General features: G+C 43.4%; 1 protein-coding gene across 2 annotated transcripts; it reads left to right on the forward strand.

The window, feature by feature from the left end:
- Window positions 1-2,072: 2,072 nt before the first annotated feature.
- Window positions 2,073-71,186, forward strand: JAG2 (jagged canonical Notch ligand 2). 2 transcript variants are annotated; one of them, XM_085061184.1, is made up of 26 exons: window positions 2,073-2,438; window positions 2,730-3,053; window positions 28,031-28,085; window positions 35,330-35,584; window positions 36,554-36,614; window positions 47,257-47,387; window positions 47,771-47,890; window positions 49,380-49,493; window positions 50,368-50,481; window positions 51,035-51,148; window positions 51,688-51,734; window positions 52,010-52,183; window positions 54,557-54,707; window positions 54,984-55,148; window positions 55,720-55,833; window positions 56,867-56,980; window positions 57,352-57,465; window positions 58,414-58,530; window positions 59,189-59,216; window positions 60,067-60,152; window positions 62,384-62,497; window positions 62,686-62,801; window positions 64,025-64,270; window positions 64,697-64,828; window positions 65,849-66,005; window positions 68,885-71,186. In XM_085061184.1, exons 1-26 carry the CDS (start codon window positions 2,088-2,090, stop codon window positions 69,355-69,357), a joined length of 3,987 nt encoding a protein of 1,328 aa, XP_084917310.1. In that variant the 5' UTR covers window positions 2,073-2,087; the 3' UTR covers window positions 69,358-71,186. The 2 variants fall into 2 exon arrangements, with proteins under 2 accessions (XP_084917310.1, XP_084917311.1); XM_085061185.1 differs by lacking the exon at window positions 51,035-51,148.
- Window positions 71,187-144,179: the final 72,993 nt, after the last annotated feature.

Raw genomic sequence — 144,179 nt, forward strand, 5'->3', positions numbered from 1 at the left:
AGAAAGAGTAATTAAAAAAATAAAAAGCATTTTCCCGTCCATTTGGAAGCAAGCAAGCAGCTCAACTGGGCAAAGACTACTGGCTCAGCAGAGTTTCTGACTAACAAAATGTAGCAACTTGAGACCTCAACCCACCATAACAACCCTCCCTCAGCTCTCCCTGCTTTCCCTTTGCCGCCTTCTAAAGGTGGTTATCCCAGAGGTTATCTTAACCAAAAAAATGCTTGAATGCAGTTATCTTGGGAGGCATAGTTTCAAAGAGAGGACACATAAAATAATTAAAAGCAATATTCACCTCTCCACTTCAGAGAGCTCCCCTTTGAGCTCCAGAGGGATGAGAGGGAAAGTAAGGGATGCTTCCTGGAGAGCAAATAAGGTGAACCAGGACAGCAGAGGGGTAGGCTCAGGACAGTGGGGAAGATAGGAAACTGGAGCAGATTGTGGCAAGTGGGAGACGTGGTGGGGAAGGAGAAGCAGGTCTGTAGGTGGGGAAGCAGGAAAGCAAGGGGAGCAGAGCGGACAAGAGGATTTTGGAGAGCAGCTAGCCAGCTGGCACACATATAGCAGCTGCTGCTGTGTCAGCCTAGGAGAGTAGCTGCAGCTGCACGCTGGCCATGAATAGCAGAGGAGCAGCGTGCCGGCTGGCTGCTGGAGGGATGGGGGCAGCGGGGCGCTGAAAAGGCAGGGGGAGGCTCTCTGAAAGGTTTTCTGCGCAGGGGAACTTGACAGCCCTTTGATTTCTGAGCTGTTTGTTCTCCAATTGTCCACTCCAGCGGATGATCGGTACGAAAGAGTTAAATGGGGAGAGGGGGGAGGGAGAGAAACAGTAGGAAACCTTAGGTCCTAAATGCAGATCTGGGCTTTGATAGTGTATCCCTAGCATGCAGTTGTCTGGATGTATAGCTTTCATAGTTGTCAGCAGGGATCAAAATCACAGGGTGCTTAAACGAAAGGAGAAATCTCCGCGCAGCTACTCTCGTACTTGCTTGAGCCACCACTGGAGGAGGACATGATCCACCACTTGGCCATCTGTTCTGTGTGCCACACATGTCACTCTGCAAGCCCTCCTGTGTGAGCTGCTACGGGGCTGTGGGTTCACACACCCTTTATGCCTCCACACGAGCCTGGGTGCACACACCCCATGCACTCTTCCACGGCCATATGTGGTTCTACACAGCTGTGGGTGCACACACCCCACACGCTCCTCCGGGGCCGTGGGTGCTCCCACCGTCAGTGTTCATCTGGAACCATGGGTGCATCCACCCCACGCACCCCTCCACAGCTGTGGGCACATGCACTAGTCGTGCTCTTTTGCTGCCATGGATGAGCCCATGCTGCGTTCTCCTCCATGGCTACACCTGCACACACCGTGCACCTACATGACTGTAGGCACAGCCAACCAGTGCCGTCCTCCGTAACTGAGTGCACACTGTTCCTCCACACCTGTAGGTTGTCTTACCCTGAGCACTCCTCTACAGCTGGAGGTGATCCCCCTGAGCACCACCTTACAGCTGTAGGTGATCTTAGCTTGAGCACTGCTTTACAGCTGCCGGTAATCCCACCCTGAGCACTTCTGCACAGCTGTAGGGGATTCCCTCCCCAGCACTCCCGCACAGCAGTGCCAGCTCCTGCATTATTGGGGTACTCCCACCCCAAGCATTCCCGGGCTGTGTGTGCTATTCCATGCCTGTCTGCACATTCCCTGGGCAGTTCCACACGAGCGTGGGCGCGCACACCGTCTGCTCCCCTCCAAGCAGAGATGCACCCACCCTACACCCTCCTCCTCTACGGCCGCAAGCATCCCGTGGCTATTCCTCCAACACCGTGGGCTGGGTGTCTACCCAACACCCACCGAGACGCTGGTGCACGTCCCCCATCCGCGCTCCTCCGCGCCCGCTGGTGTCCCGCGTCCCTCAACCCACTCCGCCACCTGGGGCTGGCAGACCCCGCCGCGGGCAGGGCAGGGCGGAGCGAGAGCCGCCCGCCGCCCTTTAAGAGCCGCGGCGGGAGCGGCGCTGGCCCCACCCGCCGGCCGCGGGGCCGGGCCGTCCCCCTCATTAATATGAAGGCAGCGGCCGCGGCGGCGAATGGGTAATGAAGCTGTCACTCCGGCACCTACTTGTTGGGTGTCCGCGGAGCCGAGGCGCACAGAGGGCGAGCGGAGCCCGCGGGAGGGGAGAGGCGGCGGCGGCGGAGCGCTCCGGGCGGCCCCGCCGGCAGCCCATGCCCTGCGCCCCCCGGCGCGCTGCGGGCGGCTCCCCCACCGCCCATGCCGCGAGCGGCCGCCGGTCCGTGGCCGGTGGGCTCGGCGGGCTCCTTTGAGGCGGCGGCGCGGAGCAGCAGCGGGAGCAGGAGGCATGCGGGGCGCCGGCTGGCCGAGTCGGGTCCCCCGCGCCGCCGCGCTCGGCCTGGCGCTGCTCCTCGCCTCCTGCGTGCAGGTAGGGACGGGGCGCGGGGGCTGCGCTCCGGCCGCGGGGCGCCGCGGCTGCCTTCTCCCTTCTCCCCGCTGCCTTTGCACCTTGCTCATTTCTTGTTTCTGTCTGTCGATATAATGCTGTATATATGCGGGTGTATGTATATACGTGTGTGTGTGTATTGCCGTGACTGGGTTAAACCCGCAGCCGGCGAAAGTTGTCGTGGGGAAGCGGGGACCTGCAGCCCCGCGCTGCCGGCGCTGCCCCCGGCCGCGGTAGTAACGAGGCTGTCTCCCCTTCGGTTTTTATTTTTAGGTGTCCCGGTCCACGGGCTATTTCGAGCTGCAGCTTAACTCGGTGCGGAATGTAAACGGCGAGTTGTTCAATGGGGAATGCTGCGATGGCATGAAAAGCCCCGAGAACCTGGACTGCTCCCGGGACGAGTGCGACACTTACGTGAAAGTCTGCCTCAAGGAATATCAGGCCAAGATCACCCCGGTCGGACCCTGCAACTACGGATTCGGATCTACCCCCGTTCTCGGTGGAAATATTTTCTATTTGAACAGCAACAAATACTCCCACCAAGGCAGAACCCCCGAGACGGGCAGGATTGTTATTCCCTTCCAGTTCGCGTGGCCGGTAGGTTGTTAATCGCGCTCTCGTTATCACCCTTTTTTTGTGCGGCGTTCCCCTCCCGCCGGTGCCGCTCCCGCTCCCCCGTTATTGAGCGGGGCCAGCTGCCGGGGCGCTGCCTTGGGCGCGGCCGCCGCTTCCCGGGGCTGCGGGGCACGGCCGGCGGCGCGGGCTGCGGGGGCGGCTGCGCGGCGGGGGCCACCGCGGGCGGTGGGTGCTGCGGGGAGCGGCTGCGGGCTGGCTGCGCGAAGGGCCGCGAGAGACTGCAAGCAGGAAAATCACGCTAACGGGGAGAACACCCCCCCGCGCACACACACCCCACACCCCACCCGCGCAGCGGAGCCCGACGGCGCGCCCGCGGCTCGGGGCTGCCCCCGGCAGGGGGCGCTGTCGGCGGGCGCAGCGCGCGGGTCGGGGCGCGTGCCGCGGCTCGCGCAGGGCGGGGGCGGGGCGGGGCCCGCGCGCCGGGGGGTCCCAACACCTGCGCGAGGCGGGGCCTGCCGGGCCTGCCGCTCCTGGGCCGGGCCGGGCTGACCGGGCCTGCCGCTCCTGAACGGGGCCCGCCGCTCCCGCATCCCGCACCGCCCGGGGATGGAGCCCAGGCTGGCCTCCGGAGGGAGCGGCCGGCGCGCAGCCCGGCCTTGACCCCGCGGACAGCGGCTCCGTGCCGGGGTTCGCCGTGTTTGTGTGTGCGCACCCCGCGGCGGCGCCCGCCGTGCCTTTCCCCGCGCTCCGCGTCTCGTCTCGGGGGTCTCGGGCTCGCCCCCGCAGTGCTTTGGTACTTCAGTCCCCGCTACCTTGTGTACCGCGTACAAAATGGTTTGGGTTGGAAGGAACCTTAAAGACCGGCTCGTTCCAGCCGCGCTGCCTGCCGTGCGCTGGGACACCTCCCTAGCCTGGGCTGCTTAAATCCTCATGCAGCCTGGCTTTGAGCACTTCCAGGGATGGGGCATCAGCAGGGGCTGCAGGCTAGTGCTAGTCCTTGTCCTGGAGACTGGGTGATTCCTCCTGGGTGTGGAGGGTGGCCGGCGCTGGGGAGCGGAGGCAGGGAGGGAAGGCTGGGCTCTCTGCCTGGCTGCAGGCAGGTAGGATCCTGCAGGGAGTTTCACAGCTGTTGCCCGCAGCCCTTCCAAGTGGGCCACGGGGTGGGAGCTGGCAAGTTGCGAGGTGCTGAGGAATGGGGATGGTGCAGTGCCCCGGCTCGGTGGGAGATGCGTATCGGAAGCCTCAGTACCTGCAGATTGCGTTTGGCACCTGGTGACTAACAGATGAAATGGCCCTTGCTGACCTCTCAGGCTGTAGTTCGTGGGATTTTTGTTACTTGGAGAATGCCTGCTAGGGAAGGTCAGGGAGAAAAATGCTTTATTTGCATTTCAAGCTAAAGGAAGCCAGTCTACATAAATCATTTAACCTTCTGTGCTACTGGGGACCCTCCAACCTGATGCTCCTGCCCCTCAAATTAAGGACTGACTGCTGTTTGAGGCTAGCGGATTTTGCTGCAGTTAAATGTTTAAAAACAAAAAAGATACAACCGATAATTTTTTTTCTGTGCAGAGGCACTTAGGTTCTGGTTGCCAGGCTGGGGTGTTTCAATGGCCTTTGTTGGTGCTGTGGCCTCTTGAACTTGGAAATGTTCCTGTTAACAAGTATAGTCCATGCCATAAAACCAGGGTATTTAGAATGGTGCTCTTAAGTTATAAGATCAAAGGGAAAATTAAGATTCTTTCTCCTATTTATTGGCCATTTAATACAGACTTGAAGAAATCGTAAACTCTTCAGTAGGAGATTTCAGTAACATTAGCACCTCAAACTTTATATGTTATCTGCATGAGGAAGTAAAGGTAACTTAACTCACGCTTTTATTTTGCCAGTTTCTAGTATTGCTACTTGAAACACGAGGAGAGTTTGATAATCCTTGCACTGCAGGTCCCTAAGCCCAGCCTTCTTTGAATTTTTCTCTGTTGGAATAAGCACATTCTTACCTTGCAGCTGCCGGATATTGTTGTTCTGTGCTCACCCAGTCCTAAGTAAGGCCTGATTGACCTGCCTCTTGCAGGTGAATTAACACAGTGTCTCCAGCCTACACTGCCCTGTCTGCTGCTGTTTCTTGTATGGTTGCCTCCAGCATTTTGAGGGAATTAAAGTACTCAGGGGGTTGTTGGTTTTTTGGGTTTTTTCCCCCACCATTTTTCCTTGCAGCTGTTGCAAAGCAGGCTGTAATTTATTTAAACAGTGTCACTGCAGTCTAGTGGGTGGTTAGCTGATTTTTGGAAGGTTTACTGAATACTCTCCCAGCCCACCCTCTGTTCTAAAAATAAGCTGTGGAGTAGTTTTACTTAAAAGAGTCTGTGGATACACCTATGGAAAGGAGTCCCTTCTGTATGTTGTAGTTAGATTTTGGACTCTGTTGGTTCAGTCTCTTGATGGGGAACACAGCATCTTTGTCAGAGCTGTACATAAGCTGTGTAGGCCTTGCAAGCAGAGGCTTAATTGTAGTGCTAGTTTATCACGAGGGTTTTTTGAAGGAGATTGAGTTCCTGGGTTAGGTTTCAACTCCCTAGGGTAATTTCAAAATTATTCTCAAATAGTATTCTGTCTCTATTCAAGTTTGCAAACAACAAACAATATGGACATAGTTTTTTCAAATGATTTTTATTTTTGCTACACAGCAGTAATGAAGTTACCATTTCTTCAATATCATGGGAAGCAGCAAGAGTGAAGAGACTTGGAAATTGTATCTTTCGCTTATGAAACAAATTTGCTTTGGTGCTGGCAGTGAGCAAAGGACTTAGTTCAGTAGTTCTAGCTTGAATTCTTATGTCCCACACTAATGAAAAGAAGGATGAGTACATGCAGACTTCTTGGTGAACCTCACCTGAATGATAACTCCCTCACTTAGAGACTAATGTAGTAATGTATAAATTGCTCGAGGGGGGATTTCTTGAAGTCTCTGTGATTCTGCAGTGTGCAGTGTCCCAAGCTAGCAGTAGCTGTAAAGCAAGTCGTTTCTTGAAAAGTGTTTTGTTTTATTTTACTGGTTTTCCTTTTAAATTTTATGAGGTAAATTTTTTTAGTTTGGACAAGTGTCTCTTCTGTAAAGCTGCAGTACCAGAGTTCAGCGACTTCCAGTGTTTGAAACAGTGTCAGTTATCCAGTTTATTCCTATTTCCTGTCCCTTTGTTTTTTTGATATCATTAGTCTGATCTCTGATTTGCAAGAGGGAGCTTGGGATAGTGCCAGAAAGTTCTTAAAATTGCTACCTTGGGATACATCATCCACAGAAATCTGGCAGTGGGAGAGGCTGAGGAACAGCTAGAACAATACAGCTGTCTTCTTCACCCACCTACCTCACATTTTTTTCTTTGCCTCCTGCTGTAAAACTTGAAGCTTAATGCCTGTTTGAGATTGTTAACAAACAAATGATGCAATTGAAATTTATGTGCAACTTTAAAACAAAGAAGGCAGAAGAATTCAAGTAGCTTTGAAGAATTGATTCTGATCAGTTACAGTTTAGGCTTGTTAATCTTGAGCTTTTTTTTTTCCTAGCCCAAAGCTATTTGTTCAGAGATTGAAGCTTCAAAAATACCTGGTACAGTAATATTTATCAATAGCAATTGGCAGGATTTTAGATTTGGGGTCAATTGAAGGCTGTTTCTGAAGATGATGTTTTAAAGTTAGTTGTTCTGCAGGATGGGCTGTGTGGAACCATTTCTTGTACTCCTTTGCAAGATGGCATGAAATGGAGTTGTGTGTGGTTTTTCCCTCCACCCTGTTCTTTCCCTGAGGGAATTCAGTTTTTCCTGTACCGTAAATATTGGTATGGCATCCATTACTTCGGTTAATTAGTCATATAGAGGAATTGTTCTGACTAGTTGTGGATGTTGAAATCATGTATTACAGTATGCATCATTAGCTCCTCTCAGCCCCTCTGTTTTGGAGATCCTGGTGTGACTGACAGGCAGTGCAGTGCACCCATGGGTACTGTATACTCTAAATTCCCCAGGAGAACTTCAGAGTTCAGGGCCTTAGAGATAAGTAGCAGAAACAAGCATTTTCACCTCTCCGTTTCCTTGGTTGTTAGTTAGGACTCTGTGTAACCAATCTGAAGGAGAGGTGGTTGAAGTTCAGGCAGCCCTTGCAAATTGCTTGGGTAAAGGGTGCCTTCCCCATTAGGATAAGGCAACTGATTGATTTTTTTTTAAGCACATCTAAAGGTTTTTTCTGTTTAAAGTGTGATTATAGCACCTCTCTCCAAACTTCTGAAGTACTGTTAACTTTCAGGTAGATTAAAAAATGCATATAATTTTCATGTCCAGGCTCTGTGTGAGTTTCATCCGTATGTTGTCCGTGTGTAAGTCTCGTCCAAATGCCTGGAGGGGCTCAGTCTTGGTCTGAAACATACACAGGAGTGTGAACCATGTAAAGCTGCTGAGAGGACAACTTGGCTGCAGCAGTAAATGTTAAATTTCTTAGAAAGCAACCCGTCCCCTCCCCTGCCAAAGTCTGAGCAGGAATACTTGACCTTACAGCTTTTATTGCTTAATGGGTACAGCATTCTGCTTGGCACTTTCACATGTTGTCTGCTTAACTGCAGGATTCTGCATCAAGCTCTCCCAGTCCTTTTAATTGGAGAAATGAAAGTGGTTAGGCCCTAGAAGATTTCTAGCCTTCGAGCTCATTATCTGGGATCCTTGGTGCCTCTAGGGAACTAGATAGCCTAGCTGTAGGAAATGCTGTTGTCTATTTTTGTTTGGCTGGTAGATCCACAGTTGGTCTACCTCCTGTCTCAACACAGCCATCAGTGCTCTCTGATCAGGATCTTGAGGCTTTGTAATGAAAATATCCTGGATTAGATTACTCTCTGCTCCCTGATAAACATGCATCCTGTCAGCTTGGATGACAACCCATTGGGACAGATATGCTTAAATTAGGCAGGTTAAAGTTAGGCCATTTAGCACTGGGAAAGGTACTTGTGCTTAGCTCTACCAGAGGAACAGTAGCTATGCTTTTTCTCATGAAAAAAATTACAATTTGACAAATGAAACATCAAGGGAGACACAGCAAACTTTACCTGTATTTAGTTGTTCTTTGCTTCATTTGAAACTCCTTCTTAAGGAAAGTGCTTGCAAAAGCACATTTCCGAGCAAGACGTGAAGGCAAGGAATAAGAAGTGAGAGCAAGACCTTGAGCCAAAATGTGAAATTCACCTGGTGGTGATGGGCTATAATGTACATGCATCACACCTTGTTAGCACATGCAATCAGCATGGAAAAAATAATGTAGTTGATAGCAGTATATTGATGATCTACGTAAATGTTGAATGTCTTGTTTAACAGTAGCCTTTTTTCCCCAGGTGGAAGGCTTTGCTGACAATACTTGACTATTTTTTTTTTTATATTTCCTCCCCGAACTTGGTGCACACTTACTACCTCTGCCTGATGGGCTTGTCAGCAGGCTCTAGGACTCCTGTGGACCTGCCATGCCAAATTATTTCTTATTTTGCCAAAAAACTTGTAGTCCTTGTGCTCTTAAAGCCTTCCCCTGCTTGTAAATCATGAACAAATATGCTGTCAGTCAGAAAACATGGATCCATGTTTCCTTAGTTTTGGGAAGGTAGATCAGGGAATTGATATGGTTTCAACTGCTCAGTGCTGTATTTGCCTTGAAGACTTTTTGATCAGAAACTAAAGGTTGAGGAAATGCTTTATCATAGAAATTATATCCCTTTGGTCTCAAGTGAGACCAAATGCAAAGAGTAGTTTTCAGGTTTTGTTTTGCTCTTTCTTTAGAGAAGATAATGGGGTGATGTTTTAGAGAGTGACTCCAGCAATGCTGGGTAGTGACAACTCCAGTTGATTTCAATAGCAGCTGCAGGTGTCACCTCTAAAAAAGAACCAAGGCCTTAATGGTGACCACTTCTGAACCACTCTTTGAAAAAGGGATTTATTATTGGCATGCTGTGTGTGCCAGCAACTATTTGCAGCTTGCCCAGAATAGAAAGTCTAAAGACTTAAGTTTCATATAACTATAGGAAATCTGTCTTCTAATTTTAAGCAGAAGTGCTCTTTGCACTCTTAATCTTTCATGCATTCGTGTCACTAAATCTAGAATTTCTTATGTCTTTGAAATAAATATGCCTCAAAGGACAGTATTCAGCTAACCATTTAAACTTTATACCTTAAAGTTCTGGGGTTTTTTTGAATGTCACAGAGATGGTCAGATAGTAAAGAACACTTCTATTTATACTCCTTGAAAGCTTCCTTAAATAAACATGTGCTTATTTATTGGAAACACTGAGGCTAAAGTCAAAACTTGCAGACGAAGTCCCTTACCTCCCAGCCACTGAGAGTGGTGTGCTTGTACACCTCTTGTCAGCTTTCTAATCTTTATTCCAGAAGGTGCTGCAGCCAGCCTATCTGTGAAATGCTACACTCCTAGCCACACAGCTGGTGTGGGCATTAAATCTTTGACTGAAAATGGAAGAGGTATTAAAGTACTCAGGATTACTCTTACACGAGAGGATGTGAGCTGGAGAAGAGGGTGAGGTAGAAGCAGAGCATGTTTGATTCACTGCAGTGCAGTGGAGGCTTTGTAGCACTGTGTCTGGGCTGTTTAAAGATGTTCCAAATGCTGTTTTCTCAGCAGAAAAAGTCTGCTTTGGAAAGGCTTGCTGGAGACATGACCACTTGTAGCTTTAATCTTAAAAAATCAGATTTATCTTGAATGTATTTGGGGTAAAACTGTAATTGGTTGTGTTATATCAGGCTTGTGATATTTAGCCTGATTGGGATGTGTTCCCACTGTATTTTAGTGGCTTGAGTGATCCTGTGAGGTTCAGGTGTTAGGGTAGCTTTGTGTGGCAGAAGCTGCTGTCTGTGTTTGAGGCTACTGTTTGTCTATCTTGTGCAAATGCAGCTCGTTTGAGAACTGTTAGGGGTTCACTGTTTTTCGGCACAAAAGCTGCAAAAAAATAAGCTTTTTTCAAACAATTAATAATGTGGAACAACTACATTTTTTGGATTTAAAAAATCCCCAAAATGGTGTAGTGAATTTTTAGTATATTTGTTCTTAATATGTATTGTTGCCACAAAGTTTTTCTTGTATGAGAAGGTGATTTGAGACAGATGTGTAAAGTAAATAATGATTTTGGTTTTTAACTTTGAAAATTCCTTCTGTCTTGTCCCCTGTGGGCCAATGACTGACTGGCCCCTCTGTTGAGCAATGCCTTCGAGTCACTGCGTGTAGGTGAGATGAGTGGAATTCATCCTTTTTTTTTTTTTTTTTTTTGTGTAGTCTGACTCCTTTGATTGTTTTTCCTCTTGGTGTTGCTTTGTGTTGGCTCTGAAACACATGCTGTGAAAATACTTTAAAAATTACCCTAAGTTCATAAAGCAGCTCTGATCACATCGTATACTTAGTCATCTGCAGGAGCTTTAGGTTACTGTGTGCCAGAAAGCTTCCCTCCCTGCTCTTCTGAAAACAAGCCCAATGTTTTGTCAACTCTGTGTGGGTCCTGCTCGTGTTGCCTGGTCTGTTTCAGAGCTGCTCAGCCTGCTGAAGAGACTAGAAAGTGACCCTGCCTTTCTTGCCAGCACACCCATTTGCTTTCCCTTGTTCCTCTCCAGTTCCAGCTGCTAGTAATCCTCTGATCGGGAAGGAGCTTGAGAGCATCAGTTTGGCAGGAGAGAGGCTGCTTGAAGGAGTGAGGAATAAGGGTACACTGGCAGTGTTTCTGGCTCTTTGGTGCTTACCTGAAAGTATTTGCTTACCTGGAAGATAGCTGCTGCTGTTCCTTGGCAGTAACTCCACCATTCCCCCCTCCTGTTCTGCACTGTGATAAGGCTTTGATGGGCTTTTTGCTAGAAATCTGCTCTGGCTTTGGCTAGTGGGTGTCTAAACCGGGTCAGTCTCCGGTCAGAGGTGACTGCAGCATGTGCTGTGTTCATTCAGAGCTTTTGAGCTGCTCAGCTCTCACAGGAGCTGGAGGTGTAGCCTGACCACCCCACCCCACACCTGCTCCCAGGGCTGGGGAATGAACCATATGAGAGCATCTCTGCCTGCTCATTTTGGGCAGCACTGACCCCCTGCCTCCAGTGGGGTGGTGGGGCTCCTTTAGAACTGCTTCCTTCCCCAACAACCCAGGGAGGCCTGTTGGGAGGGAGAGAGCTGACGAGAAAGGTGTGATGGCTCTGATGTAGATCACCTTGAGTCAGGGAGGGATGGCCATCCCTGATCTAACCACAGTCTTTTGGTGTCTTTGCTTTCTATACAGGAAAAAATACTCTATATAAATGATTGAGTGCTGTCTAAGCAGAGTCTGTCATGTGTCCATTGATACTACAGACAAGCAGTGATGCTAGACTAGGACTGAACAGATGAGATTAATTTTTGATTACTGTAGTGCTTTGGGCTTTTTTTTTTTTTCTGGTCTGATGGCCAGATTTTGCTGAAGGATAGTTAATTTTAGAAATCCAATGTGTGCAACATAGTAGACACATTTCAGCATCCCCAAAGATTTAAATACCATTCAGCTCTGAGAGAAATGCTTGCTACTTACCTGAAATGTCTCTAATGCTGCTTTTGATATTAACCATTTTTCTTGTAGTTATATTTGGGTAATGATTTACAGTTATAAAATGTTGTTTAAGAGTTGAACTATACCTTATCCTTATTTGTTGAACTATTCCTAAGGGGTTTTCTTTAGAGTTGTAGCTAGCCTTTAATTTGTTTAGAAATGAGAAAAATTAGATGTTTATTATTGCTGTTTCAGATGCTAAATAAAGTGTAAAAAGCATATTTAACATATCTTCTGATAATAAGAACTCTGAGCTGAAACACAAAGTAAGCTTTGATTTTATCTGTGGTTTAAATGACTGCTCCTCAATAGAATGCTGCATTAGATGGAAGGGGCAAGGCATTTCAAGGCTAAATGACAATCTTAGTCTTACTTGATTAGAGCTTGCAGAGGTTGCTAAGAAACATCCTAGTAGTCCTTGAGTAACCAATTATATGCCCCTTGGACAGATGCACAGGTGCTCATTCCCTGAACTTGCTGGGGTTTTTTTAGGTTTATTTTTTTTGGTTGGGTTTATTTTTTTAAATCTGAGATAAGACTGGAGTATTAGTACACAAACTGCAATCTGTTTACATCCTGCTTTGGGCTTGAAAGTCCTGATTATATATATCTTGCTTCCAGCAGGATGTGTTCTGGTGGGCTTTGTTTAGTATGTTCCTATTTGATTATTATAACATTTCAATTATTCTTGCACTGCCGATTCTAGTTCCAGATAGTCCACTGTGTCTGTAGTGTCTCCAGTCCTTTCTTGTACTATAAGCATATCCCACCTTAAATAACTTTAAACCTGTAATGTTCCAACTGGATAAATTTTACATTTTCAGGTCCTTAGTGAGCAGGAAATACTAATTTTGATGCAGTACCCTATTGTTGGTAGAAAAGTGCTAGCTTTTCGGTAGAGCTAACTTTCCTTACCCTTCATGTAAATTGTGAAGAATTAGTGTATGAGCTAACAGTTAAACATCAAATAGGGTTCTTCCCTTTTTTCTTTTTTTTTTTCCCCCTGAATATGTATGATTCTGTTTATAGCATTGTAAAGTTCAACAGTCTACTTTAAGACAGAATCTACACTTTTAATGTAATAGGTCCTGGATTCCAGCTGGAGAACTTAAGATCTAATTAGGGAACTTGTTCATACTTGGAAGACTTGATTGACACATGCTTTAAGCAGTATGTTGAGAAATATTTAAATAGCTTAATTATTGATCTTCAGTCAATCTACTGAAGTAGAAGTTTTTTTGGGGTGTGCAATTTTTGGTACCATTTAGTGTTCTTCCTATTGATTGAGGACAGTTTTATCAGCACTGGTCTAGTAACCCATGCTATTGCTTAATAGCTTTAGTTATTGTTCCTTTCTCTTGCACCATGTTTAAAAAAATAAAAAAGTGGTGATTTTGATAGTTCTGACTCTGTTATGGTACAATGACATGATTTCCCTTGTATCACAACATGGAATTTTTACTGTAATTGGCTACATGTAATTAGCAAAGTCTAAAAGTCAAACCACGTGCTTACTTGGGCTGTTAAGGGCTGCTGTGTCCGTGTGCTGCCCCTCAGTAATGACTGATTTTTGCACACAACAATGACCTGATGGCACCCCTGTGTTGGTTATAAATTGTTGTTTAAATCATATGTTTATATATAGGCCCAGAATATTTTAGTGTTGTATTTGGCTGTTGAATACCTTTGTAGAACAGAGTATTTTTCCATGATTCATCCCCACATATTGGTGCTTTCTCCTATCAGAAAGTGAGGAAGGGAAGGAAGTAGGGAAAATGAAGTGTTCAGACTTGCACAGACATGTAAGGTGTTGACTGTCAAATATTTAGTGCTCCTGCAGTGCCTGCTGATGTTTGCTGTTCAGCTGTGATAACTTTAGGGTTGTGGAGTGACTACCAAGCTATAAACCACACATCCCTTGTTCTGTGAGAGGTGAAGGGTGAAGTGGTTGCCCAAACCCAGCTGGTGGCAATTCTTCAGAGGTTAATTTCCAGAATTCAGATTCCTTTTTTCTCACACTGTGTATCCTGGACTTGGACTGAGGACTGTCAGAATGCTAATTGTGACAGGGCTTAGGCACAAGAACAAACTGTTGCATATCAGCAGAGCTTCTCAGGCTCTTCATATCTACTCCTGGATCACTGCAAATGTAAGGTAAACAAAAGTAAGCTTTGGCTGACGGGAAAGATAGTCTTGGCTTGTGGCAGCTTGCTATCAGTGATAATTTGTTTGTCCCTAAGCCATTAGGATGGATTTTCAAGATTTGGTACTCTGTGAAACTTCAGCTTGCCAAGGAATCTGGAGAAGTCGGAACAGCAGGGAGTTGGTGGCAAGTGAAGTGCTGAAACTGTAAACTAGTTACTAGGACATACTCTTGAGTTATGGCTCCAGCTTTGGACTAACAAAACTACTCTCTGGCTTTTTTAAGGGTTGGTCTGCATTCCATGGCTTTGTTCTGTTCTCCATTGATACTCATCCTTATGTGGAAAGTTGTAACATTGTTACCCACCAGAGGAGTAGCTAGGAGTCAACAATGAAATACATTTGAAGATTTGCTGACATAATCTACCTTTCATAGCTTCCTGATACACGTCAGTGGGAGGAGAAGGGGAAAAAATATAGCAGCATTCTGAATTTACATGCTTAGGTGGGATTGATAATATCTTGGTTGCCATATATTCAATTTGATAGCTTGGAATTTTGGGCTACATATGCTGTTTTATGCTGTGTTTCTTTGCCGCTGTAAGCAATTAATTTTTAATAGTAATTAAGGACAATGTAATGGTTGGTGCTGCAAGCATGTGATAAAGATTTGCTGTAGCCACAAAGTACTGTTCACAAGATTCAGTCCTGCTGCTGGAATACAACAGAAACATTTGTTTCAGAAATGTGTTTATAAACTTAGTTTTTTCATAGCTAAACTCTGGCTCTACCATGTATATTTAACTGTGTGCATAATCCCTGTCTAATCCTTTATTCAAGTTCCTTCTGTGTGTTGATCTACATGAAAGAACTTGCACCCACTCTTAGAGTGGTGACTCTTATTTTTCTGCTCAACTTATTCCTGCAAATGTATAGGGAACTAAAATAAGGTGTTTTATTTCTATTTGCTTCCCTGCCAGCCTTTTTAGCATGTGCAGAATTTGAAAACTGAGCTGGTATTTTGTTTGGGGCTCAAATGAAGGATAAGCTTAGGTGTGTTGTCCCTTTCTTTTGGATTAATGACACTTTTGTTACTAGGCATGAGCAGATCTGCATTCTATTTGATAAGTCTCTTGTGGAAATTGAAGTTCAAATTGACTGAAGCTGTTGTGTGACTCATGTAGCAATAAAACAGAGACATTTGTATTTCTTAATGTTGAAAAGGACTATGGTGATACTTGTGGTCAGAACCAAAGCCATGGGAGAAAAAGATGGATCTTGCTTAGAGCTGCATGAGGGTCTGATCAGCCAGCTGCTGCCATCACTGTGGGCCAGTGGAGTCTTTGCTTCATGTTCCCTTTCAGCTGTGGCTGCTGCTGCCCAAGGAGCCCTAGAGGTGACTCAGGTGGGTAGGACTGATGAGGGAGATGAAGTGGACTTAGTAAAACAGTGCCACAATTTCTGCTCCCTCAGGAGCAGGGGTTATGAGCCTCTCCTCTTCCTAAGGCAAGACATCTAGAGCTCGTTAGCTGGAATTGGTTTTGTGGGCATTTGCTTTTTCAAAAACAAAGGGAAAGATTGCAGTGCTATCAACAACTAATGTTATTTAAAAGGGTTAAGATTAAAACACTACTCTCTGTTCCTGGGGACTTTGCATACATAGAACTTGGGGGCATATCTGGTTTTTTATATATTTGCTTACCTTCTTAGTATGCATATTTCCAATACAAAAGAGAGTGCATGCAGGTGTTCTGTGTTTAGAACAATAATTAAAGTATGTTATTACATAGTTAGTTTAATTCCCTCTTGACTTCAAGTTGAAATTATAATGAAGCATGGCTTTAAGTGCCCAGAGGACACTAATATCCATGCCACATGGAGTGCAGAGGGGAGGGGAAGAGCAGTATTAATTACTAGTTCATCTTTGAATTCTAAATATTAGCATAAAACAAGTCTTGCACTAACCGTTAATGGTTCTTCATGGTTGTTACATACACTTCAAAAGAGACAATCTAGCTACACTTTCATTAATGCAACAAGAAAGTGTGTGTATAATGGGCTTAATTTATCTTGGACTTCTTCCAAAACTTTAGGAAAAGAGCAGGACGTGGATACTTGGTTAATATCAAGTTTGTGTGAAACAGTTCAAAGGTGGTAGCAAGGCTGAAAGCTTCTGCTTAAATCTAATAAGAGTGATGCTCAGATGGTACCCAACTGTCTGCCTGGTACTGTGCTTGTACATGTCTCTTATTCTAAAAGGCTTTTTTTCTCTGTTCTCTAATTTCATCAATACTTTCTTCTGTTCTTTGCTATTGGATTAACTGGGTGGATTTCTGGAAACTCCTACTGCCAGCTCCGAGCTGTGGTGGAGAAGATTGAATCTTATTAGCTGTGAAGTCATGAAAGTATCTCAAGATGTAGCTTGTTTATTTCCTTTAATGTAATGATCGGGCAAAATGTCTGTTGACACTTAATCCCGTGATCCTCCATCTAAAACAGTGGATTCTGATTTTTTTCCTAATGAAACTGGATACTAGCATGTGCAATCTACTGGAATTGCCACTCAGATCTCTTGTATATAATTTCTGATTTAATTTCAATTTCTAGTCTCAATTAAAAATCAACATCTTGTGTTCTCCCTGAACAAGACTGAAGACTGTTACTTAAGGTTCCGAGAGTGTTTTCAGGATTGATGCACATGGGGGTTAATTTCATTTTCCTTTCGCTGCTTTTGCTCTAAAACTCTCAAAAAGGGAAGTGTCACTGGGGGAGGTTAACTAGGCTTTCCTGTTTGAGAGAGAGGTACAATACAAATTGTGATACTTGTTTGATAATTCTCAGGTAGGCAACTAGGACATTGTCTCTTCCTTTTGTGTGGTTGTAGCGTTCCATACCAAATCCTCTTGCTTTGGTTGGTAGCTGTTATACTTAAAATAGTTTTGGTAGTTGGCTGGCTTCTCTACTATCTAATTCCTTCTAAGGTGTCGAAGGAAAGCTTGCTGATGCTATTTTATATTCCAATATGCTTTTGAGAAAGCCCACTGGGACAGGCACAGTAACACCTGTATCAGATACCCAAATATTTGTTAACTTTTTATCAGGCTACATAAAAGTTTAGTGTATATAGATATCTTGGGTAAATTAGCAGAGGGGAGCTGTGCCTGTAGGAAGGATGACCAATGGTTCTTCTCTAACTCTTTGTATTCTGTACTTTTTGAAACAAAGCAAAGTGGTGAGCAGGGTGGTTTAAGACTGTTGTCAGGTGGATTTTACTCTATGTACATCATCCCTCTTCTTAGTGTTGAGTTTTTCTCCCAGTGGTCATGTGTGAACACAGCATTGCAGTGCTCAGGCTGCTGGGAGGCCAGTTTTCCGCATGCCTAAAGGTTTTCATGGGATGCAAGACCTCTGCCTGGGAGACCTGAGGATTCAAGACCTCTGCCCAGGAGACCTGAGGATCAGCTCCAGGATGCTTCTGCCATGTTCTTGAAGATTGGAATAGGAATAGTGAGGTGGACTTCCTTTACCTGGAAGAACATCAGTTTCACAAAGTTGTCAAATGGTATTGAGTTTCTGCAAGGCTTTTGCCCAGACTTGTTAGAGACCTGAAGGAGAAGGTCTTAGGTGCTTACTGAACCTTTAAAGAAGAACTTTAAAGGCATATTTTTTTTCCTTACTGGACAGTGTGAAAAAGTTCAAATGAAAAAGATTACCAGAAACAGGTTTACCTCTGTATAGGTATGGCTCCAGAAGGCCTGTGATGTCTTAATTCCTGACTCCATACTCCTGTTTGTTTTGGTCTAAAATGTGTTTCCTGAGGTCACTAAGGATTCTAAGCCTGTGTTGTCTGAAGCCTGGGCTGAGCCTGTAGCAACTGTCTGGCACACAGGTATTGACACAGATCTGAATGGCTAAAAGGATATTTCTGCTGTTTCCGTTTATCAGGAGTACTTTAGATATCCATGCAGAGTATCTAGAAGTATCTTTTGGAAATCTAAATAATTAACCTGGTTTGCTCTGAAAGTGACTGGTTCTTCCAGTTGTTTGTGTCTGGGATCTCGAGTAATGACAAGGATTCCTTAAAACATTTGAAGATGTGTTTTATGGATAGTAGTGTGCATTTGGGGTGGCTCAGTCAAGTTAGGAGAAGTTCTGTAGCAAGTCTGTGGCTTTTTTTACATTTTATTCCCTTTCAGCTCTTAAGTTCTAACATTTTTTTTTCAGTTGTTATTTCCAGACTGTCACAGATGCCCTTGCCTTAACAGCTTTTGTGCCAGTCATGCTAACCTAATCTTTGCCCTTCCTATTCTATTCTTCCCCTAATTCTCCCTGGAGAATATAGATGATGTTTTGAAAGCTGTTTTGTTTCTTAGACTGGTTCCTGAGTGACTGAGAGGCCCAGCTTTTAATGGGGGAAGTATTTCTTGCTTGCTCTTCAGCTCGTATGGAATAACATGTCTGGCTGGTGTGGCACTTGGCTCAGTGACACACGTAGACAGTGCAGAATCACTTTCTTAGTGGAGGAAGGTTAATTAGGAATAGCACCAGCCTTCATCTGTGGGATGAGTAGGGATTGGTTTTGGCTAGTGTAAATAGGATAGCTAAAATTTGGCAATTCATCTCCAAACCATTTCAGTTATTTTTCTGTGTTAACCTTGTTTTACCAGTCTTGCACAAAATAAGTACAGGGTTTCTCATAGTTAAACTAGGATTTTTGTAACAAATGTGCTGATGAATTTTTGTGTGAAAAATGGCTATGAAATCAGTAAGCTTAGTATTTCACTTGACACTTGTCAATCTTCCTCTAGTGAAATAACTGCTTGCTATATTTGAGCATTTCTGTTGTCATGTCTTGAATGACAGTATGTTCTGCTTTGTGTCACCTGACTTAATCACTATTAAAATACTGTCTGGATTATCTTTTCCTCAGGGGAAGTTTCAGAAGCCTGCAGTCCTCTAAACCTTTATTCTAAATAATGAGATCTCGCGGTTAGTAGCTTTAGCTCAGCTTGTCTTCTTTATCTGAAAAGCATTTGTTGCATTTACTGCAACAGGTACCTGACTGAATAGCATGCATGGGTTGGTGATTTCTGCATTTGTTCTATTTCATGTGACATTTCAGTGTTCCAGAAAGGAGAATTTTGATTAGATTTTTTTTCAATTATGGCTTCTTCTGTCATGGTTTTCAAAGAGGAGCTCTGAGATATAATTATAAATCTGATTTAGAACTGTACTTTGTTTTTCCTGGCTTCCTTTTCTTTCTCAAACACTCCTTGGTCACAATTTTGGTTATCCTGGGACAGAGGGTAATGGCTCAGGCAGGTGGGCAAGATTCCACAGTGTAATTTTTTTATTTATTTTTGCACTCTCTATTTTTTAATGCCAGCCATCAGAAAAAGTGAAATACTTGCTTCAGAACCACACCTGTACTGGAACTAGAGTTCAGGGAATGAACCTCCAGTTCACTGGAGGTTAAGGGCAAGAATATAGAAAACTGCTTTTCATTGTCCTTAGCTTTGTTTTCAACCTGGGAGCCTCCAGAAATAGCTGAGGTTGGTCTCTCCAAAGTATTTGTGCTAGGGTAGCCTTGGACCCAAAAAACTCTTAAAACCACTTTGCATTTGGGCCACCTGTGTAGCATTTTGCCAAGTTCTGCCTCATCTTTTCTGACTTCATTTCTTCTGGCCATGACTCCTGTTGGCTTACTTTCATACCTTTTAGTTCTTGTCAAGACCATGGAATAATGATCTACTCCTGACCCATCCCCAGGGCCTTTTGAAGCATTTAGGCTTCTATCACATACTCCTGTTGTGTCTCTTCCAGGCTGAGGAGTTTTGGCCAACTTTCATTTCTCTTATAGAAATAATTTGATTCTTTGTTCCTCCTTTTTGCATTTCTCTGGACCTTTGATTTCTGTAGTCCCCCTCCTGGAGGATTTTTGTTTTTTCTCTAACTTCCTATCCAGGGTGCCCTTTTCAACTGACTTCTGAATATTAAATAGTCAATACATGGATGAGAGCAGGAGGTAGACGTCTTACTGTGATCAAAGAACTTGTGTTGATTTTGTGAAGGGAACTTACTTGGCTAGAGACAAGATGGCTTTGGTGGATTGAAGGAGTAGCTGGTTTGGAACTGGCAAGTGGAAAGGTGTATTTAGTGAAACCTTGCTTATCAATACAGATTTGCACAGAAGAACAAGGTCACAGTTGTTATTAACCCAGGGTTATGAGGGGCTTTATGAAAATAAGTTTACATTTAACAAGGTTGGAAGTTAAAATGGGATTTGCAACACTGTAGTCCTATTATGAATGTTGGTGCAAAGAATTGTGAAAGATACCATGGAAAGAGAAAATCAATAGGACTAAGAGGCTGTTCAAAGACCATGTAGAATGTCATTATTCTAGCTACTACAGTAAAGTTACTGGTCATTCATCTAAGATGAAATTGTTTATTTTTTTCATAAGCATTGGCTTATTCAGTTGGGAAAAAATAATCTCTTTCCACCATGATGCATTGATTAGTTTTATAAGCCAATACTTTTGTTGAGATTTGTCACAGAGGAGGTGCCTAGAAATGGCACAGGCAGAAGGCATTTGCAGTAAAATAGAAGTGTTTCAAGAAAACTGACAGCTTATAGTATGGATTGGCATTAAACATTGATATTCTTGTTTCTTGCTGGAAAAGCTCAAGAAAGGTAAATTATCATGGGAGTCCTTGTACCTGAGTAGCTCAATTTTCACTGATGCTTTTTTTGTTTTTCTGGAAGTCATCTGGAAGTATATGGAAAACAGATAATTTGGAAGTCAATCCTACAGTGTTTGTTCAAAATTTAAGTGGCCACAGTTGGCAGCTCGGACTTCATAGTTGGAATCTAATCTCCCTGAACACAGCAGAGATGTGTGCATGCTGGAATCAGGGGAAGGGGGATGGATAGGGTGGGGATGCATAGCAGACAGCTATAAAAAGCAGAGGCAAGCATTACTTCTGTTCCCTTGGACTAGCATTACTGCTGTGTGTGTGTAATGGTGAAAGGCACTGCTTTAAAATAGGGAGGGGCTCTTCTAGAACCTTCAGTGTCCCTTGAGCTGAGAGTAGCCAGCAGATGAGCTCTTCTTCAGATGAACTCCTCCCGTGACTGCTGCCTGGTCACATCTCCTGCAGGTTTTTTAAATGAGAAGCTCATGGCTTGTTCCTGGCACTGTGAAAACTGTTACTGGATTGCACATTTCCTCTTTCCTCAGGGATGGTGCTGCCCTGCCTGCAGCAGCTGTCTGACAGGCTGCTGTCAGGGGTCAGGGCCAGTGCTGAACGAAATATGCCATCTCTGACTTGCCATTTGTCACAGGGTTGACTTGGCTGAGATTTGCTTTGAGTTTCTGCCTAGAGTGCTATGTTACAAGAAGCCTGTGGAGTCTTTATTCCCATGGTTTGGCTTCTCATATGTAGATGGATCTCCAGAGGGCTCTCACTTTGCTTTTATGTGGTTTGAGGTGTATTAGTGTCCTGCCTTGAGGAGCTCTAGTCTGTCATGGCATCTTGGGCTCTTGTGAAAATGGGTCACTGCTTCTGCAGCTAAAGCTAGTATGTGACTTGAGATTATTTGAAGAACTCCACAGCTGAAATATTTGCTGTCCTGTGATATATAAAGACCTCTTCATATTGAGAAGCTCCTGCTGCATTCTGCCATTGCAGCAGGATCAGAGTATCTTCAGACTTTCACCTTAAGGTCTTACTACAAATGTATTCTCTGGTAAGGTATGTCAGGATCCTGGTAGTTTGATCACCCTGGAGAGAAGCACACTATGCTCCTGTTTCACTAAACACTAGGCACTGCCAAATAGGTGTTGTAATACCTCTTTGAGTTCCTTCTTCAAGCTGTTTTATCTTTCAGATGCATGCAGCTGGTTGTTGGTAGGATTCTTCCACCTAGTTGCTGGGTAATTTTCTTTGCCTGAAGTGAGTCTCTACCTGGGTGTTAAATTTGATCTATTAACTCCAGGACTGACTCTTATTCACCTGTTGTTTTTATTTATGCTCTTTTTGCAATGAAATGATCTTAATAGTCTAGATTTCCCTCTGCCACCCCCATATGCACACACACATACACACCCCTCCAGCTTGGGTTTTGCTTAGTTTGGTGGAGGAGTAGAATGAGTGTTCAGACTCATGTAGGTGGAGATATCAGCCTGTTGTCTGTTAACCATGGCAAAAAATAGCCCCTCTCACTCCTCCCTGGTTTTGCAGACTTCCTGAAGATTGTCAGGTGGGGCTAATTCATAGAGTTCCCCTCACACAACAGTAGGTCTCCCGAGTTTGTAAACATCATCCTGCTTTTGTGACTGGGCCAAGAGGAGTATAACTGCAGTAATTGCTCTCAAATAGAAAACTTCAACTTGCTCAACTACTTTCTGCTGTCTGCTGCTGATATTTGCAGTGCTCTAACCCAGCCTTCCACTCCTAACAAAATGGGTTTTTTTGGCCCTGGTTTCCAAAGGACTCACTATGCTTGCTTCTTAAATGGAAAATTAGGATTTAGAGGATGGGCATCTTTATGATTTTGCGTGGTGGATGGTCTCTGAATTCAGCAGAAAAGCTTCTTGCATGCAAGTGGCTGAAATATCCTTCAAATTTCAAAAAAAGCCCCCTACCCTGTCCCTACCCCCAACCCCCATGTTCCCCCCAAATGGGGATGTTTTACTCCTTCAGTAAAGGTCCCTATTATGACTGTTTCTAAAAGATAAAACTGCAGACTGTTTGTCTGCCCTTAAACCTGTGTTGACAATGAGTCCTGGATCTTCTCAGAATCTTTCTTCATTTCGTCCTTATTCACTTTCCACCTCTGGGTTATTCATGAGGAAGTTGTACAAACTCGCTGCAGAGTTCCTGGGGAAGGAAATGGAATATGCTTGCCTTGAAGTCAGCTTTTTCCATGGCAAGCAGGCTGCCTGGGGGAGGGGGAGAGGTGCTGAAACAAAAAAAGAGGGGGAAAGCCCCCCGACCTGTGCTTGCCTCACTTGACTCCAAGTTCTTCAGGAAAGCAAGTATGTGAAATTGACTGTACTGATCCAGACTGGACTTGTCTGCAATAAATTGGTGATGGCTTGTTCCAGAAGTTACAAAAATTAACCTGCAGTAAGATTAAGATTAATGATATGCTATACAGTGTTTGAATGTTTGAGTAAAAATCTTTCCTGTGCTTGATTGAGGCTTGAAAAGAAATGGTATTTACTGGTGACAAGACCCTGCATTTACTGTGTGACTGTGGAACAGGAAGATAGAGTGAGCTTGGGAATGTTTACAAGCCACACTTTTTTTACTTCATGGCTGATTCTTAAAACATTTTTCCCTGCAGAAAATCCAGTTCTTTTTCTCATGTGAAATTAATAATTTTTTGTCTGTTAGCATAAAAGTCACAATAGAATGTTATTGAAGCAGAAAATATTTAAGTATTGATTTCAGCTTAGCCTTCACCTTTTGCATTTTTCAGACTGTGACTTGGAGAATATAAGTTCTATACCTGACTGAAAGTGCTATCGTCAGATTGATCATCTTTCTTGGGATGGAAAGTCTGACATGACTGGTTTGCCAAAAAAGCCCTCTACCTTTTGAACGTTGATTTGCAGATATCAAGGTAGTAGTAATAGTTCATGAAAAGGCAGTGCCAAACCAATATTATAGGTCTTGTTTCCCCCTCCCCAGAAAGGAGGTCGCTGGGATAGTATGGGGAGTGTTTTGTTTAGTGTAAACAGTGGAATAATGCTTTGAAGTTGCTTGTGTCAACACCAATCCTGAGAAAAAAAACACAACTGAGGCAGCATCACCAGGATAAACAGACTTAATTTGTATCCTTCCAAGCTACTTGGCATATCTGTTTAGTTAACTCCTACGAAGTGGTTCTTGCATAAGATGTGCTCGTCTGCAGTAGTGTGCTGATGCTCTTCTGACTCGTAGCCTTTACCATCTTCTGAGTTTTGATTTGATGAGCACAAATGCTGTCGTGTTTAGCTCTTTCCAGAAAATAAACCTAGACACTAAAGTCAGTTGAATCAAGTTTATTTTCAATGCTTTGTGTTCACCCCCATCCCCTCCCCCTCCAATCTGTGCCATGGTCACTTTAAAAATATTTTCTAAATATTTTGCTAGTACTGGGCTGAAATGAACAACAGATACTGCTTCACGAAGCTTTCTGTATAGATCAGAACAGGCTGGAATATGCATGTCCTGCTGTTCCATCAGCCTACAGCAAGAGCTATGTGCAGGTTAATGAAGCAGGTGTGTGTGTTTGTGTGTGTTATGCACAAGATGCATGATTTTGGGGCATTCTTAGTATACTTGTGTAGTGTTTTCTGTTAGGTTTATGCATGAACTTGAACACACATTCCTATCAACAGTCTGTGGAGAACATGTTCTTAAACAACTTTTAAGCTACTCTATTCACATCAAAGAGCCAAGACACTGCTGGATGATGTGAGGGGGTTTAAGACTTGCAGTATGGGTAGACCTTAGATTGCGGACAAGAGCTAAATTAATGCAAGTTCTGTTGCCATTTTCTGTGAGCACAATTTAAGAAAGATGTCTGGTGTCAATGTCTCTGCTATAGATGAGTTACTTGTAGCTGGTGTTAGTAGATGGTGTGCTGGGTAGCCTATGTTAAACTTTCTGTAGAAGAGTGCAGATGCTTTCATAAAATAAGAATGGCCATTACGAAGCTGAAAATGTCCTTAAATATTTATAACCATTAGTATTACTCAACTTTAGTTCTTACTCTGGTTATTGGATAAGGTTATGCTCTGGGTGAGTGTATGGATGTTAATTTTTCCACTAGTAAATAATTTTGATAGTCAAACATTTTTCTGATAATTGAGCCATAACTGGGAAGCTCTCAGTGCAGCATGCTATGAACACATTTAGTAACACAGATGCTTTTTTCTAAGTTTTCAGCTGTCGTTTTAAAGTGAAGTGCAAAATTCAAATGTAAGCAGATCTAATGCAAGACTTGATACATGTGGTAGTGAGCAAGACTGGTTTTTTTGAACCAGTGGGTCAAGGACCTATTTTCTCTTTTGAGGTATAGTAATTGTAATATGATGATCCATTGCACTACCACAGCGAGGGATCCCTCTTTGAAGTTATTGACCAGCTGGAGATGAGAATGGGTGACAAGCTGGCTTGGTAACCTTAACAGTTTTCTCTAGAGGTAAAATAGCCATAAAAACCAGTTTTATGCTTGTGTTCTTGCTGTGTCTGTTGGAGTTTTTGAAGAGTGACCATAACTCAGTAGAGAGCAGGAAGTTGCACAATTAAGAACTGTCCCAGCTGAAACTGATGGTCCAGTAAATACACATTTGTCTATCAATGCTGTTTAATGCCATTTGATTAATGCCATTTGATTAACATCTCTAATCTCCTGCAAGTGTGACTGCAAGCCTTCCTGAAAGGTTACACTCCATGTGCTTGTTCATGTGTGAACAGCCAAGTGCCAGCCTGTTCATCCATAAGTAGACACAGGGAAGTGAAAGGATTTAAGTGTGTGTCTTACCTTTGTTTTGTAGGTTCTTTAAGCTTTTTGTAGGTGGGCTTGTGATTCTTGATGGTCACCAGTGGGAGGATGGTAAAAGCAAATGTTGGAGACCAGGCCTGTGGGACCTGGGGCTTGCAAAGCTAGGAGAAGGCAGCATGAGTTGTGTGGGCTCTTCCACATTTTGGAGGAGCAACTGTGCACCAGAGTCAGAGTTGATTATAACATACTATTAAGTTTTCACAAGATTGTAAAGCAATATTTTCTACTTCAGAGGCTACGCCAACTTAAACCATGAGATTTGCTGCCAGAGCTGTGGGATTCCTTGTTTCAAGCAACTTAAAATAGGTAGAAGGCCTCTTTATTCACGCTGTCCAACATGATCATGCTGGAACAGTGCATTGTGTGGAACTCTCTTTACCTGCAAAAATTCCTTCATATCCAGAGCAAGCATACAAATCTGTTTTCAAATGGTGTGGTGGGAAAGCATAGATGACTGGTCTGCTTCATAGGACAATAAGTCCAGCTTAATTTTTTTTTTTTGCCTTTTGTGAGCAGTCAGATGCAACAGCCAATTTGCAGTAGCAAAGACCAACACCTATATAAGATAAGTAAATGGGTATCTGGAAGCACTTGAGCACTAGTCTGTACTTCTAATATAAATCAATGGAATACAGGAAAACTAAGGGATGTGTTAGAAGATAATTAGTTAAAAGTGGAAGAGGTGGATAAAAGGGCTTTGGATCTTGGATCTTGGAGTGATTTGAAGAATTCTGCCTAGATTAGTTCATAATTTTGATGCAAAATAAGGAGACTTGCATTTGCCAGAAGATGATGTTAGGGCAGTACTATATAGAACTTATTTTCTCAACTACTCAATGTATGGTTGGTTGGTTTTTTTTCAGGTAGCATTTAGGAAGTGTTTTCAAAGTACAGTAGAATCCTATCCTGCTTCCCTAAGTGCTGAGACTGGGGGAAGGGGAGTGCAGGGAGTTGCAGGGTGAAGCTACTGAAGTGCTTCACTAATGTTTGTCTTCAATAATTGGGTTGTGAGCTGTGCTGTTTTGTCCTACCTCAGAGGCAGAGGCCTTTTGTTTCTCAGCTGATCTCTCTCAGTTGTCCTTTTCCAAGGGCAGTACAAACTCAAGTATGCCTTTGTCCAGTATGGTCACTGCTGAGCTCCCTTTTCCCTTCCTTTCTTGAGTGTAATCTAAATAGTCACCACTAAACCTATTTCTGTTTCCGTGATGTAAAATCATCTTCCCTAGTCTGTGTCTGAAGCTGAAAGTACAGAAGAAAGACTTGTTTTCAAAGCATGAGTTGTGGTTTATGTGTTAATAAAACCGAGCAGTAGAAAAATACGCACTCAGTTAAGTGCATTTCTGGGTAGAATGATTTCTGTTGTAGCCATGTAAGACCTCAGAGAGCCTTTCTGCTTAGGCTGCTGCACTGGTCTTACTGCTGCTGCTGTTCCAGGATGGGGAGTTTTCATTCAATGTTGTGATCAACCCTCCTTGGTGTGGAGTTGAGGGATGTATAAAGCCCATAAGGAGCTATCTCAAAATAAAAACACACATCTCTTGATTTAACAGTAAAATAGTCCTCATGACCCTGTGAAAGATGGCCGAATTCTTACATAATCTTCTTCCAAAGAGGGTCCTTGCAATTTCTTGGCTGAATGTCCCCATATCCATGTGAATTTATAGATCATTAAGCTGTGAATTCTGCACACGTTGGGGTTTGGCTCTGCATGAAGATGTGTGTTAGAAGGGTTTTAGGATAGTGGTGCAATAACTCTTTTCTGCTCTTGATGGTTTTTCCTTGATTTTGAATGTATGTGAGGATCTCAATGTAACTTGGAGCAGTTGGAAGCTCTCAAAGCTTAATGGTTACCAGCTATTCTTAAACTCAAAACAATTAAAAATTACCTGTATGCATAAGTTAACTTTCTTTCTAAGTTTAGTATTTGAATATCAACATCTGTCCTATGTATTTGATCATAAACCAAGGAAAATGCCTGAAGCTTTGATTTAGTAAAATAAAGCTTTCATGTTTTTTCTAAATCATTTAAAAACTCTCTGAAATCATGGGGTTTTTCTTTCCTCAGGGTAAAGTACAGTACCAGGTGTGCTTGCTGTAATAATTATTTCTGCTGTGTCTTTTGTAGGTCTATTTTTCATGCTACCCTTTCAAGAGAAAGAAGTCTAAATTTTTGATAGATGCAGGGTGAATTGTGTGTTTCTTCTTTAGATATGTTTTCCTGTAAAACAGACCTGGTATAGATTTACCTTTCATATGCTTCCTAAGGATGGATCTCATTCCTTTTTAGGGAAGGAGGTCCAGTTGTTTAAGTCTTAAATATCCCAACTGTTTCCCAAGGTTCAGAACCTCATTTCATTTAAACCTTTTAGGGCTGTTTCTGAAAAGGATTTCTGTGGCTAAGCAAAGCTGAGAATTAAATGTAGTGGGAGGACAATAATAATAATAATAATAATTCAGCCCTCAATGTGTGGGGGAATGTTTTTGTTTTGCTATTAGCATGGCTTGTCCTTCAGTTTTTAATTTCATGCTTTTGAGAAGATGCCTTCAAGGACTTTCACATGACAACAGAGAAGTGAAATTTTTAAGTGCTTTCAGTTGGCTTTCTTGTAGCAGTAATATCTGCTTATTTCAAATCAGCCTGTCTGGTTATAACAGTTAATACGTAGTTTTTTATTACTGTCTAATTGGTGTCTTGTTTCTTTTCAGAGATCGTTCACATTAATATTAGAAGCATGGGATTGGGATAATGATACAAAAGCTGGTGAGTATTAATGTAAAGCTTGGAGTTTGTACTTATTCTGTGCTGTATGTGTGCAGACTGGGGAGGGGGAAAATGTAGCCTCCTGCAATCAGCCATCCCTCCCATTCAGTTCTAGGGAAACCTATTGTGTAAGTAAAGGACATGCACAAATCCAAACAGTGAGTATTGGGTTAGGAACTGGGAAAAATAATTGCTGTATAGGAAAAAAAATGGACAATTGTAAATGAAGGGTGTAATTAACACATGAACTCCTGATAATTAGCTCTAAAAAATGTTTACAAATCATGGTATGTCGCTGTTGAGCCGCTAGCAGAGAGAAGAATCCAGTTCACAGTGGCAAGAAGGAAAAAGCCTTTATTGTTTTGATTTCATCATATATATAGAGTTTTCAAAAGTCACCCAGATTGGTCAGTCAAAAACCTCCCCCTAGGCCTGATTGGCCAGGCTTGCACTGTCCAAATCTTGGGACACTGTTTTTAATAACATCCAAACCTTATCTTTATTTATAAAACACAAAAGGAATTCTCATGGGAAAGACCTGTGCTAGCCACAATGGTAGGCCCTTTTCTTTAAAGAAAAAGGAAGATAATCTGTAGAGTTGCACTTCAGATTTTCCTGTCTGCCTGTGACCATAGTTCCCATGATCAGGTGAACAAGTAAACATTCTTGCTCCCCATGAGATAACAGTACTTCATGTTTTTGATGAAAATGTTCTAAATCATGGTATGATCCTTTCTCTGTTTCTCTTAAAGTGCTAGAACTTATGTTGCCTTTTCAGTCTGTAAGTGCTAATGCTCAGTGCCAAAGCGGGGTTATTGATCTGAAGTAAAAGCAAGATTATTGTATAAATACTTCAAAATCATATAAAGATGCTGATTGCCATAACACTGCTAAAGCAGGACTCCAACTTGAACCTACTCTTTGTAAATGGTTTACAAATATGTCTTAAAATAACCAATGCTTCTGGCTACAAGAACAAAGTGAACCTCAGACTTGCATTGTGGTTATTGATGGACTATTTCATTTTAGTTGGGGTCAATGTAGAGGAAGGTAAGTGTTTGAACATTAAGATAGCAAAGAGGTTATATATGTCCCAAATCATCATCAGTTTCTAATTGTTAATTCCCTCCTCTGCTGCTTCACTGACCACATTTATCAAAATGTATCAAGCACAAAAACTTGGCAAAGTTGAATTAATATTAAGGCTATGTTAGACTTTCAAGGTCCTTGAAGATTGGGATCAGTCCTACTTGCATTTTCCTAACTTAGAGGTTCTCCTAACATACTCTGTCTCTAATGAGAGCCAATAGTAATGATGAGTTTGCAGTTTGTTCCTGAACCCTTCTTCTGTTAGATTTAAATTGATTTTATCTTGTTTAACAGCTTCTTCAACCTTTTTCTATCAGCTATGTTTTCTTTACATCTCTGGTAATAATGTTACTGCAACCCTTCGGTTGAGTTGCTCCACAGCTTTCTTGAATGACACTTCCCAGAGCAGGGTGTGGTATTCAAAATAAGATCTTGTGTGCTGAGCAGAGAAAGCCTGAGTCTTGAATAAGTTTAAATACCCTACATAGTTACAGATCGGTAGAATCCTCTTGAATGCTTTTTTAAAAAAGTTCTTTGTGATGGTAATTAATTTAAATGGTTTCCAGCTAGGCAATAATTTTTCTAGGGGCACCTAGTACAGCAAATACTGGAATATCATGCCTTAGTTATAGAGGGAAAACCAGCTCATGAGATGGTGTAGAAGGGAGTGAACATGAAGAGCCAGCCTATCCTGCAAATCATCTGTATACATTTGAGCGCTGGATTTCATTTTTTAATTAGCTTCTTAATAAATAATAGTCTTGTAACTTTTTGTTTATTTCTTAGAATTTGCAGAATCCTCCTGCAAATCTGTAGCTTAAACCCCAGATTTCTTTTAAATACACTTGGTAAGAGGACAGTCACTTCAGACTTGTGTTAAGTCTTTGTTGTGCTTTTTAGTTTAACATGCTCTAACAAATCTCTTTACTTTCATTCATGTCACGCTTTTTTTTTTTCCCCTGAACTTCAGGCCAACAGGATATAGAATGTCTTCTGGAGGCCCAGTGTGCCATCTCCTTAAATTTAACAGTTTCTATGAACTGTGGGATTCTATATAAGTGTCAGATTACAGTTCAGCTCTCATGAGAAACTGCTGATGGAAAGTGAACTTCCCTTTAATTTAGGCTGCTAGAGAAAGGTACTGTTAAGTTGTACTGCATCTGAAACCTAGAAGGCTTGTCAAGTGAATTTAGGAAGGCTTTCTTGGCCTGTAATTTGGCAGAAGACTACCTAAATGCTTGTCTTGGTTAAGTGTTCTTGTAGTCTGTTTACTGATTCTGTGATAGAGGTGTGTTCCTTTACTATTCTTCAAGTTAGAGTAGGACATGAGATTCTTAAGAAGAATTTCTTAATGCTGAAGGTTTTTTCTTTATTTTTTTGGGGGGGTGATCTTGCAGTGAAGTCTCCAGATTCTCCAGTAGGTTTTGCCCTGTGAATCTGTCAAGACGCAAAGATGCTTTACCTGTGTTTTTGCAAGCACCACTGAACTGCCAAACAGGCACAGATCAGTAGATGTTCACATGTTAGAGAAGAGGAAAGGGAATACAGCAACTGCTCCAGAGAAAAGACAAACAATATCCTATCCTGGAGGGGTGAAATGAATGTCTGTGGAAAGCTTAACTCCCTATCAGTCCTGAGCGCTGTGCTGATCTGGGAATCAGGTTACATGTATCTTCTGTTGCTACTGTAAGAAAGATTAATCAAAGTAATTGCCGAGTCTGTTTATAAGCTGATTAATTAGTTCTAGAGTCAGGTTTTGCTTTCCTTTAATGGGGATGAGTAAGGCTGAAAGTTAAATGTAGGTTCTGTGTTCCAGCTTGGACTCTCAAGTGGGGATTAAAAACCAAAACAACACAAAAACCCCTATCCAAAACAAAACAACCTCCCCAGCAAAAACCCCCAAAACAATAGCAACAAAAAAATAAACAACAAAACCCAAACAAAACAACAAGCAAACAAAAAAAACCCCACCCCCCAAAACCTAGAAAGAGGGGCTTCCAGTGAACAACTTGAAGGTTGTAGAGCATTTGTCATCCTTCCCTCCCTTTGTGTGAAAGCATCCTCTATTCTTCTTGCACTCAGTGAAAGCAAGGCAAGGGGGGATTCAGAGCTGGTCTGTGAAGTACCATCTCAAGAGCAAGTCTGCCACGGCAAATGTTCCTCTGTACTTTTCTCAAAGCACAAATTGTAAGAGGATCCTTCAGACCCCAATTCCTGAACTACTCCTGTGGTTTTTTTTTTCCTCCTCCGTGCAGCAGGGTTGCCTCAGGGGTAAGCTTGTAGCAGTGTAGAGTTACCTCTTGTTTGCTTTGGGAGGGTGGAAGAGGAGGAGAGGAAACTGGCTTAGATACAAAGTCGCTGCAATGGGCCTGTTTGCTGTCATCTGTCACAGCAGTTCCACTTTCCAGGTAAGTCATTTGACTTGGCTGACTTCAGTTGTACAGCAGAGGTCTTGGCAATGCCCAGCCCTGCCATGACAAAGCAAGCTGGCATCTTCACATGTGAAGTAACTTTCCACTTGACTCTGTGCCTACTGCAGGGATGCAGTGGTTGCCTTCTTCCTTCCCATTAATGTGTAGGAGACTAATCTGTCCTTAGGTTTTTTGAAATGGGTGCTCAAAAAAAGCTGGAGAGAAAGTGCTTCCTGAGATGGGCACCTCCTGCTCCTTTGGATATGAGGGTCATGTGATGTCAGTGTGTTTCCTTACAAACAACCACCAGCATCAGCCTTTTGTAAAGCCCTGTTGGCTTGTTGGGGATGTCTGACCTCTGCTAAGGGTGAGGGTGCTGATGGGCAGTGTTCTTATGTATATATTGCACAGTTAAATGCTCTTCAGCTAAGGCTTTCTCTTCCAAAAATCAGATGCTTCTGAAAACTGATGCTCTGGGAACATTGGTTAAAGAACTACCTTTGAGCCATTAAATCCTTTTATGCAAGCATCTGTACCACTATCTGCTTTTCGAGAGAGGCTTGTAGAAAACCTGTTATTTAAGGCAATTGTTTGGGGGTTGTGTGTGTATGTAAGCTTGAGTAATGAATGATGCTTTTTTGACCAACAACCAGACAAATTGCCTTTACTGAGGGCTAAAAGTAGCAAGTCTGTGAGTCCCGAAGGTGAACAGCTATGGCAAAGTCAGATGCAGGGAGCAAACTTGTCTCATCAAAACAGGTGAGAGAGACTGAATATCTTCAGACACACTTTGGTATTGTGGGGGAGGAAAGAGAAACCTTGACAAACACGTTCCTCCCTGTGTTTATAGATCTCTCTAGAAGATGCACATAGGATCAGTGTTAAATTTGAAGTTAAACAGAACTCTCATACTTACTCTGGTACTTAAGAATTTAGTATCAGAAACTAAATGGCTTGGAGCTGCTTCCTTGATGCCTTTAGTGATTCAGGGTAAATTATTTGGCTTGCTTGTTCAGGCTGTTAAGCCCTACTTGATTCAAGCTTGAGGCAAAACCCTTAAGACTCTGAATATGTTCATTTTCAGAGGAGCTTGTGAAGATAAAGTTTGAGTGTTCAGAAAGATAAAAAGAGCACTCTTGGGTTATTTCCCCTGTTCTCGACCCCTGGTATCAAGAGGTCTATTCTGCATAGGTATATTTGCAGTAGCTGTAATGCTTGTTCCAGTTGTTTAACTGGGTCTGATGAATCTCCATTAGCCTGAAGATGCCTGATAAGGGTTTTATTATATAAGCTACTCCTTTAATCTCAGGACCTGTTCTTCTGTCCATCTGATGCACTTTGAGGAAACACTTTTGCAGCAGTGGCCGTTGCAACTGTTTATAAGGAGCCTATGTTGCTTACAGCAGGAAAGTAACTATGTAATGTGTATTTGCTGTTAGTTCATAATTTCTTGAACATCAGCATGTTTTCCTTTATAGTTTTTCAGTCATTGGAGGAAAATAAGAATATAAAAGGATGCTGAAATCTGCCCAGGGAAGTGGTGGAGTCACCATCCCTGGAGGCATTGAAAAGACATGTAGTTGTGGCACTTGGGGACATGGTTTAGTGATGGCCTCAGCAGTGCAGGGTTAATGGTTGGACCTGATGATCTGGAAGGTCTTTTCCAACCTAAGCAATTCAGTGATTCTGTATAATCATTAAACTTGTGATAGTGACTGGTGTGACAAATAGCCTGTTGATCAAAAATAAGATGCAGGCAGCCTTTTCCACCTTGCATGTTTCTTGTCCACTCTGCTACTGACCATGTGCTGCTGGATGACAGAGGAGCTCATATATAGGAATGAGAGAGTTAAAGAGGAGGGATATAGACTTCAATGTGTCTTGGCTGGCCATGAAATGTTTTATGCAGACTAGTCCAAGCAAGCATGACTTACAGCCTGTACATGGCAATACCACTTTTAATAAAAAAGCAGAGAGGTGCAATGAGGTCTTAATAATTGGAGTACCTTTCAATGCTTAGTTTAAAAGGGTTCTTTTTAAGTTCAATATTCTTTAATTTCAAGGGGAAATATTTTTATAGTGCAAGCTTAGAAAAATATGTCAAGAGAGCAAAATACATTGCAGAATCTGATACTTTTGTAACTTTTCCTTTAATGTTGGAGGGACTGAGAATTGTCACTTTAGTCCTTTTAGATGCTGAGAGAAAAATGCCACTTTGGTAAGAAGTGCGCAGGATACCTCTAAACTGTCAACTTTCTAGTTGAGAAACAATCACTCCTTGGATTGTGTTTTCTAAACAGATTAGGTTAATGAGTTCTAGAAAGCAACTAGGCAGGTAAAATGTGTTTGCTGAAGGTCATAGCTTAGTATTGCTTGTTACCAGCTTGGCATGTTTTGAACTTCAGACTTTGACTACCATTTCACCCTTTTGCTGTGTGCAAGTTTTTGGTTATTCATTTCTTTTAACAGAAGAAATGTATTTTACAGAATCTTTATTTAAAGAAAATGGGTGCTGAAGCTCTGAGCTGGCAATATTATAGCTATTTCATAAATGGGTGTGAAATTAATATGTGCAAGTGAAGCTGCTGTACTTCTTTCTTATCCTTAAGTAGTGTTTGGAGTTCCAGATGCAACTTGTGGTCACCTAGAAAAACTGTACAGTAGGGTGGCCCCAGATTTGAATGGTGAAGCCATTAGAAAACTCCTCTCACTAAGGTTACTCACTGTCTGCCCTTATCCCCTACTGAGCTTTGCTTATTCCCAATATTTGCTGAAGCAATTGTGTAATTTCATTGTACTAATTATACTTGTCTCATTGAAGCTGCTCTGCAAAGAATTACATGGACAAAGATCCAAAATGGATATTCATATAAAGGGAAATACTTTGTGTTGGCATTTTCCATAATCTTACAGCCTAGAATCCTCTTGTCCTCTGGGATAGGTAATACTTTGTGCATGTTTGGCCTCAGTGAGTGGAGCCTGGCAGTAGCAGAGCTGCTGCTTTCCGTGGGGACAAGGCAGGATGCTCACAGAGTGTGCTGCAACAAGGATCACAGTTATCAGCAGTTTCACTGGGAGTGAGGATAAGCAGGATACAGAGCTGAGAATGACCCTTGACAATCCTGGGTTCATTTATTTATTCCTTCTCAAAATGTCAAATATTAACTGTGCAGTGTTCTATGAAATGCTTGTTTAAAGGTATTTTTGCCTTTATTTTTGAGAGAATAATAAAATAGAAACAAGCTAGTTTATGTACATAATGCAAGCCTAGCAGAGCATTCACTATTGCTCAGTAATTTCACAGGAAATTGAATATATTTTGTTTTGCTTTGTTCTTAAAATTAAACTTTTAGTGGAGAACTTTATCTCAGCTACAGATTATGCAGATTTTGCAATTTTATAAGAACAAAAAGGAGGCAAGAAGAGCCTCAGATCAAGATAAAGCTGCTAGTTGTCAGCATGTGGGTGTGGTATGTTTGGCTGCCTTGAAAAATAAGCTATTTCCTATGGATTATGTTCCAGGGTTTTTTAATATTTCCTTTGGGATGCTTTTTTAAATTGGCCTTCCTGTAATGAACTTTGCAAGGCAAAGGAAAATTCAGTTATACAGTAGATCTTTATCATCTTAGCATTTTCTTTACTTGGTGTTCTCTTAACCAGTTGAGTACTTCTGATTGGATTCCATATGTGCTAGTGTGCTATCAAACTTAACCCCCTGTTGAATTTATCTTTCCTTCCAAAAAGGTGAAAACTTGTTAATAGAGCGAGTGGCACATGCTGGCATGATCAACCCAGAAGATCGATGGAAGACCCTACAAATTAATGGTCCTGTTGCCCACTTTGAAGTGCAAATAAGGGTGAAGTGTGACGAAAATTACTACAGTGCTCTGTGCAACAAGTTCTGTGGCCCTCGAGATGACTTTGTTGGTCACTACACGTGTGATCAAAATGGAAACAAAGCCTGCATGGAAGGTTGGATGGGAGAAGAATGTAAACAAGGTAGTATGTTTCCTTTGTTTTGGATTAGCCCTGGTGGATATAGAATAGGTGTAAACTGCAGAAGATATTTCTGTTGTGTCAGTGCTTGTGGCATAGTAATTATAGCATGTACAGGCTTTGTCCTTTAAATACAAATCTTTAAATAAAACATCCTCTGAAGAGCAGAGCACAGGATACACTGTTGCCTCTGGTGTATGCTATGAACATACCTAAAGAAGTTGAGTATTCAAAACAGAGAAACTTTTTTTTACTAATTGTCTTTATTCAATGGTGGTGTTCCTTCAAAGCAAAATGATGTATTACATCTGTTAATGTAAGATTTTATTGAAGTGATATCATCACTAATACTGTATTCTTCAATCCTGTAAAAATGCCCTCATAACATGGCAAATGAAAAAGTTTTAAGTGTAAAGCATGCAAAGCTGAAAGCTTTTTGATAGCTCTTAATGGGAACAGAAATTCAGGAGTAGTCATCTCTTTTAATGGACCACTCAATCAAATCTCTCTGTGATTTGCCTTCAGTAAGTAATTAGTGCAAAAATTACTTGACATACTCTTCTTTCTGCTGAGGGCTTCTTGGTTTTGTGTTCTGTTCCTTTTCGGTAAAAAGCTTATTAATGATGGAGAGGACCATTTTTGGGGCTTACTCAAGGTCATGTATCACTTAAAGTTTGGTATTTCCAGCATAATACCAGTCTTATACCAGGTTTTAAAAACAACTGTATTTTATAAAAGTTTCAGTGCTGACACTCTTGCTGCAAAGCTTTTTGGCTGTAATGGTGCTGTGTTTTGTGGAATAACTGTCTGGTGACAACAACAACTTTTGGAACATGGCAAAAGACAATCTGCTTTGCATGAACAACAGACAGGCTAAGTGACAGGAGCCCTACCTAAACAGCTCCAGATTGCTGCTGTACTAATGGATACCTGCCTGCCCAGACTGATGCCCAAATCTTTTTGTGTCTACAGCTGTGTGTAAACAAGGATGTAATTTGCTCCATGGGGGTTGCAGTGTACCTGGGGAATGCAAGTAAGTCTGCATGCTTGAATATATTTTTTTTTTGGGAGCTCTGATCCCTCTAGTGTCCTCCATATATGTTGCTACTTTTAAAAAGTCTTCTTTAAAATGGAAAAATTCTGTACAAGAATGTGGATGGAAATGGATTTGAAGTAGATGTCATGTGTGTAAGAACTGCATATAGTCTAAACTGTTTTGTGATGTTATTCTATTTTTTGCCTGTATAGGACTGAACATATCTGCTTCATGTAGTTTAAATCTGTGCCTTTATCAAATGAGAAAAATCTATTATTATTTTTACTACAATTATTATTTTCAAAATCTTTAGGAGTTTTAATCTGTGTATTCTTTTCCCTCAAATGAAAAGGGCAGCTTGCTCTTTGGACTGTTAGACTAGGAAATGCTCACCATCCTAGAACACTCCAAATATATTTCGATCACCCAAATATAGTAAATTTTGCTATTCCAATAAAAAAAGGTTTTGGTAATAAAGGAGATGCAGTAGCACCCCCAACCTAAACTTTCTACCCCAGGTGAATTTTTTTGGTCCCTAAACATGAGAGAACAGAGTGAAATGTTCCCTTAACTTCACGAAGCAGCTTAACTAGACTGTGATAGCAAGGGCAGTTGATTGTTTTCCTGTAAAGGTTCAGGCATTCAATGTTGTAGGTCAAGGGGAAATGGGTGTTATTTTTACACAGACTATTGAAGAAATAGGACAGGTCTGCTTGCAAGTTTGGGATACTGTGTAAATTGTTGAGTTTATTTGTGGTCAGAGCAGCATGCACCATTGTAAGGGTAGATTCATGCAGTAGTTCCTTAGTGAGCTGTGTTTAACCTGCTTGATTGAAATGATGTGAAACCAAGCTGTGGCTGCCAGAACCCCTGAGAGCTGTCAAATACCATTTTGTGGCAAGCTGTGACACTTTGAGGCAATTTGGCTTCATCCTTCTGGCTACTACAACCACCGCAGAAATGGCAGAAATGGGATGCAGATAGTTCAGCTTTGCTGGGCTTAGAGCTGAGCTGGGGTTGAGGTGCCAGAGCTGTGGTAGGTGACATGCAGACAAGTCCCATCCTGCTGCAGAGCCTCATATTTTTAACAGTGGGGAATGGCAGATAACAAAGTTAGCCTTAAATCATTGTACCACAGGGCCCTGAAACTTCCATCAGATGCTTCTTGGAAGGTTTGTTGCTTTGTAGCTTTCTGATCTGAATGAAAACTGTAAATTTGAAGTGCAGTGCTTCAGTTTGTGTGTGGTTTCACTTCTCAAGCTAGAAAACTTCCTTTAAAAGATCTTTTTGAAGGCAAATGTTTAAATGATGGCTTTTTGTGTAAGAATATTTATATATAAAGTTATTTGCAATCTCTCTGTATCAATAAATATCTTCCTTGTGATTTCAAGTGTTGGGTGCCCCTAGTGCTGTTGGGGATTTTCTTATTTCAAATAGAGATTGTGGTTGAGAGCTGGGCCAGTATCATTTCTGCCTGAAGAAGAAACACTCCTTCCCTTGAGCCTTCCAAGAATGCATTTGTTCCCCTTAAGAGGCTATTTTAATGAATTTTGATTCATGTGAGGGCTTCTGGAATGCAATAGGTTTCAAAACAGCATCCTAGAAACCTATGAATATTTGCTTTTTGAATGCAAGAAGTCTTTGACTAAATGTGCAAAAGAAACAGATTTAAGGAAATAAAAAGCAGTACCTTTGGGGGTGGGCGGGTGAGAGGGGTTGGTGCAGTTTCCTTTTTGACTTCCATTTCTCTGTGATACCAGCTGTATCTGAGAAGGTAGGGGCTGGAGAGGAGGAGGGAGGTTTCAAGAAGGGAATATAAAATCTTTGAAGCTGAGGGTGCTGGGTGGCTGTTACCTTTTTCAAGGCACTGTTAATAGGTGGTCTCACAGGAGCAAAGCCTTTCCTTGCAGCCTGGTGCTGATGTGAAGAAGCATCTGGTGTAGTAAGTCCAGGTGTTCCTTAAAACCTGTTCAGCTAAACTGAGCTCACAAAAATAACCCTGAGCCTATTGAAGGACTCTGTCCAGGTATCTTCTGTTTTGTTGGGCAGATTCTCTCACCTGAAGGAAAGTACAGAGGGAAGGAATAGTGGATTGTGTGCAGGTTACCTTGTTTCTTGATGCCTGTCTGCTCAAGTCAGATCCATGATCAGCAAGTTGGAAGAGAACAATGGCTTTCCTATGTATGGCCACTGTAGCATTGCACAAAGTGCTTAGCTATCTCTTTAATGCTGATTTGGTAGCTTGAGTGTGTTCTGTCTTTAAATTGTATTCTGTCATAGGTCCTAAACTGTGTTAGAAATGTTGCTTTTAACTAAAATGGATAATACTTTCAGTAGAAAAATGATGCTGGCCTAAAAATAAACAAGGCTTACAGACATGACCTTTATCTTCAGCAGGACAAAGGAAACTGTTATTTAAAAGAAACTGCTATGTTTGGTGTTATTGAATTTTAATCTAGATTCCTTCATCCTGGTCTCTGGACAGCTGCCACTGTAATTTAACAGGTGAAAACAATGTCCTTTTTTAATTCAGAAAGAAAATGAAAATGTGAGAAAAAATATGGGTGTGAGGCAGTTGGGAACCTGCTGGTGCCAAAAGCTGCTTAATTGCCAAAATCTGCAGTAGCATTTGTAAACAGAAAAGCTGGAAAATGGTTTTCATCTTCAGCTTGCATGAACAAGGAGGTAACTTGAGCAGGGACTCCAAGACTTCAGCCAAGGTCTCAGGTAGAGACCTACCCTCCATTTTTTTTTATGTTCCAATGTAACTTAGAGCTGTTCTTGGATTAAAAGTTACACTAAAATCAGAAGTAGCTAAATGACCTCAGACTGTTAATAAAGGATATGTCACTGGTTCTGGATGTGCATCATCTGTTGGGAAAGTTTATGCACCCATTTGCTTTGAGAAAGTCAGTGTTGAGCTGCTTTTCCATTTCTACTGAGCTTCAATCAAAATGGGAAATAAGTAGGAATGACCAGATGCCTCAAAGTGACCTGATGTATTGTGGTGTGGCCAGGTCTGGGTGGTGGGTTTTTTCGTGAGGGAGTCAATAAAGCAAAAAAATAAAGATTTTGTGAATAATGAGGAAAAAATACATCCTTGAGGAAAGCAAAAGCAACTTAGCTGAGTGTTGCAAGGATGGAAAAATGCCACCACCTTAAAGAGGAAACAAACCAGTCTTTATCCATAGTGCATAAAGAAAGACAATAAACATTGGTCTGTAGTAGCAGGCTACATGGTCTATTTTTATTGATTTCACCAGGCCAAAGTAGTAGGATGGATTATCAATGGCACAATACTGCAGAGCCATGATGTTGGTGCTTTCTGTATGTTTTTACATCATATAAAGTACTTTGTTAAATTCCATTAAGCTGTCTAGAGGAGAATGAAGTTTCATCTAATGGCTCATATCTGGCTTGGGTTCAATGGCCTTATGAAATTAGCAAAGTTGAATACAGAGAAACCACAAGTGACAGTCTTCTTCCTTGATTAAAACCACTGCCCTGGGTATGTTTGGTACCACTCATAAACTGTCACTAGGCTTAACAGCTCAATCTTTCACTTCCTTGTTATCCAGAGTGGTATGGCTTTGGTTGTGGTCCAGATATGCCTCATATCTGGCCTACATTGTCATAGTCCTGCCAGGATGATGATATTTTCAGAAGCCTTTCAGCTTTTCCCATTGCCTTTGAATGTTTGTTTCTCATTTAAAGCAAAACAAAAGGAGTCAAATCCCTAACACTGCTTAGGTTATATTCTGGAGCCAAGGAAAGAGCTGGGTTTTGTCCTGGGAAATGCCAGTCTTACTTTCCACAACTTTGATACAAAAATTTCTCTAGAATGTGTAGACTAACTGAAATGAGTTAAAAATAGGGTTGTTAAGAGTAGTCTAATGTAAATTCTGTGCAAGGTGAGCAAAGCAAGTGCACTTTTTAAAAGAACTTTTAAAATAAATTAGGGTTTGTGTGCTTTGAACTGACTTATCTCTAGAATTAATTTAAAACTGTATGTGACAGTTTTAGTTTTACAGTTTGGGTGATTTTTTTTTTTATTTTTGTTTAATCATGTGCCTTTACCTTTGTCCCATTGAAAAAGTTTCCTCAAGCTTTCTGTCCAGTGCCATGCCTTCTGCAGTCCTTGTATTCCCCTTCAGCAGTCCAGCAGTGCCTGCAAGGGCTGTGGGCCTCTCTCAGACCCTGTTCAGCTTTTATTCAGTACTTTCTTTAGAGAAATGCAGGAATAAAAGGTGGAGTTGCAAAATGAGCTACAACTACATGGAGTATTGGGGATATACCAGTCTTTGTTAAACAGTCTTCTAGAGAGTCTTTGTTAAATCTTAGGCTTTTCAGAGGCTATCCAATATCACTGATGTCTCACTTGTGATTTTGTGATGGTTGGGTGCATAACATGTTTGCCATCAGCACTGGGGAGCTCTGTCTAAACTGGTTTTTTTAGCAAAACCCCCAACAGCTGGATTCTTGTCAACTCATTCTTGGCTACAAGGTGATCTGGTGAGGCTTCTCAAACCAGGTTGTAATTGAAAGGCTAGAGGACCAGCAAAAGGTCATAGAGAGCTGAAAACACAGAAATAAAATTGCTGCTTCTAAAAACTGGGAGAAAGTAAGAGGTGGGAATCTTCCACAGTTGTTCTAGAATAGAATTATGAGAAATCTCATAGGCTGCTCTGAGCAGTAAACTAGGGAAAAGCCTTGTTTGGGCAGTGTGCTAGGCTGCTTTGGCATCTGACCACTTCCATTCCTGCAACACTGGACTGCCTAAGGTCCCTAAAGAGCATGAGGCTGCTGCTTAGCCCTGCAGGAGTGCACTTGGTACCAGGACTGGGGCACCTTCTGTCTCTTTGGAGTAAGATATCCTATCACAGCTTCAGGTTTCAAAGATCTTGTAAAATTCTTACTATTGCTGTGTCTTCCATCAGGTTCTCTTGCCTATTGTTATAACCAGAACACTCTTGTTATTGTTTCTTATGTCCTAGTTGAGCCCTTAGGGAATGTTGGCAAGCGTTTCACAAGTAGACAGACACATTAAGTTAGGTAAAGAATCCCATGTTGTGTTTCTTTATTGGTCAAGGAACTGAGGCACACTCTGTATTGCCCTGCTTGTGAGTGGGTAGGAAGGCACAGAATATATCCTAAAGGTGGATCTGCACTCAGGAGATTTGAGTGGCTGGGCAGGAAGTAAAAACATGTAGTGCCTGAACTTGTGTCTGCAACAGTGCAGCTGAACTAGAACAGTAGATCAAAGCAGCGTGGAGAACCCAATAGCTCTACTCCAAACACTTCAGGGCTTTAAATTTTAAACTTTCTAGTCTGTTCTTGTGGACTGAATGCCTGTTTGCAGCTGGAACGCGTTAGGTGTGCTCCTGGCATGCATTGTCTTACATTACCTTAGTTTAACCTAAGAGGAATCCAATTCCCTTGTTCCAAAACAGCTCCGTGATGTGAACTAACACAGCATCGACAGGAATGATCAGGCAGTTCATGTAAAAAGCATGTTCCTGGTGTGAACTAATGCAAATACAGGCACACCCTTAGAGCCACTTATGTAAGTTAACTGAGCAATGTCCTGGCTAAAAACTTTTGAACCATCCCCTCTTTTAACTTGCTCTCAAAACTCTACACAGTACTGGAGTAAGATTGTTAGCTTTCAATAACTTCCTTTATTAGAGGAGAAAAAGGCTTGTAGGGAAGGGTTTGTATCTTTTGGCTTGATAAGAATGGGGGTGAGAGGAAAAGACAGCAAGCTTTCAGGTAATTAAATTATTTGAGTTCATTAATGAGCATATTTTCCTTGGCTATTCACAAAATTATCTAGCCTATTTCAAAGGTAGGAAAGTGGGCAAAGTGTTTCTGGGACAAGTATTAGTGAATGAGTACTGTACCACTTACCAACATTGAATCGAGATGCTCAGACTTGTAGTATCTAACAGCTGGACAATATTGCTGCTTGCTGTGCAACAAGTAATCTCCTGAAAGTTTAAACAGGCTTTCTTATGGTTATTTTAAGTAAATAACTAATATAAAGCTATTGTTCTGGCCTATGCAACACCATCCTGTTCACGTCACTAGAAAATTTAGTGGTTTTCTATTTAAGAGGGTTATTTCTCCCCCCACCCCTGAATGATGCATTTTGCTTCTGCTCTTAATGTCACTGTATTGCTTTGGTTTCCTGTGTTGAGTGTTTTGGCCCCAGCTTCTACTTGAAACATGGCTGGGAGAAGCTCCCTCCAAAAGGTCTGCTTATGAAAAGGTGTATAAATACATCACAATGATGTTCTCTTTGTAGGAAGTGCCATTTATCAGTAAGGTGTCACCTGTGATATTTAAAGGTTTATACCACATTGCCTACATCCTCCCTAGGATTTTTTAAGTTTATTTTTAGGTTCCATATTCTGATGTAGTCTTCAGAAATAGACTTCACTTTAGTGATTTAGGTGTATTTATGCATGAAGTGCTGACAAAGCTCTGTAAGTAGGTGTAGAGCAGAATTTTAGTTATCCTCTCATTCTCATGTATTACAGAGCTCTTTTTAAGGTTAATCAGCATAGATTAGTGATTGGATGAGATGTGCAATATGAAGTTTCTCCACTGAACTTTCTGCACAGAAGGATCAGGACTCTCAAATAACCAGAAATGATTGAACCAGGAGAACAAACCATGTGTGAAGATAATACAAAAGAGCTGAGTTGAAACTGATTGTTGAGAGCACCCTGACTCTCTGCTGTTAGCAGAGGCATCCTCCTTTTAGATAAGGAGGAGTCAATCCTGCAAGGTGCTGAGAGGCTGTGCTTCATAGACCATCAGGATCCCTTCTATGACTGCAACTGCAGGATTTGACATAAAATCATGGAGTCTGGACAACATTTCCAGGGTCATCTTGCCCCACCTCTTTTCCCAAGGAGGTCTAGTTAGATCAGATTTCCTAGGACCTTTTCCTCACAATAATGTACCTGCTTGCATACAGCAACGTGGGATCCTTTGAGCAGCTTGCTCCATCTGATTTGGAAATGCTCAGTTTCAACCTAGCTCTCACTAAAATAATTGTGACACAAACTTCCTGAGAGGAAAGCAAAGGGTAGTGTCAGCTTTTTTCCTTAACTATAATTCTTTCAGAAGAACATAAGGAAAGGATAGTTATGTAGAAAAATCTGTTTTATTAGACTTGATGAGTTTAATTTTTTAATGGCCTCAGGAAAAATAAAACCCCCAAATGTTCTGTTTCATTCTTTTTCCTACTTCCCCCTGCCTCTGAGTACACATGTACCTTTGAACTATGTGTAGTGATGAGTGCTTCTGTAGGATTCCCTGATGCTAAATTTACTACTTCAAACACGCTGAGATTTACTGTGGAAAGACCTTTCTTCTTATCCTGAAATTAAGCTGTTTGAAGCCCCACTGAGCTGAATTATTGTGGCTTTATCTGCTTGTCAATGACAGCAGTGTTTTTTCTGCACAGTTGCAGTTTTTCTAATCTGAAGATTGAAGTGTTATCTAGAATTTTTGCTAATGTTAACTCCTGCCACCTCCACTTCCTCCAGCCTTTTGTTTGAATTCTCATTTTTCTATTGCTACCAGGCCTTCATCTAAAGAAAATGGAAGCTGTGAAGCATGCCTGTAGAATTACCAGATCTATTCTCCAAGTTCTTGGTTTCAAGATAACCAACAATTCTTCTCTCTCTATTACACTCTGTCTGTGTTAATCCTGACCCAAAGGGATGCTTTGGTCTGGGAGCAGATGCCTGTACTTCAGCCTTGCATCAGGAAGTTACTAAACTGTAACAATCTATTTATGGTAGTTTCTTTGTACTGCTAATAACCCAGCAAGGGCTAAGATTAAGCCAGGTCTGGTTTTGTTTTGCATGTGCTGGACTGGGAAGACAAGTTTGAGCTGATGAAGTCAGCAGAGGGGAAGGACAAAGGAAGTAGAATCTTGATTCCAATAAGAATTTTCTTTGTCTGTTGAACAATGAGAATCCTTATAGATTCTCTATATTTGGCTTTCTTATTTTGTCAGATGTGAAAAAATTAGAATTGCAATTTAGTTGATTCTTGACTGGGATGGGAGGGCAGGGAAGAAGTAACTTTAGCCCACTGTTAGCTGCACTGGCAGTTTCCTTTTGGCTTTTGCCAAGTGGCTGGTACTTGAAAAGGAGTTCTGGTTTCTTTGTGTTTTGGGGGTTTTCCTAGATGATGTTGAATTTGTGTTTTTACCTTTTGGGCTTCTCATGGTGAATCCTTAATTGTTTTCATCCTTGTATTTTGTTTTGATATTTTTGTCATGAAGGACATACTCATACCTGTAAATGACATACAACATACCCATTTCTGGATTGGTCTACATTTATTGATCCCATCTTGCTCCCAGGGTGAGCTGAGATCCATGTAAAAATTATCTTTTTAGAAGGAAGTGGAATTAACACTGCTCTAGCACCTGTTAATGTAGGATGCAACCAGACTTCCTGTTCAAGAGGAAATCCTAATTTACTCTTCCTTGTAAACTGAAGGCTGATCAGCTTACCACATAGTAACCTTTTGACTTGTAAACATTGTGTTCCTTTGGACTGCTTTTAGCCTCTAGAAATTATTTCCCTCAGGCTTGGTGTAACTTTAAAAGTAAGCTTTGGCTGTGTTGAATATGATGAAAAGGCAGCAACCTTTCTTCTGGAGTAATTTTAGTGCCATCAAGCATACCTACAAATTCAAGTAGGCGCTTAAGATGCCTTCAGGTTCTAGAAGGTGGCTGTATTTTTCTTTGCACTCATAAGCACTGCTGCAGTGTTAAACAAAGAAACTCGTTATCCATTGGTAATGGAGAATAAATCGAGTTATTTTGATTATTTGCTTTGTGATGCAGACTTTCAGCTTTTGAAAATGCTTGTTGTATGTGGGTGGGGAGTTGGCTCTGGCTGGGATAGTCATGGTGAATCACTGGCAGTAGTGCCAAGTTTGGCATGGATGAAGATTTGGGTTAGAGCCAGTAAAGTGAGTTGCAATGCTTTTTTTATTGTTTATTACCATCCTCTGAAAAGATTTTTCTGTCCTTGAGGAGGAAGGAAGAGATCAAATTTAGCAGGAGCAGTATTTGTTTCCTCTTGCTGCTAGTGTACAGCAAAAGAAAGCAGCTTCTAAAACCCAAGTATTCTCCAGGCTTCTGCCAGCCCTGCTCAGAGGAGCAGTCAAGGCCTCTGGGCTGAGTACTCAGCTGAGGCTGTCCTTGGAGATCTGAGCTGGGTGGGAGCTTTTCAGGGCAGGAGCAGGGACAGGAGCTCAAAGGAGCTCTAGAACTTTGTATGGAAACAATGGTCTTGCAGAGATCTGCATCTAGATTCCTTCTGCCAATGTAAATAGTAAAAATTTAAATACTGTGGTGCCAGCACAGCTTGTTCTGTTCCTCTGGGGATTGATCCAGCATAGTGAAACAGTGGAAGGGGATTGATTCACAAGGAACCAAGACTCATTGTTTATACTTCTCTTCCTTGTCTTCTCTCACTGCCCCCCAAAGACTTAATTTATTTCTGCTCTCTTATACTATTCAAACCATGTGGATAATAGAATGGTAGTGTTAAACCTAAAAAATGAAGGTTCATTTCTAATATTTTTTCCTTTAGGCAGTAGGGCTGCACCGTTGTGTGTGTGCCCAATTCCCATTCAGTGTGATTTTATGCAACTTTTGTTGCTAGCATGTGTCTCGAGTTCTATATAAGAAACACTGTCTTAACAGGCAGAACATTTCTTTTGTTGGCCCAAAAGAGCAAGCTTACTATTTCTTGGTACTTAAAATGTGTTAAATATAAATATCTGTTAAAAAAGATCCTTAGCCTATGCCCTTCCCCCTCCTGGCCCCTTATAAGTTCAGACTTTAAATCTTTGCTGTAGCATAAACAGTTGCTTCTTTTAGCAGACTTCTGTTACAGATTAACATAAAGATCCTGGTCTCAGAAGAAATCTTGGGAAAAAAATTCAACTCTAAAACAAATGAATTATTAATGGTTTTTGTTTCTGTTCTTGCTCTTCCTTTCTCCAAAGAGTGCTTTTGCAATAATGCCAGTAGAGAACACTGAGGATATAATGGAATAAATCTCTTGAAAATGGTTTTCTTGAGAAACCAGGCCTTGAGAAAATTGTCAAGACTGCTGCTTCTCTGGCTGCCCTGGTCTTTTAAGTCTGTTGCACTCTAGAGCAAATGAGCTATCTTGAAATCTCTCTTCACAGAAAACCACTATGGTGCTTGATGCAGTAAGCCAGCAGTCTCCTTCTGCAAATTAATTTCAGCTTTTTTGTATCAATCACAATTTTTGTCCTAGTGTGAGATGATTATGTGAAGATGGGAATTCTTGTGGAAAAACCAACTAATTCTTGTCCAGTTCTCACAACGTGTAGTGCTTGGTGGTGTTTGTTGCCATGGTGTGTAACACATTTGAGCAGGATGAGTTCCAGTAAGGATGTTCAACAGGACTAGTTGTGTCCCTTCTAAACAGGATAAATAAAGTTTTGTTATCTGTTGCACATTGAACAGTTGACCTTGTTTCTTGAGAATGGTAAGTGTAGTGTTGTAAATACATGTAATGCTGATAATGGAGCATCATGTTGCTAACTTTTAACATGTGAACTTACATCTTAGGTGTCATTATGGTTGGCAAGGACAGTTCTGTGATGAGTGTGTCCGCTACCCAGGCTGTGCTCATGGGAGCTGTAATGAACCATGGCAGTGTAATTGTGAAACCAACTGGGGTGGCCTGCTCTGTAACAAAGGTACTTAACATTAATGTACAGGAACAATAAGTTAAGTTGCATGATTAACTGATAACTCATTAACCCTTTCTTTTTCCTGCTAGTGTGCAACTACCTGAGTGTTTCTGTGCCTTAATTCTTGTGTGGCAGATGGTGCCTAGGCATCAGAAGTACAGGAAGTTTAAGACAAAAGGCTTGGAATTGTCCTGACTCTTCTAACTCCTGCAGTTGTCTCGTTATTCTTCCCTGTTCTGTGGATAGTTACCAGATGACAGGCTAGCCATTGGAATATGGGGATGATGTGGGTGAAGGATGTTCAAGCCAGAAAGGCATCTGTGTGTCTGACTAGGGATTAAAATGGTGAGATCTGTGCTCCCTGCTGACTGACCCTTTTCTCTGTCCAGATCTGAATTACTGTGGGAATCACCATCCCTGCCTGAACGGGGGAACCTGCATGAACACCGAGCCGGATGAGTATCGCTGCGCCTGCCCCGACGGCTACTCGGGAAAGAACTGCGAAATCGGTACTTGCGGATATTGCACCTCTCTTTGGAGATCTGGAGCTGCTTTAGGCACTTTTATGTGCTCAGTGGGGATATGTTCCATCTCTCGTGCGCCTTAGGCTGGCTGCTCAAAAAAATCACCAAAACCAGCAGCTTTGACTTCTCTTCCTTAATCCATACGTGCAGTTGGGATGTAATCTCATGAAAATAGGTTACAAATGTGCTTTTCCCTGTTGCCTTTCTCCCTGCTGCCTATTTGCTTGTCTGGAAAACATACATCTTATCTAGGGTGGGGACTAAGGAAGGTGGAAGTGATGGACACTTCAGTTTCAACTGTGATGTTTGGCTCAATTTTTAGTTGGCTGAATGTGTTGACTATCATTTTTAAATAACCGAAACTTCATCTTTTAATATGGGATCTCTAAAACATTTGGATTAAGAATGCAGATGTTAACTACTATGGAACTGTGCTCAAACCCTCTTACAGAGTCATCTTGAGCAGTCTGAACAAAAAGTGTCTTCCTTGTGCTTATTGGCAAAATGGAGGAGAGTATTTAAACCACGTTTGTGATGAAGCATGGCTTTGACTTGAGTCTAACAGATCTGTGTCTTGAAAAACTGCTTCCTATCTCAACCACAGTACAAAGATAGCATGTTGCTTTTTTATATCTGTGTATGTGTTACACCAAGACCAAAATGTTCATTTTCTGGTGGCAGTTTTGGTCTTTGGAGACTTTCCTTGATTATTCTCACTTTGGAGGTAAATGGGCAAGTGTGCTGTTTCTAGTTCTTTCATATTTTGCTTCATGTAATGTTCAGTTGGGTGTTCTATTTCTTTGTCATGATGGGTTGTTAAATCTTTTCTTAAAATGTGGTATTCACAGTTTTCTCATCATGAATTTTGCTGTTCCTTGATAGTTAAAAATTTAGGTGGAAAGAAACATTTTTCTTTTCATTTCACTGTTTGGCCTTAAGTTAACGAAACTATTATCAGCAGAAGGTTTTCAGAGTTAACCAGGATGTAGATCCTTGCACTTCATAAAGTGCTGTGTGGTATTAAAGAGACCATCAAAACTTGAATTTTGCTTCAGCTGGTAGAACGGGATGTAAAGTTTAGCCTGAAATGAGTGAAATCTTGCCTTAGCTTGCCCTGAAAGATGTGGGGGAGTAGCTTGGCTTTTCAGGTGAGGAAGCAGTGAAAAAGGGAAGCAGAGAATGGGGAATTTTGCTGGTTCCTGGGATATTGAAATAGAGTGACCTGCCTGTGCTTAGGCTTTCTAATCATTAGATAGGAAGGATGATGCATCTTCAGGAAAGTCCTGCTTCAGTTTCCTATTGGGAAACTTAACTCTCTGCAGGTGGGAGAGGAAGGCTCCAAACTTCTGGTGGCATCTCTCCACTGCTATTTCTCCTGGTTACTTTTAATCAATGCAACTTTTAACCACAAGTTCTCCATTAATTGGCACTGGAAGAGCATTTAGCAAGAATTTCTTTCCTTCTTTCTCCCCAGCTGAGCATGCTTGTGTCTCTAATCCCTGTGCTAATGGTGGAATTTGTCACGAAATTTCGTCAGGCTTCAAGTGTCACTGCCCATCAGGGTGGAGTGGACCAACGTGTGCTATTGGTGGGTATGCTTCTGCTGGTGACTGATCTGCTGGGTTGGAAGGGTTGATGCAGCTTTCTTGGTGATATCATGCTCTGGGGGTTTGGAATTTGGTGATAGTCTTTTACTTTCCCCCGTCTTTTAACAGCTGAGCTTTGGCAGAGTGAAAAGAGGAGGGTTCTGTGCAGAACCACAGTATTGATTGGATGCAGTTGAGATCTGTTATCAAAAAGTTATCAAAAGCATAGCTGGACCATATCCAAAGAAATGTGCTATTGCCAAAGCTTGTTTGACAATTCCTGACTCCTTGTCACTCTGAAGCAAAATACAGAATGGTTTCATTGTAAGAAATATAAACGTGAAGATGAAATGTTCTTCCCTTCTTTAATAGTAGAAGAGTAGATTTGGACACTTAAATGCTTAAGTATTTGGTTCACAGGACAGAGAAGTGGTTGAAATGTACTGTGGGACTGTATTTGGTTTGCATGTTGCCTGTGATTTGGAACACAGGTGGCTTACCTGTTTTTAAACAGCAACTGTCCTCAAAAAAACTGCAAAAAAAAAAAAACCCCACCAACCCAAAAACTCCCCAAACCCCCAAAAACTACCAACCACAGAACCAAAACTGGCTAAATTTCTGTCATGATCTGAAATGTGACTTTCAGTGAACATGCAAATCATAGGTAGGTTTGCTGATTCCTCTTTGCTGTCTGTACATCTTCCCGCCTCTCTCTCAAACATGTGAGAAAAGCCTAAGTAAAAATAAGGTTAGAAATGTTAGTCTGTCCCTAAGCTTGTTTATACATTCTCCCCCTTCATCTCAAACTGATTTTGAAGCAGAATCTGTTAAGCTAAGCCTTAGGCTGTGTAATGGAAGACCCCTTTGACTTTGCAGATATTGACGAGTGTGCATCGAACCCCTGTGCTCAAGGAGGGACCTGCATTGATGGTGTCAATGCATTCGAGTGTATTTGTCCACAGCAGTGGATTGGAGCAACTTGCCAGCTTGGTAAGTAATTGCCTTCTAAAGCTTTGGAGACCACTGGAGGTTATTCCTAAACAGTGAATAACTGTGTGTGTTTCCGGCATGGTGTTCATTGAAGAAAACATGGAATAGGTGTGTTATTGATATCTTAGCTCACCTTTAGTAGATCTTAAAGCCAGGCGATTCAAGTGGAACTGTAACTATTTAAGCCCCAACTTAAGCTTACTTATAATGGTTCTTTTAGAATGCCCCATAACTTTTCTGTTGCAAAATGCAGCATTGGTGATGGTAGCTCCTCCTCCATGGTGGCAGAACAGTGACTAAACAAGCGGGGATTTGCCCTGACTAACAAATTGCCTTTTTGAGTTTTGGCAAAGGGAAGAGTAAGATAACCTGCATGTGCTACTGTAGGCAAGTGTGCATTAAAATCCTGTGATATGTAAATGGTTTTAGTGCCCTACCAGGGTTTAATATGAGCTTCTGATGCTTGGATTGCATGGATACTTTGCTTGGTGCTGTGGTAATCTGTTTCTGGGTTTGTTCTTTATTCTCTTCTTTATTTTCTCTTCTTTCACAGATGCTAATGAGTGTGAGGGGAAACCCTGTGTTAATGCTTACTCTTGCAAAAATCTCATTGGTGGATATTACTGTGACTGCATTCCAGGATGGACAGGAGTAAATTGTCATATCAGTTAGTATTTCTTTAGTATGTATGTTGATAGTAGGATGCTTTGTTCTTTAAGAAAAAAATTATGATGAGTGATAGTTTGCATACTTTTACAAGAAAAGAATACCTGTTGTCAGGGTTTTTCTAGCCTACAGCAATGTGAACTGAAAATACTGTTTGAAAATTTGTTTTAAAAGGTTGTTGGCATTAAAGTGAGCTTAGATATATACTTAACTAATAAATCTCTTGACTCTTACATGTTTCTAAATGATATATACTGATTCAATTTAAAATACTTTCAAGTTAAAATGTTAGATATGAAATTAACTGATACTGATAGCTCATTTTAGTACACTGTAGTAGAAACATAGAATGTAATTTTCTATTAGATATTTTTTTTAAAATAGGGATCTCTTAAGACATCAAGAATCCTTCCTTTCTATTGAAACATCTAGAGAAAAACCTTTTTGAAAGTCACTTGTTCTCCATTTTTATTCTAAACCTATACTTTACAGCTTAGTCATCCAGTATAAATTCTAATGCTTTGCTTATTTTATCCATAGATATTAATGACTGTCATGGACAATGCCAGCATGGAGGGACTTGTAAGGTAACTCTTGTTCATTACATTCCTTGTTGAAAATTAATCTTTTTCTGCCTGGTTACAAGTTCTGTAGTTTGCAATTACAGGTTGGTTAAATGAGTTCAAATGTTAAAAATGGAACCCTGCATGTGCAGACTTTTGTACTCATTTCACAAAATAAAATTTTGCTGTGCTACCGCTGTCCACAAATCCAGAATACAGAAATCAGTTGAACTTTTGTGTGCAAGTTTCATCTGTAAATAAATCCTTCTACTTTTGCTTCTTTTCCCTGTTCTGTGAAGGATGAAGTGAATGGTTACCACTGCTTGTGCCCTCGTGGTTTCACAGGAAAAAACTGTGAGATAGAAACCAACGAGTGTGAGAGCAATCCCTGCCAAAACGGGGGCAGGTGCAAAGACCTGGTGAATGGATTCACTTGCCTGTGTTCCCAGGGATTCTCAGGAGTCTTCTGTGAGGTGAGGGCAGTGCAGACATTGCTGCAATACTTGTCATGGACTGAATTCTTGAAAGAAATATATCTCTGGTTTTAAATGGGAGTAACGCAAGGCTGGAGCGTTGCTGCCTATCGTAGCTGTTATCTGATACTCTGAATAAGCAAATTTGTTGTGCAGTGCTGTCATAGTAGCTGTAACGCTTGAATTTGCAGCCTGATGAACTGCAAGTTGTTGCACATGGGTGTTGGCCTTCCTAAGTGTTTTAAGGCTGCAAGTACTCTGAAGCTTGACATGTTTTCCTTTGCAATTTTCAGGACCTGTGTCCTTTTGTTATGCTAGAGAGCTTTGGGTTCTCATCCTAATAACTCTGAAGTACATAATGAAATTACCCTTCAAGTAATCCTACTGCTCCTGGTAGGAGTATAATAATTAGATATCAATTATTTGTATTATATATAATGGAGATAATTAACATAATTACCAAAGGCAGGCAGATAGGCAAGTATTGGCTCTCAGAACTTTCTGTCTGAAATCATTTTAAGAACATGTAGTTCTAGTGCTTAAGGATTCAAATCTGAAATATTGAAGTCTTAGTGATAATTCCTAACGTACTTCATGGTAATGAAGATATTCCTCTTTTTAGGGAGGATGTTAGACTTTCCAGTGTAAAATTATTTTGCATTAAATATTCACTTTTTGGCTTTTGCTGATAGTCAAATCCATCTGAGTGTTATGCTTAGCATCAACTGCAGCCATTAGGTTAGAATTTTTTTGGACTTGCTCCAGAATTTTTTTGAGGAGAACATTGGAGTGATCTCTCTTAAACACTGAAGTAATTCCATTCTATGTTATTTGCGTTGTTAAAGAAGCAGTGCCCTCATTTTATTCAAAATTTGAAAGGTCTACAGATACCAACCAGTTTAAAAAACTGGTGCAGCACCTAACAGCTCATGAACTGTTTCTACATAAGGATCATAACTTCAGTGCTCTACTCTGGGCTGATTCATACAGTACTGTGTAATTAAAGTTTTAGCAAATGTGTTTGAATAATAGGGGGGAGTTGGCTGCTTGCCTTGTGTGTTGCAGGAAATATCTACCATTGATTCCAGATGCTAAAGTACCAGCTACTGAACTTGCATTGGGAAGGGGAAATTTACACTAATGGAAGGAAACAAATGGAGGCATCTGATAGAGGAGATCTGAGAATCTTTCTCAGACCATAGCTATTTTTTAATAGCTTGCTTTGAATGCTCTGTATGAGAGCACAAAATGGTCTGCTGAAAATTTTTCTGTTGCTGCTGGAATTGTATGTGCTACTCTGAATTCAATACTTAACACTATTTGTATTCCTTCTGCTTTGGCTAGATTTGCATTTTTCTCCTATTTAGCTACTGAACTGCTAAAAATAGGGATCAAAACCACTATTGAACTTAATTTTATGTCTGTAAAGTTGAAAGCTGTCTTTCTCCCAAGAGAGACGTGAAGAGGGAAAAACTGACTTGAGAGGAAAAAAGCAATCCTTAAGAATAACAATTTGGAGGAAAGATACTGTGATGTAAAAATATCCCTTTTGAGGCTGCTTTGTGGATTTTGAGACCAATTTAGGGCATCACAAATCTGCGCTCTTGCATGTCTGCCTAAAGCAGAAAGCAACAGAACTGTTTTGCCACAGCAATGTCTATGTTTAAGGTTATATTCTGAAGGCAAGGTTTAAATTTTGCTTCCTGGCTTAGATGGTCAGAGTTCAAAATGCATCTCGTGTATCTGTGTGTAAATTGGCGTGGTGATGGTATTTGTAAAAATAAGGCCCTGAGCAGCTGGGTCTAGCTAGACCTACTTTGAGCAGGAGGTGGGGAGTAGCTGACCTCTAGAGGTCCCTTCCAAGCTGTGTGGTTTATAATAAATTCTGTGTGTTAATTGAGATGGGAAGAGAATTCAGTCTAGGGGATGGGATTTTGTTCAGGTTCTGTGTGTTTTAAATCTGTTGCAGACACAAAGCTGACAAGTGCACTGGTATTTAACTTGCCTTGTAGCACTCGGTATGTGGGTGTGAAAGACAGGGAAGTGACTTATAATGATCCAGAGAAGTTGCAGGAAGATGTCTCCTAATGGCTTAAGTAATTATTTACTGAGTTATTGCAAATGTGCTTATTCAGCCTCCTGCAAAGGAGGATCTTTCTAACAGTGTCAGAAATGCTTAGTATGAGGATAGACTAAAGTATCCTTCAAGACTGAAGTTTGTCTTGCAGGATGGAATGCAATATGTATGATTCATAAACCTTAAAACTTGAGGTTCCTTGTACATTAGCTTCATCTGTGCCTTTGGCAAAGCAGATAATGCTGCTTGCTCCTGGGAAATGAAGCAGCTGCCTCTAACGGTGGTCTCTCTTACAGATGGATATTGATTTTTGTGAACCTAACCCTTGCCAGAATGGGGCTAAATGTTATGATCTGGGAGGAGATTATTACTGTGCCTGCCCTGATGACTATGATGGAAAAAATTGTTCTCATCTTAAGGACCACTGCAAGAACAATTCTTGTAAAGGTACCTGCTGTTGTCCATAAATCTGTCTGATGGTGTTACATTAAAAAAATACTGTTTTGAGGAATAGTATAATGCAGAAATGTTCTTACTGTACTCACTTAGACTTCATAAGAAAGTGAGTCAGTGAGAGGAAATGCTCCTTATTTATAAAGAGGTAGATGATAACTTATAGCTAACATAAAATTGTGATTAGTTTTAATTTTTGTAAAACTCCTTTAAAACTGAAAAGTCATTGATGATAAAGATCATGAATCTAAAGATACACTTCTTTTTTAGTAATAGACAGCTGTACAATAGAAGTCTTCACTAATGCTACCCAAGAAGGAATCCGTTTCATTTCATCCAATGTTTGTGGGCCTCATGGACGGTGCATTAGTCAGCCAGGAGGGAATTTCACTTGTGCCTGTGACAGAGGTTTTACTGGAACATACTGTCATGAAAGTAAGTAGGAGCTTGTAAAAGATCATTCTTTTTGCTCTAAATTTGTTTTCAAGTTGATTTTATGAAGCTTTCCAACACAAAACATTAAGATTTCAGTAAAGTTACATAAAGGACTGTTTCAGATGTACTGCTTGGAATTGTTTCTTCTGGTAGCAGTCCTTGTAATGGTTCACACTTCCTCTGTGAAAGAAAACTGCTTTTAGTCCAACTTCAGTGCAAATGTGTCTGTACCCACTACCTTTATGTACAGTCTTATGAGCCATGGATTTCTCCAACATGAGAATGGTAAAGAAAGGACTAGAAAGGTGTATTGCTGGTCTGGGTGTTTTTCAAACACCTGGATATTTTTGCCAGGTAAACCTAATGTTTTGGGGTTTTTTGTCACTTGCTACATGAGAGACAATACAGCCAGAAACCCTACCAGGCTTGAAAACAGATGTTTGAGCTTTTCTTTTGTTTGTACAAATGCAGTAATAACTTCGTGTTTCTTTTCCTAGAGACACGAGTGTAGATCACTCCTCTGAGAAGGTGAAAACAGCCTTGAGGAATAATCATTGACTTTTTGTTGTAGATATCAACGATTGTCTTGGAAAACCTTGCAAGAATGGTGGGACATGTATTGATGAAGTTGATTCCTTTAGATGTTTCTGTTCAAGTGGCTGGGAAGGGGAGCTGTGTGACACAAGTGAGTACTGCTCAGTGTTGCAGGGGCAAATGATGCAGCTTTGTTGTATCAGAGATGGTTGGTATGTTTGTAATAACGTACAGGGTGGTTTCTCTGTTCTATAATTGTCTTGTTTGCAGAAGTATTTTCAAAAATAACTTCAGGTAGCTGCTCTAAAAGTCTGAGCTCCTCTAATAGGAGCAGAATCTAATTCCTTGGTATAGTTCAGCATTTATCTTAGGAGGGAAGAACTTTTTCTCCTGGGGATAGGCAAAAGTGTTGGCCAGGAAGTGAGCTAGGCCAGTTAATGGTTAAGACACCTCAGAGGAAACTGAAGTTGTTTCTTTTTCTGCTGTGAATGAAGCTCCTTCCTCTAAAGCATGATGGCAAGAACTTGCTGAGCCTTATTACAGGACACACATCAATTAAGATGTGAAACACAGACTGAGCAGCTTTTGGCAGCTATTGCTGTCAAAAGAGCCCTTTGTGTGGTCTAGATGAAGTTTGTTCTGGAATACTTACGTTCCACCTATTAAAATGTTTGCCTGAAGTGAAAAGAACTTCCTCTAAAATTCTTGGTTTTGTATGTAAGTTTAATGTATGTATCCATGCACGTATGCATTTATGTGGTTAAGCCATCACTAAGGGCTGTAAATCTGTGTTTGAGACACAGAGCAGAAGAAGGGAGCCTTAACTGTCTCGTGTGGATGTTGTGCATGTCCTGTGTTGGAGCTCCTTTTCAGGAAATTGTGGTCACTACTAGAAAGCTCTTTCTGAAGTTCAGAATACAGCTGTTTGTAAAAACCAAGCTATTTTGGTGCTCTACTTAGAAGCCATACTTGAACGGTCCTTTTAAGCTGCCAGAAACTCATAATTCCTATTGTTATTAAATTAGTTTTTTCCTTGCTTACATAAAGATAACTTCATAATAATTAGGATTGCTGTCTTCCTAAGTATTACAACATTTATTTTCTTTATAAAGAAATATTTTCTGTTTTTCTCATGGCCTTGGCTGGGCTAGATCATCTAATTTGAATACCTGGGTTTTTTTTAGATTTCAATGACTGTTCTCCTAACCCATGTCACAACGGTGGCCGATGCATTGATTTGGTAAATGACTTCTATTGTGAGTGTAAGAATGACTGGAAAGGCAAAACTTGTCATTCACGTAAGTTTTCCTTGCTTTGATCTTTAGTTTACCCAAAGATTTATTTTCTTCTCGTGGGACTGGAGTTCCTGAAATTTAAAATAAAACAATTGCATTAAAAAAAATAGGCTCATTTTCGTTACCCCTTCCAGTTTCCCAGTCACAAAACGGAACATTTAAAAAATGTATTCCTTCATGTAGTGAAACAGTTTCGTGAGAGATGTTCTTAGATTGCATTCTTTGGGCTGTTTATTGTAATACAGTAAGTTGATGTCTTTCTGATACTGTTGTATTTAAATATGAAGTCTCTTTAATTTTGTGATTAAAAAATACCTGGTTTTAGCATTCAGCAAGACCAGTGGGAATTAAAACTGCTCTGTTTTGGTGTGTAGGTGAATACCAGTGTGATGCCAACACCTGCAGTAACGGTGGAACATGCTATGACGATGGAGACACATTCCGCTGTTCGTGTCCTCCAGAATGGATAGGAAGTACCTGCAACACTGGTAAGCTTTTTAAATTGTCTGCAGATGAAGCCAGAAGAAGCAGAAAAGTGTTTAAATAATCCACTGTTTAGTAAACAGGCTCACTGTTCTGCCTGGCTGGTTCAAAGCTGTTCCAGTTGGGTGGTAACTGAAATTTAAGGAATTTCTTCCACTCACCTGATGTGATACTGAGTTTTAGGAAGTTCCTCTGGTTGCTTATATGGTCTTTTCCATAGCTTTTCTCCTAAGCAGTTTTAGAAAACTTGGGCTTGTGTCTTGACTTCTCTGTTGGCCTTTAGAGGCCCTGGGTAAAGGTTTTCCTGGGAGCTTAGTCCCTGCTTGGCTTGCAGAGTCATAAGGTTTGTGATCTTGAGGTGTATGTGCAGGCATACCCAGGAAAAATAAAATGAAGGGGTTTTTCCCAGGGGATTTGTTGAGTTACTGCCTGCTGTAGGGAGCTACTTGTGGGTTTTTTTTTTTTGTGTTTTTTTTTTTTCCTCTGAAGCCTGAATTTGGTATCTATGGTGCATCTGAAAATTAAACTTCCACTATGATCAGGAAGTTGAATGAAGATAATTTAGTACAGTTTTTCTACTTTTTAGATACAATTGCAGCTTTTAATCAAAATCTGAGCTTTAAATATTAGTATTTGTTACAAAGAATGCCTTGTGACTTGGGTAACTCACTGCCAAAGTAATAATTTAGCAGTACTTGAAGAATGCTTACACAGATGGGTCAGAAAGGAGGTAATTATTTTTAAATAGAATTCTGTGGTTCAGTTAAACAACTGAATTGGGATGATGGTGAAGATAGGTGAGAGGCTATCATGTGATATGGGTATTTTTGGAGTTTTTTGACCGTTTTGTAAGTTTTTAACCATTGACTTAAATACTGCTTAGAATGGTGATATCGACATATCCAGGTACTCTTTGTTTTCTGGGCTAATAGAGACTTTTTCTGTTTTCAAAGCTAAAAACAGCAGCTGCATTCTAAACCCTTGCATGAACGGTGGAACATGTGTTGGCAGTGGAGATTCCTTCTCGTGCATCTGCAAGGAAGGATGGGAAGGACGCACATGCACACAGAGTAAGGCTTTTCTCCTCTCTTCCCCTGCATCCCCCTGGGATATTGGGAGTGTCTGGCAGAGAGCTGTTAACTGAAACAAAGCAAGTTTATGGGGTTCATGTGCCAAAACATCTGAATCATTCAGAGTGGGAGGTAGGTAAAGAAGACGATGCTCGAGTAATGAATGAAGAGTTTGTCATGCTGCTTTTTGCATCTAGACTCTGCCAAAATAAGAATCTCAGCCTTCTATAAAAATATAATTTTTGGAAACATGCAGAGCAGAAAAAATCCTCACAGAAATAATAATTTTAATAATGAAAAGTATCTGGAAAGGCAGGCAGTGGTGTATAAGCCTTTTTCTCTGAGGATAGCAGTTAACTACTCTGACATACCAAGACAGTGAATTGGTTAGGTGGAGTAAAGCCTGCAACTTTGTTTTTTTATTTTTTTTCCCCCAAGGTGTAACCTTGGGAGTGGGAGGAAAGCTCTGAGTCCTGTTTTTATTCTACCTACTGTTGATGCATACGATAATTGTAGTTTCTTCACAAGTGTGGAAGAAAACATTCAGTTCTGTGTATTTCTCTTTACTTACCAAATATAGTGTCTTCAGAACTATAGTGTTACATATTAGAAAATAAATTGTGCCTCTATTTACACTATTTTATATTCTTTTTTCTAGACACCAATGACTGCAACCCTCATCCATGGTAAGTACAAGATCTCCAGTCCTGTACCTATTGTGAAAATAAAAGTGAGCACAGTAATACGGATTTACATTACAGATTAGAACTATTTTTACTCTAAAATCTTATTGAAGCCAGCCTCTGTAAAATATCTTATAACCATTTTTTGCTATGCCATATCTATTCCTTGACAGCAACAAAGACTACAAAACAATCTTGAGCTGATTCATGTATGAACAAATAAAAGTATTTTAGTGTAGTCTCCATGGTGGTACTGACTACTAAATTACAGTGGTATTGAAGTGAATCAATGTGATAACATTTGAACCATTTCTAATTGAGTAGGATAAAAAATGAGAAATCAAAACCTGTTAGCCTACAGTAAATAATTTTAAATAATATAAAAATGTCCTGTTAGACCAATTATTATGTATAAATGTGTTCAAAAAAACTCTGAATTTTTTTGAAAATTAAATGGGAATACTTTAAATATAGAGATGGGTATTTATGGTTGAAGGGGAAAAATACTGATGTGTTGATGAAACAACCTACTTAGTTGTCCACTCTGCCATATTCTGTGCTTCATGTATTAAGAAAAGAACCAGATTTTGGAAAGCTTGGGCTTTCTTTGTATTCACTTGAAAATGCTGTTTACCTCCTTGAGTTCTTTGGCTACACTTCCTCCTGCATCTGTAGGATGTTGCTGTTTCAACAGCTGACTTGCTAAGCAATATTGTTTATCTAGCTTTACACTTTCTCTCTTGGTAGGACTAAATTGTCCCCCTAAAGACCAGCAGAAGCTTTAATTAGCAAAGCTTTAATTGACCAATGGAACAATGTAGATGGCTTGTTAACCAGAGTATTTTATTTACAGTTACAACGGAGGGATCTGTGTTGATGGAGTGAACTGGTTCCGATGTGAATGTGCCCCTGGCTTTGCTGGTCCTGACTGCAGAATTAGTAAGTACCTGCATGGGTGGAGACCTGGATGATTTGTGCTTTGATGCACAAATGGGAAAGAACACCTGGTGACCCTTTTTATATTATCTCAGCTGAATTCCAAGTAATGAAGCAGAAGCCACCTGTTAGCCAGGTACCGATACCTTGTAAATAATGCTAAGTTAGGGTCTGTTACTCATTTCATTAAATGGCACTAAAATGAGTTGGCTTAAATCATGTTTAAAGACTTGATTGCTGGATTTTCTTGGACAATTCTAACGTTTCTGGGGTGCTGGCTTCACAGAATCTTAAGTTTTAAGTATTTCTGTTGATAAGCATCTTGTTGGTAAAGATGACATATCTGTATGTGTATCACTTACTGTTAGAAACCAAAATCCCCTGAGACACTGCAAATGGAAACAAAAACATTGTGAGTGTAGTGCTGGCACGTGAATAACAGAAGTACAATAAAGGTCTTTCAAAACTAGAAAACAAACCTGTTCCACTGCAATTATTCTGAAGGATAGAGGCTGAAAAGAAGGGAGAACAACAGACCCCAAAAGTGTGTGGAAATGTTATGGAACAATCTGGTGTGGTGGCTTTTGTTGTTTGGCTGGTTTTCTGTGTTTTGTTTTTGTCCTTTTAATTGAATTTTAGCACGATGACTTGAATGGATATATATTTTATTTTTACTTTCTCCTTTGGAAGACCAGACCTTGAATCTTCTGTTGCCTCAAGGCTTTTGGGCTTGGTCCTTCCACTCCATCAGGATGGTGATGTGCTTTCAAGTTGAGACTTCGTCCTCATTCTGGCATATAGAAAACAAGACAGCACATCTGGTTGGAGGGCAGCTGCAGCACTTGTGCAAGCATCAGCTTAGTGATGCCTCAGTACAGAACCAGGGATGGCAGAGCATTGTGTCTAGATCCAGATACCCAGAAAGGGATATTGAATTCTCCTTGGGTGTTCCCTTCCTCTTAAGGCTGGGATGTCACAAATACAAATACTGTGCATTTGCAGTGGAGCTGCAGATATTTTTAACTTGTTTAGACTGGTATAGATGGAAGGATAGCTGTGATAAAAATGCCTTTTATGGTTGATACAGAAACAGTGTTATCTTTTTCAACATACAGAGTCTGGAGAATCTTAAACCTATATAGCTTGAGTACAGGAGAAAAGAGTAGTTAAACCCTGTTGAAGTTTAGATCTTCTATATTTGCTTAAAACTTAGTGCATTTTTGAAGGAAGCTAAAATAGAACCAAAAGCCCTTCCATACCTGTTGGATTATTTTCCATTGCCTACACGTGTAACAGTCTCACTGCTGCCATTTATAATGTTCACTTTTAAAGTCCACTCCTTTAAAATGAGCTGATGCCATGTATCAGACAAGAACTGGTGCTTAAATAGTTTTTGCTGAAGGGTTGGTAAGGGCATTCATACTCAGTGCAAGGAAACCTTTCAAAAGTTGGTTTGGAAGAGAAAAGTTCTGGTTGAAAATTAAGCAGTTGATGCCTGTGGCTCACAACTTGATAAGCTGGTTTCTGTTGAATAAATCAGTGTTGGTCACTTCCCTGGAATAACAAATGACACATTGCTGTCCATCTGAATGGACAGTGCTTCCTTGCCTTTTTCCATTGGTTTCTGGGGTTAAGCCTCTGCATCTTTGAAGGGTTTTTTTTAAGAGGCTTTTGTGCCAAGTGTTTATGTGCTAAATTAATCTACTCAATATTTCAAGGTTATTAATGTTCATTAAATGTGTGTTACAAAACTAAACTGTTATTTTATTGCCTCGTGGTTACTTATATTGCAGAAAGTCACTTTTTTGAGCATTGTTGAGCAAGTGCATTGTTCACCTCTTGCACTCTGATAACTTCATGAAAGCACATGCTTTTGTAGGAAGCCTAAATGTCTTGAGATTAGTGCCAGAACAGGATGTGGGACTTGTTCCATAGCTGAATGTGGAGAAGGCATTAGCACCTTCAGCTGTCCAACACCTCTGCTCTGTGAGATGAGTCAGCATATGACTGCTGTTTTGATTACCAGAACTTCAATTAGGGTGCAATTATGAGAAATCTATTACAGGTTATTGCTGAAATGGCAGAACTGTTTAATTATGAGATTAATTCTGAAGCCAAACTGTCCTTTGCTTTTAAAAAAGGAGATATTGTCAGATTACACCTCAGTAAATTATTAATTATTAATTACAATGTTCTGTGTCCTTGTCACTGAGTTTTACCTATTTTCTATCCAGATATTGATGAATGTCAGTCTTCTCCTTGTGGGTATGGTGCCACCTGTATAGATGAAATAAATGGATACCGATGCACTTGTCCCCCTGGAAGAATTGGTCCTAGATGCCAAGAAGGTATTCCTATATCTGCTATCAACCTTTACCCAAATAACAGTAGGGCACAATGTAGCCAGTGTAAAGTTTATATACAGTAGTCTGATATGTAAGGAACAGTAGCTAGTATTTCTAATTTAAATTTGTACAGTATTTATAACTTGAAGAGGTGAGGTGTCTGAGTGTGTTTTTATTTTTTTCTTCCTTAGTGATTGGAATTGGAAAGCCTTGCTGGCTGAAAGGAATGACCTTTCCCCATGGCAGCCGCTGGGAACAGGAGTGCAACAGCTGCCATTGTTTGGATGGACGCATTGACTGCACCAAGGTAGGCATTTTGGCCTATTTTCTTAAATTCCTGTGGCTGAAATAAACTTACTGTTCTTCATGCACAAGTTAGTCTTTGTCTCCCCGAAATTTCCTTTGCTTAAAAAAAAAAGTGGTTTCCTGTAAAAGTACTTATGGATTGTCTTTATAATCAGAAGTTACTGTCCTGCTCTCTGCCTGCCAGAACAGGCTCTCTAGAACACTTGTTGCAGAAAATGAAATATGAGCTAAAGGATAAGTAAATCACACTGCTGAAGCTTGGAAACACAGTTTTAGAGCTCCCAATTTTGTGAAATGTAAATTCCAAGGTGGAGGACATGTAGGAAATAGTTTTTTTTCAGTGGGTATTAACTGCCACCTTGTATTGTCCTTCAGTAGCTTTAGGAATTGACAGATTTCAACCTTTGTATATTTATTGTGGAGTAGATCCTGGTGGTTTTGTGACTGAGGAAATGTGAAACCTAAATGCAGATTGAACATGTGCTGTAAATGCAACTCATCCATGTGTGGTATTTGGTTTCTTCCATGTGTAATGGAACAATTGCACTTTCTTGCTGACAATTGTGCTTTAAGAAATTGGTAAGTTCCTACACTAATAGTTGTACAGTGCTATGTATGATCTTAAAGGATACATGGAATTAGAGAACATCCTGTGTTGGAAGGGACCCACAAGGATCATCCAAGTCCAGCTCCTGGAATGGAGCTGTGTTTGGAAACTTGCTGCACCCCAGGAGTTTGTGGGTACCAGCAAAGTGTTTCCTTTTGGAAACACCTATTGGAGTAGCTGTGCTTATCACCAATGTGCATCAGCTCTTAATTTATTCAGCATTCTCTGGCAGGGGTCTCAGTATAAATATTGAAGAAATTAATCTTTGTGGAGATACTTTTCTTTCTTGATTATAGAAGCCCAGATGACTAGATTAAAATGACTGCTTAAATTTCCGTAGAACTCAGCTAAGTGGGACAAATCCATAAACTTCTGAGGAAACATGCCCAGTCAGTGGTTTCATGGATTATCTTTGCACAGTTTTTTATTCTTCTGTCCATACAAAATGTCCTCATTTTGTGGAGGAGCAGCTCCATCTGCTACTAGGACTACAGCAGTATCAAAACACAGATATTTTGCAGACAGCACATCATGACCATCCTATGCGAATTGCTTATTTTGATTTGATGCATAAGTGCAACTACCTGTAATGGTGCTTTGTTTCTTTTAATTTCTAGGTGTGGTGTGGAAAAAAGCCTTGTCTGTTACACAAATACTGGGATAATTCAAATAACCAGTGTCCCATGGGTCAAGAATGCCAGGAGAAGTACATGAAGTGCTTTCAGCCACCTTGCACAGACTGGGGAGAATGCAGTGCCTCTGAACCTCTGCCTATCAATATCAAGTGTCTGCCTAATTCTGGGTACTTAGACAATGACTGTGCTAGAATTACTTTAATTTTTAATGGAGACAAAGTCCCACAGGTGAGAATAGAATTCCTAATGAAGTGTGGCAATATATGTGGGGATCTATTCTGTGTCACAGCATGCAAGATTAAGGTTTCTAGTATGACTCCTTGCTATTATGAGCTTGCAAATTTTATTACTAGATTCATCTGTTGCTTTTAATTGTGCTTTGTCTAAAGGGTGAGGCAGAATTGGGGTTTGTACTGAATATTTTATTTCATTGAGTCTTGAACTGTTTACATTTCCAGATGGGGTCAGACTGTACTAGTGCAATCATGTTTTTTGACCTTCCAAAACCCTGTTCTTCACTTTTCTGCCCTTTCTTGGTGCCCTCTTTGCTGCCTCCATCAGTTCTTAGCAACTGCAAGAACTCTGAAGATGCTTATTTTTACACACTATTTTTCACTTGAACTAAAATCACAGAATCTCCTTTGCTTCTAACAGGGCACAACAACAGAGAATATCTGTTCTGAAATCCGGTATTTACCAGCCACTAGAACTGTATCTAGAGACAGAACTCTGATAATATTATGTGATCCATCTTACTCCACAGAGAATGCAGTGGAAGTTGCTATTGTAAGTATGACACTTGTGTGTATATGTATATATACAAAAATGTTTTCTTACTAGTTTTTGTTGGGGAAGAGGTTGTTCAGGCTTGTTTCACTTGAATGCAGGTGAAGCAACCTGTGGCTTAGCCTTGTCTGTAAAGCAATTTTGTGATCTCACAGTTTCCTACACTGCCAGAGAGATGAAACTGCAGGTTTTGTTAATGACAGATGGCTACTACAACCTCATGATAAATTACGCTAAAGATTATTTTAGCCCAAATTAGGAAACAGGTGCCTACTTGTTCTGTTAGAAATCTTGGGCTGTTGACCTTCTCAGTAAGAATATAGGGTCATAAGTGGCTGGATTGGTTTTTGTGAAGAGGTTTCTGCTGTGCATTTAGAGTATGGCTGCTTCAGGGATGTTCTTTAAATACAAGGTACTAAGTGAGAAGTGGAAGGAGGTGCAACTTCAGTAGATGAAAGTACCTGTTGCCCTAATGTCCCAAAGACCTGCTTTAGATGCAGTTACAGCTCAATCACTCCATGCTTGTGTATAGCTCAGTTTTCAAGAAGGAGTTAATTTTCCTGGTCAATGTTTATCCAGGCAGAAGCTGGACTGTCTGTCTGTACTGGTACTGTAAAGAACATGCTGAGCCATGGTGCAGGGAGAAAAGTGTATGGTATAAATAGAGCAGACTGTTATTAGTCCAAGCTTCCATCTAGATAACCCACATGTCTTGAACTGCTCCAAACTATGACTAAGTTTAGCTCATCAGTTTAAGCACCATGGAAGTCACTGCCTTTCCTTTGAGGTATGCTAGATTAACAAGTAGGTGTGCTACCCACCAAGTCTGACACTGCATCTGCAGTTTGGGTAGAGCCAGCCATGCTGTTGCTGTGGTAAGCTTTTAGAGTCATGTTTGTAGCTACTGTCAGGCAAATTCAACTGACTGAACTCAATTAAGATGTAGCTGGATTTAAAATGTACATTTCCACAGTTAGGTGACTGCAATAACTTCTTGTTCTCCCCCTTCACTGCCTTTAGTCCTTTGTCCCGCACCGAGATGAACAAGATAACAGCCTCATTCAGAATGCTGCTAATACAATAGTAAATGCCATCACCAAGCGACAGAACAGCACAGTTATGTTGGCAGTAACTGAAGTCAAAGTTGAGACCATCGTTGTTGGGAGTTCATCATCAGGTAAGCTTCCAGTGCATACCTCCTCTGTGTTGTGTTTTCTGTTCCCCTGTTGTCTGACTTCTCTTTCTTTACACATTGGAGAAAATGATTCTCAGGTTGTTACTAACTGAAGAGAAAGTGGCTTTGAAATCAAGATTCTGTGCTTGTGTGCTAGTTCAAACTTAACCTCGTCCCTAATGTGATATGCCCAGATACTCTTGCCATGGTTTTGGCTCTTTCTTCCAGCCTAGCTCTCCAGCCTAAGCACGTCTTTCACAAGATCAGGAGCTGTTCTCGTGTGCAGTTCCAATCCTATCCAATTCTCCTACATTAATCTTAAACCAACCTCAGCCCTTGATGCTGCTTCACTGAGGCTGTGAGGAAATGGGAATATGGGGAGAGGGAAGGTTTGGTGTGATACCAATCTCTTGTGAAGTGCTTGTGTGCTATTTATTTACCTTAACAAGAATTAAAGAGGTTTAGTTTCTTCCAGTACTTGGCCATGAAAACATAAAACTTTGCTCTCTTTTTCAACATGTGTTTCTCACTAGTGCACAGCTGGCTTAAAATGTAGTGTTCATTCCTCTTAAAGAGGATGCAGTGTGATCAGAGACCTTTATCTCTGAATGTTGGCTCTCCAAGAGCTGTGCCAAAATAAGCCATTGAAGGTTTTGCATGCCTGTTTTCCTGCCTGGGGGAGGCAGGAGACAGGCTTGTGGAAGACCGCTGGTAGGCTTAAGTTCAACTAAGCCCCAGAGTGAAAATCTTACAATGATAGGAGGCTCTCCCAGCTTTTTCCTAGACCTCCCCAACATAATCTTCTGGAAGATCTTCCACCCATAGTCCAAACAATTAGTAGATTGCCTGGTTCCACTTTCCTTGCGTTTTCCTTCTAGGAAATGCCTTTCATCTGTTAAAGTCTTGGCAAATGTGCTGTTTCCTCAGCTCTCCTGAAGGAGTGTGCCTGCTTTGTGCTTGCCTTGAACAGCAGCTGTGTAGAAGATAAGGAATTGAGCTGGGATTTTGACATACCTCAGCCTCTGTTTTTCTGATTGCATATTAAATTCTAGGGCTAAAGGGATGCAGATTATTTTGCCTCCCACCTCAGTAAGATTTAAAGATTCTCCTAAAATAGTGGATTAATTTGGGTTCTCTTGCAAAATGGTTTCCAGACTCCTCATTTTAATATGGGTGCTCAGTATTGACCACTGGCCCCTAGTTCTTTAAGTGGAGTTGTTATGAAGCAAACTGTAACCTAGACACTCGTGGGTTTTGTTTCTTTTTTCATTTATTGCTACCCCTTAATTGGGTGAGGTAGATTGAAACCCATCAGAAAATGTGGTGTAAAGCTCTCTGTGTTGAGAATCTCATTTCTGTGGGATGCTGAAGTGTCTAGGTGGAGATAATAATTTAGATGCTTCATTGATTTCCTCTAGCTTTAAGAAAAAGTAGTCTGAATGTGGAATCTGTATGCAGACAATTCTGTATAAGAACCTGTTATTAAGTAAACTTGGATCCATGGTGATGTGATAGCAGTGAGAATGCATGCTTTGCATTCTAATCTTGGAGAAGCTGTTATGAAGAGTTTCTTTTTCCTTGAAGTATTTCCCCCATTCATGATTTAGTGCTAGGTTGCTTATGAAAAATCAGCCTTATGCTTATGAGTATAGCAGTTACTCGTGTGAGTGCAGCCCTTCTCCAGAATGTTAAAATACAATTTCTAGATCCCTTGAGGCCAACTTTGTTGGCAGTTTACTCACCCTGCTTTACGAAAAGGAAATGTTTGAGAATGTGTCACATTCCACATAAGAATGTGCTCAGAAGACACCTGAATGTTGGAGTGAACAACCATGGTGTTGAAACATCAGTTGTTTTTGTATAGTCACTTGCAGGTTATTCTGTAAGCAGATGTCTTAAAACTGCTGAGGGAATTTATGTTTGGATCAGGCATTAGAGTGGTGGGTTGACAGCATTTGTCTGCAGAGCTGTTGAACAATCCCATTGCTTTCAAAAACAGCAAAGCACCTCATCTCTTGTTACCTCTTACCATGTGTGAACTTCTGCTTATCAAGAAGAACAGAAAAAAAGTTGTTATTCTATCCTAGCTGTAAAGCTCTTGAGGAAAGGAGGCAAAAGAAGTCCAAACATATGTAAATTTTCAGAAATGCTTTCATAGAGAAATAATCTGTTCCTATGTGGCTGGGAGAACGCTATACTGAGGTTTGGATTGGGAGTGTGAAAAAAACAATCACCTCAACAACTTTTGTTTGTTCATTGAATGGTGAAGATTTTTCTCTCTAGGGACAGTATTCTGTTTTTACATCCTGAAGTGAAACTGGAACATGCTGAAGAATGCATGATCAATTTGGTTCCTTAGCTCTGGCCTGAATATTTTTGGAGGTAGTTGATACATAAATGTGTGCAGACATTGATGCTAAAGGACTGTTCTTTCTGACAGGAAATGCAGGACATATTTGTGATACAAGTGCCAGTACTTCTAGAGCAACTTAGAGGCACAGCACTTCATTGCCTGCCTCCTACTAGGATAAGGTTTTTCTTAGGAGTGATTACTCAAGTTTTCTGGGCCAACTTCACATAGATGATTGAGAAAGATGCTACTTAATAAACCAGTTTGTCTGTTGGAAGGAACAAAAGATCTCAAATGGGGCTTTGCTCCCTCATCATTAATCACAACACTAAACTAGTAAAGAGCACTTCCAGATGAACTGGTGCATTCAGGCAGTTGTTACTGTGCTGTAAAGACATCTTACTTCCTTTCCCCTAAAAATGGTTCGGGGGATCACCTGTAGTTAAGTATTGTTACTTCTCTTGCAGATATCCTGTGCTGTGTATCTTGTCCTGTTAACTCAACACTTTATTTCTTTCCATTTGCCCTCTAGATTATTTGGTTCCCATTCTCTGTGCAGTATTTAGCATTGTGTGGCTGACTTGCATAATCATCTGCGTGTGGTGGACTCGGAAGAGAAGAAAAGAGAGAGAGAGAAGCCGTCCTCCCAGAGAAGAGGGTGCCAATAACCAGTGGGCACCTTTAAATCCCATAAGAAATCCTATAGACAGATCTTACAGTAACAAAGACATTCGTTATGAATGCAAAAACTTCATATCTCCTCAAAAGAGAACTTGTGATGCAGTAGAGGAGTATGTAGAGTATGAGGAAGAGGAGGATGAAGAGGAGGAAAGAGATGAGGAAATGGACAAATTCCTCTCTCACAAACTCGCAAAGCCTTTGCCGACAAAGGTGTCTGACACATCAGAGAGCAGTCCAGTAAAGAAATCCCATCAAATAGGCAAAATGGACAACAGATCTGTAAAAAATGTGAATGCATCAAACTTTGAAGGCAGTAGAGACTAAACCTGTATTTGGGATGTAGGCAGACTGTGCCTGCGCTTGCTGGGGAGGGGAAAAATTGACATCTCCACTTTGCATCAAGGACTAAAAATATCTGGAGTCAAATGTTCATAGTTTCTTTATTTTGCGTAAAAAAAATAAATAAAAATAATAAATAAAATTTATTTTGTTTCTTTAGCCTTGTATAAATTATTCAATGACTGTCAGATGAAAAAAAAATGAGTAATCTTTGATAGTTGCTATTTTTGTAAAGTTTACTTATAATACACTCGCTGTGTGGCAGAGGAGAGGTTGTATTTTCAATATGTGTAAAGTTTATTACAAAAGACTGTACACTGTTTACAGAATGTATTTCTTTTTATTACTTGCTCTAATTTAATGGTGGCTTTAAAACCTCCTGGTTGAGGAAATTGTGTGAACTTTAAACTGCTTTCTTGACTTTGAATCTCTATTAATGGCAGCTCACTGCACTTGTTACGTTAGTAGCTTCTGTAATATTTTTTCCAAATTTGCCTTACACACTTTGTAATAGGAACAAAAAAAAAATTATAGAGATCTTTCAACTGTGGTTTAAAAGTGGCCTTTTTATTTCTGTTTAATTACTTTAGAATTGCAGTATTGAAGCATGTGACAAGTGCCTTGAGATTAAACTTTTTCTATAGCAACTGTCAAAGACTGCCATATCAATATAGTAAAATTGTGAGAACTCTAGGTTCCCCAACTGACACAGTTTATTTTCTAATAGTGAAAGTGCTTTTTTGTAAATATGTACATATTAAATGAATCACTCTGTATATTTGATTTAATAAGTTAAATATTTTGGTCTTTTTTTTTTTTTACATGTCATTCCTTTTAATTTATGTTGCAGAAAAGGAGGTTCTATGGCAGTTTATAAGACTTTTTTTGGTATTATGTCCAGACTAGAAAATGATGTTAATACAATCAATGTTAGGAATCTGTTGGTCATTTGTATTTACTTAGGAACATAACCACTTATGTGTAAATAGATCCAGAAATGTTTGTTTATCCCCATGTTCAGCCCATCTCAAGAACACTAACGGGTGCATCTACTGTACAGTACCAACATAGAGAGGCATTGTTTTTTCTTTTGTGAATATGTTAATTACATGTGGTATTACCTTTTTTTGCGTTTAAATACAGGCCTAATGAAGGGAACAATATTTTCCTCAATCTTGTTTCTGTTGTGCTTTATTCATCTTTCGCTCTAAAGGAAAAAGGCTGGCAAGCTCAGAGGATGGGAGTACCTCAGTAGAAATGGTCAAATGTTATGAAAGGCTTATGCTTTTTTTTTTTTTTAAGGCTTTTATTATTGCTGTTAACTGGGCAGACTGTAAGTTTATTTTAATTACTGAAGAAGCATAACACTACATACACCTAGTTACCCTACCACTGAGAGGAATGGATGTCTGAGAGTGTAAACTCTGGCCCATGAACAATGTAAACATGAATGTTTTGAAACCAGTTATTTTATACAGGAATGCAGGATTTGCTTTGCAGGATCATCTGTTTTAGTACATTTTTTTGACATGTTCTTAAAAAAATAAAAAACCTTTCAGAAAAGAAACTATTTATTAAAGCATTTTATAATGATGTTTGTTGTAACTTTTTTACTTGTGCTAAATATTCAAAACTTATTTTGATAACCTGGTTAGGAGTTAGTTTAGAAAAGGGTACTATCCTTCTCATGTTCCCCAGTATAATCCTGAGTATTTAAACCAAAAACACTTTTTTTCTGCTACTCTTGTAACTTTTTGTACTGTAATGCTGCTGTCTTCCATAATCTAATAAAATGATTCCCTCATTGTGTGTAAGATACCTCAGATTGTTTTTTGCTTTCTAAGCGCTTGGAGCTCGGATGTGCCCAGGCTAAAGAGAGGAGGAGTGAGAGTCCTGGTTAAATTCCCGGTACTTCCCGTAACCCGAGCGCTCAGCACGAGCGCCAACGCTTCCTGAGCCAGCGCGGCAGCTTGTCCTGCGCCCACAGCCACACTGCTGACAGCCACATGTGCCCTACAGACACCTCCAGGCCCCAAAACGGGGCTCTCCCTGCAGAGCACGAGGGCTGGGGTTAGCTGCCAGGAGCTGGCTGGATGATCCGTGTGGATCCCATCCAGCTTGGGATGTTCTGTTTGTTCCGTGCGCCTGCTTGGCGCTGTTCTCCTCCTGGCTGCTCGGTGAAGGTTTGTCTGAGTAGGGTTTTCCTTCCTGGGGTGAGAAGAGGGCTGGCTGAGCATGCAGGGGGCCAGGGTGGTATCCTCACCCATCTGAGCTGGATTTTAGAGTAATACATTTCTTTACTCTGCAGCTATTCAGACTTTTCACATGTCATCCAGTTTCAGTTGAGACAGTCGATGCCTGTTTCTTTAACAGTTCCTTTGTGTAACATATTTTGTGTAGGAAAAGATGAATTCCTGTAAGAAAATGCGGAATGTAAAAGTTGATTTTTTTTTTTCCTAGTAGCTATCAGCCTCTGAGGCAGAATTCTAGAGTTTTAGCAGAGCTTTTATTCCAGTCATCATAGAGTTATTCTTTATTGCTTTTCTCAGAATGTTTGATTGTCTTTATCTTGATAGCTGAGAGTTGTTTCTAAGTCAGTTCTCCAAATCAAGTACTGTAATCTTTCTCAAAAGGAAAAAAATTGGGTTTATATACATATTGAAAAGTCATTGCTGTTCTGTCATCAGCTGGCTCACTGCTCCCAAAGGTGCTAATTCTGCTTCTTCCCGGTACCAAAGTAGCATATAAAGTGGGCACAGCAGTGGTCATCACCTGCTGTTCTAGAAGGGACTGATCCCCTGTTCAGGACTCATTTACCCTCTGTATTCACAAAACCGCCCCAGGCAAATGTTCAATTTTGTAGTGCTATTTGCCTGCCAAAACCAAGAATTATTTGATGCCTCCTTCATGTGATAGGTGAGTTACATAAGAGATACATGAAACAAGATGACTTTAGTAGGAGGATGAGCAAAATGTAAACTTTCTGACTTGCACGAATTAACCTTTATTGATTTTATGCAGATTTTATTTCTATGCTTCTCTTAAATTGCTTGTATGTCTCCACACGCCTCATATCACCTTATTCAGTAGTTTTGTTTCCTCTTGATTTATTTTTACAGGGGATGTTGAACTCTTGCATCTCGACTTCTTGCTGATGCACATGTGCTAAGCATTATGGTGCTGCCAGAATCCTCTCTGTTACAAGAACTGCATAATGAGGCAAACTAATAAATGGGCTCTTGTGAATTTTGTAAGCAATGAGTACTTCTGGGTTAATTTTTCTTCTCTGATGCTCCTTCCAAGACCTGATGTTAACCTGAAACACCTGCTGAGCTCAATTTTTTTTCTATTTGCTGCTGTCTGGTTTGTTCTCCAGCAGGTTATGTAATTATTCCTCTTCAGATCAGACTATCCTGGGATGGAAAGCTAATGTATCCAGCAAGATAACTCACTCTGCCCATACCTTTTCAAGAGCAACCTAAGAGTTGAAAGGCATTTTAGTCACTGCCTTGAAAGGTGTAGAGGACACCAGTTGCAGTTCTAGTTGTGAGGAAACTTGGACAGTAGGGATCATGTAGTATGTAACAAACTTGCAGAGGAATTTGTGTTAGACATATGATATGTGTGACTGACTTGAACTCCCTCATTGTTCTTGAGTGCTGGTGGGCTATCCTAGTACTTTGAATGCACTGGAGAAAGAATGAGCCTGAAGTAGAGCTGAAGTAGCTCGTGAGCTGTTCTGGGCAGTTGGCATCCCTTGGGCAATCTAGCAGTGATCTTTGGGTTTTTTTAGGTGAGGGGGGTAGAGGTTGGCTTTGCTCTTCTTCCTATATTCTATATTTCTAAGAGTGATACAAACACCTACAAACAAGTAGGTGTTTGTGTCATGCTTAGAAATATAGAAATATTGCTCTTGCTGTGAAAAAATTATCTCAGACTTGCTCTGTTCAGTGCTGCAAAGCAGTCCCTGACTAGCCCTGTGTCCTTATTTCATCACAGGTGGTGGGATAAAGAATGGGCTTATAAAGCTGTAAAAGAAAAAAAGGTCTCCTTGAGAATGAGAGATGACCAAATCCTTCCCAAGTTCATCCATGTTTCTGTATGAATATGTGGAACTTTTTGCTTTTGCTCTGTGTACATTATGCTCTGTGTTTTTTCAGTATGATAGGAACTTTGTCAAAGTGCAAAAATATCTATTCTTCAACCCCTTGATTGTAAACATGTGCTTGCAATCAAATGTTTATAAATGAATGTCATAGGTAATATTCCTAAGTAGGAAGTCTGTTTTTTTAATGAGAATCATTAAGTTACATGGCTCATTGGGTCACCTTTTCCCTTACAAAAGCTAGATTGCATTGTTTATATGAATCTCCTTTTTACATTGTATTTATGATTTCTAGAGCAAGAAGAAACAGACAATGTACAGGGCAGTGTACATAACAAATGAGCTGAACAGGGACCCATCTGTCCTGCTTCAAAGTTGATAATCTGGGCTTTTATGCAGACAATCAGCATGATTTTGTAGAAATCATTCTCAAAGGAGACTATGCACTATCTTTATGAAGGGAGTACATAAATCAACTACCTTGAGGGACAAATGAGCCAGTCTTTAGAAGCTCAGAGGAAAAGTTCTATTTTCATTTTTTTCCCCGGCAACAAAGCTGTTTCAACTTTTTTCTAGGTGGGAAAAACAATAATGGAAATCTTAGGCAATATGTAGGTGATGTTATGTTTTTTCCTCATAGTAATGTACTCCATCCATATTAATCTTTATAACCACTGAGACACAAGGAATGAATGTATGCTTTGCCGAAGTCAAAGTAAGATTGCTTGGTTTCCAGTGGTGGATAAGGCAGAAGGATCACTTTGCAGGTGTAAATGTGACGTAAGGATGCTAAACCATGGTTAGTGAGGCACAATGATTTTTCTGTCCTTTGGGTTCCCAAGAGAGGCTGTCGTTTTCAAACGTTTTGTCAAAAAAAGAACCACACAGCCAACCAAAGGCAAATCCCTCAGCCCTGCTTGGTAGGGAGAGACTTGCTAACTTGTGGATCTTTCTCAGCTGCTGTCCCATCTTTTCTCCCACCCATGTGAAGGAGGCTGGGGTTGGAGGGGACTTCTCCCTGTGGCAGATTTGCTGTGCTGATAGGCTGTGGAAGGAGGCTGGGCAGGGAGCTGTGGAGCAGGTTTGGAAACTGCTGTGGCAGCGACCTACAGAGGCCCTTTGAAGGCTTGGCCCTCTGCCTGCAGGCATAACTCTGGGCATAACCCCACCTATCCATTAATGGAGCCCCACCTGTGGGTGGAAGTTGTTCAGCCAACAGCTCCACTGGTGCACATCAAAGGTCCATCTACTGTAGTATCCTCTGTCCTGCAGTGGCCAGTGGGAGATGCCTGCAGAAAGTGCAAGAGTGCAGCAAATTGCAGCATGAGGCCTTCTCACACCCATCCTGCTCTTTTGGTCAGCAGTTTAGGGCTATATTTGATAGGAATCTCTCCTCTGTAGCATCATACCATCCTTTTTATGCTTTAGGCCTTCGCAACATCACGTGGCAATGAGTTCCACAACTGCACCAGGAATTGGGTGGAAAAGCACTCCCTTCTGTTTGCTGTGAACCTGCTCCTCAATAAGGGGATGTGAAAGCAGCAAGCAGTTGTTCCCCCTCTACCATCTCCACAACATTTGGGATTTACAGTGCAGACACCACTTTCTCCCGAAATCTTAAGGTTCATAGTCACAGTCTCTTCTATTTCTGCTAGCAGAGGTGCTGTTCCAGGTCTCCAGCTGGTTTTCCCATATGACTCTTGTGCCCTTCCAAATTATTCTTTGTCCCTTTGGAATTAGGTTGACCAAACTGTTCTGGTTGACCAGCACTGTTCTGTACTCTGTTCAGATCCTTTCTTGACCATTTCTGGTGGGCTGGTTTCTTTTTGGCCCATATTGGCTTCAAGACTGATGAGAAAGATGTTTTTTCCATGCCTTGAGTTCTGCATGTGCCTGGTTCTTGTTAGAGCAAGGGTGCAAAGCTGTCTGAATCCCACTGTTCTGGGTGCTGGGGTCCCTGGAGAAGTTCACTGCACCATGACTGTCTTCAAGGAGCAGCACTGGGGTGTGGGGGTCCACACTGAGCCTGAGCATTGTGATCCTGTTTATTTAGGGCAGGGTGGGAGTGGTGGGATATGTCAAATCCAAGGACCTGTGCACACTAGGCAGCAGAGGAACAAACCCTGCAGCCTTCCCAGCAGGGAGAAGGCTGAAAAGGCTGTGGACATCAGTGTGTGTGGAAGAAGATTGTGTTTTGGGGAATGCAGGATCTAGAGGTGAGGGTTAGGGGTTAGGTAGCTACCACATTGCACTGGTTCATCCCTGTTTGATTTCTCTGCTGCTGAAGAGCTGTGCAACAAGTCACAGCTGGCAGAGTCAGCCTCAGAAGTGGTGTATCCACAGCCCTGCACTCTCTGAAGTGAGGCCAGAGGGGCCACATTCATGCTGCACCACCAACACTTGTGGTTTGCTGCTGGAGAGACAGAAAGGAGAAGGAGGAAGGGGTGGGTGGCTGGTGGCCATTGTCCTGTGCCCAGCCCTGGGTGGACATGTGGCTGCTCAAACCATGAGAGCAGTCCAGGAGGCTTTTCCCCACCAATATCTATCAGAGAGCATCAGCTCTGGTTTGTCACTGGGCTGTCTCTTATGAAAAGCTTACCCATGGCTAAGAACTTCTTCAGACAGCTCATTATCTTAGGAGCAGAGCAGATGCTGTGGCAGGGCTTTTCTAGGTCCTGATACCTGCAAGTGCTGGAAAAAGCAGCTCAAAATTAATTTTGAGTTATAGTTTCATATAAACTTGCAGGTGTAGCATCATTTCAAAATAGAGTATGATAGCTGTTGGGGAGAGGGGGGTTGTTCCTCCTTTTTTAACCTTTTTAGATGTGGACCAGGAACCTGACCTCTCCATGGATTAGAAATTCAGGCACAGTTTGTATCTGTTTCTCCTTTTGCCATGTGGCTTATCTGAGTGCTTTCCTCTTTGGTGGTCGCCTCACTGCTGTATGTCTACATGACTGGGCTGCACTCCAAAATCCTCCATGTGTTACTTACAAGGAGGTGCAAAGGGGTGAGAGAAAGGGCTGTTCAGTGCTGAATCCCTCAGTCAGCCTGTGCAGGGAATGTGCCAACCTGCCCTTGCACTGGCCAAGATGATATCCCTGACATGCTCTGTCTTCCGAGGGGCTAAAGCTCCCCCAGACAGGGCTGGCCCCTCTGCAGGGCACCAAATGCTCAACTGCTGCAGCATTTTCTCATCCCTACTTCCCAAAAGAAAATAGAAATCGTGAGTGCAGCAGCTTCTCAAAGGAGGCAAAATTGCTGGAGTTGAACATTTGGGCAAGTTAAAAGATGAGCGTGGATCAGCAGTCTCTCCTTTCTCTCTCTCCTTTCTTTTTTTTTTTTTTTAATTAAATGCTAACCAAAGAAAGAAAGAAAACTAAAAAATCAACAATGAAGAGCTCTGCTCTTTCTCAACATTCTTGAAGTATGCACTGGGAAGTGCAAATGTGCTACCTCAGCTCCAGTAGGCTACTGGGATGTGCCTGGATGCCAGCCTCAGCCTGGCATGGTGGCACAGACAGCCTCATGCATGGTCCCAAGGCCCCACAGACACAGCAGGTCCCCAGGGAGGTGTTCTGACAGTCTGCTGACATCACTTTCAGTGCAGATAAACCAGTGGGGTTATCTCAAGTGCAGCAATACCCTCTAAAAAAGTGAGGAGGAGAACCCTCTTTGCACTGTGTCACCATGGATAAAAACCTGTTAATGGGCAGGGGTGGTGGGAGCAGAGACCCAGCACCTTCTAGGGGCATTGTGTGGCAGCAGCCTGGGTGTGTGGGACCCACAGGGCAGTGCAGGGAACACATGGCCGACATTTTCCGGCCTGGCTGTTTGAATTTTGCTCTATTTTTAGTGTCCCAAACGAGTGCTTTGATTCCCAGTGTTTCCAGGCACCTGCTGCTTCCATTGACTCTGGTGGTCTATATGGGTCCCAGCAATCCTCAGGGTTAAGCTGCTCTATCCACATGCCTAAATTTGGGTACTAAAGGTTGGGAGCTGCGGGTGCTATATTCTGCTGGGGTTTGTGTTTCTCCTGCTGTGGGGCATGGTGCTAAACTGGGGTTTGTGGGCAACGTGTTTTCAAAACAAGGATGGCTTTGATTTGCCAGTTTCTGGTTCGGCTCATCTGAGCGATTAATCGTTTATCGGAGCACAGAGAGATTAAAACTTCTAGAAATAAAAGCTGACTATAGGCTGGCTGCTTCTTCCCAGCAGCAGATGCCTGACACACGCAGAGTGTGGCTGCTGCAGGACATCTCTCTTGCAATGGGAGCGTTTTCCAAGGCCTGTCCCCTGCACACCCAGTGGAAAGGCTGAGCTCTAATGCAGAATGCGACCACCCTGCTGTCAAAACCTCCTGCTGACTGTGACAGCTCAGCAGGGCTCTGCTACAAGTGGAGCCAGGGCTGGCCTTTTAAGGAGCCCAGGTCTGGGACTGGGCATAAACACTTTTCCCTTTCATGCTCATTTCCAGGGCAGGTAATTTATGTATCTTGGTAAGCACTGGCAACCATGTCCATGCTTCTGTCCCTTTGTAATATCCTGTTGTTGCTTTCCAGAGAAAAATACCAGCAGACATTCAAGGTTACTTCCTTGGCATGCTCTGTGTGTTTTCAGCCCGATTGTATCTGCAGTGCGTAGACGTTTCCTGACATGCTGTATCTCCCCCGCTCTTGCATCACAGGCCGAGCTTTAACTGTGCATGCTTTGCTGCAGCAGACCTTTCCTTCCTGACCACAGCCCCAGCTGTCTTTAAGATTGCTTCCAGCCATGTTCCCTCCTTTGTCCAACTCCCAGATTGCTCCTTGGACACTCCATGGTGCTCGACAGACCTTGAAGCAGGTCTTTCTCCAGAGCAGGAGATGGTGAGTGAACGTGGCACAGATGACCACACAGGTGCTGGAAAGGACCCTCACCTCTCATTTCAAGACAAGTGACATCTCTCAAAGGTGGCTTTAAAAGGGACTCAAAGGTCCTTTGAAAGGACACTCATGGCAAGCTGCCTGCTCTCAGATTTTGTTCTGTGTGTCTGCAGGAGCTGAATGAGGAGCAGCTCAGGATCCTGGTGTGTGCCTGGCTCACTGACCTGGTGTTTCTGCCTTTGCCCATCCAGACCCTGACAAGTGTGAGTCCAGCTTTGCTGTTCCTCGTTGTTCCAGGTTGCCTTGACATTCCTTCAGGAGATCAGAGCTCATTCCCATCTGCACTGCCAGGCCTGGGCTGTGGCAGCACAGTGCAGCCCAGCACAGAGCCTGCATTGCGCGTGATGCTGCAGATGAAAGCTGTTGTTTGTTTACAAGCTTTCCTCAATTAGAACTCATTTGCTGCTCACACACTATATTTAAAAGCTCATGTTTAAATCAGCACTGGTGATTTAGGAGTGCCTGTTTTGTTTTCTTTCCTAGATACATACGATAATTCCTCCACCTGTTAAAAATCTGTTGCTAATATTTGCTGTCAGGTTTCTTTTTTTTTTTTCTTTGTCCCCTGCCAGGATAGCCAGAGGCCTGCAAGTGTTTATTTAACTCTAGCTGTTTACTTCTCATAAATTTCCCTGCCTGAAAATCCATTTGGGATCAGGCAGGAGAAAGCTTTGCAATCATGCTGGATTTGATTAAAATAGGCAGAAAGTTTCAGTTTGGGCATTTTGGCAGCTCTGGATCTCTTCAGAGCCACTCTCAGTGAGGCTTTCCAACACACAGCCCCAGTGCTGTGGTTCATGTCCCAGTGCCACTTTGTACCCCAGTGTCCTGGCCAGTGCAAGTGTCCCAGGTAGTGGAGAAAGGCAGGAGCTCTGTCCACAGAATTGCTCCCTGAGCACCCTCCATCATCAGACAACTGCTCCAAGCAAAGCCACTGCACCATCCTGCTGGGATTTATGTGAGCTTTCAGCCTTAAGAGTTACAGGTCAGCTAAGTAGAGAAAAATTGGATGTTTTAAAATTGTTTCTCAAGATTGTTGGTTTTACAACTATCCCATAATTTTCTTTCTATTCTGTTCATTCTTCATGAATTTTCTTAATGATGTCTGTGTATACCTTTTTCAGAATATCAAATAAATCAGATCAAATTTACCCATGGGAAGATGACTTTAGTCTTTCAAGAAAAGTTTTGTTCAGATTGCAAAACCCTTGCTATAAAAGTTGTATTGGGTTTGTGTGCACTTGTTTTACTGCACCTTTCCATGAATGAAATGTGTGAGAGCTCCTGAGCCAAATTCCAGTGTAAACTTAGGAAACTCGGGGTAAGCCCAGGATGAGAAGACAAATTTCCTCGCCCTACAGATGAGCTGATCCAGCAAGCTTCCACGGAATGGGAGCACACCCAAGCTTTGAAACCTATGGCTTTGGGTTTTATCAGTCATGTCTTTCAACTAAACCCTGTCCTGTCACAGTATCATTTTTAGAATTATCCTCGTTTTTTATTTTTCTGTCCACCTACTGAATTTTTATTAAATTGAATGTTTGCAGAGACCAAGATGGATTTTCCAACGGGCTGTGAACTGGGATGCTGACACAAATGTTCCCATGTCTGTATCTGACTTGGACACACATTTGTTTCCTCCAGGCCCCTGGGCCTTCCCTATACTTCATGCTTTAGCTAAAGGCCAAGTGTCGACCCCCATTTCCCACTTCCACACTCTGGAAATCAGTAGAGTCATTCTGGATTCTCTACAATGTGAATGAAAAAAATTTCTTTTGTTCCTTTCATAATTTTTAGAACAACTTGAATGTCTTCAGGAATTATGTCAGGAAATATAATCTTGAATAAGATAGAAACAAGAAAGTCAAGTCCTTCTTGTATCTTCCATGCTATTTCCATCTCCAATGTATTTCCTCTCTCAAATTGCTTCTCTCCAGAGTCACACTCTGCCAGAGATAACTAGGTGGCAGTGAGTGAAGAAAGGAACAGCATTGTCTACAGCTTTGAACCATGAATAGCCCTTGGAAAAACATCAGTAGAGAGAGATACAAGTTCAGGTTGATAAAGAGGGTTGCCAAGTGACTGAAGACTTGATCCTGTTTCACTGAAGCTGGCGGTGAACTCCCACGGACATCACTTTTATCGCTGCTCCCAGCCCATCTCGGGTGCCATCCACCAGCAGCCCGGGCAGAGGGTGGCTGTGAGGAGCTCTGCAGGGATGGGGCTGGATTTTCTGGTGGAGCCTCCTGCTGCTGCAGCTGCTGGGGCCAGGGAATCAAGCACCCACATGAAGTAAAGTGGGTCAGCTGAGGTTCAGCTCATTGTGCTTGTGCTGCGCAGTGCCCTTTGGCTTTGTGCTGTGGGCAGGTGAGCCCAGATGCACACATATTTATACATCATATTTATGTGTATCAGGGCCTCAAAGCTGCAAGGAAAAGGCCCAGCAACAGCTGCCATTGAGCAGTCCACACTGACAAAGAGTGAGGCCCTGAGCTCTCCATTGGTATCACAACTCATCCCCAGCTCTGGTTCCATCAGCCAAAGCTACATGGCTGTGTTGATCCAAACCCTGGCACAACAGGCTGATCCCATGCCAAGAGGTCACCTCCTTGGCCCCACACCAGACCCACCACTGTGCCTTCACCAGGTGATGGAAGGAAATGAAGCAATTTAAGGCCATTTTGACAGCTGCCCTCTTCCCTACTACCCATTTCTGCCCGTTTAGTGCACATGACATGAAACATCAGGCGTTTGGATTGACCCTGCAGCACAATCACTCACTGCTGTCACCAAGACCAGTCCTCAAAACCCTGCACAGCATCAGCCAGCAAAGAGAAACCCCTTTATTTCAGTGCCTCCAAGGGGGCTAGATGAATAGCTGAGCTGCAGCAGCCTAATGGATTTTGGAGGGGGGCGGGAAGCAGGACGGGACATGCAACAATTTGCAGGGAGGCGTGTGGGGAAATGTTGTTGCAGCAATGAGGAGAGGGAGATGGAGTAACAATGGCTCCAGTTTACATTGTGCTGTGCCGGCGCTGTGATCTGCTGCCAAGATCAACCCTGGAGAGAGGAACTTGAAAATAACACGAATAGTGTGGCAAGAGAGATACCCTACAGCATATCCTGCTCCCTCAGACTTTGCCTTTGAGTCAGGAGTGAAATATTGGAGCTATTGTGGTGAAGTGAGACTTAAAAATAGAAGGAAAAATTTCTGCCTTTTTTTTTTTCCCTCTAAGAGGACATTAATTGTTTTTAAGTTGTGCTACTTCTAGTTTGAGTCAAGGAGGAAAACACTTCGGGGTATTGAAAGGACTAGAAGCCATGTCACTCATCAGCTGTGGTGTGAGGGCTGCCCCTTATCTCCATTGCCATAGTGATGCTGCTGCTCTGCTTACCCTCCCTGATGGGTTTCACGCTGCTCCTGCAATTCCCTCCACGCTTGAGATCCTTCCAGAGGAGTAAATACCATGAGTCTTACAAAAAACTAGTGCCAAAGCTCAGGTGGGTTAGTGGAGTTTCTGGCTGCACATGTGTGTTACCTGCAGGGAGCAGAGGACTGGTGCCAGGGGTTCCTGCACTGGAGGTGAAGCTGAATTCAGGACAAAAGCTGGAAATTCTCTTCTGTCTTGCAAGAGCAACAGTCTGGAACCAACGTGGGTTTAGGGACAGGGTTTAGGGTTTACACAGTTTATATTTCTTGCAGGGTTTTACCTCATTTGGATTTTTTTGGTGGTGGTTGTTGTTGTTATTGCAGGATCAGTAGGCTGGTAAAGCTTAGGGCTTTCTGGGTTTTCTAAGAAATGCATTTACATGAATGTGGGATGAAGCAGAGCAACATCAGATTTGGTCACAGCAATGTGGGTGCTGTTTATCTCCTGTCTTCAGAAACAGCACTCCTCTCTGTGTTAGGCTCCTGCCTGGGCACTGCAGGATGCTGCCAACACTGGACCTCTTACAGGTGCCTTTCTGGGAGCACAGAGCTCTCCCTCCCTGCCTCCAAGCTTCCTTGGGAGCAGAAATGCCAGTCTGGGATGTCAGCACCACCACTGCATGCAGACAGCTGTGGACAGCTTCCAGCCACCCTCCTGGGGGTGTCCCCCCATCCCAGACTTGCTGCCACCCTTTGATGAGTGACTGCTGCCACGAGGGGACAGGGCTGCTCCCCTACAAGGAGAGGGCTGCACTGGTTTGTATAAATATAGCACGCGACATTTATGTCTGAGTTTACCAAACTCGGCCCTTTCCCACTGTTAAACTGTGAGAACCAGCAGGGTCATAGTGTTTATGGCCATAAAGAATTGCTAAATCTGGATTTACACAGATCACTGAGCTCAGTCACTTGAACCCAGTAGCTTGTTTCACTGAAGCCCATGTTGCTCTGAAGCCACTGGGAGATGGAACACCTCTTTATCCCAAAAACTGGTCACCATTGTTGTTCACTCATGTGCTTTCCTTCTGGTTCAAATATACTTGTCCTTCTATGCTTTGGTGATGTTAAAAACCCCAGAGCACAGAGTACTTTCACCTCTTCAAAATATGTGTGTCAGGCTGTCTCTCAATCCTCTTTGCTAAAATTAAGGAGAGGCTCTAAACCTCTAAGATCTGCCTCCCTCCCCTGCCTCTTACCTTCCTGACAGCATATATCCCTGGCAATCAGCATCAGACACCTGGTCTCCCACAAACAATTTCCAAAACTCAGGCTGTTTCATTTTTACTCAGGCTCTGGAAAGGGCCTGTGACCAAACTTTGGGATAAGCTTCACTAAACACCCTCCCATGGCTGGGATCCCACAGGCAGAAGGTCCTGGGTAACATCTCCACTGGAGTGTCCATCCTGAACAAGGAGCTGCTGGTTTCTGTGGGACAGTGCCCAAGCAGGCAGGATTTCTCCAGGAGCTCAGAGGAGCCACCATGCAACGCCTCATTTCTGCAGCAGATTCAATCAGCAAAAGGAAATGAATAAAGAGCAAGCAACAGCTTTGAAAAGATGGAAAGAAAAGATAGCTTTTTATCTATGTGCAACCTGACAAAATACCCGTGTGCTTTTCAGAGATGGCATGATTTGATAAATGTGATGAAAATACAACATGGGGGCAGAGAAACAACTCAGGGCCCGGTACTGCACTGGATATGGGTGTTGGCATCCCAGATGTTATCCCTGACCAGCCAGGACAGGTTTGATGACAGTGCTGTGGGGAGCAATCTGTGGTGTTTTGAGTCCATGCTCAAAGGAGGGGTATTGGCTCAAACACTGAAGGAGGAGCAGGCTCTAAGCATTAGTGTAGGGGCTTTTCAAATGCCATTAAAAAGCAAAAGCAGAAAAACACCAACAGCACCCAAATGCTGGAGGAACCATGTCTCGCTGTCTAGAATCTGGACTATTTGTGCACAGTTATATCAGTGCTTTTTGGGCATAGATCTCTGAGAGAAGATTGGGGTGAGGAAGTTCAGGATATAGGACTTGACAGCCAAAGCTGCTCACTGGAGAAAAATATCTCCTTTTCATGTGTTTTTTAGTTCAACATCCAAAGGAAGCCCCCATGCATCTTTAATTCTGTGTTCAACTGGGTGTGCAGAGCGGGCAGACACCTTCCTGCTCCCCTCCACCCCAAGCAAAACCCAAGAGCTGTGCTCACCTCACTGTGCTCTTGGCTTTGCTCTGTCTGGAGAAGAGCCAGGAACACAAATGGTTTGCATCAGGGATGGGGAGAAAACCCCCTTGCTCTCTGGCCAGCTAGTGCCTGGCCTGGTATCTACTAGAACAGAGAAATCAGCAGCTCAGTTCATCTCCCATTTCTATTACCTGGACACAATTACTGATCCTCACTGAACTTTCCTTCCTGCTGTAGAAAGTCCTGTCTCAATGCAGATCCTTTGTGAAGTTTTATTCAGGTCAAACTTATCCCACATCCTGCATTTCCCATTGGAATGGACCTGAAATTCTCACAATTGGAAAAAAAAAAAAAAGAAGCCCCAAAAAAACTCCCCACCTACAACCTGCCAAGAAAAACCCAAGTCCATAATCAATAACTCCAAGGAATTCTTGGAGACTTGCTCACATTCACCAAACAAATTCCTTCCTGGGAATTATTAGCTTGGTTGGAAATAAGTGTTTTCTTGCCCTCTGTGCAGTGTTGGGTCTCAGGTAATATTTTAAGGATCCTCTGCCCACAGCTGGCTGACTGTAGCAAGGAACATTTCACCATTTCATCCACTGAGCCACACAATAATGTCACTGAAAGGGGGCATCACATGGGGTCTGTTGGGTTATCATTTCTTCTTTAAAGCATAAAGTCTTTGCACAGGAATACTCACACCTTGCTGTGAATCCTTTGGTCTTCAGAAGAAAGAATATTTAATATTTGATGCTTTTAATCTGGACAGACCACCAAGAAACCTTCACTTGCAAAGCTGTTTGGATGTCACAGAGCAGCCCACAGCTTACAAACATGAGAAACATGTCTTCCTCATGACTAATAAATAATAGAAAACCACTTATCTTGGGAAAGGAGAGAGGTGATTCAGCAATGGCCTGGGTGGCATTAATCAGCTCTCATGTCAGAGATGATGTGTGCAGTCATCTCACAAACCAAGCTCATGGCAGCAGCTCCTGCACCTCTGAGTCAGACACAGTTCTGAAACCTCCAGGTGCCAAGTTTCCCCAGTGACCTCAAAGTGTTTTCCCAAATGGGAAGTCAAGTGCGGAGGATTTGGAGCCCACGCATCTGCAATGGGACTGGGACACCATCCAGCTGTCAAGTAAGGGCTAGAGGGCTCTTTGTGCAGGACAGAAAGGCTCAGGAGAGGAGCATGTGTTAAAAACTTACTGCACAAGGCCAGCTTTTAGTGCAGTTTCTTTCTTCTGCCTTCACCCCTTGTTCCAGAAGTTGAGTTCTTGATGGAGAACTTCTGAGAGCACCTGCTTGGCTTCTACCCATGCACATAAACATTCCCAGGCTTGTTCCCTAGGTCTGGGCTCGTGATTGGGTCTGGACCAGCTGTCAGGGAGGTTTGCCCAGCCTGCCTTTGACCTCAGAGCCTGCCCAGCATCCCAGCTCAGCACTGCTGGTGTGGGAGCAGCCCTGGGCATGAGCATCACTTTCCACAAACATTGTGGTGTGCAGACACCATGTGCATGGAGAGCCCTCAAATTTTGGTGATGCAGATGAGAGAACCTGTTTGGCAAGCATTCTGTGGCCCAGGAATTTGGGTCCCCTCTGATCTGATCTCCCCTGTGTGCCTGCACTGGTCCTTCAGGTGTTATCCTCTCTGCAGAGAGTCTCCTTCCTTCCAATTTCTGACTGTGCTGGACAGCCTGCAGCAGAGCTTCCTGAGGCCAGCCTGACATCTCTGGGAGTGGAGCCACTCCAGCAGCAGCTGAAGGAAGGCACCTCTGAATATTCTGCTTTTCAGCAGTTTTTTTCTCCCTGCTGTGTTGTGCCATGAAAACTGACATCCCCTGGGTCTCTCTCCAGCCACCTCCTGCTTCCATTTCTGCCTGCGCCTCCCCAGGGGCTGCAGCCAGGTTGTCTCCTGTCAAAGGTCACCAAGCAGCAGGGCTAATACAGCCACAGATCTGCAGCTCAGATCCTGAGCCAGAGCCCAGTGCACAAACAACCTGGGGCATTGTTTGCAGAGGACTTGGAGAAGGTGTTGCCAGAAGCACCTCCCTCACCAGGGGATGCTCACAGGGTCACTGCATCCTGCTGCCTTCCATGCTCCTCACACATGCTCCCCAAGGAATTCTCTCTGCAATCATTTTGAGGATAATTCAAGAGGATACTGATATATGTGCAACAGGGACAAGACTCTTGTGTTCTCAGTTTGGCTTTTTAATTTAAGAATGTCCATGTCTGGGGGTGGTTGATGCTAATTTTTTCTCACAGGCTTTCCCACTCCCCACAACCTGTACATGGATTTCTGTCAGATCTGCTGCTCCTTGTCCCTCTGCCTGGCATCAGTGCTGACACATTCCACAGTTTTGTGGGAGAAATGGATAAAACTACACCCGACAAGAATTTCCTTTGGTGACGACATGGAAGGAGAAGAATTTACATGATTTTGAAACTTACCTGAGTTTGAAATATTGGTACCAAAACATAATTTTAAAAATATGTTTGAAATCTCCTTGCAAAAGTACGAGTGGGACTTCAGATGTCAGAACATTTTCTTTCAATACGATCGATGATCCTTATTCCAGGCTCAGTGTTTTCTGAAGTACACTGCTGTTTGTAATAGAATATGCATTAAAAATTAATGAAAAGTTGTTAAAAAAAAAAAGAGAGAAGGAAAAAAAAAGAAAAAAGCTCTTAGAAAAGGCTGAGAGAATATCTTGACCTTGGCAAGAAAGTGCCAGTGCAACTTCCTGCAAAGTCACTTTTGGTTGAAAGCTACATGTTCCCACAGAATCTTTGCATTTATTTAAGGAATGGCATTTTCTTTTCTTTTCCTTTCCTTTTCATTATTTTTTTTTCTGTTAGTGTTACTGACAGAATAGGACTCAACCTGATTATTTGCAGGCAGCTGTCTAAATAAGCTATGACAAAAATGTCTTCTTGTGACACTGAAAAGTATTTTTGGTCACTGAAGTGGATGTACTTAATATCACACATTTTCCCTCTACACTTTTTCCAGTGTGTTTCCCAAAGCTGCTGGGCAGCACATGTCTCTGCTCAGGAATTTCATCCCAGGGTTTTTTCCCTCAGTCTTGGGCCCACCTGAGCATCCTGCTGCCATTTTGTCCCATTCTCATTCTCTCTTTTCTGCCCCGACATGAGTTGATTGCCTCTTCCTCCTCTTTTGTCAGCCTGATAACCTTTTCAGGATCCCAGCCATTTGTTCACAAAGCATGTATTGGTGCCCACAGGCAAATTTTAAGTCTCTAAATCCCCTCTTAGATGCCTCAGTGGTGCATTGAATCTGGTTCAATAGCCTCTTAAGAAACAGACCCTCCATAAAGAGCCAGGGGATGGTCACATCCCTTTCTTTCCGCTGCAGTTTGCCCTCCAGGATGAATAGGAGCATCCCAGCTTGCACCTGATTATTTTTTTAACACTTTGAGACATCTGCCTGGGAAAGTAACTGCCTCCCTGAGATCTACACGTCTTTGTGCATCAGATGTAAATAAATGGAGGGCAATTCTCCAGAAAAGTTCCCGGGCATGTGTGTGAGAGCAAGAAATTGCAGGGAGGCCCTGATGCAGAGAGGATAGAGGCCCATAAATGACTTTTTGCAGAGGAGGAGGGGGAGAGGGGAGTGAAGAAGATGGGGAGTCTAAGCCAATGCAACCATAGTGCCCTTTCTCCTTCTGCAGAGAGGAAAGGCAAATGCTCTTCTCAATCAAAGATGTGAGTGTGGGGAAACTCTGCATTCATTCCCAAAGGTAGGGCAGATCTGGTGTCTGAGCAACCCAAGCCCTGCAATTTCCCCCCCATCCTTGTGCAAACACCTTGTCCCTTGTCACCATGTCTCCCTTTGGCTGGTGGCTTTCCCTGCCCACACGGCTTGTGTTCACACACAATGTCACAAAGGAGCCCTGTAAAGCCGGGAGCAGGGATGGTGTTTGGCCCTCCAACCCCTGACCCTCCAACAATTTAGTTAATGATTGTGGTTATCAGATACACTGGCTCAGCAGTGCATCCATCACCAGCCTGACAGGGATTCAATCCTGCAAGGGGAGGGAATGTGCAAACACATTCAATCTCAGCCCTGCCGGCCCCCAGCATGCCTCTGCCCCTGAATCCAAGAGCAAATAGAGAGTTTCCATCAGTAGAAGAGCTGCTGTGATTTATTGTAAAATAATAGACAAGAAGGACCTGTGGATGCTGACACTGCCACAGATGCAGGAACAGCCCATGAGATGCTGCTGGGCTGTTGATGCTCCTTGCAGTACACTGGGAGGAAAGCAAACAAGCAGTGGTGCTTTCCTTTCCTTGACAGTCTTTGCCTGTTCTTCTGCAATATTCTTGTTTTACTGGGTTCAATCCTGCAGCCCAATCCTGAAGCCAGCTTTGCTAAGCCTTAGGCTTACACCTTGCATCTGTACTGTTTCAAAGTCCCAGCTCTGCACTAAAGACCCCTGCTCCTTTTGTTTTCAGTCCCTGCCCAGGACATCATGACCTCCCCTCCCTGTCATGACAATTCTTCCACCCCTTTTCAATAGATTATTCTGCAATAAATCACAGAAGTCCTCACATGATGGAAAACTCTGTTCTTGGATTTGGGGAAGGTGCTGTCAGCCACAGCAGCCCCAGAGGAATCAAAGGGAGGAAGACCCAATTTGTCCTATGGGTGCAACAGTCCAGGGTGAGTTTGCTCACACTTGGACCCAGCCCAAATCTTGAAACTGCTGGCTTGTCCCTGTATTTTTGAAAATCACGGTATTTCCATAGAGAGCAAAATCTGAGGCAAAATGCTGAAATATGTCTGCTGAGCTCACCAGCTCTTTTTCTAAGAGGCTCAGAAAAATCTGAAACATTTCGTCTGAAGAGGCAGTGCAGAAACAAGCCTGAACCCAGGGTTTCTAAAGATCAACCTCTCCTGCTCAAATGCCATCAGAAATTCCCACCCCTGTTTCACTTTCTTGCCTCATCATGTCACACATGCATGGAGCTGGCAGCAGGGAGGCCCTGGGCATATCTCAGAGTGGGAGTTTTCACCCTCACAACCCCTCCCTGTGGAAAAGGAGAGGTCCAGATGAACCACCACCAAACCCTGGCTGGCCAGGAGCACTAGGACCAGCTGACCACAGAGCAGGGCGTGCATTAATCAGCCTGGTGTACATCTGGTTTGCATAACAATTATTTCAAATATGGCCAGGGTTAATTAGCTGCTCCTGGTTGCCACTGCTGGAAACAGGCCACCCTCTGTGCCAAGGGCTGGCACAGAGAGAGCAGTAGAGAGCAGACCTGGTACTTGCTTTCACTCCTGATCAGAAGCTGGGCAGGCAGCACCACACAGGCTTTGGAGGGTGAAGTGGCAAAGTTTGTATCTTATTTTGGGTGAAACACAGTCGCAAAGTTTGTATCTTATTTTGGGTCCCTCAAGTAGTCCAGAACTTTGGCTCAACTTCCTTCAAGCTCACTCTTAAGCAAATGACACGAGCACAGGAAGGCTGGCTGTAGGATAAGGCAAAACAGGCAAATCCTGGCCGGTGGGTGCTCTCCAAAGCATCCAATATCAAGGCACTTGATGCTCCTTGGGCAGGCTCATAGGTAGCCAAAACACCCTTTCCCAGGGTCTACAACATGAGCAGGTCCAGCATCTGCATGCAGTGCTACTTGGAGGGAGCAGCTGGCCCCAGCTTTGGAGCTGCAATCAACGAACAGGCTTTTCCCTGCACTCCTCCCTTCTGTCAGTGCTTTAATGGGATCCCCAAGGAAGCAGAACATGGCTGGCAGCACAGGGAGGACAGAGCCCCTGGTCCCCTGCTGGCAGGGTCCTGGAGGATCCGCTGTGCTGGGGAAGCTGCACAGCAGCACTGCGTGATAAGAGCAGATAAGAGAGTTCCTGCTCTGATTCCGGCATGACCAAACAAGTTTCCTGATCCCCTACCTACGCCAGCCGCTCCTTGAGACAATACTGTTATCCCAGGTGGGAATGTGCAGGCAAGCAGGAGCAAACCAGAGCTGCAAGCCCTGGTGCCCTGTGGCAAATAAACGTCACTGTGTGCCCTCATCCCGGGCAGGGTGCAGACTCAGGGACTCAGGCACGGAGATTTCCAGTGGAAATATCCTGGCAGGGCATCAGGCTTGGAAGAGATAGGAAGAGGGGAGCTACAGTGAAAAGAGAACAGGACGTGAACCAATGCGGAAAGTATGACAAAAAGCTTCTAAGATTACGGAGCAACAGTTTCTCTCTGCCTTGCAACAATTCACACTTGGATGCTACAAAGGAGCTGAGACTCTCAGCGATGCAAATGTTCTTGACTCCATCAGGTCTCCCCAGCTCCACCAGGGATGCCATGAATGCCCCATTGGGGTGGTCCAGAACACCCTGAGCAGCTCCAAACCACTATGGCCTGACCACCTTGTCCAGAAGAAACAGTCATGGAGAAGTTCTCTGCAGCTTTGCATGTGTGCTATGGGCTTTGCTAGCTTGACTGCCAGGAAAAAAGCCAGTCTGGCAAACTGGATCAAGGCCTGTCACAGCAGTCCCTGCTGTCTCAGGACAAGCAAAATTGGGGAGCTCTCAGTGGTGTTTTCTCATGGGGCTGTCCATTTGCATGGGCACTGAGCCGGGAAAATGCTCTTACTCAATATTAGGCACATCATTATCAGGCTGGTATTGGTATTTTGGGGTAGATGATATGCTGACCTGTGGAGAAAGACTTTGATGAATTGGGACCTCACTCACAGGGTTTCACCTGCCTGATTTCCCTTGAGTTGTCATGGGAAATCATCACTCTCCTTTCAAGTGATCTAAGAGGTTTCTGGTACTTCATAGCACACTTAGCTGCTGTCCCAGCAGCAGACCGAAGCAGAGAGATCCAGACCTACTCAGGACTGTTCCTCTCTGGTCTTTTCCATCCAGTTACTTGAAGGAAACACACCTGATTTTAGAAGCAGCCACTCTTGTATATTCAAGCACTAGTGCAAGCACATTGATACCGTGGGAATGGTATTAATGTAGAACCATGGAATCCTTATTGTGTTTATATGTCAATGAAGCCATCAGGGCTAAGCCAGTGGGAAACTTGGAGCAAAAGTCTGATGAGCAGCAGCTGAGGATTCTGGGGTTGTTCAACCTGGAGAAAATAAGGCTCAAGGAGGACCTTATTGCTCTCTACAACTGCTGGAATGGTTTTAGATGGGGGGAGTCTCCTCTTCAATTTAACAAGTGATTAGATGAGAGGACACAGCCTCAAGTTGCATAGAGGAGATTTAGATTGGATATTAGGGAAAATGTCTTCACTTAAAGTGTGGTCAAGCCCTGGAACAGTCTGTCCAGAGAAGTGGCAGAGCCACCATCCCTGAAGGAATTTAAAAGATGTACAGACATGGCAGGTGGGGACATTTTAGAGGTGGGATTGCCAGTGGTGGATTGATGGTTGGACTTGGTGATCTCAGAGGTTTTTCCCAACCTAATGATTCTATGACTCTATTAAACAGATGCAGCCCAAGCAAGACACATACCCGTGTCTGAAAGTGGTTTATGGACCTCTTGTTATTGTAGGCTCAGTGTGTCTGTGATTTAATTTGGGTGCCCAACCTGCAACCTGGACAAACAGCACCAGATCATGCCAGGGTGTGCATCCAGCATATGTAGATGGTACAAAGGAGCACATAAGGGCCTGTTAGACCATGGTTTTTAGCAATGCCCACAAGAAAGAGCTTTCCAGCTATCTCAGAGGGCTCATTTGCACAAGGAGAGCCAGTTTGCTTCTCTGAACTTTTCCTGGCCTGCCAAAACAGTGCCCCCCCAGAGGCTTCCCAGGAGCATTTTAATAGGGACCACTGGGTAAAACTTTGCAAATCAGAAAGGTGACCAGAAAAAATACTCTGAAGTTATTTTTTCCCCATTAAGGGCTAATTTGCATAAATACAGGGGGATCACCAGAGGGTTCTGCTGCTCTTCACACCAACTTCTGCAAGGGACTCATGAGGCTGAGACTATGTCTTCCCCTCAGAAGCAGTGAAAGTGCTCTTTTAAATACTTCTACATCTGTCCTGAGGTGAAATGGTTGAACAGAGCCTTTTTCATGAATCCTCATGGTTTGCTTAGTCCTGTGAACACCTGCTGGGTGATCTACCTCCTTTCATCCTGAGAGCTGGGTCAACAATTGTGGTAGACCTTCTCCTGGTGTTCTGTGTCATGGGAATTACACCTTGGCAATGGGCTAGGAGGTGAGAAGAGAACAAAATCCTGTGTGTCATTTGGCCAGCTCAGACCCAGGGGATGAGGAGGTGTGTGGAAATAAAACACATTAAGGATAGACTCAGATGGTGGTAATGATTTCTCCTTTACTAAGGAACCACCTACGGAGTCTCCTGATCCCTACCATTGCTCAGCAGATAGGCAACTCCAGTGTCAGAGGCTTAGCAATGGTAATTTATCATGTTTGAAGGTGCAATAGTCTCTCTAGATGTAATTAAGTGCTCTCTCAAAGGAAGGGACTATTGCTAAGCCTTCCAGGCATGTTTACTTGACCACAGAGGGCCCTCGACAGAACATCCAGTACTAATATATTATCACTAATGATGACAACCAACAATTTATTGTCCACGTGAATTACAACTATACATTCTTACTTGGCTGGAGAGTCCAGTTATCCACAAGGAAAATTTTTATCTCACACAGGACAAGAAATATTAGCAATACCTACATGTTGTTTCCAACCTCCTTTTTTTTTTTTAATTTGACTCTCTGTTTTCCACCTCTAATTTGTTTCAAATTATTTACAGCATCATTAGATTGGCATGAATGATCACCTACCACTTTTCTCTTTCACCAGCCCTATGTGCCTTTAGATTCTCCACATTTTTACAGTTAGCCCGAAGGCAATACTTGATCTCTCAAACCAGCAATCACGACAGAGTTTACCAATCTTTGTTTCATCACCAAACACTTCTTTAGCACGGCATTTGACACCTGAGCTGTGTGTTCCTCTCACCTCAAGTTCACCTTTCCAAGTGCTCCTTCTCCAACAAGCATATTTTAAGGACCACTGCCCTGGTGTCCCATGCTACATCCTGCACTTGGCATAACAAATTGCTCCATAAAGATCACAGGAGGCTGCAGCAGTTTGGAGGAAGACTGCTTATCCAAATGAGGTCCAATGAGTTGGAGGAGGCTATTCCCCATGTGCAGTGCCAATACTGTGGCAGAGCCTCCAAAAACAGTGCCTTAGGAGGCCTGTGAAGCAAAAGAACAGCAGCAGCTCTTACCTCTGTTGGAGGTGAAATGCATTAAGAGGCACTAATGTGAAAGTGTTTTAACTAGACCACAAAACAGGTGAAATGACACAGGAAGGAGGCATTAGGAAGGTCTGAAACTGCTGGAGAAAGACATGGCAATCTCAGCAGCTTCTGATAGGCAGCACTGATTCCCTGAGCTGATGTGGAGGATGGGGAAGTGTTGTGTTAGCTGGTCTTAAACCATTTCCCCAGCTCCCCTGTGAATAATTTTCTGAAGTGCACAGCCCAGAGATCGGAGATTCCTGCTGCCACATCCCTCTGGCTGGATGGCTGGACTGCTCCTGAGGGAGGACAGAGAGCTGGTACCAGGGAAATCACATCAACACCCAGCCTGGCAGCCAGCAGTCCAACCTCACTGTCCCTGATAATGAAATTCCTTCTGAACAAGATTTGCCTCCCTATGTCTGTAAGATAATCCCCAGACATTTCAGGCACTGCTCCATCACTCATCTGTCCCCTGAGGGATGAAGACACAAGTCTCTCTCCCTGTGAAAAAGTTGTCTTCTGCTGTGATGCAGAACCTGCATCTCAGCTGTGCTCTGAGAAGTAAACCTGCTCTCAGGTTGTGTGGATGCTCATTCTAGGCCTCTCCTAGAAAACCTCCTCTTTTATTTCTATCCTCCCCACCATCCTCAAATTGTTACAAGACAAAAAAAGGGCTTAATCAAAATAATAAAAAAGAAAATGTGTCAGTGGGCTGGCTAATGACAGCCCTCCAGGACCAAAGGTGGCCACCAGAGAGACCAGGAAGTGCTGGCAGCAGCTAAGGGTCTGAGACCTGGTTGTGTGCCCTGTATGATGCACTGGCTCCTGCCCAGGGTGTCCAGCAATGAGCTGCCCATTTTGGGAAACCTCTTCTTCATGAGGCAAGAGGAGGTTGAATTCGGTTTCTCTGTCTCCTCAGCCTGAAGGGTTGTTCCTCAGGACTGCACACTCAATCACAGAGCAAGTTCCTGCCTAGACCCAGGGGCTGCATCTCCCAGCCTCAGGTCTGTACTGCGGAGGGACTGGAGCAAAGCCAGCACTGGACCCGTCACTTGTCTTATCCCACACACCCTTCTGACGTCATGCAAAGAGCCCAAACTCAACTCTGAGGGCAGACTGAGGTTTGTGAGCCCCCAACGTCCCCAGCCACAGCCAATTTTCCAGCCAGTGTCACACCTCTCTGATGATTTTGCTGTATCTAACTACTGCCTATCTAACACTACCTGCTGCCCATCTAACACTTCCTTGATTAACAAAACTCTGCAGCCACTTCCTGCTGTCATTCCCAGTCACTTTAGTGCAGTGAAGCCTGCTGGCAACTTGTTACCGATTTCAGCCATGCAGCTGGATCTGACCCTCAGAAATCGGGGGGTTGCAATCAGTAGGGTTTGTTGCCTACCAAACAGATCTCATTGTCACCCACATTCTTCTTGGAGTCTTCCCTTGGCTCACAGGTCCTGTTCCAGCCCATCCCAGAGCCTGTCCTGCACAGCAGTGTCCTCCTTCCCACCGGGACGGGACAGGGAGCACTGGAATCTCATTCATGCATCTGCTGTTCCACCACTGCTGCCAATCCAGCCCGGGCTTTAGGAGAGAAGAACATGATCACTTTGTGGGGCACTGCTGGAGTCACTGCACAAGCGGAGAAGACCATCTAATCCTTGCATTCCTGCAGGAAAGAAAGCCCCCAGTGAGCTAAACATAAATGGCCAACGGTGTGTGTGTTATTTTTAAGTCCAAAAGCCTGAAGGCAAGGTTTAAAGGAGACTCCCATGGCATATTTTTCATGAGCTGTCTTAAGTCCCCTTGTCTCTTGTCTGGATTGCGTCAGCCAGCAGTGACATATTTTGGTCCAGGGCCTGTCTCTGTCCCTGTTCTCAAGGCACTTTAAGCCTGCCTGGAGCAGGCAAACTGAGACACAGAGCAAATGCTGGCTTCCATCTACATATCTTGTCATCCAGGATTGACAGGGACCACAGAGTGGCCTCATAAAGGGATAAAGTCAAATGATATGGCTGCCTGATGCTCCATGTTTACCCTGCCTCTCCTCCCCGGAGCCAAGGGAGGGTCATTGCCACACGGTGATGTCCCTGGTGTCCCTGCCAGCCAGCTGTCCCTCTCCAGCCAGAGGCACTGAGACAGCCCTGCTGTGCCGCATCACCTCCTTCCTGCCACCCTGAGCAGGAGCTGAGGATGCAAAAGCTCACCACACACCCTCGTTCCCCTCCCAGCTTTGCTGGCCATGGAGCACCAGGGATGCAGCAATGTCCACAGCATCACTGCTCCTGTTCCTGCATGCTCAGCTCCCACAGCTGCGACAGCATCATGCATCCTGGCCAAGACAGACAAAAATCAATGAATTTGCACTATAGATGTGTCTAAGTCCCATGTTTGGCAGCTTTGTTGCTGTATGGGGCAGCATTAGGTGGTGAAATGTGGGTTGCCACTGCAGAAGGCTGAAGGAATGCACCCAGCCTTGGCAGCAACCTGCCCTCACTGCACTCACTCAGCCCGAACTGGGTATCCCAGGAGGCACTGGCACTGCATGACATTGAGAAATGGGCTCCTCTTCAACCCTTTCTGCACCAAAAGCAGCTGCATTTGAATGGTCCCCAAAACTCCACACTCTGATGCACTGGTGTTTCCATATCCCAGCAATCATTTCTGACAGCAATATTATTTTTGTGAGACTGCTTCAGCCAGCTGACATAACTTTAAAGTATAACCAGCTTTGGCTCTTGCAATGTTTCCTGCTCTATAATGAAGATGAATATTTTTGTTACTATGCAGACAGCCCTTGCTGAAACAAGTAGCTATTCAGTCTGGGATGAAATCAGGAAGGTAGCTGAGATTTTGGTTTTTTGGATGGAAAAATGAATTCTGGGGGGAAAAAAGTTCTTTCCCCAGATAGAAAGGACCGGGGCTGAAGTCAGAAAACATCACGCCCCAATGTCAATGAATGCAAGAGGTGATGGAAGGCACCCTCAGAGCTGAAGGATGAATGTGGTTTCAGCACATGGCCTTCCAGGATGGCTTCACCTGTGCACAGTCAAACATGGGCTGACACTTTATCCTGAAACCCCAATATCCCTGGCCTGTGCACACTGCTGCTCCCATCCAGGCTTCTCAATATAAAGAGACAAAGACATATCACACAGAAAACAGCAATTAGTGCCTTGTTTTTGTATGACAAACCTGTTTAAATGAGTTGTCATTTCTGATTTTTTTTAGATTTGGCTGTGACATCCTCTCAGTTACTCCTCTTTTCAGTGACCTCGTGCATTTTTGCTTTTCCTAATCCACATTGTTCTGTCCTGTCTTCTATCACCTGAAGACCCTAGCTCTCACAGACAACACAGATTAGGAAAATAAAATATACGTTGCTCTACCACCAGACCAGCTTCCAAAAGTCCTTTTCCTCCTCTACTGCATCAGGCTGGCACCCGTGGACCAATGGTACAAAAAGAACTCATGTGAAAGCTGCATCCCCTGCATAGACAGGGGAAGGGCTGATCATATGGACCTGCATCTCTAAAAGTGACTATCTAAAAGCAGCAGTGATTCAGGGGTGGCAGCACAATATTCTGCAGAAGCACCAGAACTTGTAATCATGGCCTCATCCCTGCTGGGTGAGGCAGACCCAGTGTTTGGACATCATCTTCAGACTCCCTTGGAACAGAGAACTGCTTCTGATGGGGAGCAGAGGAAACAAAGGAGAGGAATCACCAGCAGCAATTTAACGATGGAGGTGAGGGGGCCTTGTGTCTGAATTTTTTAATTAGCTGGGTCATGAGAGTGAAAAAAAATCAGTTTAAAGAAGCCAAACTGATTTAATTAGCAATATGATTATGAATGCACTGCCTTCACAGGCAGAGGAAAAGGTCTCATCCTCACCAGTTTCATTAAAATAATGACTCATATCCCCTCTTCCTCCCCACCACCCTCGCCGTAGGTCCTCCCTCTCCCATGCCTGCGACTGTGCTGGGATATGCCCCCAATAATCTTCTGCTATCCTGGGGGCCTGGGACGCAGGAGGGCCATGGAAAGAATCCCAGCGTTTCCATCTGTCGAATTCCCGAGCGGCAGAAACCTGACCCCGCACGGAGCGGGGACGCGCTGCATTATTGCTGCTGAGGCAGAGCGAGCCCTTGTCATGCATTATTAAGTGAGCTCAGGGAGGCAGAGACACCGACGAGATGGCGAGTGAACCTGAAAAGTGGAAAAGTCAAAACTACGCCCGTAATAAAAAAAAAATTCAAAAATAAATCCAGCCCTGAGCAGCCTCAGCAGCCGATGCAGCAGCTGCTCCCATGGGCAGAGTGGGCCAGGCACAGAGACATGACAGCCATGCTGATGGTTTGCTGCAGCAGAGTGGGGTTTTTCCATGATTTTAGCCAATTTGTAGACAGGGAAGGAGCCTGTGTGAAAAATGAGGCAGTAAATGCTAAAGCCTTCAATACACTTGTTTCTGTCCTAATTAGCTCAGTGCTGAGGGAGTGGGAATACTTGGCCATTGGATGAGCTGCCCCAGAGCCAAACCCCAGAGACAGGGGTGGTACTGTTGTCACCCAAGGCTGGTGGACACTGTGGTTGGTACAAAGCAGCTCAGCCTTTCGTCCCCTGCCGGCACATCCCTTGATCCCAAAACACAAATGGGAGTGGTGGCAGAGCCCCTGTCCCAGGCAGAGCCCTGCCATGGCCACAGCACTCCCAAACCATCTGCTGAAACTGCTGGGACCGACATTTGGCTGTGCAGTCCTGCTCCCAGCCAAACTGCTGCACTGCAGAATTGCACAGCATGAAATACAGGGGAAGAGTGTAGATGATGGGTTTGCCCTCTGGGACTCCATCACCCACAGAGGTGGGTGGGATCTGATGTGGGGGGAAAGGGAGACCCCAGAAATCACCTGATTCTGCACAACTGATCAGTGTCAGCAGCAGCAGGAGGGCTTCAACCAGCAGCCACCACAGAGCCCACCTGAGGGGAAAGGCCACCCACCAGTGGCCTTGACCAGAGATGTACATTTGGCCAGGTATGCAATCTCTTCCCAGTCTTTTCCTGAGCCTGTTTAGTGATGCTTTTATGGATGCTTTTGTTAATTTTCCAGCCCATTGGCAACTATTCCTTATATGGAAAAACAAGAGCATAGAGAAACTTAATGTGTTTCTAGCTGCTTTTAATGAAATTTAATAACTTCAGCAAGGAAGGAGAATCAGCCCAACTAATTCTTTGTGAACCCAGAGCCTGTAACTGGAAAGCCTGTCTGAAGTAGAGCAAAAATGGCCACTCCTGTTATTTGCAGAAGAGGCAAAATTGCAGAGGGCCAAGTATTGCAAAACCCCAGGTTCTGCAGAAGGTGATTTATAGTTACCTGCAAAGATGTGACTAAGGAGCTCAGGAATCCCAGGCTGAACAACAGCCCATTGATAAGCCCTGAGACACTGCAGGCCAAACTCTTGGCTACCCCCCAGCTGACCCTTGGCAGTGTCCTGCACTTGCCCGAAAGGCAAATGTGTGCAGGGGAGAGGCAGTGGGGAGCAGAGGGGCACTGCTTCGGGCCAAGGACTCCACACGCCAGGGCTGCTTTGCTTCTGTCAGGAGAGGATGGACCAAATCCATTGCTGGAGGCAAGTGGCCACATCTCTATGAAGGGGCTGAGGGTCAGACCTCTGCTAATAGTGCTGTGAGGTTTTTTCAGGGATGTTTTCTTTCCAGTTGTGCTCCCGGAAATGCAGAGGCACACAAATAGAAAAGGACAAATCAATAAGCATTTATGAGCCATGAAAATGCTCTCTTCTCACTCAGGTAATATCTTAGTTGTGCTCTTTATGCGGCTGGGATGATTCATTGAGCTTCCCTCTCCCCCACAGGCAAGCAGAAATAAACAGGAATGCTTTCCAAACTCAGGAAGGGCACCCTCCCTCCCTCCCTCCCTCTCTCTTTCCCTCATTTCCCCAGTATAAGTAGATTTTTCTGCAGACAGCTCAAATAGTTATCTCTGAAAACTTCTAAATTCCTGAACCTGCTTGTTTTGCTGCAGCACAGCCTGGAATATAGGTGGATGGTTTTCCTGGCCATGGATATCTCCCCTCATCAGTTCATATCCCCGTGTACCAAAACACCCCTCCAGTCCAGTCCCCTGAGATCCACTTCTGCTCTCCCTGTGCTCAGAGGCCAAACTTCCCCCGCTCCAGCGGGAGCAGGAGCACATTTCACCCAGCAAATCCGCCCCTATCGCCATATGTTGCTTTCTCTCGGCGCTCTGTTTTCCTTTCAGCCCTATCTGCTCCATCAAAGACGGGCGCTGGTGGCAGTGGCCGCGCGGCTGTTTGCACAAAGGCGGTAATTCAAGCCCTGGCGGGAGCTGTTTTGGCAGCGTAGCCAAGGCACCGCTTCTTGCTCCAGCTGACCTCTCCTCTGCCTGCCCGCCCTCCTGGCTGGGTGCAGGTGGCTCTCACCCCAGCCTTTCCCCCTGCTATGCTTTCTAAAACCATTTTCCTGTGACTGGATATGGATGGAGCAGCTCCTGCCCTGCTTAGCAGGGCACCTGAAGGTGCTACCACGGGACAGTTTGCACCCTGGATTATTTTTAAGACCCTGCGGGGCCGAGAGGAGCTGGGCAAAGGCAGCAGGCTGAGCCATTAACATAACACACATAACAGCACCGAGAGCAGGTGCTGACAGGGATTTGACTGGTGTAGGTTTTTGCTTGGGCAGGAGAGCCAAACGCTGCTCTCCACCCTGCTGCACACATCATGACCAGCTATCAGTGCCTCTACCACGCCATGCTGAGAATAGGCACTGCAATTCAGAGGAAATCATGGCTTTTTTTCATGTAACTGTCCCACTTGTAGGTGAATCCTCACAGGGATGGTACCCAAACACTTTTGTTCATCCTTTGCAATGGCCTGGAGCAGTGCTCTCTGGCCTTTCTTTTGCAGAGGCTTTATTACAAGCCTGTTGCCACCCCCCAAGGTCTCTGTAGTGAGTTTCCTGCTCCTGACATTCTTGGAGAAAGCGCAGGGTGAAATTCCCTTTAGCTGCACATCTCAGTTCAGTTTTTCCCTGCTGCAAGAAATTCCAGGATGGAGAACAGTCAGATCAAAGAGAGACAATCCCAGCTGAAACATGCACGATTTGCATATTCCATTAAAAAAAATCAAAGGGGAGGGTGTGTAAAATATTTGCGCCCTGGAGCATATACAGTGTATGCCCCAACAAGATGCTCTGTGTAGGGCTTATTCTTATTTACTCTGATGCCTAATAACAAAAAAAAAGGCTGTTGTAATTTGCACATCCCAAAAGATTCTGGCTCATCTGATACGCAGACCATCTCCTTGAAAGAAGCACAAATACCCCTAAAATCTCGGGCAGACTTTGGCAAAATGCTTACTTTTGAAGGTCAAACTAAATACATTCCTTGTGCAGTGGGAGGTCCCCATTGATAGAAATCTTTATTGCCCTCGTTCTGCTGTTTTATTTAGCATTTGATAGGCTCCAAACACAGGGGAGGTGAGTGGAGGATACATGGACCTTTCTCTGCCAAATTTTAGAATGGCACAGTGAAAAGTCAAACGGGCAAAGCTGAGTTTGTTTTAGGCAGAGGAAAGCACAGGTTGAGAATGATATTCTGCTGCTGGCTCTGCTGGCAGCCAGCTGGATGACAGTGACAAGGTCACCGCTCTGTGCCACTGTTTCTCCATCTATAAAAAAAAGTTATTGATCCCTTTTTGTAGTATTTTGAAACCAACTGCTGCAAGAATATCTATGTGAACCAGACTCCATTACTGTTAGTATTAATATTCTTGCTGCCTTTTATTATCCCAGTGGTGGCCACAAAGGCTGTGAGCCCATGTTGCTCCACCCAGGTGTCTGAGCAAAAGGTGGGTGACACTCCTGAGTCAAAGGACTTTGTCCTTCTTTCCACCTAACAATTCCGGCTTCAGAGTCCATGCTGAGTGGCATGGACTTCCAGCCGGAGGCAAAAAATAAAATACCAGGTTTCTTGGAGAGGTGGATCACAGGGCTGCTGTGCTGCCCCCCAGCTCCAAAGCCTTTCTTCCAGCAGTGTTTGCAGACCAGCAGGCCCTGGGGGATGCAGCAAGGCTGCAGGGTGGCACGCAGAGACAAGAGGCAGGGGAAGATGAGGAGTTCACGCCCAGGTGGAAAACACCACTGGCAAGAGCAGAGCATCTCCTCCTGCCTGCAACTGCCCCAGCCCATCCCCAGGCAGGGGCAGAGCCCTTGGCTGTCCCGTGCAGAGTGCAGAGCCCTGGGCTGAAGGAGACACACTTCCCCTTTTCCCTGCAGGGATTTTCTCATGGGTAAAGCCCTCCTGTGCCAACGCCCCACGCTCATGAAGAACCTACCCTGCCATGCGCCTCATGCCACAATCCCATGGTTTTCCTCCTTCCCCTTGAAGGGACCAGGCACTGCAGCCATGCATGGACATGCCCTAAGAAAAATGCTGGCTTCCTCCCATGGAGTATTTCTGGCTGTTGGCACACCACAGCAGCACTATATTGATTTGCTTAAAGGCGACGGTCGAGTCCCTCATAATTTATTGAGATCCAGCCGGGTGGTTTTTGCTGACTCCCACACCTTATGTGGCTCACGTTAATCCGGTGCCAGCAACAAGTCGTCTTTGAGAGCACAGTTCCTCTCACAGAGCATCTTCCAAGAAAAAATAATACTCAGGAAGAATGCACCTTGAGACATCAAGCGTTTTAGCGCTGGTTTGTTTGCCTTTTCCCAACAGCCTGCCTTTAAGGTACATCATTTCTGGCATCAGGTTTCCTCACGTAGAGACCATTTAAGTACTTAAGGTGCTCTCTGTGTACTCAGCCAAATGTTTTGCCAAGAAACCTAGAATTTCTTTGCTTTAGAGGCATAAAGTCTTCCATCTGAGTCTTAATGATAGGGTTGAATACACAATGAAACTGCAGCTAAGCCCCTACATGTATGGAATGTAACACCACTTCACTGCACCTCACCTGAAAGACAACTTGTAAAAAAGCCACAGATGAGTAATAAACTGGAGGGACATTAATATAAAAAGAGAAAAGATTTAAGGAAAAAACCTCCCTCCAGTAAGTAATTCGCTTTTCTTTCTGATTACACTCCTCCTGCTAAAAGACAAAGAGCCCTGTCCGGAAGTGACTCCATCGGAGAACCTACTTCCAGAAAATGTGGTTTTAGTGGTCTAGACCGTCTGCTCATGGTCAGGGGAAGGGTGAGTCTGAAGCTGTCTGCATTCGAACCACTCCGATGTGGAGGGTGACGAAGCTCTCTTGATTCATGCTCCCGGGCTGGGTGTCCCACAGGAGGCAGAAGGAGAAATGGAGTCCCAGACCTCCCCGAGGAGGAGGAAGCCCAAAAGCCATTTCTGCTGGGATATGTCCTTGGTGCTATTAATGATCTGCAGTGCTGGAAGTCAACAGGAAATTTGCTGGGGTTTCTGTGGGCTGGAGGTCAAACCGATCTGCAAAGCTCGTTCTGTATCTGGGCAGAGGCTGAGATAGCTTTGAGGAATGTGGCAAACACAGATGCTCCTTCGAGGCTGCCCTGGGGCTCTCCAGGGCACAGCAAAGCTGTGGGCAGTGGTCTCATGACAATGCTTGGTCCAGCCCTGACCGTGGTGGCACTGTGCCCACCTGCCTCTAGCTCCCTGCCACATCATTTCTGTCACAGGGGCTGTGCCACAGGGGTTTGGTGTGATAAAACACTGTCGGTAAAAGGGATTGCCTGGATTCAGGCAAAAGGAAGGAGTGTAGGGAGTCTTCTGCCTGGGAAGGAGAGGGGACAGGCTGAGCTGAGGCAGTGCCAGGGATGGGAAGCCCTGGAGAGGCAGGTGGGCTCCCCTTGCCACAGCAGCCAACTTTGCTTTTCCCCTCCTTGTGGGTGATGTGCCACATGCCACCATGAAGCCCCCTGCATAAACACCTGGCATGGCTGGGCCATCTGCTCAGAGTCAGAGGCAGGACAACAAACAGCACAATAAAGTTACTTCTTCCACAGAAACGTGCTCTGCGTTTCTCAGCAGGAGAAGAAGCCTCATCAAAGCATACCTGCAAGGTGGGAGCATGCCTCTCCCAGAGCACACAGCCTTCATTTTTAACCTGTAATTTATTTTTTTTTCCATAGAAAGATCAAATTAGCTGCTTTAGCTCCATCCCTAATTAAATGTCTTCCCTTTTTCCTTTTTCCAAATGGCAAATTCCTGCGAATTCAAACAAGTTATATCACCTGGCAGAATTAATTTTTAGTCAGGACATGCCTGTCATTCCAAACAAATTAGATATCTGAAGGGGAGGGTTTAGCTGCATTTCTGCACACTAACCAAACCAAGCAGTTATGATCCACACGGGGCCAAAAACGATATTCTTCAGGTGACAGTAACCCCTATGCATACCAGCACCTCGTTCAATCAAAGAGTAAACACCCATTGTACCTGGGCATATGCTGCTGTGGGTCTCTGAACCCATGTTTAATGACCTTGTCAGGGAATGTGTGTGCTGTACTCTTACATTTTTAAGAAAGCATAATGGTGCTTTTGTCTTCTGTTTTTTCCTGTGTGGCAAGTTGCAGCTAGTCTTCAAACTTAGCTTAAAACCCTCACTTATTACTTCTGGACAGCTCTCTAGCCACTTCTATGCTTCCTTTTTTTTCTTTTTCTTTTTCCTTTTCCTTTTTTCTCCTTTTTTCCTTTTTTTTCATTCTTCAGCTGGGTGTCTTAGCAGATATCAAACTTTCTTTTTTAGTGCTGTAATTGATAGTTTACAAAGCAGTTGTGTGTCTGTGCATGTGTGTAATCTGCAGACTCACAGTCTCCAGTGCATTGGACAACCATATAGCAAGAGCATAACCTGAAGACCAAAAATAAACACTAATGCTCCATTCAAAAGGCCCTGGTGTTTAGTGTCTCCTTATTCAGGAGGGAGGCTCACTAGGTGGCTGTCTTTTGACATGTGCCAAAGTCCCACTAAATTAAAGACTTTTGATGACTTTTCTCAGTGCAGCTGGGGATTTTTTATAATTTCTTATGTTCTTTGTAAGCAGCTTTAATTACTAGAGAACAGCCTCCGTGGCACTAGAGTAGTATTCACCACAGCATTTTAGATATTCACACCACTACTGTCTTATCAGAGGTCCCTCCACAGCCACATAATACAGAATAAAGGATGGCTGAAATTGATTTTGGGCACATTTTTGTCATGAGATAGATCTCATTTGAGGCCATTGACCCTAAAAAGACAGCAGCAGGCTAGAGGGTAACCAGCTAGATGGAGGCACCTGGAGCTAGGGAGGCAAAATTCACCCCAGGTACAATTTAAGTGTTGAACAGGTCTACCAGCCAGCTGCTTTGGCTGCAAAATTTGTAGGAAAATTAGTAAGGGAGCTGGAGGAATCTGGCTTTAGGCAAGTAACATTTTCATCTCCTGACAGGAAGAGAAGGCACAGGGAAGTGAACAATTAGGAAAGTGCATGAATATTAAAATCCTAATGTCTCCTGAGGTGCCTGCTAACTTTGCTAAAACCTGAATGCAAGGGAAGATACCAGATGGGTCTTCCTAAAGAAGGTGACTGTGAGGATAAAGGGACCTTTTTGATCAGCTGATTTTGCTTCATGCCCTCTAATGCCTCTCAGGAACCAGCATCCCACTGGAGGGGAGCTGAAGCAGAGAGACCCAGAGCTCTTCCAAAACCACCTGAGAGCATCCTCAAGAGAAATCCTCAAGGAGAATCTAGGAAATCTCCTCACAGGATATGAGAGTTGCTGTGATGAAGTCTCAAAGAGCCCAGATCAGCTGATTTGCCAGGAGACTTTTGCTCCCATTGCCTGCTGAGCAGCTGTGCAGGAGACAAGGAGGAACCAGGAAGAAGGCCTGAAGGCCCCATTTCTGTGCTCACTGCTCCACCATAGAACCTCCTGAGTTGAAGGGGACCTGCAAGGATCGAGTCCAGCTCCACCACGTGTCATAAGCATGGGTGTGAAACACAAATAGCTCTGCAGGATACAGACTGGCAGGAGATGAGGTGGAGGATGGCAGAACAGACATGAGGGTGAGGCCCTCTCAGGGCCTTGCTCCCCATGGCATGCTGAAAAGGGGATTTTCCTTATGGCATGCTGAAAAAGGGACAGAATTTCGTCCCTCACATTTCAGCTGAGTGTTTCACTCCCAAAAGCCCCACTCTTCCCTCTGGATCAGGAGCTGCTGACTCCATATGCCTCATGCTGCTCACACTGTGAGGGCCTGTGAGGAGCACCACACCAAGCTCCAGGAACGGCCACACAGCTGAGCCCAGGGACTGGCAGGAGGTGTTACTGTGGACAGGATGTGTCCCTCAGCAGCCCCCACATCCAGCCCCATGCCTGCTGGTCACACCCCAGCACCTCCCATCCTCCAGGGGTCACAAAATGCCAGGCAGTCTGCACGTGTGTGTGAGCACACGCTTTTGTATGAACCTTCAGACAGAGCTTCATAAGCTAATCAATCCAGAAAGCTCCTAAATATTTCCACAGTGCAATAGGAGACCATTACATATAATGTCAGAGCTTTAAGACTCTGCACAAGTGCCCCCATGGGAAGATAACTCTTCCCATCCCGAAGCAGGGAACAATCGAAACAAGAGCAGAGGCAACAGGTGGGCACAGGCAGCCAGGCTGGAGAGAAGCACACAGCAAAAAAGGAAACCCAGAAATGCAGGCAGTGCTGATGAAGCAGCACATCCCTTCACTGAGGTTGCTTCTGCCCATTTCATTGCATCAAAAAATTCACGTGCTGCATTCTGGGTTGTACAGATGATACTGGAGACAAAAATGGATCAGCCATAACCATTTGCTCAAATATGGTCAAACACTGGCAACTCATAAGGATCCTGTACAGGAGATCCCAAATTAGCTATTTTTGTTTAAATGACACTTCTGCCCTCCCAGCTTTTCTCACCAGCTGTCCTTTGGAGGACTGTGTTCTATATCCGTTTGTTTACCTACTCTGCTGTAGGAACCGTTCCTATGACAGCTCCTATTAGAGAGAACACCTGCAAGTCTGAAACCCTGGGCTCCTTGGGCTGGAAATTAATTGTTCATCTCAATTGGCTGAAGCCTGAATCATTTAAAAAAGGGGACAAGAGAGAATTTCCCAAGAGTGGTTAGAACTGCATGTGGGGAGCTGCATCTAGACAATGGCAGCTTCAGATAACAATTTCCAAAATCCCCTTTTGCCAGTATGTTACATGATGGATTTGAGATGGACTTCTGCAGTTGCCTTCCTTTGTTAACTTTGATGATAAGTTTTCAGGATCCCTGAGCTTGCTCTAGCAGGCACTCTGCAAACATACAGAAAGGGCATGGCCCAGAGTTTACATTTTCTTTCTATTCTGCTGTTTCTATTGTTTTTTTTAATTCTGCTCATTAATAAAAGCAGTAAAAAGGTTACTTGCAGCTTCACACAGCTCAGATTCTGTGATTCTGTGACAAGGCCAAATCCCGAAAAACAAATCTCCCACTCAGATGCTCCTTCTGCATTGCTGAAATTAAACTGAGGCCAAAAGACATTCCCATCATTTCCTAGAGTACAAAACCAGGAAATTACTTTTAAAATGGGTTTTGGGGAGGTTTTTCCTTATCTGTGGGGTTTTCCATGTCAGAACACTGCTAGCACATCTCTAGCAAGGATGCCATGACACGAGCTTTATCAAGTACAGGTAACAGGAGAACCCCAGCCGTGCTGGGGACCTGAATAAATCAGGTGAAAGCAGGGTTATGATGCTTCCCTTCCTCCTGTGAGTTAGATGAAGACAGATTGCACATTTTACAGTGCCCACCTTGCTCTGCAGCCTCACCCGGGCTCTCATGTCTTGGCTAGCAACTCCTCCTTTTTGGGGATTTCGGTTCTCCCAGATTGGAAGGCTCTCCTCCACCACTCTTGTCACTCCTCATGGCTCGCGAGTCCCATGGTGGGAGTAAGCAGCAAATAAAAATACCATTCATTTAAAATTCTGATTTCTGCCCCTCGGCTCTCACCTGGTAGCGTTCATGACACAGCTCCTTAAGGCTGTGTCTGCAGCTGAGCAGCTCAGGGCTGATACTTCTCATGCTGGGGGGTGATAGCAGGCTGGAGAGAAATGAAACCTCTGCAAACAAACTCTCCTGTCTTCGAAGCACAAATCTAGGCTTGTTTTTTAACATTTTGGCCCTGAAAGTGATGCCTCTGAGTCTCAGAAGCATGAAACACCTTGGCCAGGGTTTGTCCCAGAGCCCAGATTTCACGAATGACCCAAGAGGTCGCTTCAACTCTACTCCCTCCTACAAAAGCCAGCTTGGAAAAATGAGACTCAGGTATCAGAGTCAGAACCATGTCTATGGATGCATCTGGTGGCCCAGCAAGCTGCTAAAGCAAACACTGGCAGTGCTGCCCCTTGACTCGCCCTGTAACACAATCCAGAGCAGCTCCCAGGACTGATGCTTGGCAGTGCTGTCACCCGAGGAACCACTGGACTCTGCTGGGAAATTAATCCCTGTGCTAAGGCCAGGGGGCAAAGGGGAGAGGGCCACACTGAGGAGGACAATTCCCACCTCCTTTAAAAATTAAACACTGTGTTCCAGAGCTCCAACACTGGGTTAGCACTTTGCTCTGTGAAAACATTCCAAGGAGCCAGGAAATTTTAGGTGTCTGAGCTGCCCAGCTCTCACCTGTGTGCCACATGTATGGCCTTGCCTGGGTCCCTCTGCAGGCACCATGGAGGACCCTATGCTCCCAAATCCCTGGCCTCAAAGGGGAAAAAACACCTCCCAGAGAGACTAAAATATGGAGAAACACCCTAAATCATACCTCCTGGCCATGGACAGCAAGAGCCTGCTTTGCTCAGATAACTCTGCATTTTTAATTTCCAGTGTTTTATTGGCACCTACGCCTTGAGTGACACTTCCTCATCAGGTCTGTGACTTTCAAGCCTGTTCCATGAGCAGTGCTGGAGACCTTGCAGTGCAGGGATGGCAGCCAGGGCTCAGATGGGACCAGAGCTGTGTGCATGTCCTGGGTAGCAGCCCCTTTCCAGCCTTTCACAGGCTGCCACATCACCGGGATTATATTTAGCGAGGCATCTGCGGTGACAGTCATTTTTCCAGTATTTAGGAAATGCTAGTGCTGTCTTCTGGTTGGCTGCCAGGTGCTACTGGGAAACATGTGGTGGGATTATTTTCAGCGCTCCCACCACCACAGTGCCCATCAATCACCCCTGTGGGGCTGCTTCAAGTCTGTCTGGACCATGGCAGCCTCACAAAGTCCTCCTGCCTCCCCAGGGTGGGGGGAGCACAAGCATGAGGGGGCTCAAGGGGGGCATGCAGATCATTTTTTGAGGAATTCCTGTCACGCCAGGCTTGGCAGAGCCCACCCAAGCCCTCTGCAAAGCCTGGGGTGATGTTTGAAAAGAGTGGGCCTGAGCTGGGAGCACACTCTGGCTTCATGATGAAGGCTTCCTCCAAAATGGGAATTTTTCCTTCCTGGGAGGAAAAGCTGAGTGAAATACTCCTTTTCCTTGATGTGCTGGCTCACAGCAGGGGTTTCAGCAACTGGGATGTTGTTTCACTTCATAGCAGTTTCTCCCATGCAGCAGCTCCTAGTTTGCTTTCTGCAGGGAACGTCTTGCTCTTTAGAAAATAAAATGCACCAAGTAATTGCTCGTGACTAAGTGAGGCATAGAAGACCAGCAGATGGTTTTATAAGTATTGTCATTATAGAATTGATATGCTCTGTTAAGCCCTTTATTTTCTTTTAAACAGGGTTTTTCTTTTCCATGTACTTTGGCCACAGCAGCATCAAAGAAGCACGGCTTGAAGTAACACTCCTGCCAGGTCTTGATTGCACTTTCTCCTGGATTGCAAAATCCTTTCCCAAGCATTTGGAAGGTTCAGTCCAGCCTGCACACCTCAGTACCCATTGCTTACCACTGGAGCTTTTCCTTCAGGCTCTTGGTGATCATGGATATTCCATCCCAGCCCCTCCCCTTCCTCACAGCCATGCTTCCTTTCCCTGCCTGCTCTCCCACACATATTTCCTTGCTATGGGCCAACTTCATGCTGAGGTCAGCCCAGGAATGAACCTCAGGGAGGGCTTTTGCTGTGCTCAACTGTTACCAAGGTCTGTTTTTCCTGTGGGTTCAGCACTGCTGGCAAATCCCTGCAGGCTGGGATGAGGATGAGTACTCCATCCTAGATCTGGGCATCCCATCAGCTGGGAAAGGGGTGAAGGAACAGTGTCTGCCTCCCCAGCACTGCTCCATGGGCTCCTGCTTTCAATGCAAACCCCTGGGAAAACACATTGCAGTCACCATGTTTCAGGAAAATCCACACCCAGGGAAAAGGAGAGGGTTTCCCAGCTGACAGAAAACAGCGGAAACCACAGTCATGGCCCCAAGACTTTGCTCCAAAGTGTCCTCTGAGATTTCTCTCTTTCTCCCACCAAAATTTTCTTCCATCCCTGCTGTGCCTCAATAGTCTTAAAACAACACTTTAATCTTCGTGCTTTGCTTGGCTGCTCAATTATTTTTTTCACAGGAATATATACATATATCAAGCTGCTGGTAACTGTAAAAATGTCTTGTAAATAATGTCATTAACAGTCACAAAGTGATGGCAGTGAATTAAAAATGATTTACAGAGGAAATCTGGACACTGTTTAGAACACGAGATAAGATACAGAGTTTTGCAATAGGTGAGACAGAAAAAGACATAAAATTTCCCAAATACATTGCTGGTGATGGATGGATTTGTCACTGCATTGTATCTCTTTTTCCAGATTCTGCTTTATGTGGGCTCAGAGAAGCATCTCTTTATGAAATTGTTTACAAAAGTGTTTAGGTTTCCCTGATGGGAATGCTGATCTGCATTACATATTATGGCAAAGGCTGATAGGGGATGGATTCTTTGGTTGCTGGGGGTGGGGAGATCCTGTGTGTGCCAAGAAAGACATGAGATGCAAATCCCCTGCAGCTGATGTTTTTAGGATTCAAGGGGGTATGCAGAGGTCCCTGTAGCTCTGTGTGCTGTGTGCCAGTGTCACAAGCCAAACACACTGTGCTGCTCTAGGCAGATATCTCTGAAACACACAGTTTGATCTCTTTAAAAGCATCCATGGAAGCACTGAGGCAGTGTCCACATCACCTTTCCACACCTAACACTGACTGCCACATCTGCCTTTGACGTTGTTCTTGAGAAAAAATGCCACCAGTCACCGGCTCTCCATGAAAGACTCCTTCTCTGTGGAGGCAGATGGAGATCACTGCACAACTGGGGACAGAAATAGCAGTAAAAGGGTGAATTTTCTACCTGTTTCCTACATTAGAGCAGCACGAAAGTTCATCCTTCAGCTTGTGGGTCAAAGCAGTGGTTCAAAGCAGAAGATATCACCTAAAGCAGGATGGGAAGACCTTTGGGACCATCCAGTCCAGATCCTCAACCCTGTGAGCATAACAGCTCTTCCACGCTGCCTCTACATGTCCCCACCACACAGTGCAGGATCAGGGCTGTCCTCAACACCTAAAATTTCCAGTGGAAGGCCAGAAACCCCACAGTGCCACAGGAAGGAAGCAAGAGGAAACAAATTGTCATTTCTGTCCTGGGCCCACACAATAGGAGAGCTTTAATAGGTTGAAAGTCCCTGTTTGAGCCACAATCCATTGCCAAACCTCAGACAGAACAAACCCCTCCCCAGTTATCATTCCCCTGTGATTTTTGCTGAACTGTCAAGAAAACAGTATCTTATCAGTCTCTTGCTGTCCCTCCCCAAAATGCAGAGTTTTGACAATGGCCAGGTTCCTTCACCGTTCCCAGAAATACATGAGAGAGTCTCTGAAGTTCATGTGCACTCTCTCACACCAGCCTACAGTGCTGACAGCATCCCCAAACCCCACAGCCTGGCCTTGGTCACCTTCAAGTTGTACATGCAGCATGTGGTGAATACACTGAGTACACCATGGACACCTTGGACCTGCTGTGTGCTAGAGGTGGAGGAGGTTTTTATGTGGTCAGGCAGCCCCACGTGTTCTGAACCCATCAGATTTCCTTTACAGTGTTTTTTCCAGGAGCTGACTGCATCCAGCACTGCTGCTGTACCCTCCCAGCACCGTGCAGTTTCTCCACCCCTGCCCACTGCATCTTGCCCAGACTCCTACATGTTCTCAGCTGGGACAGACCCTCTGCCCTTCCCAAGCTGCAGATCACCAGCTATAGGCACTTCAAAGTCAGTATTTAAAAACATAAGAGGTTTATCATACTCTTGCTAACCCAGCCCCAATGCTTGCCCGCAACAATCGTTTCAGCAGGCATCCAGAGCAAATCAGTTTCAGGTAAAATAAGATGTATCTTGAAGGGTTTTAAAGGCTGGCAGCCTTTTCTCCCGGAGCAGGAGCTCCCAAGTTTGCCTAGCTTAACTAGAGAGGACTGTGGGCAGTCAGGGTGCCTTTCTGGTGTTTAACTTGTTCACTGGCAAATTCAGTTCCTGGAAATACTCATGGTGGGTTGAATCTAAGAATGGTGATGCTCCTGCCCAGAATGGGATGTATTTTATTCATATTTTATTTTATTTTATTTCATTTCATTTCAATTTTTGGTTTCTCAGAGATATATTTAACATTGATATATCACTTAGGAAATTAGCATGAATGACTTTTTATTGGAGTAGCAGAAACTGAAATACGAAAATTCAACAAAATATTTTGCATGCAGAAACTGCAAGGTTGCATTTAAAGCAAAGTATTCAGAGTGTGTTCAGAAGTCCTTTCTCAGCCAGGCACCCAGCTTACCCCTGCTGTCCTGGTGGAAGAAGGAAGGACAGACAGACATGGCAGCCTCCAAACCCCCTTTGCCATGGGGAGAGCATCGTCCTTTACATCATCCCATTCAATATGTACATGGGGCTTGTTAGATCTCATCTTGCAACTGAGAAACTGCACCACAATTTTCCCCTGAGCAGGTTTTCACATCACTAACAAATCCTCCAACATAAAATCCATCATAGAAAATATTCAGCAAAATATATGGAGCACCAGGGAGGAATTTCTCTGCTTTCCCGTGTGTGATGTCTTTTGAATCATGCCTACCCAGTATAGGCAAAATGTGTGGAGTTGCACAAGTTTTCCTAGTCAGGGAAATCTCCCCACAGACTTCAGAGGGATTTTCACATGGGTAAAATTCCAGAGTACATCCATCATGGTGAAAGAAGCGATCCTTGTGTTCAGTTGTCCAGGTTTCATAAGGAAAGGGGGAAACCAAAACCTGTTTTTTTCACATTAAATGGTTATTATGTGACATCTAATGATCTAATTTCAGGGTAAACTGTGTGTGAGTGTATGTTGTGTGTAACCCTGGTGAGTGACTGCCCTGGAGCCCTTACATACGAAGACTTCAATCAAGATTAGTTAAAATGTAATAAATCTAAGTAGGCAGAGTGGTTTGCCCTGACTATTAATAGCAGGAGTGGGGAACTCAACAACTGCTGGTTGCTCAAAGGGCTTAAATGGATAAAATGAAACAGAAGGTGTATGTTTTATTATAGGGTGTCACAGTGTTATCAGATGCGTGGAAATCATCCTTGCAATGCTACTGCACCACTAAATCTCGCATGCAGGCTGAATGAAGAGGATTATTTCCAATATCCTTTTGCTCATGCTGCTGTCACAGCTTTTCCATATTTGACTTTGGGAAAAGAAGAAAAGGGTTTGCAAAAGGAAGAGTCATGGCAACGCAGCGTGTTAGCACCAAATCAAATCAGTCATGGCTGATCTCATCGGGACATCAGAAGTTACAAAGCCAGCAGAAATGGCCAAAGATCCTTTGCAGGGATCCACTGGTATTTGGGTTTATATCCATTTCAAAGGGAAGAAGATATGGGTAAAGCACTTTATGGCGGACTGACGTAAAGCATTTATGAATGTAACAGAGTAGGCAACTTGGCCCAGTGTGCCACAGGGAAAGTGCATTTAGAACTGGATTTTATTTTCAACTCTAAGGAGTCTGACTCCAGTTTGGACAGCTTCTTAATCCTTGCCCATCTTTAACCTCTCCTGGGTACTGGGGCTGTCAGTGGTGTGGCCCAAACACCTTTTTTCAGCAATGTTTATTCAAGGACTACCCCAGTGTGCCCAATCTTAGCATCTGTAGGAGGTATCATAATGCTAATATAACCTGTGGGTTGGCTTGAAATATTTTTAGATGTGCTTCTAATATCAGTCTCTCTGTGGGTGTGTAGCTGGGATTAGCAGGTTTTCTGCAGATATTACTAGAACTGCTAGAAATGAACAATGGAAAATGAAACCTAATTTCCATTATATTCTCTCGCCTCTTCCAGAAAGATGACAAAATATATTAGAATGTTGGAAGTGGGACACATTTATTTGACTACAGCTATACCACTTCCCGTAATAGCTACTAGTGACTTCCAAAGTTCCCTATTTTTCTTTCAGCTTCCAATTTCATAGTACTATGAAAGATGGCAAGTCAGAGCACTGATAGGCATTTTTTTTTTTGGTTGGCACAACCTGAAACCATGTCCAACTTGCTCACATTTCCTCTACAGGACTCAGAGCCTGCTTTGTACTTAGTGTTCCAGACTTGCATATACATCTACAAGTTGAACCTTTCATCCAGTGACCTTTTAAATGATGAAACTTCCTGAAAATCTACTACCACCTTGGGAAAACCAAGAATGGGAACCAGTGGAGCAGTGGTTACAAGGACAAGGACCCTCCTAACACAAATATTTTTTACTTATTATTACAGCTTACAGTAACACTGAGGTCATTCTGTCACCAGTCAGAACAGTTAAAATGGAAGTTGTGCATCGTGTGCCCTGGAGAGAAGCTCTGGGAAAATGTAAGCACACAGGGCCATGCTCCATGCTGCAGGAACAAGCAGCTGGACAGGCTTATCCATACAGCCACTTGTATAAGGGCTAATATATCGGCTACACCACATCCTGCATAGTCAGGAAACATGCAACAGGAAGGTCCCAGAAAGAGAAAAATGGATTTTCTCTTCTACAGGCTGCTGGGGCTGCCCATAGTGCCTGGGCTGTGTTGGCTGCCTGTCTTCTCTCTGGCCATCTGGAACCAGGGAAAGCAGCACAGAGCGTGTGAGAAGGCAGATGACAACAGCTGAAGCTGGAAAGGAGAAGCAGAGAAATACAGAGGAAGCTGTTGGTGATGACAGAGTCTATTTTGGTAGATGCAGGGGTTTCATTTATTTTGCAACATATATTAGAGATTTTAAAAAAATAGAAATGAATCCTAAAATGAAGGTAGCCTTATGAGAAATCATGATTTTTTTACTGAAAAAGATCAATAATTTAAGCTATTGATATTGATCTATTAAAATGCTTGAAATTTCATTTCTCTTCCTTATCTTTCCCTTTTTCATCTTCCCTCCAAGTCCCTTTGTTCTTCACTTGTCACTCAATGTCACATAGATTTTATGATAATCCGCATTTTCTTTTCAGCTTTCTTGCAATCATCTGTTTGCCTGCGTCTCATTTCTCTTCCAGTCACTCTGGGTGCAAATCATCTGATGCAATTTCAGCCATTTGAGAGTCAGGTACTCACTGGGGCTGATCTGAGCTCGTTTTACAGTGGGCAGAGAGGGACCCAGCTGGCAGTTTATCCCACGCTCTCTAGGAAGGGGCAAAAGGCTGAGCTTAGCTTTCACTAGACACCTAACTCTGAGGCAGAGAAAGAGGGTGACAAGCCCTGTCATCCGTGACTTTACAGTAACTGCATAATACTGGGCTTACAAGGACAAAAGGAAGAATAAAACAAAGGTGTGCTATAATCTGAAAAGAAAAATAACAGAAAACTATATTTGTCCACTTGTCAAGACAGAAGTTTTTGGGGTTTTTTAAAGAAATGTCGTATTTAGGAAAATCCAAAACTTTTCAGATATAGTCCAAATTTAGGGCAAAAAGGGCATTCTAAGCAAAACAAGCACAAACCAGATTTGGTAAAATTACAGACATTATTTCTCTAAACCTCCCCAGGATGTAACTGAGTACTTTATGAAAGGTGAGAGAGTGTTTTAAGCAAGAACAGTCTTCTAGCAGCTATGAGCACATTTGTCACTGACCAGGGAGCAGATGTGTTCTGTGATGTGACAGATGTTGCAATGACAACAGGGGAACCCAACACATGGATCAGAAACACACTTTATCTGGAAATCTGGTGCATTTTCTACCAAAAAATCACTAAAGCCAAACCAGGTATTAAATTTGTCAGAAAAGTATCTAAAACTCAAAGAAAGTTACAGTATTTTCTCTTTTTTTCAAAGTAAAATAAATCTGTAGAACTTTGTGTGATATTTAAGTGCCTCTATCTCCACTTCCCTGTCAGCCCTGCATCATCCCTTGACATCTCTTCATTTCTCCCTATTTGTCTCAATTAAAAGATCAAACGTAATTTTCCATCTGATTTTCCTTCCTGAAATTTTTAATTCCATTTCTCCAACATCCTATTAAACGTCAATCTCTCCACACATGCATAAATTACTTCATAAACTTGGGTGTGGGGGGAAGGGAATAACAAGGGCATGTTAGATAAAACCCCAAATAATTCACAAATGATGGCTAAAGAATAAATGCTACTAATGCCATGTGGATTTTGACGCCATGGGGATGCTCTGCTGCCTAAAGTCTGTCCAGTCCCTTTGCCTATTCCAAGGGCCTCTCTGCACAGCTCTTTGAGAAGGTGCTCAGTCTGGGGTGTGAGCCCACGCACATTTCTGCTTTGTCCTGAGAAGATCTGACCTGCAATAATTCTCAAAATTTGGACAACTCCTCCATATAACAGGAGAACTGCTCTGTTTCACAGCATCTCACAGATTCTGCCTGGCCAGCTGAGCCCCAGTGTTTGTGTGAGATTGCAAAGAGTGGGAGAAACCTTCTATCTTCTCATTTTAGTAGTAATTCATTAAATTGGAAATTACCCCAGCTGGAAAATCGATACATCCCTGGCTTATAGGGGCATATGAATGCACAGTCCCTTCTGCAAACACAGGTTTAATTTACCTCCCAGATGCTGTGAACTGAGGTGATATCAACCACAGCAGTGTCCCTTGTAATCATAGCTGACTTCAGGCTCTAATGTTTGCAACCTTCTGTCCAACAGACAGCTCTTTTGTCAGTGAATTTGTTGGTAAGGCTGTCAGAAATAAGCACTTTTTTCTTCTACAAGCACTGTCCTTGTGATGTAGGTGGGTCACTGTTATTGCAGGCTTGATCCCCTGGTGAGAATTCCCTGAGATGCTCATAGAGAGCTGTGAAAAGAGAGACTCTGCACATGGGGAGACAGAGGCACGAAGTAGCAGCATGACCAGTGGGGATTTTCCCCCTCATTGTGTTTCCCTGACATCAGGGTTTGGCAGAACTGGCTGTCAAGCAGTGATTACAATTCCCAGGCCATGCTTTCATGATCTTTCCCTCCCTAAGGAATTTCTCTTGCCCTGATGTCCAAGTTCAGGGTCATGTGCTGGTGGCCAGCAGATCCAGGGGGCAGTTTTGTGAAGCAGGTTTGATTCTCCTTGGTGTTCTCAGCTGCTTCCAGCCACTTTCTCCTCCCCTGCTATTTACCCCCAGGTCTTTTTCCTCACCTCCAAGCTGGTGAATCGTTGTCTGTGTTCAAGTGCCTCTGTGTTAAATTCATTGGTGTTCATAAACGTGTGAAGGCAACTATAAAAGTGCAAAAAAATGAATATATGTTAATGTATTCTGCGATCATAAAACCAGAAAAGGGAGAAAAGAAAGCAATGATTTTATCTCTGTAGAAAGAATAATTTAAGAAACATTACCAAACATAGCTATAGAACATGGCTAATGACTCCATTTCAGGTCTTAACCTCCATTGTGACCTGCCCATAAATGAGGTATTTTTTCAACCTCATGTACTTCCCAAGCTGCAAATAATCTGCAGCATCAGTGATTCCAGTCTCATTTATTTGCACCAGTGTGACTTTCTTTTTCAAATAAAAAGCACAGTGCCACACATTTTGCCTACAGCTGGAATAACATGAGAGTTGTTAGCTGTTAGAATTCACCCGAGGGGAGCAGTTTAAGGTAAAGCAGCATTAGCCTGGAGCACATGTCACAGCACAAGAGAACCCCTTCAAAATGAAAATAAAAATGCAAATCTGCCCTCTGTGTTGCCTGTTACACCAATCTCTCTAGGTTTTAAACATTAAGAGAACAGCCCTGTTTGATTTTTTTACTCCCAGGTTGGTTCTTTAGCTCAGTGCACAGATATTATTCTGCCAAATAACTCCTGTGTAATTTGAGCTATGCCACAAGATTAATCCCTTGGTTTTTTTAGAGGACAACCTGATGGAAAGAGCTGCAGTTAGCAGGTGGGCTTGTGGCAAAGAAAAGAGAGCAAGGATCAATTATAGCCTTGAACGTGGCTGCTCAACTATGTATCAGATAACCACCAATTCCCTGAAAATCTGTCACTATCCAGCAGTTGCTACGCAAGGGTGAGTGTGAGGCTGCTGAGTTCATGTTCGTAATCGGGCCAGGTGGGTGATGCCTTTTAAGGAGAAGTGGCAGGAGGAATGTTCTGGGACCCAGGAGGAGCAGCCCCGTTGTTTTTGCCAGAATAAAATGCACTTGATGGTCTGGGACCTCTAGTTTTGTCTGCAAAGGGTTTTTGCTGGGCAACCACATAGAAGTAGAGCCCTGCCCATCAGGTTGTGATGTTGCTTTGATGGCATGGATATGTGGAGGATAAGGAATGGGATTTTCCCCTGGACACAGTCCCCTTCAGAATATCCCCCATTTTTTCACTGTAACATATGTTTCTGTGCATTTCCAATTTCTAATTTTTCCTCCTGCTGGCACCATTGCACAGACATTCTCATTTCAATAGAGGACACAAAATCTGGTGGTTTGTTTAATTGGTCAGAGAAGATTATCACATGCAAATGCTTAAAATTTCTCCATTATCTCTGGGGGTACATGTAAAGCTCTTTGATGAGAGAAAGAACATGCTGGTTGCACATCTTACCTCTTCAAACAATCCTCTGAACCTGGTGAAACATCTGGCTGATCCAGCTGCTGCACTTACCAGATCTTCATGCTCACCAAGGCAAACCCATTTTATCCCCCTTCCTGCTACCACCTCACCTGACAGCAGTTTTGCTTGCATTGCTGAAACAGCCAGTGGAAGAGACCTGAGAGCATGAGCTTGAGTCCCACCAACATTATCAGGTATGGAAATGGCTCTTGGGTATAAAAAACTCACTTCCTGTGATGTGTGTTTGCCAGGATTGCCCAAGATTTTTCACTGAGCTATGACAAAGCCTGAATGAAGTTGAACAACAGGTGAAGAAAGGAAAGAGCAGTGGGGCACATCACTCAGAAGGTGACCACAGATCAAGCTGTCCCCACAGTTGGGTGCTTCTCAAGTGCTGTGCAGACCAAAGCTGATTCATAGCTGCTCCTCAGCAAACCTTTTTATATTGTGAAACAATACCATAAAAAAGACAAAATACAGAAAAAATAATCAAGGCAAAACTGACTCAACAAATTAAACAGATATTTTAATGTCAAATTAAGTAAATTCTTAATTGTCAAGACATGAAGCTGTTTTCAGAAGGGACTAAAAAGACTGAGGGAATGGGAGCTCAGGGACTTGTGGTTGCCACTGCACAGTGGGACAGCTGAAGTCAGGGACTGCTCCCAGCTGTCCTCTTCATGTTCCCCATCCAGGGAGGCAGGACATCTGCCTGCCTCAGCCATTGCATTTTTAACTCCATGTGAGTCAAGACCCTCAGGTTCCTCCTTTTGAAGATGGGGTGTAGGTCCTTATGTCTCTTGGTTGTGTATAAAAATACTTACCAAGAAGCAGACATGGAGTTACAGGGCAGTGACTCACAACTGGCTGTTATTTACTAAATAATTTTATGGCACACTAAGCACTTGTTATGTTCTTCTTCACCCTCCCAGGGAAATTGCTGCAAACAAATTTTGGGAGATGGAGTGTGTCCCAAAGCACCTGTAGTCAGGATAGACAAGACACACAAAGCGTAGAAGTATAAACAGTGGGGCAGAAAATGATTTCCCTGAGGTTTCAGCATTAAAACTGGGACTCATTTCTCCTCATGCCCTATTCCCTGTCAGGTATTTTGTCCATTCAGTCCTGGCACTGCTATCCCTGGTGATGGAAAAAGTTAACTGAAAAAGATGGCAGATCAGAATATTGCTGATGAATGATAGGGGCTTTTACCTGGAGCCTATTTACAGAAGTAGTTATTACAGAAGAACTAATCCTTAGGGTTCCCTGATCCATGAAAAAGATTGGTTGTCTTTGACACCATTTTTATTTTCTCTCTTCCTCCCCTGACAAATGGTAGTTTAGGCATAGGACAGGATATGGTGGGACATTCATTGAGAGAGTGCTTGATACAGATCCTGTGGCTGTCCCATGGGTACAAGTGATATATCCATGGTATTCCAACTCATCTGTGGCAGAGAAGAGGAGGGTGTTGCAGGGATGTCCTCCAGCAGCTGAGCAGGGATGAGGAGTGAGTCTCTTTGCTGCTCTCCTCAGCCATCAGCTTTGCAACCCTACCCTTAGTTCATCTGGTGGTGGGTTTTGGGGTGACCACTCATGCTCTCCCATGAACTCAGGGTGCTCCACCTGTCATGTCATGTCTCCATCCCTGCTCTCCTATTGCAGAGGTGTCATTCAGATGTTTCCAATTTTACCAGGAGGCGACAGTGATGTGAATTCAGGGAACAGCGAGACCTGTGGACAGAAAGAGAAGCTGCGGGGATTACAGCTGCCGCCTGGAAACCTCAAAAGAGGCACTGGAAAAGATGGAGCTGTGAGCTGAATGTTAACACCTGCCTCTGAGGGCTCCCCACTTTGTCTATAATTGGAATATTTGTCCTTGAAGCAGCTCAGCTATGCCCCTGAGAAAGAAGAGCAGGGAGAATATCTCAGGGTACTGTAACAGCCAGAAAGCTCCTGGAAACATAAATGTGTGCATCTTAGACTTTTGTGGTTCCTGTGACATCTTGCTGGCTGTTGGAAAGGCAGAAAATTTCTAAGAACAGCAAAGGATCCCAATATAAAATGAGTAAGAATTCAGGCCCTTTGAAAACCAATTGCATTTTAATAGCATTTATTCCTACAGACAGGCAGCAAAGTGAGAAGTCTCCAAGGCATCACACAGATGTTCCAGCCACATGAACGTGATTCCTATGGCATTTATTGCTGATTACCTAAACCCACAAATGGGTGTGGATAGCAAGAGGGAAGGGAAGGGAAGGGAAGGGAAGGGAAGGGAAGGAAGGAAGGGAAGGGAAGGGAAGGAAGGGAAGGGAAGGGAAGGAAGGGAAGGGAAGGAAGGAAGGGAAGGGAAGGAAGGGAAGGGGAAGGGAAGGGAAGGGAAGGGAAGGGAAGGGAAGGGAAGGGAAGGGAAGGGAAGGGAAGGGAAGGGAAGGGAAGGGAAGGGAAGGGAAGGGAAGGGAAGGGAAGGGAAGGGAAGGGGTCTCTCCTGGTGGACTAGGGACACAGTGTGTAAGGGCAGGATATCTGCCTGGATAGAAGTTGGGTTAGGATGAAGGGAAGAGGTGAATCTTGAAGTTTTCCTAAACCAAGGAAAGCTGAGCTGAATTCCTCCAGTCAGTGCAGTGGTGGGGGCTGGAAAAAGGCAAATCCCTCAAATGCTTTGCCTTCACAACAACAGCCTAAACCTCCAACATCAAAGGCTGAAGAGAAAGGCAAGGTGAAGAGAAAAAGTGCAGACCACAGTGAGTCTTCCAAATTGAATGTCTGTACAGAAACAGGGTTAAACCCACCACAGCTGCTCAGCCAGGCTCTGGGCAAGGGTGGCACCTGAGCACCAGGTGAATCTTTCTTTCTTTGTCCTGGGGGATGAGCTCCTTTCCAAGATAGCAGGAGCAATGTGAGCAGCAGAGGAGTGAGCACAAGCAGCCCTCGGTGTGGAGAACCCAGTGGAGTCGATGGCCGCGCCACTGCCGCCAGCCCTGTGCCAGCGAGCCTGCCCGGCCTTGCAGCAGCTTTATCATTTTAATTTAGCTCTGCAAACCATGAGCTGTTAGGGCAGGATTCATGCCTCTGGTATTCGCTCTTGGCTTGGGCAGGAACACTCTCTCCATGGCTCCTGGGTGATGGGGAGGGGCCCTGCACACCACGGTGCCCGGCAGCTCTGCCGACATCCCGGTGCCTGATTCCTGCGGGGTTACTCAGCTGGCTGCAGCACACGGGGCAGGAGGAATGAGCTCCCTCAGGGCACAGATTTGGCTGCTCTGGGTGAAATCCAAGCAATGCTCACCCACATGCTCCTGAGGGGTGACATGATGACCAAGGAAGGGTCATAGGGTCCCTTAGCAAGGCAGGGATGTGGGCTTTCTCTGCTTGGCTTGTAATTGCTGTCCTGCCCTGACTGAGGCAGGCAAAAAGTCGGGCTTTGGTAGGTGGGCACAGCACCATGTGAAGATGCTGGGATTCATCCATTGGAGGGATGTCCCCCTCCAAGGCAAGGTGGGGGCTGAATATAGGGTTGCTTTGGTCTGTCCTGGTGTGATGTTGCAGCACTTCCCATGGGTTTTCCAGCCAGCCCCATGGCCCCAGTGAGCCCCAGCCCTGCAGCATGCCCAGGCCTGGTGTGCTTGGGCATCTTTCCAGACTCATTCAAGGTGGCCATGCCTTCCCTCCCGTGCCAGCCCGTGCTGCCCACGCTGTCTCGAGTGCTTCCTGCAAGCACTAACAATGGAGCCAAGCAGAGGGTGCCATCCCCTGGGAGCTCTGGAAAGCTCTGTGGTGTGTCTCTGAGGAGGCGCAGAGGTGTGTACCCAAGGGCAACCTTCCTGCTGGACATCTTGGCAGGCTGCAGCTCCAAACTGGCTCTCCTTCTTCCCAGGATGACATGGAAACCACCCAGAGCAGGGACTTCAGCATTGCCCCTGAGCTGGACTGGGAAGGAATCCTGCTGTGTTACATCCTCCAGTAGCTCCTCAGGAGCATATTTGTTTCTACAGATGAAAGAATAAGGATTTTGCTTTGTTTCTGTTTTCGAAAGCAAAATACCTCAGTGAAAACATTTTAGATCCAATAGCTTGACTAAGATTTGAATTCCTGTGGTCACAGAAAGCTATGTCTTATGCACATCCATAAAAACTTCAGGCATTAATCACAAGTGCAATTTTCCCCTCACATGTGTAGCGGCAGCAGGCGATGTGTTACAGCGGTGCAGGACGTGCTCCTGCAGGGAAGGGAAAGGCATGACTCCAGGGAAAATGGATCAAGCTCCCACCATCCTCAAACATGACAAAGTTTGGAGTAGCATTTTGAGATGAAGTTAGTGGAGCTCCTCCAGCCACAGTAACTGAGATCACTCTTTGCCTTAAAACTTTTCCAAACAGCCTCAACAGTAACACCACTGTGTCCTTTGCCCCTGGGAGAGGACCAGGTGTGGCAAGTGTGCCATCTTCCCTCTGGTGCCACCTTCATCCCCACACAGCTGAGGGTCTCTTTAACCTCCCAGGGTTTTCGAGACATTTTGTTTGATTTTTTTTTTTTACAGATGAAGGCTTTATATTGTACTTAATGCAGTGATTTGGCTCTTAATTATTTTCTCTTCTAGGAAATTTCTTCCAATTTTATTGTTGTTGTTTATAAATTTAAAAAGTTTTTTTCAACTGTGTTTCCTCCCTTCCTCAAAAGAAATGTCATTTATAGGACACCAATGTCTGCACCCAAAATTTAATTGCTTGTGGAAACTTGTCTGTCCATGTGTGCGTCAGCTGTTTTATACCAGAATCAGAAGTGTATTTAAAGAGAAAAAAAAAAGATAAAAGAAAATGGAGTGTAATAAAAAGCATAGCTGAAGGGGTTTGAGAGGCATCTCCATATCAAGAAAAGTTACATCACCTGTGAAAACATCAGATATACTCTTCCAGCTCTGCAGTCATTATCCTTATTAGCAGTGTTGTTATTACCGCTGGAACAAGCGTGAGCTCAGGGCCATGGAAGCACGAGGGCTCCAGGCCACATCCTGCACATCCTGCAGCACACGCCATGGGAGGCCCAACCTAGATATGCAACAGCAAAAAAACTCATACAGAAGAGACAAAGGAGATTTTTTGTGGCTGCATTTCTGGGAGAAGTGTTTTTTTTTTCTTGAGAAAGAGAAAATTCTTTTTGTTGTTTCTCCCTCACTGCAAACACAGTGGGGCAACTGGCATAAGAAATTGGGCATATTCCTAGAAAAGAGATATTATTTCCAATGCTCTCCCCTAGACAGGAATTGCCTGCAGTGCAGTGGAGATCTGCCTGCTAACCCATGGGAGAGGCACACACTGAGAGCTCCTTCACCCTCAGCCACCAGCAACCCCCAAAACCATCATGCTGCCTTCCTGCTGTCCCAGGGATCATGAAAAACTTCAGTGCTTCATTTGGAGGAGTTGCTTCAATCCCGTCTGTGGCAGAAGAGAGAGGTGGACACCACCAGGAGGTTTTCTCACCCGAAGGGGATCATTGAGGGGAAGGGGCTGTGTCTTGTCACTGGCTTAGAGCTTGTCCCATCAGTGACAAACAAAGGCCAGTCTGAACCAAAAACACTCTCTTTAAAATGGACAACACCAGGCAGGTTGGCAGAATTAAATATGGCCAAAGGTAGATATTTTTGTAAACAAATTGTATTAAAAAAAACAGCCAACCCCCTTTCCTAGGAAGCCACCCACTTTTTGCATGCCAGCTGCTCTGCTGCCTGGAAACTTTCCAGACAAAGTGCAAAAAAGTTTCTGGATGGGCTGCGAATTAATTCAGCAGCAGTTCATTTGTTTCCCTTAGCTGCATGTACCAATTGCAAATAAGGTTAACAGATGATATTTGCTACTTGGAATAGTTTATAAAACAGCACAGGAATTATTTATAGCCGGACGTCCCTGCATACATGGTGATTCAGTCTGAGGTTCAAGAAACTGAGCTCTCTAGCGCCAGTTAAACCCCCTCTTGTTAAAGTTTCATAAATTACCAGCAATGGAGAGCACTGTGCAGACTTACACCATGCCAGCTGGAATCCTGGAAGATGGGTTTGCCACTTCGTCAGCACGAGGAATCACACCAGTTTTCACAAGGAAACAAGAGGAACTGGTGTTCATACCATTCTGCATGGGTTGGGTCCTTTGCTGATCTGTGCTGCTGGAGCTCCATCAGCAGCACCACTGCAATTTGTCCCCACCTGGGCATCCAGATTACAAAAAATAAGTGCATTGAATATAAGTGTCAGCATTTTACAAATAAGCCCACAGATAAAATCCTTGCATTCCTTGCTATGTCTCATTTTTAGATAATACCAACATCTCATTTACAGGCCAATTAGGAGATTAATATACATACATATGCATAAATCTGTGTATGGATGTGGGTGCAATTTTATAGCTAGCATGTTAACAGGATTGTCCCAGGCCCAGACTGCACTACTGGCTCCATCAACTCATCATCTGAAATATCTCTTTTCTAGATCAATCTCTTAAAGTTCATTTAACTCCTCACACTTCATGGCTGTGGGATAGTGCTGGATTAGATCGCTCCACCTTATCAGCTGGTTACTTACTAATCTGGAAAAGTCCTTCTGCATGTACAGTTACCTATTTTGTGTTTCAAAATGAGATGGAGCACTTATCTATAAAACAGGTCTTGAGGTATACCTACAGCACCATAAGAGATTTTAAAAAATCAACCTTTCTTCAGCCTGAGAAAGAGGACAGCTGTTGCCTCCAGAGCTGTTGAACAAACTCTGTGCTCTGTACCACACTGGAAAGAAAACAAAGCAGATTCCTTTGCTAGCAAGACTCTGATTTTTTCCAAGGGGTCTATCAGCACTTGTGATCCTGTTGCCAAATTAGCTCTGCTCGTGCAAGGAGAATTTGCAAAGGTCTGGAGCCAATGAAGGTAAACCTGGTTTGCCTTTCTCCTTCAGCATGCCAGGAAAGGCTTTCAGATGACAGGTGAGGTGACCAGAAGGCCTTTGGATCACAGGCTGGAGATGGCTGCAGGCATTTCCAATGGCATCAGCATCATCCAGCAGGGAGCTCTGTGCTGTGAGCAGCTAGTACAAGGCATCCAGTACATGCAAGTGCTGGGAAGTGCCTGACATTTGGAGAATTTATGCACTTATTGTTCACATGAACATTGAGTCCCAGGGAGCCTGGACACCCAGAAACAAGACAGGCAGTTCAGGTACCTGCAGACCAGCCTTTGGTCAAATACCACTTGGTTTGAACTGAGGGTGTCTTCAAATCACGTGCAAAACTATAGCTTCTCTTTTCCTCTTTTCCTCTCTAGATTTGAACCAGGTTGCATAACTGGAAGGATCAAGTGGGAGTTAAATCCATGGCTCCTGACTTCTTTCAAAGCCAAAACAGTGCTTACTTTCCTGCATTCCTTCAGGGAGCTGCTGTCCAACAGGAGAGATCTAATGACCTAATCCACGTGAAGCCCTGGAGATACTGTTTTTGCTTCAAAGACTAAATGCAAATTTTGTTCTTGTTCCTCGTGTGGTTGAAGGGCTTGGCATGAGTACAGAGGTGGGAGGTACAGAGGGCACTGCTGCCTGTCTGTCTGAGGGATCAGCAGCAAGTAATGGCAGCATCTTGCCACAAAAAGGCTAGAAGATAAAAGTCCTGCTAGTTGCTATTCAGGTTTTCTTGTAATGATGCAGGGACTGCCTCCAACACTGCAGGTTCTGCAGAGTGCACCAGAATTGAGACCCTAAATGATTTTGAAAAAACAATTTTTGCCCACCTCAAAGACCTTCAACTCCTTCCAAGGCATCTTCTTACACCCCAAACCCTCTTCCTCTCCCAGTATTTTGCCACTCAACCACCACCTCCTAGGGTGTCACCCTCAGTGCTGGAGTGCAGGACAATGAGCCTGAGAGTCCTGTCCTCCCTGCAAGCAGGCAGCTGTGCCCCATGGCCATCCAGGCATGGGCTTCTAAGGCTGCACCACTGAACCCTGGTGTGGAGGCATGGAGTAAAAAACTTCCTTGGGCTGCATATTTTCCATTTAAAGTATCATCTGCCCTCTTTCCTCTCTCTGCCCAAGGTCACTGACCTCCAAGATTTGTCAAAATCTTGGTCTCTGAGCATCCAGTTTGCCTCAGCTTCCCCTCCTCCAGGTTGTTTTGCTTCTGCTGTTTCTCTCCCCTTGTTGAAGTGCAGATATCTCCTCCCTTCTCCCATCCTGTTCATGGGTAGTCTGAAGCCACCACAGCTCCTGCAGGCTGTAAAGCTGGTCCCAGTTCACAACGCTCAACCCTGAAACACAAATCAAATCAAATGAGGACTTTGACCACATGTGGCATCAACTGGTGATAAGCAGCAGCACAATTCTGAAAGAAACCTTGCTTGGTGGAAATTGGTGTTAACACATCCCCTTGAACAGATTCCACTTGGTCAGAGCTTGCTGAAGGCTGGATGCCATTTCCAGACAAAGTCTGCACAACACCCAGATATTGCAGACTGTTGATGGCTTCTAAAAGGGGTTGAAGACATCATCAGCACAGCATAATTATTTGCAAAACAGGCCAATTTCAACGCTCAGCACAATAGTTTTAAACAATAGTTGATGAAAATCAATTTCCAAGTCTGTTGAGAGGCTGATAGCTTCCCTGTTGCACTGCTCGTCCTGCTGGCTTGCTCATTCCCAAGTAATCACCTTAGAGGCAGATGTCACACAAGAATGTGACTCCACTAACCATTAAGAGACACTGAGCTCCTTTGTCTCCTGAAGCAAGTTTCCATGGGATTACACTGGGTAGAGTAATTTAACATTAAAAAACAATAACAATCCTGAAATAATTTCATGGGGTATTTCTTTAATCTTGATTGTATGGAAGAATCCAAACTAATCAGGGGTAAGGGGACACCTCTCCCCAGGGGTAAATGGCCATGAAATGCTCACTCACATCCAGTTTCTGTGGGACCAGGCCATTAAGTGGTTGTTGGTATCTTTGCAAATCTCCCTCCTAGGTGAAATTGCACTCTGCTGCTCTGCCAAAAAGCAGTAGTTGCATTTGGCTTTCAGGGGGGCTTTCTTTTCCTAGATGAGAATATGCAGATATTCTCATCACTTTAGAGAGGCTTTCAAAACCCAGGTGCAGAGCTTTGGCATCAGCAACCTCCCCAGAGCACTTTATAGCACATAAATCTTGCTCCCAGTTAATCAAACAGTGCTGGAGTGAGCCAAGGAACCATGAGAATGTAAAATGCTCTTCTCCTCCCTTCCCACTTATCAGAGACTGCTGCTGCTTCTTCAGAGGCAGAGTGAGGAGTTTTATTGCTTTAAAAGTGGCTTTAATACTGGTAAGGATGCTGCCTTGGTTGCACATGGGCATTTTCTGTACAAAAGTATTTTGGTTTGGAGTTATTTTCCCCAGAACTGGCCTTGGTGGGCCAGCTGCTCTCCTGCCTTAACCCTTCCCTGGAACTGTTTTTTCTGCTCTCACCTTTACTTTAACCCCAGTCTGAGTCCTCAGCAAGGCTGGAACTCTTGTGCAGTTGTGTTAGGAACAACCATAGTGTTTCTCTCAGCCAAGGACTCTGCTGGGCACGTGGCTGCCTTCCTAACACTGGAGCAGAGCAAAATGCAAAGTGGGATAATGACCCACCTTCTGTCGCAGGTGTTTTGGTTCTCTGTGCTCCCTGGGTTGTGTGCTGAAAGATAACTCAGGGTGCATTGCCTTTTGTTGGTGAAGAGCTTTGTGACAGTGAGAGAGGAGATAACTCTACTGAGAACATTCTTCTCCTACCAAAGGCATCTTGGAGCAAACCCCCCTTTTGCCCAAAGTTAATGCTGCAGGTGCCAGACTTGTGTTCAACCTGGGATGCTCAGACTCAAGCTGAGCCAAACAGAGCCAGAAGAAAAGACTGTACCTCCAAACCATCAGGAAATCAATATTAGTACATGAAGCAGGAGATGCATTTAAAGACTTGTTTAACCTCCTGCTCAGCAGAACTCCTTACTTTAATCTATAATGCCATCTTGTTTTGTCTTAATGAAGCTATGCAAAAAGTTCTTCATTGAAAAACCAACCCAGCATTTTCTTTCTTCCCTTCAAGCTGAGATGAAAAGGACTGCCTGCAGCCTGAAAGTTTGTTTCCTTAAGGAAACGGAAAGCAAAGAATTTACTTATATTAATGTTTTGTATCAAGTACCTTTGAATTTCAAGGGGTAAAAATCAGCCTTGACCTGGCTGCTGAGTCCAGATTTTCATAATGTTTTTCCCACTCTGCTGGCGCCAAGGTCAGTCGGTTGCACTTCTGCTTCAGTCTGTTTTAATTCTGGTCTCTTAGCACTGATTTCTCTGTGCAAGACATGGAAGCCACACCCCAGTGTGCTACTCCCAGCCATTAACAATCTTGTGCTAAATAAACACACAAGGATACTTCTGCATCTGGTTTTGCTGGCAGCAGAAAGAGACATTATATGTCTCTGGAAATCTGATAAAACAGTGACATATAAATTCTGGATTGCTAACATGGCCAGTTTAACTCCACTGGACAGAATTTGCTGCAGTGCTTAAGGCTGAGAATAAGACTTCTCACTTTTCTTAAGCATTGTAAACCAGAAAAAAAAATTAAATTAGCATTTGGCAATATCTACAACCTTCTACCAGCAGACAATAACCCCTCAATTCAGTTTCTGCAGTCTGGCCTACTACAGGGTAATGACCCATCATTTGTTCTGTCTTATTTGTGGAGCATTGCACAAGCCTGTCTTTCTTCCATGAATATTTTAAAAAGCTGGATAGTTGCTTGGCAAAGGCCTGGGCTGGTGCCTGAGTATTGTGCAGTCCGTACCATGCTCTGCCACAAGCCTCCTCATGACCTTGATCAGTGCTTGCATTTCTCCCATTTCTCACTTTTCCATCACTTCTGTGTGCATTTTCCATAGTTTGTATTTTTTCTGTAAATTTCTTGAACTGGTAAAAATCTCTATACATCCATCTTTATACAGGGCTTACTGCAGATCTTCTTTAACTTTTCAGGTGCTAGAAGCAATGTGATTAAATTAAGAAAAAAGAAGTTCTACTGTTGGTTTTGTTGCTGCAATACTTAAGATCATTTGAGCATGATGTAAATATATATATGTTTGCTTAGCCCATGTTTGCAAGAGCCATCCAATTAGCATTAGGTAAGGAGAAAATAGTCAATGCTATGAGCTGGTGAACATGGAGGATGTGGAAACTTGGAGCAGGGATGGGCTTGAAGGATAAGTTTACAGAAAAGTGACTGGCAGAGCTGGGATCGTACTGTAAAAGTTAAGGAAACACAGTCAGGAGAGCACTAAGGACAGGGTAGATGGAGATTTTGCCAAGAGTGGTGGAGGAAGATAGAAAGAGAGTGAAAACAGGGAGCTTAACTTTGGCCACTGCTGATAGTGATTCCTTATGAAGAAAAACATGAGCAACCAGGACATGAGAATTTCCCTCAGACCCCAACATATTCCTGGCCTGGAGAACCCAGAAGGATCTGGCTGTTGTCAACAGGGAAGCAAAGTCTGCAGCTGTTTAAAATTTAGCCCCTGTCTCTGACCTTTCTAAGAATTGCAAGTGTGAGATTTCTGGCAAGAAACTTCCCTCCTTGCTACCAAAACAGAGCCACCACCTTTCTCAGCAGACAGGACAGTCTAGTGCAGCAGTGATGGAAAAACCATTGCTGAAATACTCAATTCAGAGTGTTTAAAGAGGCTTCATCAAACAAAACCAGAAAGAAGAATCCTGAAAGGAACAATAGTTTTATTAGTGACAAAATTGGCTTTGTTAGTGGTAGAGCCACTTGCAGTGCATGTATATGGGCTGCATTTAAGAAACATATTATCTATACATTAAAAAGTCACTCAGGGTGTTATGGAAAAAGAGTATCTGCAGATAACACTGACACAAGCAAAGCTGTGAGCACTTGACAGCTTATCTTAGCTTAAGTGTCCTCTTAGAAACACACATCTTCATATCCATCTTAATTTACAGACCTTAGGTATGAATGAAATTTGCACCCCAGCTCTTCCATTTGATTATTCCAGATACTGAACTACACCCTTCTCTTAGGTCTTTGGTTGAAGTAGACATTTCTGTCTGTCAAATGTAGACCCCTTCAGAAGAGAGGTTGCTAGTGCTCCATGTTTTGCCATAGTTAAGTAATTTCTATGCTAGATGAAAGCCTAGCATTTGTCCTTTGGGGTCAATGCTGCATTTATGTTTTCCAAATGCGCCTTTGTAGTTAAATGCCAGAGAAGTAATTCATTGCAGAGGAATTGTATACAGTTAAGCTTTGTCTAGTAGGAAAATATGCACTATATGTGAGCATAACAAGAATTTGAGGGCAAAATTCTTCTGTCTGAGCCACATAATGGGGTGAGAAGGTGTGCTGCAGATGTACTGTGGCCAGCAGCTGGAGTGCAATTACGTGATATGCTCACTTTGATGGTAACGTTAGCTTCAGATGTTCCAGTGAAATAGAAACATCCCTAATACTGTGCTTAATAATTTAATTTTCCTGTAAAATATGCGTGTCCTTCAAAGATGCCTTCTTGTTGAAACAACTTAATTAGGGACCAATATTATGGCAAGGTGCAATGTGGATCTTCTGTGTGCTCTGTGGCTCAGAGGTGAGTTTTGCAAAGCTGGATCAGCAGAGGATCACTGCGTGTCCACAAGAGAAAGATGAAAATAGCTGCAGCGTCTAATTGTCATCCCAGAGTTTGGTGGGTTTGACACTTTACACCAGAGGCACTTGGGAATCAGGGAGGTTCCTGGAGCTGAGTGTTAAGTACATGAACCTGAGCAGTGTAAATGTCACAGGAATAGGGCTGGTTTGGGAACCAGTGTTTGCTCATAATTGAGTCTCCAGGCTTTGTTTGACACGACTGAAGTCCAGGCACTGGTGCACTCAAGCACTATCTTTCCCCCTCTCTCTTTCCCTTTTCTCCAGATAAGAGCACAGCACACGTTATTCTGAGGAAATGACAGTGATATTAATCACTGATTAATCAGGATCTCTAACAAAAGCCCTGCTATTTTGAATATTCATATTGCCATGGCATTAGGAATGTCAGAATTGCCATTGTTCTGCAGGATAATGACACATCCCTGCTATTCCTGCTCGGCAACACCAGGATGCAACTCCAAGGAGTGAACCATGTGGTTTCTTGTCAACCACTGCCCTTGCCCTCCAGATGGGAGGCAGAGGCACAGAGACGTGAAATGACTTGGCCAGATCACATGGGATCCCAAGGAGAGCCAGGAAAGGAATGCAAGTCTTCTTAATCCTGGCACAGGGAGGGAACATTGTTTCTTATAAACAAAATAATTCGCATACCTGACATGAAAGGATGTATCACGGTGATGAATGTATGTGTGAGTACATGTGCACGTAGGTAATACACACATAACATTTGTGACATAGATCATATTAGATGTGTAACTCATTCAGACTTGGCCAGAAAGAGCTATTGTAGTGCTGGCTGAACAAATTTATGCAAATCAGTCACTGATGAAATTAATAACCTTTGCAGTATTCTTCAGACAAATCAAATGCTTGTGGAACAGTTAGTCCCAGAGTCCCAACCTAGAAAACAGGTTATGATGGAAAAATGACTCTTAACAGAGGAAGTAGGTGTACGAAGAGGGAACTATCTGTTGTCTATCTCCCTGCCACCACCCCAAAGCCATTCTTGGCTTAGACCATCAGGATTAGCCTTTCTTGCACAGCTGGTACTCAGCTTGGGGAGTTTGTTGCTTTAGAAGGCTGTGAAGGCAAGGAGTGGCAGCAGAGCCAGGGATTGCACAAATTCATAAACAAAAGGTGCAAGTAGGGATGTGCCCTCTAATGTCACAAGTTGGAACATGGAAAATTCCAGGTAGATATAAGGCCAACAATTTTTCACCATGACAGTGGTCAAATATAGCACAAGTCACCCAGAGAGACTGTGGGATTTCCCATCCTCAGAGATGTTCAAGGCCAGACTGAACAAGTCCCTGAGCAAGTTGATCTCAGACCAACTCAAAGTTGGACTGAGTTGTCCCAGAGGTGCCTCCCAGCCTAAATTATTCCTTGGTTCTCTAACCAAGTTACCAGATCTTCCTTTTACTCCTCTCTTTCTTCCCTCTCCTCCCCATTGTCTTGCTTTCTCCTTAACATGGCTGGTCTTGCAGGGGAATGGGTTTGGTCTCCCCTCTTGCCCAGAAACCCTCAGGCTGTGGCCTTCAAGATTCCCATAATACTCTCAGAGCTCATGTCTTTTAAGGTTAACTTCTTTGCTCTTCTCTCTGGAGACTTTCCCATCCCAGCCCCTTGAAACAGAAATTGGTTTCGTCAGGCAGCAGGTCCATGGTGAACTATGTCCAGTGGGAACCACTGGAATTTAACTGGCCAGGGAAAGGGCTGGCCCAGCCCTGCCACCAAATGGTGGTTTCCATGGTACATCAGTTTCCTAGCATTCTTCATGCTTCTGCATTTTACTTGGCCCACATTCCTATACTGAAATTTTGCCTGGGCATCAAGTAAGCATTCACCCCAAAAAAAAAAAGAATCAGACAATTTTAGCCCAGCTGGCCAATGGGGATGTGGGAATGTACTCAATTTAAGCTGGTTTTGGTCTCTGCACAACAAATGCCTGGCTTAGCTGGCCTGTCAATGCAAGTTTATGTGGAAATGAAGAGGCAATGACAGCAGGAGATATATTAACAGGAAAGAAGACACTGGATTTCAAGTGCTCATACTAGAACTGGGAGGCTGTTTTAATGTTTTGTGCGTCTTCCTGCCCTGAAGTATTTCAAACACTCACGTCTTGTTTGCTGAACACTCTGAACAATACACATGTAGTTACAGATTGGTATCATAAATCACCTAAAGAACAAGACGGTCTTTCAGAACAGAAAGGACAATTTTGAGGAAGTTTATTTTTTAAATGGCAATATTTATCCTCTTAGTACTTCAGAAAGGAAAAAAAGAGAGTCTCAGCTGTTGGGCCTGAAAACCACCTGGAAAACATTATAAAAAGCCTGTATTCTGTCTCTAACATTACATGTTTCTGTGTATGTCTGGATGCACATGTATGTGTGTATATATATATATATATATATATATGCAAGTATATGTGTATTTTAAAGAATCAAACAAAAAAAAATGGGTAGGACCAAATTTCAAGAGCTAAGTGAAATAAAAAGCTCCAACTTTATTTTAGATGAATGCACATTTTTGAGCCAGTGTGGAGATATAAAGCTAAACAGGAACAGCCAGGATAAGCAGTGATGGAAGCTGAGTTTCTCCTTCAGAGGCTGTGCTGGAATGGCTACATTGGCAGAGACCCCAGATGTAGCTGTGTATATACTAATGGCAGGATCTCCATCTGATACAGCTATGTTGTGTCCCCTGGTAATGCAAGCTGGGTCAGCAACATAAATCTTGGAAGGTCCTACTGAATGTTGATGTTCTACCTCAGGAAGATTTCCAGAGTTTGTCTTTGTTCAGAGCGAGGTTGAAAACCTGAAACTTCAAAATCACTTTAAGGGAAACCTTTGGGAAAAAGAACACAAGCAAACATGAGGTTGTTTGATTTTAATTCAATCTAGTTATCTGATTAATTTTTATTTTTCAATGTTTTCATTTGGCACTATATTTTATAACTATTTTCTTATATTATGATCCATGTTACAGTAGGATATCAAAATGAGAAGCTGTTCAATGGTGGAAATCAAAAATTACTTTTATTCTCAAAAGGTGGAATAGGATGTTTCTACAGCTTTTCTGCTCAATTTTACAAATCTTCCAGATTTTTATAGAAACAATTAGTCTTATTTCCACTGACATTTCTCTGCCTGGCCCAATTTTAAAATATTAAATAATTAGAGAGCAAAAGACATACCTGATGGCCAGCAGCTTCCTGTAGACAAATTCTGCTTCTAAGTTAGGTACATTTTTCTCTTGATCAGAGAAGGCAATTTGTCATTGGAGGGCATTGCCAAAAGGTGCAATAGTCTCCTTAAAGCTTGAATTTGGTAAATCACAACTGGATAATTTTTTTAAGACTTGCTTTTAATCAGCTAAAAATTATGAAGGCAGATGCAGGAACTTTGAAGCGGAATTACATAACTGTGTAAATGATCAGAAAGATCTTTCTGGCCCTGTATCACGCATTGATTTTAATTCAGTTTTGAGTTCACTAAAAGGGGATGTGTACAGTGATGTGCTATTTTCCTGCTCCCCATCTGACAAATTGCTCTGTTCCAGAAGCCTCCCTCACAGACTCAGCTGCATTTTTCATTTACTCAGCTGTGTTACTTACACACATTCTATGGATCAACTTAATTACCCAAGTTTTGCAAGTGGGGCTACTAAACACAGCAAGGGTTCGGCAGCTGGGATACGAAGTGGCTTTGACTTAAAGAGGTGTGTGACAGCTCACACTGGTCCCACAGGCAGTCCAGGGGAAGGTGATGTCCTCTCACTGCACACTGGCCTCTGTTTCTCTGAAAGTGATAAATTGGTGACGAATGTTTGCTCTCTGCTATGAAGAGAACAGAGGAAGTGATTATCATCACTGCTCCCTTCCAAATAATAAGGAAAGCATCCTCTTAATTTCCATGGACTCTTCAGTATTTGATCACCTGCCCCTCTTGAGCAAAGTGTCCTCTTCCCAGAGACACATCACCTGATTTGCTAGACCTGCCAAGGGTTTGGCTTGGCTCCAGCTCTCCTGTACACATGGACAAGTCTCTTCTTGGTACAAAGAGATCCTGACTTGTAATGTCTCTGCTCTGAAAAGGTTTGTTGCAAAGCAGTTGTTCAGCAATTCATCAGAAACAGAGGAGGAATTATGATGCTCAGTATCACTTGTACTCTGTTGTGGATGGCCAAATCCAGATCAGGACAAAAGAAAAAGCCACAAAAACAAAAATGGGGAAAAAAACCAACCAGAAAAAAAAAAAAAAAACAACCAAATCCAACCAAAAAACTAAATGAGGCTGCTGTCTTTCCTAATAAATTAAATGAGACAGAGAAGTCAGGTTTCTCTCTCTGTCACATCCATCTTCACCTCTTCCCAGACATTGTTATTGGTCACTGAAGTTCTGAGCTTTTGAAGTGATTCCTGCTCCAGGCTGCTGTAGGTTAGTACACAAAAATACGCATGGTTTGGGCAGGATTTCTGTGCTGATTTCACACTTTATAAAGAGTGTCAACTGCTGCCCTTGGTGTTTTCCTCCACCCTTTCCATACATCCTCATGGTGGCTATTCACAGCAGGATCACAGCTGCTAGGTGGGAGTGGAGTGCATCTCTCTGCCCTCTCCCAAAAGCCACGTTCTGCTCCTAGAGTGCTCTCCAAGCTTTCCAAGGAAGAAGGGGCTCCCACTGCAATCTGGGCGTAGGAAAAACTGGGAGGAGACAAAGAATACCTGGGAAGAAGGAGGAATGAGAAGAGTGCTCCGAGTCACTGAGCAAACAGACCCGTGGCATCCAGGCATGCTGTACTTGTGTAGTTTCAATCCTGCTCCCAAAGAGCTTTGGCCATCCCAGAACTTGCCTGTGGTGGGTTTGGGGGAGAGAGGGAGGTGACAGAGGTAGTAGTTTCACAAGGACATAATGGTCTTGAGCAATTCCTGTGCAGGTATGAACATGATTCCCTGCAGCACTGCTTGGCACAAACGTCTCCTCACTCCAGCAGAACTGAATGCATTTGTTTACTGTGTTTGATGCAAGGAAAATTTCTGATGTATGTTTTATTTATGAGGTGTCCTAACGTAGTGATACTTTTTGTGTGCATGAGGTAGGGAGGGAATTGGTTGCCTCTTCATGGCTCCTAATTTGAATGGCTGAGGATTGTGTTTAAAGAAATCTGCAAAGGAATGACTTAACAGCTATACAGACCTGGGCTGTGTAAGATGGTCAGTAAAAGTCAAGTGTCTGCTACTGAGTATGTTCACAGACCCTACAGCTTTCCCCAGAGCTCATCTGCTTCTTAGAGATGCCTAAAACCAGCAAGGGTGGTTCTGGAATCAGGAGGAGAGAGTCCAAAAGATCTCAGTCCCTCTGAACTGATGCTGTGGGAATTTGCAGCAGGTGGAGAGACCAGCGGAAGGGGAAATACCAGCGACCTCCTAAACCAGGAGGGCACAAGGACAGGAACAGCAGCATGGACAGGATGAGCCCTGCATTATCAGTGGTTCTTGGGACAGCAGAATGAGCCCACCAAGGAGAGGCCTGGGCAAGCTGATGTCCTCCAGACCTACGGCAGCCTCAACCTTTCCCAGTGGTTGGGCTTGCTTAGTCTGTTCCTTCTCTTTTCAGCTGGACTTGGTGGCCAACTGACTTGAGTGCAGGGGGTTGGGAGCTTGCTCTGGAATGGAAGATGTGGAGGACAAATTCATCAAAACATAAGAAGGTTCTACCAATTCTGTCATCAGACCCATTCTGCCCGGAAACCTCACTCTTGGCCTTGACCCACTGGTTGTAGGACTTGTAAAGAGATAAAAGTATAGCAGATGCACATGTTTCTGGAATATTGCTATCCTCTGGGCTTATATGGCACTCTCATTTCCCAGGCCAGGAGTTGTACCCACATAGAACTCCATAATTTTTTGTGTTGTGATCTGGCAGTGACTTCATGAAGATGTCTGAACTCTCCAACACCCTCTTGCAAAGACTCAAGAACTTTGTAAGAAGAGGACTGATGTGGCACTGGCAGAGGGGGCTGGAGGAGGTTTGTCCTGACTGGGCAAAGATGCCCTTTCTAAAGGCTGAGGAGATGGTAGGTGCTTGGTTCAGGAAGACAGAACAGGCAGTAAAATGGCAGAAAGAGATGAAGAGACAAAGCAGGTCAGAGAGAGAGCCCTGGTATGAAGTAGAAGCCAGAAGCCAGTGAGACTGACACTGACCACAAAGCAAGAAAAATACAGAGCCTTGGTCAAGGCTCCAAAAAGCATGAAGCTGGGATTCATTGCCTACTAGGTCAGGAAATGGTGGGAAACACAAGGAAGAGATAAACCATCCAGATGGAGAGCTGGGAGCGGAGCAGCTGGGATTGTTTGGAGCAGAGTGCATATAAGAACTGCAAACAGTGGGATAAGCCTTGAACACAAGCATGCACTGAGCTGCTCAAAAGTGAGTCATTTAAAGGCAGTTTGGGTGCATCTGCCCTGCAGTTACTTCTGTGAATGCAAGGAATTATTAGATTTGCTGGCATGGGTCGCTCTGCACAGGGCAGGTTACTATAGCAGTGTTTACTTCTATGGCAAACAAACCTTTCCAGTGTGAGTTACCTTGGGGACAAACCTCTCCACTGAGCAATAGTGATATTACAGCTCAGCCCATGTTTGAGCCTTTCCTTAGTCTCTACTCCCAGGAGGAATTAATGGGAAAAGGCTTTAATAATCACTTTAGGAAAGAAAAATGTACCTATAGCTTCCTGCTGACTAAAGTGTTAGAGCTGGATGGGGTTCCTTGCAAACCAGTCCATTCAACAAACCCACAAATGGAGTTTTGGAGAAATGGATTATATTAATGCAAACAGGTGGAATTTACCAAGAGTTTTGGCCCACCTGAATGCAAACACATTCTATGTAGGGATGCAGTGTAGAAGAAAGATGTGGGAGGTTGAAGACGGTGATGAAAAGGTCAAACGAGGCTTTCAATTTTCTTTGTTTTATTTGGAAACACCTTCTTTTCATTCCATTCTCAGCCCCTTTTCATAATCCCCTCCTTCTAAGTTTTTCTTAAGGGCTTAGGCAACTTGCAAAGAAATTAAGCACTTTCTTTGCAGAAGGTCTAACTGGTCCAAAGTTTTTTTTCCTTCCCTCTCACTAAAAAAAACCAACAAACTAACAAAAATCTCAAAAACAAAAAAAAACCCCACACAAAACCCCCAAAACAACTATTAACAATAGGAATATTCTGTATAATGTAAGTGATGGAAATGAAGCCTGGTGCATGGTAGTCAGCCTGGAGGTGAACCCTTGGGAAGTGCTGCATGGAGTTGGAAATCACCATGATCTTTAGGAAGGAGAAGGAAGATTTGTGCATGCCACCACTGGGGCAGGGTGGAGAAGGACACATCTGAGAATCTGGTCCCTCCCTCCCTCACACACAGGTCCTTTGTCCTTCAACTCCTGCGTGTTGGAGTGTAAAATCCACCCTGACCTGACTGTGAGTGTACAGCACGAGGCACTGGCTGGTCTATATATATTCACTTTCCTGCAGGAAACATCCAAGTCACTTCCCCTGTAGTGTTTCTTCACCAACTTAGCTGAAGCAATGTCTGCAGTGACGTGGTGAGGAGGAGAAGTCTCTGGCTGCCACAGCTGAGCATTAGCTCCCTAAAGGGAATGGCTAATTGCATAGGCAAAGACCTTCTTTTGCCCAGTAAGCACTGATCTCTTTTGCCCCTGAAAAATCCCAGTCCCTGAGTCATCCTACTGACAGAATTCAGGGCAAAATTCAGCCCATCATATCCTGATTTTCACTTGAAGAAAACAATGAGCACCAGTTCTGCCAACGGGTCCGAAAGCAGTGGGACTGCTGTGAGCCCCCAGTGGAATTCACAGGGATGTGGGTGACATCTGTCCAGGAATTCAGATGGCTTCTTTGGTCCACCTATCTGGATGTGTCAGAGGTGGTGGATGTTTGCAGGATCATTGCAACCAGCTCAGGGTGTGATGATCCCTCTGGACCTCAGCAGGATGCACTGCAGTTCGCTTTTGGCATAACCTAATGTGCTTTGGCTTCCAAGTCACTTTTAACAGCTGGCCTGAATTTATTTGGAAGGTGCTCTGCTTGGCTCTGCAGTTTTTAGGTAGGTCACTGACTGATACAAAATCCCCTTTCCCTAATTTTTTTCAGGTGAGCACTAGTAGGAAGAGTGTGTCCGATGATAGGTACCATGAAGCTGACAGCAAAAGGATTGCCAGGCAAAACTCTTCTCTCCCTATATTCACTTGAAGGTTTGGGGACATTTTAGCTTCCAGGTACAAATGTGACAGGATCTTGTTGGACACAGAAATTTGTGTCCACTTTGTTCCAGGCACAGGGACAAAAGATAAATTTACTTTCCATCAGTATCACAGTGTTCTGCAAGTTCTATCATCAACACCCTATTTTATTCAAAAACAGCAAATGTCTCTGCTTTAGACTGAGCCACAGGAAAATGTGTTTTGGAGTTATGATCTAAAGGAATTCTCCTTTGACAGGCTGACTGCTCATGTCACATGCAGAAAGTCCAGAGTAAGGCTGGTTTTCTGTGGGTTTGGTTTTGTTTCAGACTTTTTTTTCTCCAAAGCCCAGTTTGTGTCCCTGGAGGGTACATGAGCCATAGCTAAAATCTCTCTGAGTTGTGCAGTGTAGCCCGCGGCTCCGGTAGCTGCTCAGGGATTTTGCAGCTGTTCTCCAGCAGAGATGTGTAATAACTGTGCAGTAACACACACATATTTCCTTTCATAGTGGATGTTAATTTATGAGCTCGCTCAGAGCTTTAGCACTCGGCTGGTTTACTCTGCACCTTTTTGTGTTACACATAGCATTCCGTGAAGCAGGACAGCAACTGGATATGGGGTTGCCTCAAATCCTCGGCAAGGTCTGCCACTCAGAAATTCCACCATAAACCCAGCCAGGTCTTTTATCACAGAGTATTATTAGTTCCCTCTAAAAGGCCCTGAGAATCACAAAGTACTTCTTTTTTCAACCCAAATTTTTCTCAAATGGGGGGTAGAAAAGGTGATGGGAGGCTTATTTCTGGTAAGAAGAAGCAGACTGAGTATAGAACACTTTTTTCTGCTGGTGTGGTACTATATGGCACACCTGAAGGTCTGAAAACTCCTTCTCCCATTATATCTGGCTCAGCATTACTAACCTTAAGAAAACATTTATTTGCTGCAGGGTTGAGGTCACATCACTTGGATATCTGACAACTTCCCTGCAAACTACAACCTTCTGAGGGGGACCATGAAAAACAGGCTTCATGCAACCAATGCTCTGCAAAATAGGTGCTTGGGCACTCGCCCAGGGAGATGGAAGGAAGAACTAAGGTTTATGTGGTTCCCCCAGTACAGCAAAAGGGGATTCCCACACAGTAGGTGGGCATCCTACTCACTGGGCTGTGGCATACAGGTAGCATCCAGTCCCTGCTTCACTACCCTACCCACACATCCAAAACCCTCTTCAACTCTGGTCTCTTTCCCTTCTAAATATCCTTGTATTTCCCAGTAAAAAAAGGCTTCACATAGTCCCAGGTGAAACAGACTACTAGGACTGAAAAGTTTAATTTGGTCTGCTTTCTTAAAGTTTGATTGGTTTTCTGAAACTCACAGCAAACCAAAAGAAAACCTCAGGTTTTTTCAAGCCTGGTTTAAACATGTGGTTAATTTCTCTTGGTTTCTAAAGGTACTTTCTACAATACTTGGAGGTAAACTCATGGCTAAGTGCTTCACTGAATGAATTCCCCCTGTTCTCTGAAGACAGGGAGACAACCATGGCAGCACAGTATCATACAGAAGTGCTAAGGGAATCTCTTCTCATCCTTCAGCTAGAGCAGCCTTTCAGAGCTCTATTTTCAAACCCAGACAAATCTCTAGAAGTTGTTCTGACACGTATTGCAACAGTAAATAAATAATCACATGGCACTTTATTCCACCACCAGAACTCTCTTAGCATGGGATACCAGTGGATCTGGATGAAGCCAATTCTAATTACAGATAAAAGGTTTGATGCATGAAAAGAAGCCGGTATTTACACCCAATTATCTGAGGGAGGAGAGATAGGGATGCGCTTCCTTTTATCATTTTCATTAAATTCCTTTTGAAATTTAAAGACTCCTTGAGTTTCTGAAGATGCAACAGTCTTTTCAACTCACCGTCAGTAAGATACAGGTTGTTTGCCATGATGGGTTGTGCAAGTTCAGACAGTGGGATCTCTCCCTCCTCCCTTGACTCCAGGAGAGCATTGCATGGTACTTGCTCATCCAGTTGCTTCTTTAATGTCCCTTTGCTGAAGTTTAAACCCCTGGAGTTGCACTTCATGTATTTCAGGTCTGAGGCACCCTGTGTTTGTAAACTGCCTCTGCCTTCCCATCACCTGAAGTAAATTGCTTTGAGTGAAGGAAACCTCCAAGTCTTGGGGGATTGTATGGGAAGGGTAACAACAGCCCATTGAGTGCTAACAGAAGGTAGCTGGACCTACTGATGCCATTTCACCCTCAGAGGGAACAGAGAGGGGGGATGGGAAGCAACCAGGTGGATGTGTTATCCCAAAGAAAGCACCTCTCAGGAGTGGGGCAGAGCAGCACCTTGACAGCTCCATTGCTGCTTGAAGACCTGATTTGTGTGATTCTTCTCCTCCCTCCCTCTCTCCTGGGCACTCTGAGCCCAGCCTCTTTTCTTGATCTTTGAACAGATCACTTACTTCTCCTCTTCATTCCTCCATCTGCAAATTGGGGATGATGTGTGTAAAGCTCCCTGAAATCCTCTGCAGGGAGGTGCCACAGAATGGAAAGTATTAGCTATCAGTATCCTTGTTAATATTCTGCTCAACTCCGACTGAAGTCACATAATCCTGTGTTTGGGTCATCACTATTTGTTGCTATGGAAATGTGTGTTATCAGATACTACAAATTCAGTGTCTGAGGACATCTGAGGAGGGGGAAAATCCTTTGTTTGGAGAAACACTTGTGTCGGTGGCAGGAAACTTTGCGAGGAAGAAGGGAATTCACCTATTTCTTTTGTTCTCCACAAATTGCTGGAATGAGTCAACACGAGCTCCCCACACTCAGCTCCTGGAAGCCCAGTATCTCTTACCCGATGCACAATTCCAAAAGGACTGCACACGCTGGGTGAATTTCCTGCAGTCGCATGCGAATGCATCTGGTAGGATCATTAACACCAGAGCAGAAGACAAATGCAAAGTATGTGCTTGGCCATATGGGTGAACGTGAGCTGCTTAAGACTGTGTGCCATAATAGAGATGGAAAGTCTTACGAGAGACGATCAGTATCCCCCCACCTCTCTGGCGAGGGATTAAGGCAGTTGGTCTTGCAGGAGTATTCATAGAGCGCAAGGCCAAAGGGGACACTTAGGTCACCTAGGCCAACCTCCTGAATGCAGCAGGTCACAGTGTTTCTTCCAGTGAGCCCTGAGCTGAGCCCTTGTAACTTTATGTTGAGGCTGCAGCAAAGCTTCCAGGCAGACCAGAGGCAGATACCAGCAACTCCGTGCCCAGTTTGTCCCAGTGAATAAACACTGTCATTGCTAACACACAACTAGTAAGTGTGGGTGCAGATCAAGCCAAGCTTGCTGCAATGGGGTCAAACATGGAAACTGGATGTACTGGACAGGTGTAGTTTCCTGATCTGAGCTGGTGTGGTTACATCACCCTGCACCTCAGTCCCTCCTGGCACCAAACGCTGCAGGAATATGCCATTTCCCTGGAAATGTGCTTACTAATTGTCCATGTAGTGTTCCTTGAGTGAAACCAAACAGGCTTTTTGGGCAACTTGCTGCTCATTTCTATGGTTCTCTTTTGCACCTGTGCAAAATCTGACAACATTTTTAAATCTACAGATGTCCAGCACATGTAGGTGCTCACTGTCAGTCCTGTGCATTGAGTCTACAGATTCCCTAAGCAAAGGCTGTTGTAAGAGAAAACAAAGTTCAGGTTTTGATAATGTCTCTATTTGAGGTATTTCATGGCCCTGCTTTTACCTCATACTTCAAGATGAAACACAAGCCCCACCTTTATTTCTCTTTGGATCTCTGTATTGAGTGCATTCCTTATCCTTTACCAGTTTTCCACTGGGTTTTCCTCCCTGCCTTGTAGACAGCTGATTTCTGGTTGAAAGCAGGAAGAAAGGTGCCTAAGACCAAGCAGGCCAGGTTGACTTTTCTTATGAAAGATCTTTACTTTCAGCTATTCAGGCAGGTTGTAAAAGCTCAGCAATACTTGGAGATGCAGCTGGCAGGCAGGGCTGATAAGAACCATTGGCTGGACATCATGTATGTATATTTTTAGCAGGTAAACATCTGTATCCAGCACTAACAGAAGGCTCTGGCAGTGAGAAATTGCCAATCAATGAAAAAATGTATATGTGCTTTTAGGTATGTGTGTATATACACGTGTGTACATATATATATATATATATATATACAGACACAAGTATATGTGTACATATACATATATGCATATGTAGCTTCCATAACAAATGTTTAATACATTTACACTAACTTTTCCATATTTAATGGAAAGTTCTAGTGACAGACTTACTAAATAAAGGAATATATATTGTAGGGTAATTGTAGATTGTGCTCTATAAATTCCCTGTCTGCTAAGAAAGATGATACAGCTTTTATTTTGTACAAGTTTCAGATTTACTACTCCAACAGTAAAGACCAGGCTGGGAATCTGAACAGCAGTTTACTATTTCTGCATCTCTACTACCACGGTGATTTTTGCCATCAGAACTGAAACTACAAATTGCAGGGCTGAACCATGAAGCAAGACAGGATATACTTTGCTTTTCCATCCAAATCAGCAGAACCTGCAAAGTTCTTAGTACTTGTAATTAACATTAACAAGCTCCAAGTCACATTGAAAAACCAAGAAGACATCCTGAACTGCCTAAGGTGTTGCTCATCAGGGGCAGAAATAGTGAACTTAGATCGTATTTGCAGGAAGCCATTTTTGGACACTTTCCATTGCTTTTACAAATTATTTCAGTGCCTGTGACATGGTTACCTCCTTCCACAGGCTGACAGTATTCAGTACAGCAACTGCAGACCAGGAAAAATGCTGGTGGGGAAAACCAGTGTCTGTTTTCCCATGGGTGATGG

The sequence above is a fragment of the Lichenostomus cassidix genome, chromosome 5 (genome assembly GCF_008360975.1).
Source record: "Lichenostomus cassidix isolate B80296 chromosome 5, HeHo_3.0, whole genome shotgun sequence".
NCBI lineage: Eukaryota > Metazoa > Chordata > Aves > Passeriformes > Meliphagidae > Lichenostomus > Lichenostomus cassidix.

What these genes read in the sequence shown, in the direction of transcription:
- JAG2 (XM_085061184.1), top strand. Translation starts at nt 2,088, where the DNA reads ATGGGTAATGAAGCTGTCACTCCGGCACCTACTTGTTGGGTGTCCGCG. An exon ending in CCTTCCAGTTCGCGTGGCCG is followed by an intron (nt 3,054 to 28,030) that starts GTAGGTTGTTAA and finishes GTTTCTTTTCAG; the next exon opens with AGATCGTTCACATTAATATT. An exon ending in ATGCAGTGGAAGTTGCTATT is followed by an intron (nt 64,829 to 65,848) that starts GTAAGTATGACA and finishes CACTGCCTTTAG; the next exon opens with TCCTTTGTCCCGCACCGAGA.